Source organism: Mus caroli, unplaced genomic scaffold, assembly GCF_978045245.1.
Source record: "Mus caroli unplaced genomic scaffold, Mus_caroli_1 scaffold_7, whole genome shotgun sequence".
In the NCBI taxonomy this organism is placed as follows: domain Eukaryota; kingdom Metazoa; phylum Chordata; class Mammalia; order Rodentia; family Muridae; genus Mus; species Mus caroli.
This window is the reverse complement of record NW_028227262.1, coordinates 18,949,814-19,051,366: the sequence shown is the minus strand read 5'-3', so window position 1 is coordinate 19,051,366 and position 101,553 is coordinate 18,949,814. Positions and strand designations below refer to the sequence as shown.

Genomic DNA, 101,553 nt, shown 5'->3' with positions numbered 1-101,553 from the left:
ACAGTCCTGCCTGTTTCTTATATGACCAGGGTCTGTCTCCTTAAATTGTTCTCTTGATAGATGTAAGAGAAGAAGTTTTATATTGAAAATTATTGTTTCATGTGTGTATGTTTATGAATGGTTTGACTGCATACAAGCCATGTGGTATACAGATGAAAACTTTGTGGGTTAGTTCTTTTCTTCTATAGAGAATTAAATGAAACAAATTTTTTAGATGTCATCTGGCTATGCTATAGTGCTTTTACCCACTAAGACAATTCAAAGTCCAGTTTTTGATACTTTAACCCAAATATCTGGGTGACCCACTCAAGTCTGACATTATCATGCATCTGACTTTCACTGAAACAGATGACAGATTTTAAATCATCTCAACAGTGTAAGAAACTTTCCATGGGTGCAGTGTAGATCATTCCATAATACCTCCAGCTAGACACTTTTGTCTGTACTCCCTCACCCTGAGGGAATCATTTCAGTTCCAAACTATACACATACACAAGCATGCACATGCATAAGCGCAAACACATGCACACACACACACACACACACACACACACACACATACACACACACACAAGCAGAGAGAGAGACACACACACACAGACACACACACATGGAGAGGATATGGGAAGTTGGGTAGAGAGCGACAGTGTTGACCAAAGTGGTTGCAGTATTCTGATGGAGGCTGATGATTGGGTTGTCTCTGCATTCCTCAAGAAAAACTCTGAATAATTCTGCTGACTGACTTAAGGACATTCTGAACCTATGCTCCAAATACATCATTAATTCATGCATAGAATATGGATACAATGGATACTTAGAAGGGCCTGGGTTCTAGATTCCCACAAATCATGACGCTGGAACCTAAGGCATCATGAATGGAAACCCTAAACCAGGCACTTGTGACTTCATGTAAGTCCCATCATTCACAGATTCTTTCAGCACAGTACATCAGAAGACCTGTTTCTTCATAGGGATGCTTGAAGGTTTAATAAGATACACAAATGGCATTTTTTTTCTTGTATGTGAGACAGGACCTCAATATTTAACACTGTCTGGCCTGGAATTTACCACATAGAACAGATTGACCACAAAATCACAGAGATTGAATGATTCTTTCTCCCACGTGCTGGAATAAAGTTATGAATTACCACATGATGCTTCAAATAATGTTTTTAATCATAACCTGTCAAGTAGATAGTAAGTTGTATTCAACATCAAACATTATTTGGAGAGCAATACTCCAGTCTTTGCTTAGCATATTATTTGAGAAAAACACTGATACTTTAAGCCTATGTTTCCAAGTGGTTATCAATATTGGGTCACCTCCTTCCTAGGTTTTAGGGTAACTGTAATCAGGAATATGGAAAGAATCTGGTAGATTTCAAGAGATTTTTTATTGAGATGTTTTGAGCACTTTAGCTTCAAGAAGCTTCTCAAATACACAAACCGGCTAGATTTTCGAAGTGTGCAGTTGTTAGGAAAGACAGGCTAGGGAGAGCAAAAGTAAGAAACTGATACATCTCCAGCCCTGAGTCATTGCTGCTCTACAAACCCACATTTCTCCCTCATCTAAGAGGTTTTTGTCAGTGCTCACAGAAATATTAATAATGCTGAGACCTTCTTGCATCCTTATCTTTGCTAACAGGGTATCATCTTTACCACAGAGGTGAACCACATACACAGAGCACACTTCTTTGTGATTTCTGCATATAGCTTGCCTCTTTTAACATCATGAAAAGACTGTGAGCAAGAACTTCAGAGCTGTTTGGTCATTATTGTGGCCATAGCATTAGTGAGAGATGAGGGGCCTATCAGTGAGCTTTAGGAAGGAGGAATATAATTAAGAGAGACTGAACACAGAGTAGGTATTGTTTGTTTGTTTGTTTGTTTATGCAGAATAGGAGCATGTCTATAAATGTAAAACCAAAGAGTAGCAGCTTTCTTTATGCTTTGTACACTTAAGCTCTAAGTTTATAGAAGAATGTAAACTGTTAATTGACACAATTAGCATTGAAAGATAAAGTGACTGCCAATGGAATGGAATTGAGTCACAGTCCAGTTTGTTTTCTTTAACCTAAGGGCAACATAAAACATGATGTACCAAACTCACACGACCAAGTAATAAAACACTGAAGTGAAAAACTGAAATTATTTTTTTTAAATTTTGTCTTTAAATTCATTTTTGTGGAGAAACAAACAACAAAACAAACATACATAAACACACACATATTCACTCTCTCTCTCACTCTCTCTCTCTCCTCTCTGCTTTGCTGTAAAAGCCTTTATTTGAGAAACCACAACTGCCATTCCTATATGTTGAGAAAGATACAATCCAAATTTCACATTCCAACCTTCCAAACAGACCCTCAGACCTCAGTGCTATCATTGCACAAGTGCAAGCTTCTTTTCCTGTCTCAGGCTGAGGTGAGGGACACCTGGAATAATAAGCAGTCCACACCAAATCATGAGTTGATATCTTGCTTTTCTGGTAGGACTGGATTATCCTGGCCAGTATCTCACCTCTTGGTGTTCTTTTAAGATAGAACTTTTATCCCCATAAAATATTGTAAACCTCACAGGTCTTATTTTTTTCTTTAAAAATAAATGTACAGTAAAACTATAAAAAAAAGGAAAGAAAACGCAAAAAAACTCTACCTTGAGATTTCCTCTGTTTGTAGCCACCCTGCGCATTGTTACTCACAGCTATTTTAACACTCTGCCTAATCTGCCTACACACAGAGTCCTTAATAGAATCAAGCACTGAGAACAAGAAAATGAGAAAGATAATTCAGGAATGTAGTACGCATGATAAAAGGGGATCCTATATGGTTTCCAGTGGATATCTGGGCTCTTCAATACCTAGGGATACATTCACTCTTGGAGAAGTAAGTTAGGCAACAATCTGTAAGACCTTTGCCTCTTGAGTCCCTGTTTTCTCTCTGTATCATACATACTTCAGAACAGAGACTCTAATCCAGCTCTACTGCATTCTTTTTGGAGCCTGTGGGCTCAGCTCACCCTGCTTAAAGCACTCTTTTAAGTTTTGTTCTTTTTTTTCTTTCTTTCTTTTTTTTAAATTTCCATTTCATATTGTGTGGTCTTATATAGTTCAGGATGGTCCAGCATTAATATATATCTGAAACACTTGATCTTATTCCTTCTAACTTGTGAGATCTGGAATCACAGTGTGATCTGCCATATCCAGCTGTCATATCATTCTTTTACTTTTGATTGTGTGCTTACTTTTCTTATTTTGATAAGAAGTTTTATCTTAGTTTATTATCCATAAGCCTAGGGATCCTGCTACTAAAACAGGCAAACCTATCTGTGGCTCAACTTATAGCTTATCACTTTGAAACAAACAGATCTCACTCATATTAAGTAAATATATAGGAGTCTATAAACACAATTTTTAAATAATCTCACCTATCATTCATAGCCCTGACAAAATGGAAAAGCCATATTGAAAATGGCTAGTCTTCCATAGGATCTAGTTTTGATTCTCAGAACCCGCATTTAACATCCTGGTCATTGTTGAGTTTAAGGACATTTTTAATGGTCAGTTTTCATTTCAACTCACAAAATATTAGAATCAGCTGGTGTTAGAGCCATCATTTCTAGGCTCCTATCATGGGGTAAGAAATAATTGCTTTCTAGGAATTATAAGGGTTTTTAATACCAGAGTGAGACTCCTGAGGAACCCAGCCTTGTGGACTGAGCAACCACTGGGTTGTCAGAGAGGCAAACTTTGTGGAACGACAAGTGTTGAGACAGCAGCCCTGGGGACCAAGCAAATACATGGATTGTTCACTCTGCATTATGATTCAGCTGTTGTTAACTGTATAGGATGTGCAAAACTAATAAGCAATTACATATGTTGTCTTAGTGTTTCTAGTTTGAATACAAATGTCACTCATAGTCCTATTTTGGTAACCCCAATGTAGTGAGTCATACCTAAGGTCACACCCAATGATTCTTGGCCACTTCCCTTATCCAAGTTCTCTGTCTCATTCTGAACAATAAAGCAAACAAACTTCGAAGGGAATATTTTATTTCATTTCACATGTTTTTCTTGGATGGTAAGGGAATATGAATCAAGAATCTGGGTAAATGCTCCAAGCAGAAATAACAGAGAGACTCTCTTCTTGACTTTCTCTGTTTCTCAGTTTAAGGTTTTTTATTTTTCTTTTTTCTCTTTCTTTTTATTCAAATAATTTATTTATTTACTTATTCACCACTCTCTCCACTCCTCCCACTACCACCCCCACAAACTCCTACCCCTATTAACCCTTCTCCTTTGCCTCAGGAAAAGAAAACCCTCCAAGGGTAAAATTTTGCCCTCCCACTCTACCAACAGCAGGCACATACCTTTGGCCAAGAATAGACAAACAGTCCACCTGCTGGAAAAAGATCCAAAGGTAAGCAACAGAATAGAAACAGCTTCCACTCCAGTTCTTAGAGGACACAAATGAAAACTAAGCCTTATAACTGTTAAAAATATGTAGGGTTCCTAGGCCATACCTTTGTGTGCTCTTTGCTTGGTACTTCAGTCTCTGTGAGGCCCCATGTTTCCAGGTTAGTTGACTATGTAGGTATTCTTGTGGCATCTTTGATGCTGAGTCTCCCTCAATCCTACCAACAGTTCTTCCAAAAGACTACCTGAGCCTTGCCTAATTATTGACTTTGGGGACACTACATCTATTTCTATTAGCTGCTGCATGAAGACTCTTAGGACACAAGTTATTCTAGCCTCCAGTCTGCAAACATGGGAGAGTATCCATAATCATGTCAGGGTTTGGCTCTTTCCCAAGGGAAGTTGGGGAAGACATTGGTTGGCAATTCTCACCATCTCTGTTCCATCTTTATTCAAGTTTATCTTCTAGGCTGGACAAACGTTAAGCCAAAGTAGTTGTGGGTAGTTTGGATTCCATTTTCCTCCAACGGAAGTCCCATCTGTCTGCTAAAGATGGCCACTATATATTGGTCTCTGTAACCCCACTAGTACTCTCATCTATGGTCATCCCCATAAGCACCCAGACGTTTCCCCTATCTCAGGTCTCAGGCTATTCCCATAGATGTCCTCCAACTGCGTTCCTTTCTCTCTTTCAGTTCTTTCTCCATTCCCTCACTACACAAAATCCCCATCCCCTTCTGCCCCTTCACTCACCCTTACATCTAATTTCCTCCATTAATTCACCTCTGATGTATATTTATTTTTCCTTCTGAGTGAAATACAAGCATCTTCACTTTTGTCCTATTTGTAACTTAGTTTCTTTGAATTGGTAGGTTGTTGCCACACACTCCAATTGAGTCAACCTGACAGTCTGTGAAGCCTAAAAAGCAATCACAAGGCAGAGAGTTTCAAGGAAGCTCACCTGGAGTTTTGGTGTTCTCATTTATCCATATACTCATACTCTATTCCCGTTTTAGTCTGGTGTATGGATCTACGAGCTCTCTTTTAATATTTTATTATAATTGCCTTTTTAAGATTAAATTCTGTCATAGTTAGTTTCCCCAGTGTTCCAAGGTCCCAGAAGCTGCCAAGCTTAGAATCATGTAAAAATGCAGTAAGGAAGTTAACCTATTCAGTAACTAATTAAGCATTACAATAGACAGAGCCAGTGGCTCAGAGCTGGTCTGTAGAAAGAGCCAGGGAATCTCACTGAAACAGAAATCTTCAGTACAGGCTACATTACATATTAAAAGCAAGTTGGTATATTCTCCTGACAAATGGAGATTATCCAGATACTTAAAAGTTACACTCATGTAAGAATTTAGCAAGGCCTAGGAATTTAGGGGGGTTGTGATATTACATTATTCATGAGGCCTGCCAAGAGCAGAAGCCCCTGGTGCTGGCCTTCACAAGGTTCAAAGGTATAACACTAGAGTGTGAAATCTTTGCCTGTCACTAAGCTGATCCTAGGCAGGACTGCTTTATCTTTACTGTAAACATTTACCTGGTTCCTGTAAATCTTTTTGAAGTCATTCCTTTGTTTTGTACCTGGTAACTTCAATGTACCTTGCCTGCTGTGACTTCCAACACCTTGTACTACATAAGATTGGTGTTCACTTTGTGACAATACATTCAGATTCTACACAATCTCTCCTGTTGGTCTGTCTGTCATTCCCTTCAATGCTTTGCCCACCTGCGACTAGAGACCGGTTCCACACAGACATAGGGACACAAAAGGTTCTGTGACAGGTTGTAGCATGGGTATCCTGGACTTTATGGCTAATATCAACTTATAACTCAGTATATGCTTCATGTGTCCTTCTTTCTGATTTATCTGACTCAGGATGATATTTTCTAGTACCCTTAATTTACTACAAATTTCATGTTGTTTTTGTCTTTAAGAGCAGAATAATATTCCATTGTGTACATGTATTAGAGTTTCTACATATATTCTTCAGTCAAAGAGCATCTAAGATGGTTCTCATTATTAGCTATTACTGGCTATTACAATAAAGCTGTTATGAACATAGTCTAGCAGATGTGCTTGTGATGTGGTGTTTTAAGTTTGAGAGCAACTTTTAAGTTTAGGCCCATAAGTAGTGTAGCTGGATCATGTAGTAGAACTTTCCCCATTTTCTTGAGACGTTGCCAAATTGAGTTACAGGATGTTTTTACAAATCTTCATTCATGACACCACTGGAGGAATATTCCTCATGCTCCACATCCTGGCCAGCATGTGCTAAACTTTAAGGAATTTTTCTTTTTTTATTAGATATTTTCTTTATTTACAATTCAAATGCTATCCCCTTTCCTAGTCTCCTCTCTGAAATTCCACATACCCTTCCCCTTCCTGTTCCCCAAAACACCTACTCCTGCTTCCTGGCCCTGGCATCCCCCTATACTGGGGCATATGATCTACGCAAGACCAAGGGCCTCTCTTCCCATTGATGGCTGACTAGGCAATCTTCTGCTACATATACAGCTAGAGACAGGAGCAGCTCTGAGGTACTGGACAATTCATATTGTTGTTCCTCCTATAGGGTTGCAGATACCTTCAGCTCCTTGGGTACTTTCTCTACCTCCTTTAATGGGGACCCTGTGCTCCATCCAATGGATGACTGTGAGCATCCAGTTCTGTATTTTTCTGAGGCATTGCTAAAGCCTCTCAAGAGACAGATATATTAGACTCCTGTCAGCAATCACTTCTTGGTATCCACAATAGTTTCTGGGATTTGTAGTGGTTTATGGGATAGGACTACAAGCGGGGATGTCTCTGGATGGTCATTCCTTAAGTCTCTGCTTCATACTTTGTCTCTCTAACACATTCAGATTCACTATGCAGATTTTATTTCTAATGCTCTGTAGTGCAACTTGAAATCAAGCAGGTTATACTTCCAGAATGTCCTGGCACTCTTGTGGGCAAGGAGTCTATGAAGTGACAAACAGACACTAACAAAAGGGAGTGCTGGATCTTTGTGTAATTTCTCAAAGTGAGTATCAGACTTATATTACAGAAAAAAACAAGGAAGTTAGGTGATACATGAAGGTCATCCAAGGTACACTGAGGTTATTCAATGCAAAAGGACTCTTTACACAAAATAGAGAAATGCATACATAAAAGTTGCAGGACGCAGGCAGTGTTTACAACTGGGATAAAAATCAGCGTTTACAACTGGAATAAAAATCAGCCCACCCTAAGGTCATCTTATTCTTAGAAGACAGGGGCAAGGGCTTTATGCATTTGCCATAGTTTGAGCTCTAGTCTATTGTATAATCCACCTTCTTCCTAGGCCATTGTAAATTCCTGTATATGGGAGTGACTCAGCTGTTATTTTAAGTATATACTCTAGTTCCTTCTTAGACCACAACTCACCTTCCTCCTAGGCCATTGTAAACACTTGCATATGGGAGTGGCTTAGATGTTATTTTATGTGTCTGTAGGGAACATCCATTTATCAGAGGAACCCACCAACTTTCTTCTAATATGTAATGTAGGTAAAACTTTTCTATAGGTCCTCAGAAGAAATTTTTGACCTTCAGGTTGGTAGAACTTAGTGGTTTGCTCTGTTTATAGATTTCATGAACTTTTTCTCCATTAGTTACTGCATGTTAGTTCTGATACAGGTTACTTAGAGGGCTAGAACCAGCCTCTGGTAAGATAATTAGTTCCCAGATCCATACCACTATAATGTAACCACATCTCTGTAGTTTAAATCAGTCCTTGCTGAAACAGCTTCTTTCCAGGAATTCTCATCACAAATATGTGACCAACATTCATAAAAGAAAAATTGCCCCATCTCCTCTCTAAAATATTCAGTTTTGAATATTTTCATGCCAACTGACAAGTTAGTTAGTTGTCATGTAGTAATCTATATTAGAGTTCCTAAATTGTATATCCATTTGAATCCAGTGACTTCATTCATAAAATAACTTTGTTAGTGTGTTCTAAAGTATATCTCATGAATTTTGCAAACTAACAACAATAAATTACTACAAAACAACCATAAAGTTCAAGAGTGGAGAATTATCTAATTAATTTATGCTGTATATAAATGATTAATTGATATATATGGCTTTAAATATCTTGAGATCTAGATATATAAAATGAAGAAATGCTCACTATTGATTAGAAATCTGGCAAATGACACCCTTCACAATAGTCACAAATAGCATCATATACATTTGTGTGACTTCAACCAAGCAAGTGAAAAATCTGTATGACAAGAACTTCAAGAATCTGAAGAAAGAATTTGAGGAAGGTCTCAGAAGATGGAAAAATCTCCCATGCACATGGATTGGCAGGTTTAATATAGTAAAAATGGTCATCTTGCCAAAAGCAATCTACAGATTCAATGCTATCCCCATCAAATTTCCAACTCAAATCTTCATAGATTTAGAAAGAACAATTTGCAAATTCATTTCGAATAACCTAAAACCCAGGATAGCAAAAATGATCCTCAACAATAAAAGAACTTCTGGGGGAAACACAATTCCTGACATCAAGCTTTATTAAAGAGAAATAGTACCAAAAACGGTGTGGTATTGGTACAGAGACAGGCAGGAAGATCAATGGAAATGAATTGAATGCCCAAAAATGAACCTATGTACATATGGTCACATGATATTGTACAAAGGAGCTAAAACCATCCAGGTGAAAAAAGAAAGCATTTTAACAAATGGTGCTGGTACAACTGGTTGTTAGCATGTAGAAAAATGCAAATCGACATATTCATATCTCCTTGAACAAAGCTCAAGTAAAAGTAGTTCAAGGAATTCCACATGTATCCAGATACACTGAAACATATAGAGGATAAAGTGGGGAAGAACTTCAAAAACATGGGCACAGAGAAAACTTCCTTCCTGAACAGAACACCAATGGCTTATGCTCTGAGATTAACAATCAGCGAATAGGAGTTCATAAATTTCAAAGCTTCTATAAGAAATAGGACACTCTCAATATTACAAAACAGCAACTGACAGATTGGGACAAGATCTTTACCAACCATATATCTTACAGACAGCTAATATTCAGTATATACAAAGAACTTAACAAAATAGAATACAGAAAACCAAATAACCCTACTAAAAATTGGGTACATTGCAACAGAAAGAATTTTCAACTAAGGAATATCAAATGGTTGAGAAGCACCTAAAGAAATGTTCAACATTTTTAGTCATCAGGGAAAAGCAAATTAAAACAACTCTGAGATTCCACTTCACACCAGTCAAAATGGCTAATATTCAAAACTCAGGTGATAGCAGATACTGGTGAGGATGTGGAGAAAGATGAACACTCCTCCATTGTTGGTGGGTTTTCAAGGTGGCACAATCACTCTGGAAATCTGTCTGGATGTTCCTAAGAAATTTGAACATAGCTATATCCCTCCTGGTCATATACCCCAAAGATTCTCGAACATATAACAAAGACACATGCTCTATTATATTCATAGAATTCCTATTTATAATAACCAGAAGCTGGAAGCAATCTAGATGTGTCTCAACAGATGAATGGACACTTAAAATGTGCTACATTTAAACAATTGAGTACTATACTGCAATTAAAAAAGATGTATTCCTGAAATGCTTAGCCAAATGAATGGAACTAGAAAATATCTTCCTGAGTGAGGTAACCCAACTACAAAATAACACACATGATACATATTCACTGATAAGTGTATATTAACCTAAAGCTGCAAATACCCAAGATACAATTGACAGATTACATGAAACTCAAGAAAAAGGAAGACCAAAGTATTGATGCTTTGGTTCTCCTCAAAAAGGGGAACAAAATAATGATGAGAGCAAATAAGGAGACAAAGTGTAGAGCAGAGACTGAAGGAAAGGCCATCCAGAGTTTGTTCCATGTGGGGATTCATTCCCATATAGAGTCACAAAATCGAGACACTACTGTGTATACCAAGAAATGCTTGCTGAAAGAAGCCTGATATAGTTTTCTCTTGAGAGGCCCTGTGAGAGACTTACAGAGGCATATGCTTGTAGCCAACCATTGGACTGAGAGTGGGGTCCACAATGTATGAGAAAGAGAGGGGACTTAAGGAGCTGAAGGGGTTTGCAACCCCATAGGAAAAACAAAAATATCAACTGACAAGACCCTACAGGTTAGTGGCTCCTAGGGACTAAGCCACCAACAAAAATATTACACAGGACTCCATATGAATATGTAGCAGAGGATGAACTTGTCAGGCATCAATGGGAGGAGAGGTCCTTGGTTCTATGAAGGCTTGATGGATGCCCCAGTGTAGGGGAATCAAGGGCAGGGAGGTTGGAGTGTTTGTGTAGGTGTTAGAACACCCTAATAGAAGCAGGAAGGTGGTGGATGGCATAGATGTCTTCCAGGAGGGGTGGGGGGCCAGAAAAGAGAATAACATTTAAAATGTAAATAAAGAACATATCCAATAAATTTAATTTATAAAACCAAAAATTTAATTACAACCTGGCAAATTGATTGTAAGTTGCATTCAAGTTAAACATTATAATTTCCAGTGCAATACTCCAATCTTTGATTAGAATGTAAATCTGAGCAAAATATTGACTCTTCAAGCCTGTGCTCATGTGGTCGTCAAGAGTGTGTCATCTACTTCCTGGGTTTTGAGGAATTAAATAGGAATATTTACAGAATATCATAGTTTACAAGAGTATATATATATATATATATATATATATATATATATATATATATATATATGTGTGTGTGTGTGTGTGTGTGTGTGTGTGTGTGTGTGTGTACGTACACATCTATCTATCTATCTATCTATCGATCTATCTATCTATCTATCTAAGCCTTTAACCTCCCAAAGATTCTCTAAAACAAAAAATGAGCTAGATTTCCTACCTGACCATTTCAAAGAGTGCAGGTGTTTGGAAGGACAGGACACAGAGGGTACTTGGGCAAAAGTGAGAAACTGACACATCTACAGCACTGAGCCATTGCTGCTCTAGAAATCCCACATTCCTCCCTCATCTGAGAGGTTTATGTGACACTGCCCATGGAAATATTAAGAGTTCTGAGACCTTTTTGCATCCTTATCACTGCTGGGAGAGTGTCATCCTTACAATTGAGGCTAACCACATGCACAGGGCTCACTTCTTTGTGGTTTTGGCATATAATTTGGCCCTCTAACATCATTCATAGACTGTTAGCACAATCCTCAGAGTTGTTTGTTCATTACTGTGGACATAGCATTAACAGGAATTGAGGGGGTCTATCGGTGTGTTATATGAAGAAGAAGGGTAGTAAACTGAAACTGAACACAGAGTTGGAGTTTTTTTGTTTGGATAGATGTAGTAACATACCCATACATGTAAAGCCAAAAAGCAGTAGCTTCCTTTATGCTTTGTATAACTGAGGTCTGAATCTATAGAATATTGTAAATGTTTTTTTTTTTATTTTATTATTTTATTTATTTACATTTCAAATGTTATCCCCTTTCCTAGTTTCCCCTCTGAAACCCTCCTATCCACTCCCCCCCCCTTCCCCTGCTCATCAACCCACCAACTCCTACTTCCTGGCCCTGGCATTCCCCTATATGGGGGAATAGAACCTTCACAGAACCAAGGGTCTCTTCTTCCATTGATGACCAACTAGGACATCCTCTGCTACATATGCAACCAAAGCCACAAGTTCTACTATGTATAATCTTTGGTTGGTGGTTTAGTCCCAGGGATCTCTGGAGGTACTAGTTAGTTAATATTGTTCCTCCTATGGGGCTGCAAACTTCTTCAGATCCTTGGGTACTTTCTCTAGCTTCTTCATTGGGGACCCTGTGCTCTGTCCAATGGATGGCTGTGAGCATCCACTTCTGTATTTGTAAGGCACTGGCAGAGCCTCACAAGAGTTAACTATATGAGGCTCCTGTCAGCAAGCACTTGTTGACATCCACAGTAGTGTCTGTGTTTGGTGATTGTATATAGGATGGTATCGCAGGTTGGGCAGTATCTGGATGGTCATTCTTTCAGTTTCTGTTTCACACTTTGACTCCTCAACTCCTTCCTTTAGTATTTTGTTCCCCCTTCTAAGAAGGATTGAAGAATCACAATTTGGTGTTCCTTCTTCTTGAGTTTCATGTATTTTGGGAAATATGTCTTGGGTATCCCTAGCTGCTGGGCTAAAATCCAGTTATCAGTGAGTGCATTTCATGTGCGTTCTTTTGTGATTGGTTTACCTTGCTCAGAATATCCTCCAGATCCATCCAATTTTCCAAGTATTTCATAAATTCATTGCGGGACCTGAGACTGCATTAGTTAGGGAAGCAGAAACCGGCCTGAGTAGGGCCACAGGCCTCATCCGGCCGGATCAGCGCCGGGGTAGCGGGAGCGCAGGGTTGCCTGACACCCGCCAGCTACCCACGACCCCGCCGCAGGATTTTGGGACTGCTGGTGAGTGGAACACAGCTTCTGTTCTAGTCCAATCACACGGGACCTGAGACTGCTCTGGTTGGGGAGAGAGAAATCCGGCCTACATAGGGCCACAACCCTCTTCCGGTCTGAAAAGCACCGGGGCAGCTGGGGCGCAGGGTCGGCTGACACTCACCAGCTACCCACAACACCAACCACAGGATCTTAAGACTTCTGGAGAGTGGAACACAGCTTATGCTCCAATCCAATTGCACGCGGGACCAGAGACTGCATTAGTTAGGGAAGCAGAAAAACGGCCTGAGTAGGACCACAGGCCTCTTGCGGCTGGACCAGCACTGGGGTACCGTCAGCTACCCACGACCCCCGCTGCAGGATTTAGAGACTGCTGGTGAGTGGAACACAGCTTCTGCTCCAATCTTTAAACAGTGACAACGATAACAACTAACCCCAGAGATTACCAGATGGCGAAAGGTAAACGTAATAATCTTACTAACAGAAACCAAGACCACTCACCATCATCAGAACCCAGCACCCCCACTTCGCCCAGTCCAGGGCACCCCAACACACCGGAAAAGCTAGACACGGATTTAAAAGCATATCTCCTGATGATGATAGAGAACTTCAAGAAGGACTTTAATAACACACTTAAAGAAATGCAGGAGAACACTGCTAAACAGGCAGAAGACAATAAAGAGGAAGCACAAAAATCCCTTAAAGAATTGCAGGAGAACACTGCTAAAGAGTTACAAATCCTTAAAGAAAAACATGATAACATAATCAAACAGGTAGAAGTCCTTACAGAAAAACAGGAAAACACATCCAAACAGATGATGGAAATGAACAAAACCATACTAGACCTAAAAAGGGAAGTAGACACAATAAAGAAAACCCAAAATGAGGCAACACTGGAGATAGAAACCCTAGGAAAGAAATCTGGAACCATAGATACGAGCATCAGCAACAGAATACAAGAGATGGAAGAGAGAATCTCAGGTGCAGAAGATTCCATAGAGAACATCGGCACAACAATCAAGGAAAATGTAAAATGCAAAAAGATCCTAACTCAAAACATCCAAGAAATACAGGACACAATGAGAAGACCAAACCTACGGATAATAGGAGTGGATGAGAATGAAGATTTTCAACTCAAAGGACCAGCAAACATCTTCAACAAAATTATAGAAGAAAACTTCCCAAATCTAAAGAAAGAGATGCCCATGAACATACAAGAAGCCTACAGAACTCCAAATAGACTGGACCAGAAAAGAAATACCTCCCGACACATAATAATCAGAGCAACAAATGCTCTAAATAAAGATAGAATAGTAAAAGCAGTAAGAGAAAAAGGCCAAGTAACATATAAAGGCAAGCCTATCAGAATTACACCAGATTTTTCACCAGAGACTATGAAAGCCAGAAGATCCTGGACGGATGTTATACAGACACTAAAAGAACACAAATTCCAGCCCAGGCTACTATACCCAGCCAAACTCTCAATTAACATAGATGGAGAAACCAAAGTATTCCACAACAAAAACAAATTCACACATTATCTCTCCACGAATCCAGCCCTTCAAAGGATAATAACAGAAAAAAACCAATACAAGGACAGGAACCACGCCCTAGAAACAACAAGAAGGTAATCCCTCAACAAACCTAAAAGAAGACAGCCACAAGAACAAAATGCCAACTTTAACAACAAAAATAACAGGAAACAACAATTACTTTTCCTTAATATCTCTTAATATCAATGGACTCAACTCCCCGATAAAAAGACATAGACTAACAAACTGGCTACACAAACAAGACCCAACATTTTGCTGCTTACAGGAAACTCATCTCAGAGAAAAGGATAGACACTACCTCAGAATGAAAGGCTGGAAAACAATTTTCCAAGCAAATGGCATGAAGAAACAAGCTGGAGTATCCATTCTAATATCTGATAAGATTGACTTCCAACCCAAAGTCATTAAAAAAGACAGGGAGGGACACTTCATACTCATCAAAGGTAAAATCCTCCAAGAGGAACTATCAATCCTGTATATCTATGCTCCAAATACAAAGGCAGCCACATTCATTAAAGAAACTTTAGTAAATCTCAAAGCACACATTGCACCTCATACAATAATAGTGGGAGACTTCAACACACCACTTTCACCAATGGACAGATCATGGAAACAGAAACTAAACAGGGACACAGTGAAACTAAGAGAAATTATGAATCAAATGGATCTGGCGGATATCTACAGAACATTCTATCCTAAAACAAAAGGATATACCTTCTTCTCAGCACCTCATGGTACCTTCTCCAAAATTGACCACATAATTGGTCACAAAGCAGGCCTCAACAGATATAAAAATATTGAAATTGTCCCATGCATCCTATCAGATCACCATGGACTAAGGCTGATCTTCAATAACAAAATAAATAATAGAAAGCCAACCTTCACGTGGAAACTGAACAACACTCTTCTCAATGATACCTTGGTCAAGGAAGGAATAAAGAAAGAAATTAAGGACTTTTTAGAGTTCAATGAAAATGAAGCCACAACATACCCAAACTTATGGGACGCAATGAAAGCATTTCTAAGAGGAAAACTCATAGCTCTGAGTGCCTCCAAAAGGAAACTAGAGAGAGCACACATTAGCAGCTTGACAACACACCTAAAAGCACTAGAACAAAAGGAAGCAAATTCACCCAAGAGGAGTAGACTGCAGGAAATAATCAAACTCAGGGGTGAAATCAACCAAGTGGAAACAAGAAAAACTATTCCAAGAATCAACCAATCAAGGAGCTGGTTCTTTGAGAAAATCAACAAGATAGATAAACCCTTAGCCAGACTCACTAGAGGGCACAGGGAAAGCATCCTAATTAACAACATCAGAAATGAAAAAGGAGACATAACAACAGATCCTGAAGACATCCAAAACACCATCAGATCCTTCTACCAAAGGCTATACTCAACAAAACTGGAGAACCTGGATGAAATGGAGAAGTTCCTAGACAGATACCAGGTACCAAAGTTGAATCAAGATCAGGTTAATGATCTAAACAGCCCTATATCCCCCAAAGAAATAGAAGCAGTCATTAATAGTCTCCCAACTAAAAAAAGCCCAGGACCAGATGGGTTTAGTGCAGAGTTCTATCAGACCTTCAAAGAAGATCTAATCCCAGTTCTTCACAAACTATTCCACAAAATAGAAACAGAAGGTACTCTACCCAACTCATTCTATGAAGCCACAATTACTCTGATACCTAAACCACAAAAAGACCCAACAAAGATAGAAAACTTTAGACCAATATCCCTTATGAATATTGATGCAAAAATCCTCAATAAAGTTCTTGCTAACCGAATCCAAGAACACATCAAAACAATCATCCATCCTGACCAAGTAGATTTCATCCCAGGGATGCAGGGATGGTTCAATATACGGAAATCCATCAACATAATCCAGTATATAAACAAACTCAAAGACAAAAACCACATGGTCATCTCATTAGATGCGGAAAAAGCATTTGACAAGATCCAACACCCATTCATGATAAAAGTCTTGGAAAGATCAGGAATTCAAGGCCCATACCTAAACATGATAAAAGCAATCTACAGCAAACCAGTAGCCAACATCAAAGTAAATGGTGAGAAGCTTGAAGCAATCCCTCTAAAATCAGGGACTAGACAAGGCTGTCCACTTTCTCCATACCTATTCAACATTGTACTTGAAGTCCTAGCCAGAGCAATTCGACAACAAAAGGAGATCAAAGGGATACAAATTGGAAAAGATGAAGTCAAAATATCACTTTTTGCAGATGATATGATAGTATATATAAGTGACCCTAAAAATTCCACCAGAGAACTCCTAAGCCTGATAAACAACTTCAGTGAAGTAGCTGGATATAAAATTAACTCAAACAAATCAATGGCCTTTCTCTACACAAAGAATAAACAGGCTGAGAAAGAAATTAGGGAAACAACACCCTTCTCAATAGTCACAAATAATATAAAATATCTTGGCGTGACTCTAACTAAGGAAGTGAAAGATCTGTATAATAAAAACTTCAAGTCTCTGAAGAAAGAAATTATAGAAGATCTCAGAAGATGGAAAGATCTCCCATGCTCATGGATTGGCAGGATCAACATTGTAAAAATGGCTATCTTGACAAAAGCATTCTACAGATTCAATGCAATCCCCATCAAAATTCCAACTCAATTCTTCAACGAATTAGAAAGTGCAATCTACAAATTCATCTGGAATAACAAAAAACCTAGGATAGCAAAAACTCTTCTCAAGGATAAAAGAACCTCTGGTGGAATCACCATGCCGGACCTAAAGCTCTACTACAGAGCAATTGTGATAAAAACTGCATGGTACTGGTATAGTGACAGGCAAATAGACCAATGGAATAGAATTGAAGACCCAGAAATGAACCCACACAGCTATGGTCACTTGATCTTCGACAAGGGAGCTAAAAACATCCAGTGGAAGAAAGACAGCATTTTCAACAAATGGTGCTGGCACAACTGGTTGTTAACATGTAGAAGAATGCGAATCGATCCATTCCTATCTCCTTGTACTAAGGTCAAGTCTAAGTGGATCAAGGAACTTCACATAAAACCAGAGACACTGAAACTTATAGAGGAGAAAGTGGGGAAAAGCCTTGAAGATATGGGCACAGGGGAAAAATTCCTGAATAGAACAGTAATGGCTTGTGCTGTAAGATCGAGAATTGACAAGTGGGACCTCATGAAACTACAAAGCTTCTGCAAGGCTAAAGACACCATCAATAAGACAAAAAAACCACCAACAGATTGGGAAAGGATCTTCACCTATCCTAAATCAGATAAGGGACTAATATCCAATATATATAAAGAACTCAAGAAGGTGGACTCCAGAAAGTCAAATAACCCCATTAAAAAATGGGGCTCAGAACTGAACAAAGAATTCTCACCTGAGGAATACCGAATGGCAGAGAAGCACCTGAAAAAATGTTCAACATCCTTAATCATCAGGGAAATGCAAATCAAAACAACCCTGAGATTCCACCTCACACCAGTCAGAATGGCTAAGATCAAAAATTCAGGTGACAGCAGATGCTGGCGAGGATGTGGAGAAAGAGGAACACTCCTCCATTGTTGGTGGGATTGCAAGCTTGTACAACCACTCTGGAAATCAGTCAGGCGGTTCCTCAGAAAATTGGACATAGTACTACCGGAGGATCCAGCAATACCTCTCCTGGGCATATATCCAGAAGATGTCCCAACCGGTAAAAAGGACACATGCTCCACTATGTTCATAGCAGCCCTATTTATAATAGCCAGAAGCTGGAAAAAACCCAGATGCCCCTCAACAGAGGAATGGATACAGAAATTATGGTACATTTACACAATGGAGTACTACTCAGCTATTAAAAAGAATGAATTTATGAAATTCCTAGCCAAATGGATGGACCTGGAGGGCATCATCTTGAGTGAAGTAACACAATCACAAAAGAACTCACACAATATGTATTCATTGATAAGTGGGTATTAGCCCAAAACTTAGGATACCCAAGATATAAGATACAATTTGATAAACGCATGAAACTCAAGAAGAATGAAGACCAAAGTGTGGACACTGTGCACCTTCTTAGAATTGGGAACAAAACACCCAGGGAAGGAGTTACAGAGACAAAGTTCGTAGCTGTGATGAAAGGATGGACCATTTAGAGACTGCTGTATCCAGGGATCCGTCCCATAATCAGCTTCTAAACGCTGACACCATTGCATACACTAGCAAGATTTTGCTGAAAGGACCCAAATATAGCTGTCTCTTGTGAGACGATGCCGGGGCCTAGCAAACACAGGAGTGGATGTTCACAGTCATCTATTGGATGTATCACAGGGCTCCCAATGGAGAAGCTAGAGAAAGTACCCAAGGAGCTAAAGGGATCTGCAACCCTATTGTTGGAACAACATGATGTACTAACCAGAACCCTGGAGCTCTTGTCTCTAGCTGCATATGTATTGAAAGATGGCCTAGTCGGCCATCAATGGAAAGAGAGGCCCATTGGACTTGCAAACTTTATATGCCCCAATATAGGGGAATGCCAGGGCCAAAAGAATGGGAATGGGTGGGTAGGGAAGTGGGGGGCGCTATGGGGGACTTTTGGGATAGTATTGGAAATGTAATTGAGGAAAATATGTAATAAAAATATAAAAAAAATAAATAAATTCATTGCTTTTAATAGTTGAGTAGTCTTCCATTGTATAAATGTATCACATTTTATGTATCTGTTGTTCTTTTGAGGGACATCTGTGTTCTTTCCAAGTTCTGAATATTATAAAAAAAGGCTTCTATGAACATAGTGTATCATATATCCTTATTACACGTCTATTATTTTCAATATCCCTTCATGGTAAAAGTCTTTGAAAGATTAAGACTCCAAGGTCCATACAGAAACATAGTAAAAACAATAAACACCAAACCAGTCACCAACATCAAACTAAATGGAAAGAAACTTGAAGCAATCCCAATAAAATCAGGAACTAGACAAGGCTGCCCAGTCTTTCCCTACCTATTTAATATAGTACTTGAATTCCAAGCCAGAGCAATTAGCCAACAAAAAGAGATCAAAGGGATATAAATTGCTCTGTAAACTGTTAAGGAGCACAATATACAATTATTAACTGTGTAGCATGTGCAGAACTAATAAATCTCCATATATGTTTTCTTAGAGTTACTAGTTTGAAAACAAATGGTATTCATATACCACTTCAAGTTCCATATCCCCATTATAGTTAGTCACATTTAAGGATACCCTCACTGAGTCTTGGGTGTCTACCTTATCTCAAGACTGTCTCATTCTGGACACTAAACCAAACACACTTATGAGAAGATGGGTTATTTCATGTCACATGTTACTACTGAATGTTAGAGGAATATGGACTACGTATTTAGGTGAAGACTCAAAGAAGAAACCACAAAGGAACTATTTTTCTGACTTGAAGTATGGCTCAGGTTTAGGTATTTTTCATTTCTTTTTTTTTAATAATTTATTTAATTATGCACCACTCCCTCCTCTCCTCCTATTCCCAGCCTCACATGCCCTTTTCACATTAACCCTTTGCCCTTTGCTCAGAGAAGGGGAAACCCTCCATAATAAGAAAAAAATAATCATAGTAGGGAGGGGCTTGGATTGAGAGAGGATGGCGATGGGGAAAAAGGGTGACAAGGTCAGGTGTGGGATGAGACTGGGTAGATATACAAAAGATCAGGAAATTGAACATGGGTGTGTAGCAGTGGGGGATTGGGAACTGGGTGTAGCCACTATAAAATCCCAGATCCCATAAAAGCAAGAGGCTCCCAGGACCCAAGAGAATGATAGCTGAAATAATCAAACAAAGTGGGCAGAGGAGCTGAGAATAGAATAGGGGCCCTGGGGTGGCACTCAGCCCCAGGGACGAAGGAAGGGAAGGGCAGGGGGAGAGGGGGTACTGGATGGTTCCCATGTGGGCAAGAGTCTGGTCAGGTCTGTGGCTGGAGCACAGGATGGCTTTCTAGATGAAGGTTAGACGCTGTTCATTATGGGAAAGCCCATCCCATCCTTCAAGCATGGCTGGTCTTGATGAGCAGAGACAGTCTGTGGTTTTAGAGTAATATGTTTGTGTCATTTTTGGTCAGGATTACGTCACATGAGATTATATTTTATAGTTCTGTTCATTTTCCTGCAAATTTCCAGATGTTATTGTTTTGAATCGCTATATTGTTTTCCATTGTTTAGATTTACCACATTTTCTTTATCCATTCTTCAAGTGAGGGACATCTAAGTTGTTTCACATGTTTTGCTAGTACAAATTGTGATATATTGGAGCGTATTTTAGGTAATGGTACATATTTTTATTTGATTTCCTGACCATATATACTTCTTTCCTATCCCATTCATTACCTGATCCTGCTCTGCTTTTCCCCACCACCTCCTGTCTCCCTGTCTCCCTCCCTCCCCCTCCCTCCTCCCTCCCCCTTCCCCTCCCTCTCTCTCTCCCTCCCTCCCTCCCTCCCACCCTACCTTCCTCCTTCCCTCTATCTTCTGTGATTATTTTGTTTCCCCTTCTATGTAGAATTGAAGTAGGTATGCTTTGGTTTTCCATCTTCTTCATCTTCATATGGTTTGTGTGTTGTACCATGGGTATTCTGAGCCTTAGGGCTAATATACACTTATCAGTGAGTAGGGACCATGAGCGTTCTTTTGTGTCTGGGTTACCTCATTCAGTATGATATTTTCTAGTTCCATCAATTTGCCTGTGCATTTCATGAACTCATTGATAGCTTTATAGTATTCCATTGTATGAATGTATCATTTACATTTTCTGTATTCATTTCTCTGTTGAGGGACATCTGGGTTGTTTCCCATTTCTGTGGTGCAGCATGTGTACTTGTTATATGTTGGAGTATGTTTTGGGCATATGCCCAGTATTTAGCTGGGTCTTCAGGTAGAAATATTTTCAATTACCCGAGGAACTTCAAAATTGTTTTTCAAAGTTGTTTTATCAATTTCTACAGCACGTATAAAAAATTGGAATGATACAGAAAAGATTAGCATGGCCCCTGTGCAACGTATGTCTATTTTTTTTTGTTTTTGTTTTTTATACTTCATTGTCTCACTCCTAAAGTTCCAAAATATTAAGGTTTAAAAAAAAATCAACAAGCATGCCTTTTATCTCATCACTCAGGAGGCAGAAGCAAAGGAATCTGAGTTCCTATCAGCCCTATAGAACGAGTTCCAGAGCATCTAGGTAGCACAAAGAAAAGCTGTCTCAGAAAAAAACAAACAAAAACATCCCAAACAAACAAAAACCACCACCCCAGAAAACATAAAAAAAATTCAGGACAAAAAGACATTATAAGACACCATCACTGAGTGCACCTGAACCTGAACATGGAGGAAACTCCCAGAGTGGCAGTATCCAGTCAGTGGAGAGGTACATGGGCTCCCAGATTAAAACAAGTTACTGTATCAATACTAACTGTCCTGAGTTTGATCATTTGGGTACTTGTATAATATAAAGTATTGTCCCTCGAATAAAATGAGGAACATGTGTGCCTCAATTTTGTTTGTTTGTTTGTTTTTGATTCTATGACCTAGGCTCTTGCTATATTCATTTTTCAACAATCATGTCTTAACCTATTAATTGCCAGAATCACAGTGTAATCTACTACATTTAGCAAACTTCAAGTATTACCACCTTTTTTATAAGGCCTAAAATTATATATGAATTAAAGTGGGTAGATAGGACAACAGATGATTTGGGTAAAAGTTATTCCACATATCCTTGACCTACCCTTGCAAATGTTCACCAAATTTTATATTATATTTTATGGACAAAGGAATCATTTATACCATTGAGAAAAACTTCTACATAAACAAAAATCAAAACAAAATAAGATGGTAATCAACTAACAGGAGAAATCGAGCTTACAAAGAAATTTCTTCTCTTAATTTTACTTTCAATTGAGACAGTTTGTCTCGCCTGGCAGTTGTGGCACACGCCTTTGATCCCAGCACATGGGACAATTTGTCTTATCATTAATGGAAACTCAGGCTGTCTTTTTTTTGGGGGGGGGGTGGTGGAGGGTTCTTTATTCAGTTTTATAGGAGTTTAAGCAATCAGAAAGTAGACAATTCTGAAGGCTTTAGGGCAAAGGGTACACATTCACCAGAGTAGATGTGTCCTGTCTCCAACAGGAAGGAAAATGGCCTCTGTTCTGTCAAGATAGATACAGGACGACAGTCCCAATGCTCTTGCAGCTTTGTTTCTCTTCACAGCAGACTATGTTCTGTAATCAAAATACTTGTTGGTGTCATGAATCATTACAAGAAACAAATAAGGATCAACACATTTCACTTTTACCTTTAACTCTGGTTGGAGAGTTAATGAGGGAATTTATCCAGTTTCTTCCCACAAATACAGTAGTAGGAATTACTACAGTTAGTATCTTCTAGTCTTGTTTTAGATAAAAATACACATCCTCCAGACTTAAAGTTCATTTTCCTTATTTTCATGTCGCTGAAGAGAAAAGACAAGAGTGGGCAACTGGTAAAATTTGAACATTCAGTGAAAAAAAAATCATGATTTTAAAAATTCTATAGGCCAAAGTATATGAATATAGAACTGTTTATCCTAAGTTCATCACAAAAATATTTTCATCTAAGTTCATTAAAAAGAAATGGTCTCTTATCACACCAAAACTCTACATCACATTTCACACTCACAAGTGTTTGATCAGTGGATAAATCTCATTTTCAATATTTCCATAGAATTATTTTACCAATCTTGCTTTCACATTTATATTTTGTAAATAAGAATGCTATAACAATAGTAAAGCAGATGTGTTTGGCACACAAAACAAGGTCTTATATGTGTGTGTTTTAAGGAGAAAGGGCATATTTCAAATATACTCACAGATGAGTGGTTGTAACTAATGTTTTTTGTATTTTTTCCCTGTATTCCTAACCACGCCATAGCTAAAGGGTCTTCACAGACACAGTAATCTACTGAATTCCATGTCTGCAACAGAACTCTGATTTCTGCACTATGATATTTTAGGGGCCTCAACTAACTTTCTGTTTAAAAAACTGAAGCTAATTTTAAAAATTATAACAAAGACAAATTACCACAAAAACACGAGCACTGTGCATTCTGCGACACATGGGCTACATAGCAAAACTAGAAATAAAAAGGTAATTATGTAGTAATTGATAATCAAGATTATCTTGTATAAATCAACAGAAATGAGATTTCTCCTCAGGTCAAGGTGTTAGGAGGAGTTGGACAAACCTCAGATGGTCAGGGAAGCACTGTTGCTAGTTTTTCCCCTAAAAGCAGAAACTGACTAAGGAATGTACTCAAAACGAAGATCCCCAATAATAAATCCAGCCAGCCATTGTGGGGTACAATCCATCCTTCCAGTTTTTAGGGAATGAAGGTAGAGGGATAACAGTTCAAGGTTAACCTTCAATATGTAGGATGTTTGAGGCTAGACTGGATTAATGAGAACCTGTCACATGAGAGCAAGAGAATGAAATCCACAGAAAGCACATGGAACCTAGACTTCCAAAGGAGAGTCTTTAGCAAAATAAAACATTTTTGAATTTTGGATTTAGGATGAGGAGAAATTGAATATTCAAATTTACCAAATTTAGGAATGGCAAAAAAATTAACAAATCAGATAAAAATGAAAAATATATTATTTGGATTCTGAGGGTTCAAGTACAAAGGAAGATTATGAACTGGAAAATAAGAAACAGGAGAGAATAAAGGATGCGTAAACTAAAAGTAGGGATGTATATAGGCCTTAAGGAAAACCACTATTTAGCAAGCTTATATTTGACAAAGACAAAACAGACTCCATATTTCTTCAGTGGTTTAGAGTATCGTATGTGCAGGTGCTTGTGTGTGTGTGTGTGTGTGTGTGTGTGTTTGGGTGTTTGCCTATTTGTTATGGGGGAGTAAATTTTCTTATTGTGATTTTGGTTTGTTTATTTACTTGCTTGATTTTATTTTCCTTTTGTTTTGGCTGTTTTACAGAGAAAAATAACATGACATTGAGTCTGTAGGAAGGTAGGGAGCAACAAGGTATGAGAACGGAAACAGATCAAAATATATTCTATGAAAAATGTAATTAAAATAAAAATTAAATTTTAGAAAAGAATAACAATTACAGAAGATATGAGTTTTCAAAGAAAACCAGAGTGCAAGGCAAAGGATACCTTCAGAGAAATTACTAACTGCTCAAGGAGTTGACAGAGAGCTCCCACACAGCACAGGTTATTGCTCCTGCCCTTGGGTTCCACAACAATGTGATAAGGCCTTGTTGCTGAAGATACTCCCCATTTTGACATCAAGACATTAGAAGTCAATCTCAAACCGATATGGAAAAACCTTCCACTGGGCAGGCAAAGGGTTAGTAGGCTATCTACAGGTTGCAGGGGAGAAGGGTATGAGCAGTCCTATCCTGCACTGTACCCTGTATGCTACCATGGTGACCTGCTGAGCAAGATATGTTATAAGATTAATAAATGATTTCTTATTGGAACTGAGGCCTTTACCATGGAAGGCACACATGCTTGGTGTTGTAATCTAAATAAAAAATTCCAGTATTGGGAAGATCACATGCCCTAGGTTGGAACTTGGTATATTCTGTCTGCTAAGTGGACACTCTTTAAGTTAACATTTTCAGTTGTAGCCTAGAACTGTGATGCCCTCAACCTTCATGAGAAAGCTTCTTTATTCAGTGAGGGGAGTCAGTGCAGTGTGGCAGAATTGTCCAAAGTGCTTTGGAGAAGTATTTATTGTGCTGAGCCCTAAAGGAGACATCTAAATAAACTTCATAGTCTCCATACCACCAGCAAGAGTCAGCAAACAACAGGGAAGAGGAAATTAAAAAATGTAAGCACCAGCAAAGGGGAAAGGCTCTGTGAAATTCTGCCTTTTTGAAAAGACGAAATTTTGTAAAGATTAGTTCTTTTTAGAAATCATTATTAGGTGACAGCTGCTGAAAAAGTGAGTTTCAATTCTTTATTGAGGGTGTGGCTAATGGTGGATTTCTTTATTCCAGTGCATGGCTTATCACCATGCATCTTTGGACAGTTAATTACGAAGGCAAGAGCTATCAATGGCACATGTTAGAGATTTGAGTAGGAGAAGGAGCATATATGTTCATATATTATATGATGTATATGTGATACTCAAGAAAAACTAATATTATTTAAAAAGTTAATGAGTAAATGTTTTTGTACAGATTATAGGTAAACAATAAACTTAAGATTCACACATAATACCTTTAAATGGAATATATGTGTATGTATACATAAACATGCTCTTATATGTATAAATAGCTGGCAATAATATAAGTTAACAACAATAAAAAAGTCAAATGAATATCTGTTATACTCAGACTGATTGTATCTGTCTTGCCCGTTCCCTAACTTTAAACCACCTTAAGTCGTTGACTTTCTCGTGCCCTTCCCATGTTAGAACACACCATCCTTAGATGTGTGCAATGCTAAGTCACTTTTGTTCATCTCCTCGACTATACAGCTTCTTTTGGTAACACTGGATCAGGAACTGCCTTATACAATTTGTCCTTATGTCTGAGCTCCATAGAAAATGAGGAAAACCATGAGAAATGGAGAAAAGCCTTTGCAGACAACCTTCTCAATCCCCAATGGAGGGTTAGAGTCTGAAGAGTTCAGAAACTCACAGTTTAGATGGGCCATTGTCAATCCATGCCCATTGCTTTTTTTTCTTATCATATGACAATCCAATCCAGTAACTGTCTGAAACAACCTGGAACTGAAGGAATTTCTGTAAAGGAAACAACATTGCTCATGATAAAATTTCTATCTGTTGGATGAGATGACAAGCAGGAAAAGTTCCCAGCATCCCTATGTCATTCTCTACTGTCCTGTCCTCCCACCACTCAGTCCCACCATATTAATTTTCTAAACTGACTTCCTATTTATATCAAATTGATGTCAGTTCAATGAGCTATTTAAAATAAAACCTTCAAGATTCCTCAGTTTATGACAGGATTTGTTATTGTTTTTCTTATACCAAGTCTCTGAATTTAACCAAGATTTCCTTGAACTCAAAATCTTCCTACTTAAGGCTGGCATGTTTTAGATTTGTCTTTTTTGGACTGATGTATCAATTCATTCTATTGCATCTACTATGCATGATCTAAGCAGAGAATTCTCAACAGAGGAATCTCAAATGGCCAAGAAGCACATTAATAAATGTTAAAAGCTCTTAGCCACTAGGGAAATGTCAATTAAAACAAAACTAAGATCATGTCTTACCCTAATAGGAATGGCTAAGTTTAAAAAGTCAAGGGATAGCACATGCTGAAAAGGATATGGAGAAAGGGGAACACCACTACACTTCTGATGGGGGGAACACTTGTAGAAATCAATTTGGTTGTTTCTCAGGATCCTGGCAATAGTTCTACCTCAAGAACCAGTTATGCCACTCCAGGGTATATAGTCAAAGATTCTCCACCATCCCAAAAAGTATGTTCATAGCAGATTTATTCATAATACCTAGAAATTGGAAACATCTTAGATGTCCCTTCACTGAAAAATGGATAAAGAAAATGTGCTACATCTATACAGTGGAGTACTATTCAGCTATGAAAAAAAAGCATCATGAATTTTGTAGGCAAGTTTATGGAACTTAAGAATATCACCATAACTGAGGTAACCAAATAAAATATGGCATTCAGGGTATGTCTTCACGTACCAGTTGATATTATACATAAAATTCAGGTGTCCATGATACCCTTCACAGACCCCAGTGGCTGGATAAAAGAAGGGCACAAGCAAGAATTCTTGAGTCCCACTTGGAAGCAGGAATGGAATAATCATAGAAGGTAGATAGTTGGAGGGAGGGAACTGAGTGAAAAATTTGATTGAGAGATTAGTCAGGGTTAAGAATCTGTTGTGCATAGGGGAGGGGGAATGGCCTGATGGGCATGAGAATGAATGGAAATCTGCAACTGATGGGGGGTTGGTTTTGGACATCTCCCAGAAGAGATGGCTACCAGTCATAGGGAAAATACACAAGATTCATCCAGGGTATCCTTAACTGTATCTCTATGTAACCTGGAGAGGCTGCCTCCTGTGGCCAATAAAGAATCCTGGAGGAGTGAGAGGGACACCAACATAACCACAAAACTTTGTCTCTAAACTTATCCCATCTATAGGAAACACAGGGATTGTGCTTTGAGCAAAGTCTAAGGGAATAATCAACCAATAACCAACTTAACTTGAGACACATTCCATGAAAAATCATCAATCCCTGTCCCAACAGTTATGCTTGCAAACAGGAATCTAGCATACATGTCCTCTGTGAGTCTTGGTCCACAGTCTGAATCATACATATACAAATACCCATAGCTAAACAGTGGATGGAGCTTGAGGACTTCTATGGAAGAACAGGTGGAAGGATTATGGGCTCTGAAGGGGATAGGATCTCCATAGTAAGACCAAGAGAATCAACTAACCAAGACCCTTGGGACTTGCAGAGATGGAATCACAAACAAAGAGCATACATGAGGTTGGACCTCAGCCTCCCTGCATATGTGCAGCTTGGCCTTCAGTGTAAGTTCTGAACAAGTGGAGTAGGCACTATCCCAAAAGCTGTTGCCTGTACATGGGTTAGGTTCTTGTAACTGGGCTGCCTTGTCTAGCTTCAGTGGGAGCACATTCACCTATTCTTATGGAAATGTGTTGTGCCAGGGGATACCTAGGGTGCACCCATCCAATCAGAGGAGAAGAATGGTTAGGGATGGAATATGGAAGGGGTGACAAAGAGGGGGCAGTGAGCAGGATTTAAAATGAATAAATAAAATACTACTACTATGAATATGAATACGACTACAACTATGACTACAACTACAACTACTACTATTACTAAGGCAGCTAATAATAATAATAATAAATTTTAGAAATTGGTTTTGTTTACTGTATCAAAAGGATAATTACACTATTGTTTGACATCAAATATACTTTAAGAATGCTATTTAAAAATCTATTAAATTGATGTATAAATATCATACCATGTTATAAATAACAAAGTTTTCAAGGTGATCCTGCAATTTTTTTCTCTAGAAAAAATACAGTCTTCATATTTGAAAAGATTTCATAAGTAATAATTAAAAGAGAATATGACAGAATCTTGAAAACTTTGGTTTTTTTAAAAATAGTCATTTCTAAAGATGGATATCCTTTTTACAGGACATAGGAATACTATACAGTAAATATTGTGGACTGTTTCAGTGGAAATAACTATGGAGCTAACTGGTCAACCATTAAATTCCACATTTCTCATATCATCTCATTTTGCAGACATGACCAGAGCACAACTGCTTTCCCTGTTGTCATCTGATTGCTCATCTCATGCAGCACTCAAGAACATTAAGACTCACTTAAAGGTTCCAAAGAGCAAATCCAAAAAAAAGAAGGGTTTACTTGGCCCTCAGTGGAGATAAATGACTCTCAGTAATAGGAGATGCTGTACCAAAGGATTACACTCCCTCTGGGAAAGACATGCTTTCTGAAGGATTCTCTTGTACACTCCTGAGAGAGGGAGGAGACTGAAAGACACAAGTGTCTTTGTAATAACGAGTGTCCACTTAACAGACTTGTGTCCCACAGTTATGTTCACATTACAGGAAAATAATATACAAATGCAAAAATGGATCCAGTACCTCATTATTCAGTGTTAGAGACAGAGTATAAGAAAATAAGGGGCACGTGAGCCTCTACAGTACCAGTTCATCTTCATCTTCTATCTTCACAAGGGCTAATCTGTTATTCTGGCAGTTATGTTTACATCCACTCCATGTATTTGTGCTCATGATGAAATAAAAACATTTAGTACCATAGCAGAACCAGTGTTTAACACCTGTACCTACAACAGAGAAGGTAAATGTCTAAACTTATTATTTTCTGGTATTTTGTTATCAGAGGAATATATTTATTAAATCAGTTTTTTTTTAAAGAGGTAAAATCTCATAGGTCTCAGAAAGTAGAATTCTATAATGGCCAAATACCCCTGCACACTCATGCATGATCTATGCAACATTGTTAATACCACTAGAGATCTAGAAATATTTCCTGTGTCAATCATGGATGAATCATTAGAGAAAATGAAGCACATACACACAAAAATATTGTTTATCCTTTAAAGGAAAATGAGTCAGCCTGACAGGATGATTTATGCCTATGACATGAGAACTCCAAAGAGAAAGACAGGAAGTTCACTAACAGTTTGAGGCCTTCCTTGGCTAAAGCATGATTTTCATGTCAGTCTTCTCTACATTGTGAGTTCCCAGTCATCCTGGGCTTCAAAATGACATCCTGTCTCACAGCAAATCCAAAAACAAGATGCTGACCTATGTGACAAACATCTCTGAACTTGAGGATGATTTGCAAAGTGAAACACACTGGGCATAGATAGGGCCCCCACAATATGATTCCAGGGAGATCAGGGAGATCACAAGTTCTATGAAGCAGAGGCTTGGGAGATACCTGGGGCCAGAGGCAGACAATGGCACTTGGTAGTCAGAGGCAGTTAAACTGCTGACAGAATTCTAGGTATGTAGTAATGCATTGTGCCCACACTCATCCACACACTTCTATATACTTAGCATTGTGCCAAAATCTGTGTTAAATTCTTTTACCTTAAGAGAAAAAGAGACAAATGAGAAAGGTTTTGGTGTTGAAAGTCTGTTCTCCTGATCATGTTGATTCAACCAGTGTTCTGCCCACATGTCTAAATGTTTAAAGTTGAATACATTAAAATGTGTGCAGTTGGTTTTGCAAGATCCTCTCAATATGAATATTTTGTTGCTGGAAATGCCAATGGTCTATTTAGAAAGATTATTTCCAACCTTCACTTTTCTGTGAAGAGGTATCAATGTGTAGCTCAGGCTTTCCTTGAAATTTCTGGGATGTCCTTATATTACTGAATGTTATAACCCTCCTCCCTCAACCTCACAGTCATAGGGATTACATCATTATGCTATCCTAGACAGGTAATTAAGTTATCTTAAAGTAATGGCAGAAAAGTTTTTCCGTGAGTCTGGAATACTTCAAAGATTGTTTTGGAGATATTTTTCCTGTCACAGATTTTATAATGCAACAGTTTTAAATATATTAATCCTGACATAATGAGAATCATCACATCCTACTGTCGCAGAGTGGTGAGATTATATACAAGAGCTCTTTGTTACAAATCTTGAAAAAGTAGTTAATGATGATTGATAAACTGTGTCAGTAATAATGATCAGTCACTCGCATGGGCAATAAAGGTTCCTTGTGACTATTGATGTTTTCATTTTCCCAGCCTCATTCACTTTGTCACTGGCAGATTTGCAACATTTAAACACCATGGTTAAACTCCCATGTCTGCCCCAGGGAGGGTCCATTTTACAAACAGTACAGATCTTTCAAAACCTGTCAGATGGGAAAGACACATGCACAAACAAAAAATTCTTCTTATAACTGCATCCATGTAAATGCACTAAGTCCATTTTAGCATAAAAAGTTCATAAATACAGTCTTATTAAAACCTTCCAATTCTGTCAGCAACAAAGTTAGAGAATCAGATTTTCTGCTAGACAGAAAGAAATCAAAATTATCAAAGTAATTCCCTCCCCCGTGGGCAGTAGGAATGCTAAACAGAACTTGGCTTCTAGAAACTATAAGATTCCTCTCATCCAAATATGGATTTCTGAGTTTTAATATCTCTACATGAAGTAAGCAACCTCCAGATGATTAACCCAAAGATTACAAGCATCTTCAGCTGCTGTATGTACTTCAAAGCTTCCAGAGAATAAATAATAGATAATAATGCAATTCTGTACTCATGGTATTCCTCTGCTACATACCTGTGTCTTGTGAGGAATCTAAATCTGTCTTGGTTTCACTGTACCATCTCTTCTGTTCTCTGTTGAGGGATTCCAGAAGTTCCTCGCCTGGACTGCAATCTATAGACTTATTTTTCAACATTTCTTCCTTTAAGTTGATGTCACTTTGCATGTTAGTATAGTTATGGTTGTGGTTTATAGTTTCGTGGATTTCTTGTTTGTGTTGACTATACTGAAAAACTAAATTAATCACAGATATAAAATCTAATGCTTATAAGAAATACATATCAAAATTTAAGCTAGAGAAAAAGCTTCATGTGGACAGCCAACACATATTATTACTTTCATTGGTATTTTAACATTTATAAATTAGCACTTCAATTAACTCATTATAGAGATACTTCAATTTTCTCTAAGTTAAGTTTACTGTAAAATAAATAACAGAGCTGAATAAATTTATGGTGCAAGTAACTTCCATTCACTTCAATTTTATAGCACAAATTTGCAGATAATTTCCTAAGTAAAATACTCAGTGAATACTTAGCACACTATGAAAATGTGAACAACAACAACAACAAAAAAAACGTTAAAATGGCACAATTCTTCTTTGAGCATATGGTTTGTAATATATCTACATACATAGTTATGTTTTGGCACAGCCTGAAAGAGATTACCTTTGTTAATATAGAGAAATCCAATTAAACTTACCTTAATGTTTCTGTACAGATGAAAACTTTTTTACGTGTGAATAAAATATACTTTGAAGAAATCTAAAAACAAGGCCATTGATTCTTTGCATAGATTTTTCTCAAAAAATGTTTATTTTAGATTCTCAATCATCTGAGCTGAGAAATTAGATGATCACCGAGTCCTCAGAACGAACATGACCAAAAATGAGACTGAAAAGGGGAACTCTCAACAGTCCCAGAGCTACCAGATTAAGTATGAAAAAGAAGAGTACACTGCAGTTTTTCAGGAAAAAATATTATAACTCCAGAGATTCTGACCAGTCCCCTCCTGATTATAGACAGAACAATGTACAGTATGTTTAACTGCGTAGTTCATGTCTAAAGCTATTCTCTAGGCAGAAGCTCAAAGAAGGTGCATCTCAGTTACTTACTCTTTGTCACAAGCACTGCAATAATTACCAGCCGAAGGGAACAGAGGATCCCGAGAGCTATCACAATGACCTGCCAAGGGACTGAACACACTTAAATCAGCAAAACAAAGTAAGAAAATCTCTATTAATAGAGTAGATCTCAATACTAATTACAATTTGTGTAGCATGGAAACAAGGGAAAATTTTGCACAAGTCTATGATATGAACTGACTGAAAATGTACCCTCAAGATTGTAGATTTCTACCTAAAATGTAAGGATTTTAGAAATCCTACAGGTGTTCACAAAATTTTGAACAAGGCCTGAGCCTTGCACAGTGAATCCTCCTGACTCAGATTAGAAGGAACTCGATGACAGGCATATGCCCTCACCCAATTCTATAGAGAAAAAAAAGTGCATTCTACAGATGGCACTCAAGGCATAGGTACTATCCAAGTACAAGATATCAAGCTGAGGATTGCAGCCTACCAAGAGAGATAACTGAGGGTGGGGAGGAAGGAAAGAAGGATGGATTTTTTTGAGAACTGGTAGGGAACCACAGTTTTTCTAGACATGATCTGTATGCATCACCATACTTGAAAGTGCCTATAATTCAAGAATCACTTTCTTCCTGTAAGTTCAAAATTGCTCCATATGATACTAAATATTTTGGTGTATCCAAGTTGTTTGGAATTTGAAACACATGCCTGTGATTTCCATTATATATATATAAAAAAAAAAGATAAAAATCACAGCATGGAGTACAGCTGTGCCAATGTGTATAGAGTAACTAAAAAGAATAAAAATTGAGATTTTCTCAATTTCAGTAATAAAAAAAATATTCTTTGACTTTTTTCAGGAACTCACCATAGGGTTTACTTATTCCCACTCAGACTAATCCTCACATCCCATCTCTCTGCATCTGCAACTTTATTCTCAGGAGGAAATGTCCTCTTCTAATGGACAACTGTTTTTGCATAGGGTTTTTATATATTTGGATATTTATGAAAATAAAAACATGTTCTTCAAGAGTGAAAGTATTGTTTCTAATACATAGGCTTCATTTCCTTAGGAATTTATTTCTCTAGAACACTTGGTGTTTTTCCAGACCCTAGTTTGTCTGCCAGTATTAAAGTTTAGATATTTATGACAATTAAAACACTTTCTTCATGCATGAAAGTATTGTCTCTTTTGGGGGAGTTCGAGAAAGGTTTTCTCTGTTTTGCCAGGCTGTCCTGAAAGTCAACCGTGGACCAGGCTGGACTCAAATTCAGAAATTTACCTGCCTTTGCCTCCCAATTAATGGGATTAAAGTCATGCTCCACCACTTCCAGGCTATAGTATTTTTTCTAATGCATAAGCTACATTCTTTAGGAGTTTGTTGCTATAGAACATTTTAATTTTTTTAACTCTTGTTTTTGTGTTAGTTTTAAATTTTTCAGAATCCTTCTTTACTAGACTAAAGAAACAAAACAAAACAAAACAAACAAACAAAAAAAAAACAAAACCCCTAATTGTTTCTCCCTTCCTGATTCCCAAGAAATTTTTCTTACAGATTCCCATTGTTCTAATCAGCCCACCTGATTTATTCCCTCATAAGCAAGCAGGTAGAAGAAAGGTTATATTTTTCTTTTTTTTAATTTTTAATTTTAAAACTTGATTGCTTTATTTTTTAAACTTAATTTTGAACAATTTTGTATATAATAACCCTCCAACTAATAGTATTTTCTTCCCTATCACCCTCCTGTATAATTAAGCCCAGATGAAATGTAACATTTTACTGTTCAATAAAAGCCAGTAGGATATTTTCAAATTACAAACATTTAAATTACATTTTTAAAAAGTGATTTTAGACACTTGAAACACTTACCTCTTAGGCCAGCTTTTCTAGGCTTCAGAGTCTCCTCCAGCCTCACCTGGTTCTTCAACCTTGAAGACTTATGGAATCTCATAGTCGAGAAAGTGACTTCATGCTCAGTCATCTTGGAAATATGTAGAGTATGTTCTTTTAAAAAATATGTCCCTGAGTGATTTATAAAGAAAATGTTAAAATGCCAACCTATTGGAAGGTACCTGGATCTGAAGATACAGAATGTTGGGAAAGGGTGGGGTTTGACTAACTCACTTAATCATCCAAAATCCCTGCCATGAGTGACCTCGAGTTCCATTACACGTGAGAAACCTTTGTAGATTTGTGTTAAAATTGTTTTTATTTCTAACGGTAACAGCAGTTTATAGAAAATATAGGAGTATTAACGCCACAGCCCGTTTGTTCAAAATATCCAGCACATAAAAATGTTAGGTAAAAGTGCTAACACTGAAAATCATTGAAAAAAAAATTAAACAATCTATTCAAATAACAAAGAGTCAAAGATTTAGGAATAAATAAAAATGTTTCTTTAAAATTATTTACACATTTTGATAAACACATGAATGCTAAATGATTTTTCAGTCCTATGACTCTCAGAGTTTCCCAGACACTATTGCAGGTGACTCAAGAGACAGAAATATCTCTTGTAATGAAGCTCCAATTGGCTGAGATATCCATCCTCTCTACACAGCCTCAGTCTACATATTCCTCTATATGGTTGGACTAGGTAACTGGATTCAACCAGAAAAGATCTTACTGAGTGTGATAATTCAGACCCAGAAAACCAATACTGAGTATTTTCTCTTATCTGAGGTTTCTGGTTCAGTCTTCAGAAAAGTTGGTTATCTTTAGTAACTGAAGCAACCAGGAAAGAAGAAGGGGACTTTGCCCTTGGGGTATGGGAACCACAGGAAAAGGCATAGAGGATAAAATACAAAGTTTCAATTTTAAATCCTTCCATCTAAATAGTCATGTCACTTATAACATACTCAAACATAATGTTTCAAGAGGAGGTTATATAAAATTGTCAGTATGAAGCATACATGATCTAATTAATGCTCATAAAAGATACAATCTGATAATAGATATCAATGTATTAGTAAACAATAAACATTTGTAACTGACATTTCCCTTACATTAATAACTGAGCTAAGAGTCAGCAGATAGTAAAAACAAGTTTCACATGTGATAACTTTCTTTTCTAATTTTTAATTTATGAAGTTTTCCTAAGAGATTCAGTTTGTCTTATTTCTTGACAAAAAAATTCCTTCAATTACAGAATTTTTTCCAAATCTTTATTTCTTAATAGTGCTCTTGGGATGGGTATATTCAAGCCAATGTGCACGTGTCCAGAAGACCATTTTACAAAGTGAGTTCTCCCACTCCACTTTCCTTTTAGGTACAAGGATCAAACTCGGGTATTCAGGGTATTCAGTAGCAAGCACATTTACACACTGACACATTTTACATAGATACTATTATCACAACTTTCAGATGGATAATATATAAACATTTAACCAAACTAAAGAGTCACGAATTCCATAGATTCCTCTATCTTAATTTCTTAGCACACAATACAAGTCCTAGCATACTCCAAAAGAAAATCACCGGTGCAGAATAACAGTTTTCACATGCTACCAGATTTAACCTGATATAACATAGCCAAAAGGGCTCTCATCAATCCAGTTCTCATGTGACACCATGTGAAATTCTCTAGAATATGTTTGATCATTTATTAGAAAAACAATAAAAGCAGCTATTTTTACCTGTGTCTCCACCTGAAGTGATGCCAGTAGAAAGAATGGATGCCTCAATTGGGGTAATGTGGGCCTTTACCGGTCTGTATCCCCTAAGAGGCTCCAAGAAGAAAGGCAGAACTAAATTTCCTCCGAGTGATACTCAACCTCATGTTTTTCTGCCCCTCCTCTTGACCAAATCGAAAAGAGGAAATTGCTTTTGCAACCTGAGTCTGAGAACAAATTAAAGGAGCAAAATATTGGGCCAGATGTTGCAAAAGAAACATCTATAAATGATATTTGAAGACAGAGAAGATGAGCACTCCTGCAGAGAGAGCAAAACCTGTGTCTTCAGCAAATCAAATGGGAAAAGGAGGGACTGAAGATTCTCTGCTCACAATTTTTAAATTTAGTGCTGGAAATCTCTTATGCTTCTTTTAATACTTACTTCTTGATTTTAAATCATGCTAATTGCTAATCAAGTGTGTATTAGAAATGACTTTAGTACACATATCCACTGGTAAAGTCTTCCTTTACACTATTCAAGCTTTTTAATCATAGGTAATATAGACAGACTGTGAACATTCACGTCATTCCACATGGAGTGGTCTTCTGCTGGGGTTTTCATGGTGCTGGAATATCAAATATAAGGCAATGGGCACACTCAGCAAATACTCTTTCCCTAGGCTACAGACTCAGGCCTCAGTTTGGTTTTCTTCTGGTGTTAAGTTTTTGGTTTGTTTTGGTTGTTGTTGTTGTTGTTTTGAGACAGTTTTTTTTAACCTTGCTCTCACAAGCTTCGCTCACACTCACAGTCCTCTGACCTCATTCTTTTCTCTCTTAACATTTGAGCTATACAATTCTGCATCAATTTACTCCATATTTCTGATATTAATTTTTCTAGTAAATCAGAAGCAGTTCTTAATTTTATATATAATGATCTCAAGATGATTAAAGCAATATGTATTTATTACTCACTTACATAAAACAGAAATCAATTAGAAAATGCTCAACTATTTAACATTCTAGTTGTTTTATAGTGTTTGGTTTTTCTTACATTTAAAAGTACATGGAACATAGTTTAGAAAATCCTAAGAGAGATATTTTATGCATGATGTCATGGGATTCAAGGAGAAATATATTTTAAGAACTCTGATATAGATTATCAAATGACATCTAGTTTATTTACAATCTTTCGGTTGCCATGAAAATATTCACAACTGATTTTTAGAGATGAGATGAAGTGATTTTTCTTCTGTGAATTTTGCCATTGGGTTTTTGATGAGAATTCCTGGAAAGAAGTTGTTTCAGTCAGCTTATTTAAAGAACAGAGTTGAGGACAATGTCATTCTATGGATCTAGGGACTATTTAGCTTACCAGAGGACTCTAGCCCTTTAAGTAACCTGTGTCAGAACTCATATCTTGTGATTAATAGAAAAAGTTTCAAGAAATCTATGAACATAGTTGACCACTAACATCCATTAACCTGAAGGATTAGAATGTCTTCTGATGACTTATAAAAAATCTTCTATTTTGCTGAAATCACCCCTCTGATGTATCCACCAATGTATAATGAAATTGTCTTGATTTATTATTTTCTACATATTTAAAACTTCAAAACTTTATGAAACTGCTTCTACATTGGGACATGGAACCATGGTCTCTCTAAATGTTTCCAGAAAACACTCTCTTTTATTCCTTTTAAGGTGAAAGTTAGATTTTGCATCAGTTGACCTTCTTTGAAAATCCTTGCTGTGCAAACATTGCTAGTGAGGTTGCACATTCTAGAGATGCTTCACATGGTGAACACTTTAGACACTTCATTGTGGTACGATTCACGGTAGAACATGTACAGAGTCTTGACCTCATACAACACAGTAATCATAGTAGCAACAATAATAATACAAATGACAATGATAGTAACAAAAACAATGATAATAATAACAGAATAAAAAAGGAGGTAAAAGAATATTTGACTTCAACAGTCTGTTGCTATGAGCTCACCCTTTTTGTTATATGTTTACATCTCTCACTAAATTTTACTTTCATTTGATTTTAATTTTTCCAACTGGCTGGCTTGATTTTGCTGAAAACAATTTAAATTGTTCTTTAAATCAAGAGACAGTGATTAACCATGAACTATGAAATGTGGATGGCTCAAGACTAGAAGAGGAACTGAAGATATAGTGTCAAGCCTGATTCCTAGTAGAGTAGGTCAGAGCAGACCCCTGATTCTCTCTTCCATTACTAAATTCCATCTGGCCTTGAATTATCACGAATCAGTGGCTTCTTTAGTTCTTTCTTTCACTTGACCTCCAATGATTTCTCACACATTATAAATTACCCAGGTGCTTATCAATAGACAGTCCTGCCTGTTTCTTATATGACCAGGGTCTGTCTCCTTAAATTTTTCTCTTGATAGATGTAAGAGAAGAAGTTTTATATTGAAAATTATTGTTTCATGTGTGTATGTTTATGAATGGTTTGACTGCATACAAGCCATGTGGTATACAGATGAAAACTTTGTGGGTTAGTTCTTTTCTTCTATAGAGAATTAAATGAAACAATTTTTTAGATGTCATCTGGCTATGCTATAGTTCTTTTACCCACTAAGACAATTTAAAGTCCAGTTTTTGATACTTTAACCCAAATATCTGTGCGTTCCCACTCAAGTCTGCCATTATCATGCATCTGACTTTCACTGAAACAGATGACAGATTTTAAATCATCTCAACAGTGTAAGAAAATTCCATGGGTGCAGTGTGGATCATTCCATAATACCTCTGGCTAGACACTTTTGTCTGTACTCCCTCACCCTGAGGGAATCATTTTAGTTCCAAACTATACACATACACAAGCACGCACATGCATAAGCACACACACATGCACACACACAAGCAGAGAGAGAGACACACACACACACACACACACAGACACACACACATGGAGAGGATATGGGAAGTTGGGTAGAGAGCGACAGTGTTGACCAATGTGGTTGCAGTATCCTGATGGAGGCTGATGTTTGGGCTGTCTCTGCATTCCTCAAGAAAATCTCTGAATAATTCTGCTGACTGACTTAAGGACACTCTAAACCTATGCTCCAAATACATCATTAATTCATGCATAGAATATAAATACAATGGATACTTAGAAGGGCCTGGGTTCTAGATTCCCACAAATCATGACTCTGGCACCTAAGGCATCATGAATGGAAACCTTAAACCAGGCACTTGTGACTTCATGTAAGTCCCATCATTCACAGATTCTTTCAGCACAGTACATCAGAAGACCTGTTTCTTCATAGGGATGCTGTGAAGGTTTAGTAAGATACACAAATAGCATTTTTTCTTGTATGAGAGACAGGGCCTCAATATTTAACACTGTCTGGCCTGGAATTTACCACATAGAACAGATTGGCCACAAAATCACAGAGATTGAATGATTCTTTCTCCCAGGTGCTGGAATAAAGTTATTACCACATGATGCTTCAAATAATGTTTTTAATCATAACCTGGCAAGTGGATAGTAAGTTGTATTCAACATCAAACATTATTTGGAGAGCAATACTCCAGTCTTTGCTTAGCATATTATTTGAGAAAAACACTGATACTTTAAGCCTATGTTTTCAAGTTATCAATATTGGGTCACCTCCTTCCTAGGTTTTAGAGTAACTGTAATCAGGAATATGGAAAGAATCTGGTAGATTTCAAGAGATTTTTTTTTAGATGTTTTGAGCACTTTAGCTTCAAGAAGCTTCTCAAATACACAAACGGGCTAGATTTTCGAAGTGTGCAGTTGTTAGGAAAGACAGGCTAGGGAGAGCAAAAGTGAGAAACTGATACATCTCCAGCCCTGAGTCATTGCTGCTCTAGAAACCCACATTCCTCCCTCATCTGAGAGGTTTATGTCAGTGCTCACAGAAATATTAATAATGCTGAGACCTTCTTGCATCCTTATCTTTGCTAACAGGGTATCATCTTTACCACAGAGGTGAACCACATACACAGAGCACACTTCTTTGTGATTTCTGCATATTGTTGCCTCTTTTAACATCATGAAAAGACTGTGAGCAAGAACTTCAGAGCTTTTTGGTCATTATTGTGGCCATAGCATTAGTGAGAGATGAGGGGCCTACCAGTGAGCTTTAGGAAGGAGGAAGGTAATTAAGAGAGACTGAACACAGAGTAGTTATTGTTTGTTTGTTTATGCAGAAAAGGAGCATGTCTATAAATGTAAAGCCAAAGAGTAGCAGCTTTCTTTATGCTTTGTACACTTAAGCTCTAAATTTATAGAAGAACTTAAACTGTTAAGTGACACAATTAGCATTGAAAGATAAAGTGACTGCCAATGGAATGGAATTGAGTCACAGTCCAGTTTGTTTTCTTTAACCTAAGGGTAACATAAAACATGATGTACCAAACTCACACGACCAAGTAATAAAACACTGAAGTGAAAAACTGAAATTATTTTCTTTTAAATTTTGTCTTTAAATTCATTTTTGTGAAGAAACAAACAACAACACAAACATACATAAACATACACATATTCACACACACACACACAAACATATACACACACGCACATACACATACTCTCTCTCTCTCTCCTCTCTGCTTTGCTGTAAAAGCCTTTATTTGAGAAACCACAACTGCCATTCTTATATATTGAGAAAGACACAATCCAAATTCCACATTCCAACCTTCCAAACAGACCCTCAGACCTAGTACTATCATTGCACAAGTGCAAGCTTCTTTTCCTGTCTCAGGCTGAGGTGAGGGACACCTGGAATAATAAGCAGTCCACACCAAACCATGAGTTGATGTCTTGCTTTTCTGGTAGGACTGGATTATCCTGGCCAGTATCTCACCTCTTGGTGTTCTTTTAAGATAGAACTTTTATCCCCATAAAATATTGTAAACCTCACAGGTCTTATTTTTTTCTTTAAAAATAAATGTACAGTAAAATTATTAAAAAAAAGAAAAAAAAGAAAGAAAACACAAAACAGCTCTACCTTGAGATTTCCTCTGTTTGTAGCCACCCTGCGCATTGTTACTCACAGCTATTTTAACACTCTGCCTAATCTGCCTACACACAGAGTCCTTAATAGAATCAAGCACTGAGAACAAGAAAATGAGAAAGATAATTCAGGAATGTAGTACGCATGATAAAAGGGGATCCTATATGGTTTCCAGTGGATATCTGGGCTCTTCAATACCTAGGGATACAATTCACTCTTGGAGAAATAAGTTAGGCAATAATCTGTAAGACCTTTGCCTCTTGAGTCTCTGTTTTCTCTCTGTGTTATACATACTTCAGAACAGAGACTCTAATCCAGCTCTACTGCATTCTTTTTGGAGCCTGTGGGCTCAGCTCACCCTGCTTAAAGCACTCTTTTAAGTTTAGTTCTTTTTTTTTCTTTCTTTCTTTCTTTTTTTGTAAATTTCCATTTCATATTGTGTGGTCTTATATAGTTCAGGATGGTCCAGCATTAATATGTATCTGAAACACTTGATCTTATTCCTTCTAACTTGTGAGATCTGGAATCACAGTGTGATATGCCATATCCAGCTGTCATATCATTCTTTTACTTTTGATTGTGTGCTTACTTTTCTTTTTTTGATAAGAAGTTTTATCTTAGTTTATTATCCATAAGCCAAGGGATCCTGCTACTAAAACAGGCAAACCTATCTGTGTCTCAACTTATAGCTTATCACTTTGAAACAAACAGATCTCACTCATATTAAGTAAATATATAGGAGTCTATAAACACCATTTTTAAATAATCTCACCTATCATTCATAGCCCTGACAAAATGGAAAAGCCATATTGAAAATGGCTAGTCTTCCATAGGATCTAGTTTTGATTCTCAGAACCCACATTTAACATCCTGGTCATTGTTGAGTTTAAGGACATTTTTAATGGTCAGTTTTCATTTCAACTCACAAAAAATTAGAATCAGCTGGTGTTAGAGCCATCATTTCTAGGCTTCTATCATGGGCTAAGAAATAATTGCTTTCTAGGAATTATAGGGGTTTTTAATACCAGAGTGAGACTCCTGAGGAACCCAGCCTTGTGGACTGAGCAACCACTGGGTTATCAGAGAGGCAAACTTTGTGGAACGACAAGTGTTGAGACAGCAGCCCTGGGGACCAAGCAAATACATGGATCGTCCACTCTGCATTATGATTCAGCTGTTGTTAACTGTATAGGATGTGCAAAACTAATAAGCCATTACATATGTTGTCTTAGTGTTTCTAGTTTGAATACAAATGTCACTCATAGTCCTATTTTGGTAACCCCAATGTAGTGAGTCATACCTAAGGTCACACCCAATGATTCTTGGCCACTTCCCTTATCCAAGTTCTCTGTCTCATTCTGAACAATAAAGCAAACAAACTTCGAAGGGAATATTTTATTTCATTTCACATGTTTCTCTTGGATGGTAAGGGAATATGAATCAAGAATTTGGGTAAAGGCTCCAAGCAGAAATAACAGAGAGACTCTCTTCTTGACTTTCTCTGTTGCTCAGTTTAAGGTTTTTTATTTTTCTTTTTTCTCTTTCTCTTTATTCAAATAATTTGTTTATTTACCTATTTACCACTCTCTCCACTCCTCCCACTACCACCCCCACAAGCTCCTACCCCTATTAACCCTTCCCCTTTGCCTCAGGAAAAGAAAACCCTCCAAGGGTAAAATTTTGCCCTCCCACTCCTCTACCAACAGCAGGCACATACCTTTGTCCAAGGAAAGACAAACAGTCCACCTGCTGGAAAAAGATCCAAAGGTAAGCAACAGAATAGAAACAGCTTCCACTCCAGTTCTTAGAGGACACAAATGAAAACTAAACCTTATAACTGTTAAAAATATGTAGGGTTCCTAGGCCCTACCTTTGTGTGCTCTTTGCTTGGTACTTCAGTCTCTGTGAGGCCCCATGTTTCCAGGCTAGTTGACTATGTAGGTATTCTTGTGGCATCTTTGATGCTGAGTCTCCCTCAATCCTACCAACAGTTCTTCCAAAAGACTACCTGAGCCTTGCCTAATTATTGACTTTGTGGACACTATATCTATTTCTATTAGCTGCTGCATGAAGACTCTTAGGACACAAGTTATTCTAGCCTCCAGTCTGCAAACATGGGAGAGTATCCATAATCATGTCAGGGTTTGGCTCTTTCCCAAGGGAAGTTGGGGAAGACATTGGTTGGCAATTCTCACCATCTCTGTTCCATCTTTATTCAAGTTTATCTTCTAGGCTGTACAAACGTTAAGCCAAAGTAGTTGTGGGTAGTTTGGAGTCCATTTTCCTCCAACGGAAGTCCCATATGTCTGCTAAAGATGGCCAGTATATATTGGTCTCTGTAACCCCAACTAGTAGTCTCATCAATGGTCATCCCCATAAGCACCCAGACGTTTCCCCTATCTCAGGTCTCAGGCTATTCCCACAGATGTCCTCCAACTGAGTTCCTTTCTCTCTTTCAGTTCTTTCTACATTCCCTCACTACACAAGATCCCCATCCCCATCTGCCCCTTCACTCACCCTTACATCTAATTTCCTCCATTAATTCACCTCTGATGTATATATATTTTTCCTTCTGAGTGAAATACAAGCATCTTCACTTTTGTCCTATTTGTAACTTAGTTTCTTTGAATTGGTAGGTTGTTGCCACGCACTCCAATTGAGTCAACCTGACAGGCTGTGAAGCCTAAAAGGCAATCACAAGGCAGAGAGTTTCAAGGAAGCTCACCTGGAGTTTTGGCGTTCTCATTTATCCATATACTCATACTCTATTCCCGTTTTAGTCTGGTGTATGGATCTACGAGCTCTCTTTTAATATTTTATTATAAATGCCTTTTTAAGATTAAATTCTGTCATAGTTAGTCTCCCCAGTGTTCCAAGGTCCCAGAAGCTGCCAAGCTTAGAATCATGTAAAAATGCAGTAAGGAAGTTAACCTATTCAGTAACTAATTAAGCATTACAATAGACAGAGCCAGTGGCTCAGAGCTGGTCTGCAGAAAGAGCCAGAGAATCTCACTGAGACAGAAATCTTCAGTACAGGCTACATTACATATTAAAAGCAAGTTGGTATATTCTCCTGACAAATGGAGATTCTCCAGATACTTAAAAGTTACACTCATGTAAGAATTTAGCAAGGCCTAGGAATTTAGGGGGGATGTGATATTACATTATTCATGAGGCCTGCCAAGAGCAGAAGCCTCTGGTGCTGGGCCTTCACAAGGTTCAAAGGTATAACACTAGAGTGTGAAATCTTTGCCTGTCACTAAGCTGATCCTAAGCAGGACTGCTTTATCTTTACTGTAAACATTTACCTGGTTCCTGTAAATTCTTTTGAAGTCATTCCTTTGTTTTGTACCTGGTAACTTCAATGTACCTTGCCTGCTGTGACTTCCAACACCTTGTACTACATAAGATTGGTGTTCACTTTGTGACAATACATTCAGATTCTACACAATCTCTCCTGTTGGTCTGTCTGTCATTCCCTTCAACGCTTTGCCCACCTGCGACTAGAGACCGGTTTCACAAAGACATAGGGACCCAAAAGGTTCTGTGACAGGTTGTAGCATGGGTATCCTGGACTTTATGGCTAATGTCAACTTATAACTCAGTACATGCTTCATGTGTCCTTCTTTCTGATTTACCTGACTCAGGATGATATTTTCTAGTACCCTTAATTTACTACAAATTTCATGTTATTTTTGTCTTTAAGAGCAGAATAATATTCCATTGTGTACATGTATTAGAGTTTCTACATATATTCTTCAGTCAAAGAACATCTAAGATGGTTCTCATTATTAGCTATTACTGGCTATTACAATAAAGCTGTTATGAACATAGTCTAGCAGATGTGCTTGTGATGTGGTGTTTTAAGTTTGAGAGCAACTTTTAAGTTTAGGCCCATAAGTACTGTAACTGGATCATGTAGTTGAACTTTCCCCATTTTCTTGAGACGTTGCCAAATTGAGTTACAGGATGTTTTTACAAATCTTCATTCATGACACCACTGGATGAGTATTCCTCATGCTCCACATCCTGACTAGCATGTGCTAAACTTTAAGGATTTCTTTCTTTTTTTATTAGATATTTTCTTTATTTACATTTCAAATGCTATCCCCTTACCTAGTCTCCTCTCTGAAATTCCACATACCCTTCCCCATCCTGTTCCCCAAAACACCTACTCCTGCTTCCTGGCCCTGGCATCCCCCTATACTGGGGCATATGATCTATGCAAGACCAAGGGCCTCTCTTCCCATTGATGACTGACTAGGCAATCTTCTGCTACATATACAGCTAGAGACAGGAGCAGCTCTGGGGTACTGGACAGTTCATATTGTTGTTCCTCCTATAGGGTTGCAGATACCTTCAGCTCCTTGGGTACTTTCTCTACCTCCTTTAATGGGGACCCTGTGCTCCATCCAATGGATGACTGTGAGCATCCAGTTCTGTATTTTTCTGAGGCATTGCTAAAGCCTCTCAAGAGACAGATATATTAGACTCCTGTCAGCAATCACTTCTTGGTATCCACAATAGTTTCTGGGATTTGTAGTGGTTTATGGGATAGAACTCCAAGTGGAGATGTCTCCGGATGGTCATTCCTTAAGTCTCTGCTTCATACTTTGTCTCTGTAACACATTCAGATTCACTATGCAGATTTTATTTCTAATGCTCTGTAGTGCAACTTGAAATCAAGCAGGTTATACTTCCAGAATGTCCTGGTACTCTTGTGGGCAAGGAGTCTATGAAATGACAAACAGACACTAACAAAAGGGAGTGCTGGATCTTTGTGTAATTTCTCAAAGTGAGTATCAGACTTATATTACAGAAGAAAACAAGGAATTTAGGTGATACATGAAGGTCATCCAAGGTACACTGAGGTTACTCAATGCAAAAGGACTCTTTACACAAAATAGAGAAATGCATACATAAAAGTTGCAGGACGCAGGCAGTGTTTACAACTGGGATAAAAATCAGTGTTTACAACTGGAATAAAAATCAGCCCAACCTAAGGTCATCATATTCTTAGAAGACAGGGACAAGGCTTTATGCATTTGCCATAGTTTGAGCTCTAGTCTATTGTATAATACACCTTCTTCCTAGGCCATTGTAAATTCCTGTATATGGGAGTGACTCAGCTGTTATTTTAAGTATTTACTCTAGTTCCTTCTTAGACCACAACTCACCTTCCTCCTAGGCCATTGTAAACACCTGCATATGGAAGTGGCTTAGATGTTATTTTATGTGTCTGTAGGGAACATCCATTTATCAGAGGAACCCACCAACTTTCTTCTAATATGTAATGTAGGTAAAAAAAATTCTATAGGTCATTAGAAGAAATTCTTAGCTTTCAGGTTGGTAGGACTTAGTGGTTTGCTCTGTTTATAGATTTCATGAACTTTTTTTCCATTAGTTCCTGCATGTTAGTTCTGATACACATTACTTAGAGTACTAGACCAAGCCTTTGGTAAGAAAATTAGTTCCCAGATCCACACCACTATAATGTAACCACATCTCTGTAGTTTAAATCAGTACTTGCTGAAACAGCTTCTTTCCAGGAATTCTCATCACAAATATGTGACCAACATTCATAAAAGAAAAATTGCTTTTGGATCCGGGACTCCCCCGAACTTATGAACTTAGTCTGCACAGGTGAGAGTGTGCACCACAGAGGCAGACAGCTTCTGGGACAGGTAGGAGCCACAGAGCCGCTGAGGCAGCACCCTTTTGGGGCCGCAGACATCTGGCACCCTCCCAGCCGGAGGACAGGGGTCCCGCCCTGCACGGGAGCCCTCTGCCTCAGGAGCAGGGAGCGCCATCTTGGATCCGGGACTCCACAGAACTTAGGAACTTAGTCTGCACAGGTGAGAGTGTGCACCACAGAAGCTGACAGCTTCTGTGACCTGCCAAAGCAACACAGCATCTGGGAAAGGTCCGGTTTTGGGCCTTCTTCTTCGGCCAGGCGGAGGTCCAAACACCAGATATCTGTGCACCTTCCCTGTAAGAGGAGAACTTGTCAGCAGAGAGTGCTCTAACCACTGAAACTCAGAGGAGAGAGCCTGTCTCCCAGGTCTGCTGATAGACGGTAATCAGAATCACCAGAAAAACAATCTCTAAACAGAGACAACTATAACAACCACAGAGATTACCAGATGGTGAAAGGTAAACGTAAGAATCTTACTAACAGAAACCAAGACTACTCACTGTCATCAGAACCCAGCACTCCCACTTCGCCCAGTCCAGGGCACCCCAACACACCTGAAAAGCTAGACCTGGATTTAAAAGCATAACTCATGATAATAGTAGAGGACATCAAGAAGGACTTTAATAACTCACTTAAAGAATTACAGGAGAACATTGCTAAAGAGTTACAAGTCCTTAAAGAAAAACAGGATAACACAATCAAACAGGCAGAAGTCCTTAAAGAAAAACAGGAAAACACATCCAAACAGATGATGGAAATGAACAAAACCATACTAAACCTAAAAAGGGAAGTAGACACAATAAAGAAAACCCAAAGTGAGACAACGCTGGAGATAGAAACCCTAGGAAAGAAATCTGGAAACATAGATGCGAGCATCAGCAACAGAAAACAAGAGATGGAAGAGAGAATCTCAGGTGCAGAAGATTCCATAGAGAACATCTGCAAAACAATCAAGGAAAATGGAAAATGCAAAAATATCCTAAGTCAAAACATCCAGGAAATCGAGGACACAATGAGAAGACCAAACCTACGGATAATAGGAGTGGATGAGAATGAAGATTTTCAACTCAAAGGACCAGCAAACATCTTCAACAAAATTATAGAAGAAAACTTCCCAAATCTAAAGAAAGAGATGCCCATGAACATACAAGAAGCCTACAGAACTCCAAATAGACTGGACCAGAAAAGAAATACCTCCCGACACATAATAATCAGAACAACAAATGCACTAAATAAAGATAGAATACTAAAAGCAGTAAGAGAAAAAGGCCAAGTAACATATAAAGGCAAGCCTATCAGAATTACACCAGCTTTTGCACCAGAGACTATGAAAGCCAGAAGATCCTGGACAGATTTTATACAGAAACTAAAAGAACACAAATTCCAGCCCAGGCTTCTATACCCAGCCAAACTCTCAATTAACATAGATGGAGAAACCAAAGTATTCCATGACAAAACCAAATTCACACATAATCTATCCACGAATCCAGCCCTCCAAAGGATAATAACAGAAAAAAACCAATACAAGGACGGGAACCAAACCCTAGAAAAAACAAGAAGGTAATCCCTCAACAAACCTAAAAGAAGACAGCCACAAGAACAGAATGCCAACTTTAACAACAAAAATAACAGGAAGCAACAATTACTTTTCCTTAATATCTCTTAATATCAATGGATTCAACTCACCAATAAAAAGACACAGACAAACAAACTGGCTACACAAACAAGACCCAATATTTTGTTGCTTACAGGAAACTCATCTCAGAGAAAAAGATAGACACTACCTCAGAATGAAAGGCTGAAAAACAATTTTCCAAGCAAATGGTATGAAGAAACAAGCTAGAGTAGCCATTCTAATATCTGATAAGATTGACTTCCAACCCAAATTCATCAAAAAAGACAGGGAGGGGCACTTCATACTCATCAAAGGTAAAATCCTCCAAGAGGAACTATCAATTCTGAATATCTATGCTCTGAATACAAAGGCAGCCACATTTATTAAAGAAACTTTAGTAAATCTCAAAGCACACATTGCACCTCATACAATAATAGTGGGAGACTTCAACACACCACTTTCACCAATGGACAGATCATGGAAACAGAAACTAAACAGGGACACAGTGAAACTAACAGAAGTTATGAATCAAATGAATCTGGCAGATATCTACAGAACATTCTATGATAAAACAGAAGGATATACCTTCTTCTCAGCACCTCATGGTACCTTCTCCAAAATTGACCATACAATTGGTCACAAAACAGGCCTCAACAGATACAAAAATATTGAAATTGTCCCATGCATCCTATCAGATCACCAAGGACTAAGGCTGATCTTCAATAACAAAATAAATAATAGAAAGCCAACATTCACGTGGAAACTGTACAACACTCTTCTCAATGATACCTTGGTCAAGGAAGGAATAAAGAAAGAAATTAAGGAATTTTTAGAGTTCAATGAAAATGAAACAACAACATACCCAAACTTATGGGATGCAATGAAACCATTTCTAAGAGGAAGACTCATAGCTCTGAGTGCCTCCAAAAAGAAACTAAAGAGAGCACACATTAGCAGCTTGACAACACACCTAAAAGCACTAGAACAAAAGGAAGCAAATTCACCCAAGAGGAGTAGATGGCAGGAAATAATCAAACTCAGTGGTGAAATCAACCAAGTGGAAACAAGAAAAACTATTCAAAGAATCAACCAATCAAGGAGCTGGTTCTTTGAGAAAATCAACAAGATAGATAAACCCTTAGCCAGACTCACTAGAGGGCACAGGGAAAGCATTCTAATTAACAAAATCAGAAATGAAAAAGGAGACATAACAACAGATTCTGAAGACATCCAAAACACCATCAGATCCTTCTACAAAAGGCTATACTCAACAAAACTGGAGAACCTGGATGAAATGGAGAAGTTCCTAGACAGATACCAGGTACCAAAGTTGAATCAAGATCAGATTAATGATCTAAACAGCACTATATCCCCCAAAGAAATAGAAGCAGTCATTAATAGTTTCCCAACCAAAAATAGCCCAGGACCAGATGGGTTTAGTGCAGAGTTCTATCAGACCTTCAAAGAAGATCTAATCCCAGTTCTTCACAAACTATTCCACAAAATAGAAACAGAAGGTACTCTACGCAACTCATTCTATGAAGCCACAATTACTCTGATACCTAAACCACAAAAAGACCCAACAAAGATAGAAAACTTCAGACCAATATCACTTATGAATATTGATGCGAAAATCCTCAATAAAGTTCTTGCTAACCGAATCCAAGAACACATCAAAACAATCATCCATCCTGACAAAATAGATTTCATCCCAGGGATGCAGGGATGGTTCAATATATGGAAATCCATCAACGTAATCCAGTATAAAAACAAACTCAAAGACAAAAACCACATGATCATCTCGTTAGATGGGGAATAAGCATTTGAAAAGATCCAAAACCAAATCATGATAAAAGTCTTGGAAAGATCAGGAATTCAAGGCCCATACCTAACCATGATAAAAACAATCTACAGCAAACCAGTAGCCAACATCAAAGTAAATGGTGAGAAGCTTGAAGCAATCCCTCTAAAATCAGGGACTAGACAAGGCTGTCCACTTTCTTCATACCTATTCAACATTTTACTTGAAGTCCTAGCCAGAGCAATTTGACAACAAAAGGAGATCAAAGGGATACAAATTGGAAAAGATGAAGTCAAAATATCACTTTTTGCAGATGATATGATAGTATATATTAGTGACCCTAAAAATTCCACCAGAGAACTCCTAAACCTGATAAACAGCTTCGGTGAAGTAGCTGGATATAAAATTAACTCAAACAAATCAATGGCCTTTCTCTACACAAAGAATAAACAGGCTGAGAAAGAAATTAGGGAAACAACACCCTTCTCAATAGTGACGAATAAAATAATATATCTTGGCGTGACTCTAACTAAGGAAGTGAAAGATCTGTATAATAAAAACTTCAAGTCTCTGAAGAAAGAAATTATAGAAGATCTCAGAAGATGGAAAGATCTCCCATGCTCATGGATTGGCAGGATCAACATTATCAAAATGGCTATCTTGCCAAAAGCAATCTACAGATTCAATGCAATCCCCATTAAAACACCAACTCAATTCTTCAACGATTTAGAAAGTGCAATCTGCAAATTCATCTGGAATAACAAAAAACCTAGGATAGCAAAAACTGTTCTCAAGGATAAAAGAACCTCTGGTGAAATTACCATGCGGGACCTAAAGCGTTACTATAGAGCAACTGTGATAAAAATTTCGTGGTACTGGTATAGTGACAGATAAGTAGACCAATGGAATAGAATTGAAGACCCAGAAATGAAGCCACACACCTATGGTCACTTGATCTTCAACAAGGGAACTAAAACCATCCAGTGGAAGAAAGACAGCATTTTCAACAAATGGTGCTGGCACAACTGCTTGTTAACATGTAGAAGAATGCGAATCGATGCATTCCTATCTCCTTGTACTAAGGTCAAGTCTAAGTGGATCAAGGAACTTTACATAAAACCAGAGACACTGAAACTTATAGAGGAGAAAGTGGGGAAAGCCTTGAAGATATGGGCACAGGGGAAAAATTCTTGAATAGAACAGCAATGGGTTGCGCTGTAAGATCTAGAATTGACAAGTGGGACCTCATGAAACTGCAAAGCTTCTGTAGGCAAAAGACACCATCAATAAGACAAAAAGAACACCAACATATTGGGAAAGGATATTTACCTATCCTAAATCAGATAAGGGACTAATATCCAATATATATAAGGAACTCAAGAAGGTGGACTCCAGAAAATCAAATAACCCCATTAAAAAATGGGGCTCAGAACTGAACAAAGAATTCTCACCTGAGGAATACCTAATGGCAGAGAAGCACCTCAAAAATGTTCAACATCCTTAATCATCAGGGAAATGCAAATCAAAACAACCATGAGATTCCACCTCACACCAGTCAGAATGGCTAAGATAAAAAATTCAGATGACAGAAGATGCTGGTGAGGATGTGGAGAAAGAGGAACACTCCTCCATTGTCGGTGGGATTGCAAGCTTGTACAACCACTCTGGAAATCAGTCTGGCGGTTCCTCAGAAAATTGGACATAGTACTACCGGAGGATCCAGCAATACCTCTCCTGGGCATATATCCAGAAGATTTCCCAACCGGTAAGAAGGGAAAAATTCTTGAATAGAACAGCAATGGGTTGCGCTGTAAGATCTAGAATTGACAAGTGGGACCTCATGAAACTGCAAAGCTTCTGTAGGCAAAAGACACCATCAATAAGACAAAAAGAACACCAACATATTGGGAAAGGATCCATTATGTTCATAGCAGCCTTATTTATAATAGCCAGAAGCTGGAAAGAACCCAGATGCCCCTCAACAGAGGAATGGATACAGAAATTATGGTACATTTACACAATGGAGTACTACTCAGCTATTAAAAAGAATGAATTTATGAAATTCCTAGCCAAATGGATGGACCTGGAGGGCATCATCTTGAGTGAGGTAACACAATCACAAAGGAACTCACACAATATGTATTCACTGATAAGTGGATATTAGCCCAAAACTTAGGATACCCAAGATATAAGATACAATTTGCTAAACGCATGAAACTCAAGAAGAGTGAAGACCAAAGTGTGGACAATATCCTTCTTAGAATTTGGAACAAAACACCCATGGAAGGAGTTACAGAGACAAACTTTGGAGCTGTGATGAAAGGATGGACCATCTAGAGACTGCCATATCAAGGGATCCATCCCATAATCAGCTTCCAAACGCTGACACCATTGCATACACTAGCAAAATTTTGCTGAAAGGACCCAGATATAGCTGTCTCTTGTGAGACTATGCAGGGGCCTAGGAAACACAGAAGTGGATGCTCACAGTCAGCTATTGAATGTATCACAGGGCTCCCAATGGAGAAGCTAGAGAAAGTACCCAAGGAGCTAAAGGGATCTGCAACCCTATAGTTGGAACAACATGATGAACTAACCAGTACCTCGGAGCTCTTGTCTCTAGCTGCATATGTATTGAAAGATGGCCTAGTCGGCCATCACTGGAAAGAGAGGCCCATTGGACTTGCAAACTTTATATGCCACAATATAGGGGAATGCCAGGGCCAAAAGAATGGGAATGGGTTGGTAGGGAAGTGGGGGGGGGTATGGGGGACTTTTGGGATTGCATTGGAAATGTAATTGAGAAAAAACATGTAATAAAAATATTAAAAAAAAGAAATAAAGAATAAAAAAAGAAAAATTGCCCCATCTCCTCTCTAAAATATTCAATTTTGAATATTTTCATGCCAACTGATAAGTTAGTTAGTTATCATGTAGTAATCTATATTAGAGTTCCTAAAATGTATATCCCTTTGAATCCAGTGACTTCCTTCATAAAATAACTTTGTTAGTTTGTTCTAAAGTATATCCCATGAATTTTGCAAACTAACAACAATAAAATACTACAAAACAAACAGAATATTCAGCAGTGGAGAATTATCTAATTAATTTATGCTGTATATAAGTGATTAATAGATATATATGGCTTTAAATATCTTGAGATCTAGATATTAAAATGAAGAAATAATCATTATTGATTAGAAATCTGCCAAATGACACCCTTTACAAAAGTCACAAATATCATCATATACCTTGGTATGACTTCAGCCAAGCAAGTGAAAAATCTGTATGACATGAACTTCAAGAATCTGAAGTAAGAAATTGAGGAAGTTCTCAGAAAATGGAAAAATCTCCCATGCACATGTATTGGCAGGTTTAATATAGTAAAAATGATCATCTTGCCAAAAGCAATCTACAGATTCAATGCTATCCCCATCAAATTTCCAACTCAAATCTTCATAGATGTATAAAGAACAATTTGCAAATTCATTTGGAATAACCAAAAACCCAGGGTAGCAAAATTTATTCTCAACAATAAAAGAACTTGTGGGTGAAACACCATTCCTGACATCAAGCTTTATTAAAGAGTAATAGTACCAAAAACTGTGTGGTATTGGTACAGAGACAGGCAGGATGATCAATGGAAATGAATTGAAGGCCCAGAAATGAACCCATGTACCTATGGTCAAATGATATTGTACAAAGGAGCTAAAACCATCCAGTTGAAGAAAGAAAGCATTTTAACAAATAGTGCTGGTACAACTGGTTGTTAGCATGTAGAAAAATGCAAATCGACATATTCATATCTCCTTGAACAAAGCTCAAGTAAAAGTAGTTCAAGGAATTCCACATGTATCCAGATACACTGAAACATATAGAGGATAAAGTGGGGAAGAACTTCAAAAACATTGTCACAGGGAAAACTTCCTCATCAGAACACCAATGGCTTATGCTCTGAGATTAACAATCAGCAAATAGGACATCATACATTTCAAAGCTTCTATAAGAAAAAGGACACTGTCAATAGGACAAAACGGCAACTGACAGATTGGGACAAAATCTTTACCAACTATATATCTGACAGACAGCTAATATTCACTATATACAAAGAACTTAACAAGATAGACTACAGAAAAACAAATAACCCTACTAAAAATAGGGTACAGTGCAACAGAAAAAAATTTCAACTGAGGAATATCAAATGGTTGAGAAGCACCTAAAGAAATGTTCAACATTTTTAGTCATCAGGGAAAAGCAAATTAAAACAACTCTGAGATTCCACTTCACACCAGTCAAATGGCTAATATTCAAAACTCAGGTGATAGCAGATACTGGTGAGGATGTGGAGAAAGATGAACACTTCTCCATTTTTGGTGGTTTTTCAAGGTGGCACAATCACTCTGGAAATCTGTCTGGACGTTCCTAAGAAAATTGAACATTAGCTATATCCCTCCTGGTCATATACCCCAAAGATTCTCGAACATATAACAAAGACACATGCTCTATTATATTCATAGAATTCCTATTTATAATAACGAGAAGCTGGAAGCAATCTAGATGTGTCTCAACAGAGGAATGGACACTTAAAATGTGGTACAATTTAACAATGGAGTACTACACTGCAATCAAAAAAGACAAATTCCTGAAATCCTTAGCCAAATGAATGGAACTAGAAAATATCTTCCTGAGTGAGATAACCCAACCACAAAATAACACACATGGTACATATTCATGATAAGTGTATATTAGCCTAAAGCTGCAAATACCCAAGATCCAATTCACAGATTACATGAAGCTCAAGAAAAAGGAGGACCAACGTATTGGTGCTTTGGTTCTTCTCAGAAAGGGGAACAAAATAATGATGAGAGCAAATAAGGAGACAAAGTGTAGAGTAGAGAATGAATAAAAGGCCATCCAGAGTTTGTCCTAGGTGGGGATTCATTCCCATATACAGTCACAAAATGGAGACACTACTGTGGATGCCAAGAAATGCTTACTGAAAGGAGCCTGATATAGTTTTCTCTTGAGAGGCCCTGTGAGAGACTTACAGAGGTATATGCTTGTAGCCAACCATTGGACTGAGAGTGGGGTCCACAATGTATGAGTAAGAGAGGTGACTGAAGGAGCTGAAGGGGTTTGCAACCCCATAGGAAAAACAAAAATATCAACTGACCAGACCCTATAGGTTAGTGGCTCCTAGGGACTAAGCCACCAACAAAAATATTACACAGGACTCCATAAGCATATGTAGCAGAGGATGAACTTGTCAGGCATCAATGGGAGGAGAGGTCCTTGGTTCTATGAAGGCTTGATGGATGCCCCAGTGTAGGGGAATCAAGGGCAGGGAGGTTGGAGTGTTTGTGTAGGTGTTGGAACACCCTAATAGAAGCAGGGAGATGGTGGATGGCGTAGATGTCTTCCAGGAGGGGTGGGGGACCAGCAAAGGGAATAACATTTAAAATGTAAATAAAGAAAATATCCAATAAAATAATTTGTAAAACCAAAAATTTAATTACAACCTGGCAAATTGATTGTAAGTTGAATTCAAGTTAAACATTATAATTTCTAGTGCAACACACCAATCTTTGGTTAGAATGTAAATGTGAGCAAAGTATTGACTCTTCAAGCCTGTGATCATGTGGTCATCAAGAGTGTGTCTTCTACTTCCTGGGTTGTGAGGACTTAATTATGAACATTTACAGAATATCATAGTTTACAAGAGAATTTACATATATATATATATATATATATATGTGTGTGTGTGTGTGTGTGTGTGTGTATACACATATCTATCTATCATCTATCTATCTATCTATCTATCTATCTATCTATCTATCTATCTATCATCTATCTATCTATTTATCTGTCTATCTATCTATCTATCTATCTATCTATCTATCTATCTATCTATCTATCTATCTATCTACCTGTCTCTATCTCTCTCTCTCTCTCTCTCTCTCTCTCTATCTATCTCTATCTCTCTCTCTCTCTCTCTCTCTCTCTATCTCTATCTCTATCTCTATCTCTATCTCTATCTCTATCTCTATCTCTATCTCTATCTCTATCTCTATCTCTATCTCTATCTCTATAAGCCTTTAGCCTCCCAAAGATTCTCTAAAACAAAAAATGAGCTAGATCTCCTACCTGACCATTTCAAAGAGTGCCAGTGTTTGGAAGGACAGGACACAGGTACTTGAGCAAAATTGAGAAACTGACACATCTAAAGCACTGAGCCATTCTAGCTCTAGAAATCCCACATTCCTCCCTCATCTGAGAGGTTTATGTGACACTGCCCATGGAAATATTAAGAGTGCTGAGACCTTTTTGCATCCTTATCACTGCTGGGAGAGTGACATCCTTACAATGTAGGCTAAGCACATGCACAGGACTCACTTCTTTGTGGCTTTGGCTTATAATTTGGCCCTCTAACATCATTCATAGACTGTGAGCACAAACCTCAGAGTTGTTTGTTCATTACTGTGGACATAGCATTAGCAGGAATTGAGGGGGTCTATCCCTATGTTTTATGAAGAAGAAGGGTAGTAAACTGAAACTGAACACAGAGTTGTAGAATCTTTCTTTGGTCAGATGTAGGAACATAACCATACATATAAAGCCAAAGAGCAGTAGCTTCCTTTATGCTTTGTATAATTGAGGTCTGAGTCTATAGAATATTGTAAATGTTTTTTTTTTAAATTTTTATTAGATATTTTATTTATTTACATTTCAAATGTTATCCCTGTTCCTAGTTTCCCCTCTGAAACCCTCCTATCCACTCCCCCTTTCCCCTGCTCATCAACCCACCGACTCCTAATTCCTGGCCCTGGCATTCCCCTATATGGGGGCATAGAACCTTCACAGGACCAAGGGTCTCTTCTTCCATTGATGACCAACTAGGCCATCCTCTGCTACATATGCAGCCAAAGCCACAAGTTCCACCATGTATATTCTTTGGTTGGTGATTTAGTCCCATGGATCTCTGGAGGTTCTGGTTAAGTACTGGTTATTGTTGTTCCTCCTATGGGGCTACAAACTTCTTCAGATCCTTGGGTACTTTCTCTAGCTTCTTCATTGAGGACCCTGTGCTCTGTTCAATGGATGGCTGTGAGAATCCACTTCTGTATTTGTAAGGCACTGTCAGAGCCTCTCAGGAGATAGCTATATGAGGCTCCTGTCAGCAAGCACTTGTTGGCATCCACAGTAGTGTCTGTGTTTGATGATTTTATATAGGCTGGTTCCCCAGGTTGGGCAGTCTCTGGATGGTCATTCTTTCAGTTCCTGTTTCACACTTTGACTCTGCAACTCCTTCCATGAGTATTTTGTTCCCCCTTCTAAGAAGGATCGAAGAATCACACTTTGGTGTTCCTTCCTGATTTCATGTATTTTGGGAACTGTGTCTTGGGTATTCCTAGCTGCTGGGCTAAAATCCAGTATCAGTGAGTGCATATCATGTGTGTTCTTTTGCGATTGGTTTACCTCGCTCAGAATATCCTTCAGATCCATCCAATTTTCCAAGAATTTCATAAATTCATTGCTTTTAATATTTGAGTAGTCTTCCATTGTATAAATGTATCACATTTTATGTATCTGTTTCTCTTTTGAGGGACATCTTGGTTCTTTCCAACTTCTGTATATTATAAAAAAAGGCTTCTATGAACATAGTGTATCATATCCTTACTACAAGTTAGAGCATCTTCTGGGTTTATGCCCAGGAGTGGTATTGCTGGATCTTCCGGTAGTATTATATCCAATTTTCTGAGGAAATGCCAGACTGATTTACAGAGTGGTTGTACACCAGTAATGGAAGAGTGTTCCTCTTTCTCCAAATCCTTGCCAGCATCTGCAGTCACCTGAGTTTTTGATCTTAGCCATTCTGACTGGCTTGAAGTGGAATTTCAGGGTGGTTTTTATTTGCAGCTCGCTGATAACTAAGGATTATGAACATTATTCTAGGTGCTTCTTTGCCATTCAGTATTCCTCATTTGAGAATTCTTTGTTTACCTTGGCATCACATTTTTAATGGTTTTTATTATTATTATTATTATTTTTTTTTTTTTGGTTTTCCAGAGTCTAATTTCTTGAATTCTTATAGATATGCCACGTTAGCTCTCTATCAGATTTTGTGTTGGTAAAGATCTTTTCCCAATCTGTTGTTTTCCTTTTTGTCTTATTGACAGTATCTTTTGTCTTACAGAAGCTTTACAGTTTTATGAAATCTTATTTGCCAATACTTGATGTTATCGCATGCACAGTTGGTGTTCTGTTAAGGAATTTTCCCCCTGAGTACTTGCATTTGAGGCTTTTCCTCACTTTATCTTCTATTATTTTCAACATCCCTTCATGGTAAAAGTCTTTGAAAGATTAGGACTCCAAGGTCCATAAGTAAACATAGTAAAAAACAAGAAACACCAAATCAGTCAACAACATCAAACTAAATGGAAGAAACTTGAAGCAATCCCACTAAAATCAAGAACTAGACAAGGCTGCCCACTCTTTCCTTACCTATTTAATATAGTACCTAAATCCCAAGCCAGAGCAATTGGACAACACAAAGAGATTAAAGGGATACAAATTACACTGTAAACTGTTAAGTAGCACAATATACAATTGTTAACTGTGTAGCATGTGCAGAACTAATAAATCCCCATATATGTTTTCTTAGAGTTACTAGTTTGAAAACAAAAGTTATTCATACACCACATCAAGTTCCATATCCCCAATATGGTTAGTCACATTTAAGGATACCCTCACTGAGTCTTGGGTGTCTACCTTATCTCAAGACTGTCTCATTCTGGACACTAAACCAAACACACTTATGAGAGAATGGATTATTTCATGTCACATGTTACTACTGAATGTTAAAGGAATATGGACTAAGAATTTAGGTGAAGGCTCAAAGAAGAATCCACAGAGTAATTATTTTTCTGACTTGAAGTATGGCTCAGGTTTAGCTATTTTTCATTTCTTTCATTTCTTTCTTTTTTAATAATTTATTTAATTATGCACCACTCCCTCCTGTCCTCCTATTCCCAGCCTCACATGCCCTTTCCACATTAACCCTTTGCCATTTACTCAGAGAAGGGGAAACCCTCCATGAATAAGAATAAAATAATCATAAGAGGGAGGGGCTTGTATTGAGAGAGGAGGGCGATGGGGAATAAGGGTGACAAAATCAGGTGTGGGATGAGACAGGTTAGATGTACAACAGAACAGGAAATTGAACAGGGGTGTGTAGCAGTGGGAAATTGGGAACTGGGTGTAGCCACTAGAAAATCCCAGATCCCATAAAACCAAGAGGCTCCCAGGAACCAAGAGACTGATATTAGCTGAAATAACCAAACAAAGGGGCGGAGCAGAGAACCTGTAGAGGCCATATCCATTGGTTAGATGTGGCCCTCAGTTGAGGAACAGGCTCACCCACCCATCAAATTATTTTTAATCCGGAATTGGTTCTGTCTAAAGGAAATACAGGGACAAATAATGGAGCAGAGACTTAAGGAAAGTCCATCCAGAAACTGCTCCTTCTAGACGTGGATCCATCCCATATGCAGTCACCAAACCCAAACACTATTGCTGATGCCAAGAAATTCTTGCTGACAGGATCCTGCTATAGCTGTCTCCCGAGAGGCTTTGCCTGGATATGAACAATACAGATGCTGATGATTGCAGCCAACCCTCAGACTACAAACCATGGGGACACAAATGGAAGGGTTAGGGGAGGACTGAAGGAAATGAAGGGATTTGTATCCCTATAGGAAGAACAACAATATCAACCAACCATAACCCACAGAGTCCCCAAGGATTAAGCCACTAATCAAAAAGTATATATGCAGGGACCTGTGGCTCCACCTACATATGTAGCAGAGGATGGCCTTATCTGGCATCTATGGGAGGGGAAGCCCTTTATCCTGTGATGCCATAGCATAGGGGAATGCCCTCGTGGCGAGGCAGGAGTGGGCATAAGGGTGGGTGAACACCCTCACAGGGTGCACAAGCAGGGGAAATGGGGGATAGGATAAGGGTTTTGCTAAGGGGAAACTGGAAAGAGGACAATGTTTGAAGAGTAAATGAATATCAAATAAAAATATCAATTAATATAAAACATAATAATTCACAAAAAAGAACCTGACCTGGCACCTCTAATTAGAGCACACACATAGTCTACCACTAAAGCCAGACAAGGCAGTCCAGCTTAAGGAAGGGGAACCAAGATAAGCAAAAGAGCCTTGCAGGGCCTTGGGTATGGGGGAAAGAAGGGAGTGGGAGAGAGCCCGTGTCCTGCCAGAGTTCAGGTGCTCTGGGTGGGTGGACAGCCAGATGCTTGACATGCAGACCTGTGTGGGTGTTTGTCTGTGTTAAGCCACTGACCCATCTAGGTGGGTGGTGGATAAGGGGCAGCCTAGGTACCTGGATCTCAGCCTCCGTCATCTCACAATAGATACGGCAGAGGAGCTGAGAATAGGGGCCTGGGGTTGCACTCAGCCCCAGGGACGAAGGAAGGGGAGGGCAGGGGGAGAGGGATCACTGGATGGTTCCCATGTGGGTGAGAGTTTGGTCAGGTCTGTGGCTGGAACACAGGATGGCTTTCTAGATGAAGGTTAGACGCTACTCATTAGGGGAAAGCCCATCCCATCCTTCAAGCATGGCTGGTCTTGATGAGCAGAGACAGTCTGTGGTTTTAGAGTAATATGTCTGTGTCATTTTTGGTCAGGATTAAGTCACATGAGATTATATTTTATAGTTCCGTTCATTTTCCTGCAAATTTCCGGGTGTTATTGTTTTGAATGGCTATATTGTTTTCCATTGTTTAGATTTACCAGATTTTCTTTATCCATTCTTCAAGTGAGGGACATCTAAGTTGTTTCACACGTTTTGCTAGTACAAATAGAGCCTCAATAAAAATAATTGGGAAGATTTCCTTGTGATATATTGGAGCATATTTTAGGTAATGCTACGTATTTTTATTTGATTTCCTGACCATATATACTTCTTTCCTATCCCATTCATTACCTGATCCTGCCCTGCTTTTTCCCACCACCTCCTCCCTCCTTCCCTCCCTCCCTCCCTCCCTCCCTCCCTCTCTCCCTTCCTCCCTCCCTCCCTCCTTCCCTCCCTCTATCTTCTGTGATTATTTTGTTCCCCCTTCTATGTAGAATTGAAGTAGGTATGCTTTGGTCTTCCATCTTCTTCAGCTCCATACGGTTTGTGTGTTGTACCATGGGTATTCTGAGCCTCAGGGCTAATACACACTTATCAGTGAGTAGGGACCATGTGCGTTCTTTTGTGTCTGGGTTACCTCATTCAGTATGATATTTTCTAGTTCCATCAATTTGCCTGTGCATTTCATGAACTCATTGATAGCTTTATAGTATTCCATTGTATAAATGTATCATTTATATTTTCTGTATTCATTTCTCTGTTGAGGGACATCCGGGTTGTTTCCCATGTCTGTGTACTATTAAAAGTCTGGTATAAACATGGTGCAGCAATGTGAACTTGTTATATGTTGGAGTATGTTTTGGGCATATGCCCAGTAGTGGTATAGCTGGGTCTTCAGGTAGAACTGTTTTCAATTACCCGATGAACTTCCAGATTGTTTTCCAAAGTTATTTTATCAATTTCTGCAGTACATATAAAAAATTGGAATGATACATAAAAGATTAGCATGGCCCCTGTGCAAGGTGGGCCTATTTTTTTTGTCCTTCGTTGTCTCACTCCTAAAGTTCATTTATAAAATATAAAGGTTTAAAAAAAACCAACAAGCTCGCCTTTTATCTCATCACTCAGGAGGCAAAAGCAAAGGAATCTGAGTTCCTATCAGTGCTATAGAAGGAGTTCCAGAGCAGCTAGGTAGCACAAAGAAAAGCTGTCTTAGAAACAAACAAACAAAAACATCCCAAAGAAACATAAACCACAACCTCAGGAAACACACACACAAAAAAAATTCAGGACAAACAGACATTATAATGACACCATCACTGAGTGCACCTGAACCTGAACATGGAGGAAACTCCCAGAGTGGCAGTATCCAGTCAGTGGAGAGGTACATGGGCTCCCAGATTAAAACAAGTTACTGTATCAATACTAACTGTCCTGAGTTTGATCATTTGGGTACACTTGTATAATATAAAGTACTGTCCCTAGAATAAAATGAGGAACATGTGTGCCTCAATTTTGTTTGTTTGTTTGTTTGTTTTTGATTCTATGACCTAGGCTCTTGCTATATTCATTTTTCAACAATCACGTCTTAACCTATTACTTGCCAGAATCACAGTGTAATCTACTACATTTAGCAAACTTCAAGTATTACCACATTTTTATAAGGCCTAAAATTATATATGAATTAAAGTGGGTAGATAGGATGATTTGGGTAAAAGTTATTCCACATATCCTTGACCTACCCTTGCAAATGTTCACCAAATTTTATATTATATTTTATGGACAAAGGAATCATTTATACCATTGAGAAAAATTTCTACATGAAACAAAAATCAAAACAAAACAAAATGGTAATCAACTAACATGAGAAATCGAAGCCTACAAAGAAATTTCTTCTCTTAATTGTACTTTCAATTGAGACAGTTTGTCTCGCCTGGCAGTAGTGGCACACGCCTTTGATCCCAGCACATGGGACAATTTGTCTTATCATTAATGGAAACTCAGGCTGTCTTTTCTTTGGGTGTGTGTGTGGGGGGGTTCTTTATTCAGTTTCATAGGAGTTTAAGCAATCAGAAAGTACACAATTCTGAAGGCTTTAGGGCAAAGGGTACACATTCACCAGAGTAGATGTGTCCTGTCTCCAACAGGAAGGAAAATGGCCTCTGTTCTATCAAGATAGATACAAGACAACAGTCCCAATGCTCTTGCAGCTTTGTTTCTCTTCATAGCAGACTATGTTCTGTAATCAAAATACTTGCTTGTTGGAGTCATGAATCATTACAAGAAACAAATAAGAATCAACACATTTCACTTTTACCTTTAACTCTGGTTGGAAAGTTAACGAGGGAATTTATTCAGTTTCTTCCCACAAATACAGTAGTAGGAATTATTACAGTGAGTATCTTCTAGTCTTGTTTTAGATAAAAATACACATCCTCCAGGCTTAAAGTTCATTTTCCTTGTTTTCATGTCACTGAAGAAGAAAGACAAGAGTGGGCAACTGGTAAATTTTGAACATTCACTGAAAAAAAATCATGATTTTAAAAATTCTATAGGCCAAAGTATACAGAATATAGAACTGTTTATCCTAAGTTCATTACGGAAATATTTTCATCTAACTTCATTAAAAACAAATGGTCTCTTATCACACCAAAACTCTACATCACATTTCACACTCACAAGTGTTTGATCAGTGGATAAATCTCATTTTCAATATTTTCAAAGAATTATTTTACCAATTTTGCTTTCACATTTATATTTTGTCAATAAGAATGCTAGGACAATAGTAAAGCAGATGTGTTTGGCACACAAAACAAGGTCTTATAGGTGTGTATTTTAAGGAGAAAGGGCATATTTGAAATATAGTCACAGATGAGTGCTTGTGACTAATGTTTTTGTATTGTTTCCCTTTATTCCTAACCACCCCATAGATAAACAGTTTTCACAGAGACATAGTAATCTACTGAATTCCCTGTCTGCAACAGAACTCTGATTTCTGCAGTATGATATTTTAGGGGCCTCAACTAACTTTCTGTTTAAAAAACTGAAGCTAATTTTAAAAAGTAAATTAGAACAAAGACAAATTACCACAAAAACACGAGCACTGTGCATTCTGCGACACATGGGCTACATAGCAAAACTAGAAGTAAAAAGGTAATTATGTAATAATTGATAATTAAGATCCTCTTGTATAAATCAACAGAAATGAGATTTTTCCTCAGGTCAAGGTGTTAGGAGGAGTTGGACAAACCTCAGATGGTCAGGGAAGCACTGTTGCTAGTTTTTCCCCTAAAAGCAGAAACTGACTAAGGAATGTACTCAAAACGAAGATCCCCAATAATGAATCCAGCCAGCCATTGTGGGGCACAATCCATCCTTCCTGTTTTTAGGGAATGAAGGTAGAGGGATCACAGTTCAAGGTTAACCTTCAATATGTAGGATGTTTGAGGCTAGACTGTATTAATGAGAACCTGTCACATGAGAGAAAGAGAATGAAATCCACAGAAAGCACATGGAACCTAGACTTCCAAACGAGAGTCTTTAGCAAAATAAAACATTTTTGAATTTTGGATTTAGGATGAGGAGAAATTGAATATTCAAATTTACCAAATTTAGGAATGGTAAAAAAATTAACAAATCAGATAAAAATGAAAAATATATGATTTGGATTCTGAGGGTTCAAGTACAAAGGAAGATTATGAACTGGAAAATAAGAAACAGGAGAGAATAAAGAATGCATAAACTTAAACTAACGATGTACATAGGCCTTAAGGAAAACCACTATTTAGCAAGCTTATGTTTGACAAAGACAAAACAGACTCCATATTTCTTCAGCGGTTTAGAATTGTGTGTGTGTGTGTGTGTGTGTGTGTGTGTGTGTGTGTGTGAGTGTTTGGGTGTTTGCCTATTTGTTATGGGGGAGTAAATTTTCTTATTGGGATTTGGTTTGTTTATTCACTTGCTTGATTTTACTTTCCTTTTGTTTTTGTTGTTTTACAGAGAAAAATAACATGACGTTGAGTCTGTAGGAAGGTAGGGAGCAACAAGGTGTGAGAACGGAAACAGATCAAAATGTATTCTGTGAAAAGTGTAATTAAAATCAAAATTAAATTTTAGAAAAGTATAACAATTACAGAAGATATGATTTTTTTAAAAGAAAACCAAAGTGCAAGGCAAAGGATACCTACAGAGAAATTACTAACTGCTCAAGGAGTTGACAAAGAGCTCCCACTCAGCTCGGGATATTACTCCTGCCCTTGGGTCCCATAACTATGTGGTAAGGCCTTGTTGCTGAAGATACTCCCCATCTTGACATCAAGATATGAGAAGTCAATCTCCAACTGATATGGAAATACCTTCCCCTGGGCAGGGAAAGGGTTAATAGGTTATCTACACGTTGCAGGGGAGAAAGGTATGAGTACTCCTATCCTGGCTGGACCCTGTATGCTACAATGGTGACCTGCTAGGCAAGATATGTTATAAGATAAATAAATGATTTCTTATTGGAACTGAGGCCTTTATCATGGGAGGTACGCATGCTTGGTGTTATAATCTAAATAAAAAATCCAGTATTGGGAAGGTCACATGCCCTAGGTTGGAACTTGGTATAATCTCTCTGCTAAGTGGTCACTGGTTAAGTTAACATTTTTCACTTGTAGCCTAGAACTGTGATGCTCTCAACCACCATGAGAAAGCTTCTTTATTCAGTGAGGGGAGTCAGTGCAGTGTGCCAGAATTGTCCAAAGTGTTTGTGTGCTGAGCCCTAAAGGAGACATCTAAATAAACTTCATAGTCTCCATACCACCAGCAAGAGTCAGCAAACAACAGGGAAGAGGAAATTAAAAAATGTAAGCACCAGCAAAGGGGAAAGGCTCTGTGAAATTCTGCCTTTTTGAAAAGACGAAATTTTGTAAAGATTAGTTCTTTTTAGAAATCATTATTAGGTGACAGCTGCTGAAAAAGTGAGTTTCAATTCTTTATTGAGGGTGTGGCTAATGGTGGATTTCCTTGTTCCAGTGCATGGCTTATCACCATGCATCTTTGGACAGTTAATTACGAAGGCAAGAGCTATCAATGGCACATGTTAGAGATTTGAGTAGGAGAAGGAGCATATATGTTCATATATTATATGATGTATATGTGATACTCAAGAAAAACTAATATTATTTAAAAAGTTAATGAGTAAATGTTTTTGTACAGATTATAGGTAAACAATAAACTTAAGATTCACACATAACACCTTTAACTGGAATGTATGTGTATGTATACATAAACATGCTATTATATTTATTCATAACTGGCAATAAAATAAGCTAACAACAATAAAATGTTAAATGAATATCTGTTATAGTCAGACTCGTTGTATCTGTCATGACCATTCCCTCACATTACACCATCTTAAGTTGTCGACTTTCTAGTGCCCTTCCCATGTTAGAACACACCATCCTTAGATGTGTGCAATACCAAGTCACTTTTGGTCATCTCCTCCACTATACATCTTCCTTTTGTAACACTTGATCAGGAACTGCCTTAAACATCTTGTCCTTATGCCTGAGCTCCATAGAAAATGAGGAAAACCATGAGAAATGGAGAAATGCCTTTGCAGACAACCCTCTCTATCCCAAAGGGAGGGTTAGAGTCTGAAGGGTTCAGAAACTCACAGTTTAGATGAGCCATTGTCAATCCATGCCCATTGCTTTTTTTTCTTATCATATGACAATCCAATCCAGTAACTGTCTGAAATAACCTGGAACTGAAGGAATTTCTGTAAAGGAACCAACATTGCTTATGATGAAATTTCTATCTGTTGGATGAGAGAACAAGCAAGAAAAGTTCCCAGCATCCCTATGTCATTCTCTGCTGTCCTGTCCTCCCACCACTCAGTCTCACCATATTCATTTTCTAAACTGACTTCCAATTTATATCAAATTGATGTCAATTCAATAAACTATTTAAAATAAAAACTTCAAGAGTCCTCAGTTTATGAGGGGATGTGTTATTGTTTTTCTTAAACCAAGTCTCTGGATTTAACCAAGATTTTCTTGAACTCAAAATCTTCCTACTTAAGGCTGGCATGTTTTAGATTTGTCATTTTTTGACTGACGTATCAATTCATTTTATTGCATCTACTATGCATGAGCGAAGCAGAGAATTCTCAACAGAGGAATCTTGAATGGACAAGAAGCACATTCATAAATGTTCAAAGCTCTTAGCCACTAGGGAAATGCCAATTAAAACAAAACTAAGATCATGTCTTACCCTAATAGTGATAGCACATGCTGACAAGGATATGGAGAAAGGGGAATACCACTACACTTCTGATGGGAGCAATACTTGTAGAAATCAATTTGGTTGTTTCTCAGGATACTGGTAATATTTCTACCTCAAGAACTAGTTGTGCCTCTCCAGTGCATATACTCAAAGATTCTCCACCAACCCAAAAAGACTCATTGTTGGATATGTTCATAGCAGATTTGTTCATAATACCTAGAAATTGGAAATATCTTAGAGGTCCCTTCACTTAAAAATGGATAAAGGAAATGTGCCACATCTATACAATGGAGTACTATTCAGCTATGATAAAAAAAGCATCATGAATTTTGCAGGCAAGTTTATGGAACTTAAGAATATCGCCATAACTGAGGTAACCAAATCAAAAAATGGCATACAGGGTATGTCTTCACGTACCAGTTGATATTATACATGAAATTCAGGTGTCCATGATATCCTTCACAGACCCCAGAGGCTGGATAAAAGAAGGGCACAAGCGAGAATGCTTGAGTCCCACTTGGAAGCATGAATGGAATAATCATAGAAGGTAGATGGATGAAGGGAACTGAGTGAGTGAAAAATTAGATTGAGAGATTAATCAAGGTTAAGAATCTGTTGTCCATAGGGGAGGGGGAATGGCTTGATGGGCATGAAAATGAATGGAAATCTGCAAGAGATGGGGATTGGTTTTGGACATCTCCCAGAAGAGATGCATACCAATCATAGGGAAAATACACAAGAATCGTCCAGGATATCCCTAGCTGTATCTCTATGTAACCTGGAGAGGCTGCCTACTGTGGCCAACAAAGAATTCTGGAGGAGTGACAGGGACACCAACATAACCACAAGACTTTGTCCCTAAACTTATCCCATCTATAAGAAACACAGGGATTGTGGAACAAAGTCTAAGGGAATAACCAACCAATAACCAACTTAACTTGAGTCACATTCCATGAAAAATCATCAATCCCTGTCCCAACAAATGATACACAGTTATGCTTGCAAACAGGAATCTAGCATAGATGTCCTCTGTGAGTCTTGGTCCACAGTCTGAATCATACATATACAAACACCCATAGCTAAACAGTGGATGGAGCTTGAGGACTTCTATGGAAGAACAGGTGGAAGGATTATGGGCTCTGAAGGGGATAGGATCTCCATAGTAAGACCAAGAGAATCATCTAACCAAAACCCTTGGGACTCTCAGAAATTGAACCACAAACAAAGAGCATACATGAGTCTGGACCTCAGCCTCCCTGCATATGTGCAGCTTGGCCTTCAGTGTAAGTTTTGAACAAGTGGAGTAGGCACTATGCCAAAATCTGTTGCCTGTACATGGGTTAAGTTCTTGTAACTGGGCTGCCTTGTCTAGACTCAGTGGGAGCACATTCACCTATACTGATGGAAATGTATTGTGCCAGGTTGTGGGGATACCTCAGGGCCCCCATCCAATCAGAGGAGAAGGATGGTTAGGGTTGGATTATGGAAGGGGTGACCAAGAAGGGGCAGTGAGCAGGATTTAAAATGGATAAATAACATACTACTATTATGAATATGAATACGATTACAACTATGACTACAACTACAACTACTACTATTACTATGGCAGCTAATAATAATAATAATAATAATAATAATAATAATTTTTAGAAACTGGTTTTGTTTACTGTATCAAAAGAAAATTACTCTATTGTTTGACATCAAATATTCTTTTAGAATGTTATTTAAAATCTATTAAATTTGTGTATAAATATTATACCATGTTATAAATAACAAAGTTTTCAAGGTGATCCTGCAATTATTTTTCTAGAAAAATCTAGTCTTCATATTTGAAAGGATTTCATAACTAATAATTAAAAGAGGAAATGACAGAATCTTGAAAACTTTGTTTTTTTTTTAAATAGTCATTTCTAAAGATGGATATCCTTTTTACAGGACATAGGAATACTATACATTAAATATTGTGGACAGTTTCAGTAGAAATCCCTATGGAGCTAAATGGCTAACCATTTAATTCCACATTTCTGATATCATCTCATTTTGCAGACAGGACCACAGCACAACTGCTTTCCCTGTTGTCATCTGATTGCTCATCTCAGGCAGACTCACTTAAAGGTTCCAAAGAGCAAATCCTAAAAACGAAGGGTTTACTTGGCCCTCGGTGGAGATAAATGACTCTCAGTAATAGGAGATGCTATACCAAAGGATTACACTTCCTCTGGGAAAGACATGCTTTCTGAAGGATTCTCTTGTACACTCCTGAGACAGGGAGGAGACTGAAAGACACACGTGTCTTTGTAATAATGAGTCTCCACTTAACAGACTTGTGTCCCACAGTTTTGTTCACATTACACGAAAATCATATACAAATGCAAAAAAATGGATCCAGTACCTCATTATTCAGGGTTAGAGACAGAGTATAAGAAAATAAGGGGCACTTGAGCCTCTACAGTACCAGTTCATCTTCATCTTCTATCTTCACAAGGGCTAATCTGTTATTCTGGCAGTTATGTTTACATCCACTCCAGGTATTTTTGCTCATGATGAAATAAAAACATTTAGTACCATAGCAGAACCAGTATTTAACACCTGTCCCTACAACAGAGAAGGTAAATGTCTAAACTTATTATTTTCTGGTATTTTGTTATCAGAGGAATATATTTATTAAATCTATTATTTTTTTAAAAGAGGTAAGATCTCATAGTTCTCAGAAAGTAGAATTCTATAATGGCCAAACACCCCTGCACACTCATGCATGATCTATGCAACATTGTTAATACCACTAGAGATCTAGAAATATTTCCTGTGTCAATCATGGATGAATCATTAGAGAAAATGAAGCACATACACACAAAAATATTGTTTATCCTTTAAAGGAAAATGAGTCAGCCTGACAGGATGATTTATGCCTATGACATGAGAACTCCAAAGAGAAAGACAGGAAGTTCACTAACAGTTTGAGGCCTTCCTTGGCTAAACCATGATTTTCATGTCAGTCTTCTCTACATTGTGAGTTCCCAGTCATCCTGGGCTTCAAAATGACATCCTGTCTCACAGCAAATCCAAAAGCAAGATGCTGACCTATGTGACAAACATCTCTGAACTTGAGGATGATTTGCAAAGTGAAACACACTGGGCATATGATTCCAGGGAGATCAGGTTTTTTTTTTTTTTTTTTTTTTTTTTTAAAAAAACAAGTTCTATGAAGCAGAGGCTTGGGAGATACCTGGGGCCAGAGGCAGACAATGGCACTTGGTAGTCAGAGGCAGTTAAACTGCTGACAGAATTCTAGGTATGCAGTAATGCATTGTGCCCACACTCATCCACACACTTCTATATACTTAACATTGTGCTGAAATCTGTGTTAAAGTGCTGAAATCTGTGTTAAATTCTTTTACCTTAAGAGAAAAAGAGACAAATGAGAAAGGTTTTGGTGTTGAAAGTCTGTTCTCCTGATCATGTTGATTCAACCTTGTTCTGCCCACATGTCTAAATGTTTAAATTTGAATACATTAAAATGTGTGCAGTTTGTTTTGCAAGATCCTCTCAATATGAATATTTTGTTGCTGGAAATGCCAATGGTCTATTAAGAAAGATTATTTCCAACCTTCACTTTTCTGTGAAGAGGTATCAATGTGTAGCTCAGGCTTTCCTTGAAATTTCTGGGATGTCCTTATATTACTGAATGTTATAATCCTCCTCCCTCAACCTCACAGTCATAGGGATTACATCATTATGCTATCCTAGACAGGTAATTAAGTTATTTTAAAGTAATGGCACAAAAGTTTTTCCATGAGTCTGGAATACTTCAAAGATTGTTTTGGAGATATTTTTCCTGTCACAGATTTTATAATGCAAACATATTAATGTTTTAAACATATTAATTAAACATATTAATCCTGACATAATGAGAATCATCACATCCTACTGTCACAGAGTGGTGAGATTATATACAAGAGCTCTTTGTTACAAATCTTGAAAAAGTAGTTAATGATAATTGATAAACTGTGTCAGTAAAAATGACCAGTTACTGGCATAGGCAAGAAAGGTTCCTTGTGACTCTTGATCTTTTCATTTTCCCAGCCTCATTCCCTGTGTCACTGGCAGAGTTGCAACATTTAAACACCATACTTAAACTCCCTTTTCTGCCCCATGGAGGGTCCTATTTTACAAACAATACAGATCTTTCAAAACCTGTCAGATGGGAAACACACATGCACAAACAAAAATTTCTTCTTATAACTGCATCCATGTAAATGCACTAAGTCCATTTTAGCATAAAAAGTTCATAAATACAGTCTTATTAAAACCTTCCACATTTTGTCAGCAACAAAGTTGGACACTCAGATTTTCTGCTCGACAGAAAAAAATCAAAAGTATCAAATATATCATTTTGTAATTCCCTCCCCAGGGGGCAGTAGGAGTGCCAAACAGAACTTGGCTTCTAGAAACTATAAGATTCTCCTCATCCAAATACGGATTAATGAGTTTCCATATCTCTACATGATGTAAGGGACCCCCAAATGATTAACCCAAAGATTACAAGCATCTTCAGCTGCTGTATGTACTTCAAAGCTTCCAGAGAATAAATAATAGATAATAATGCAATTCTGTACTCATGGTATTCCTCTGCTACATACCTGAGTCTTGTGAGGAATCTAAATCTGTCTTGGTTTCACTGTACCATCTCTTCTGTTCTCTGTTGAGGGATTCCAGAAGTTCCTCGCCTGGACTACAATCTATAGACTTATTTCTCAACATTTCTTCCTTTAAGTTGATGTCACTTTGCATGTTAGTACAGTTATGGTTGTGGTTTAGAGTTTCATGGATTTCTTGTTTGTGTTGATTATACTGAAAAACTAAATTAATCACAGATAAAATCTAAATGCTTATAAAATATACATATCGAAATTTAATGTAGAGAAAAAGCTTCATGTGGACAGCCAACACATATCATTACTTTCATTGGTATTTTAACATTTATAAATTAGCACTCAATTAACTCACTATGGAAACAGATACTTCACTTTTTCTCTAAATTAAGTTTACTGTAAAATACAGCTGAATAAAATTATGGTAGAAGAACTTCCATTCACTTCAATTTTACAGCAAAAATTTACAGATAATTACTTAAGTAAAATATTCAGTGAATACTTAACACACTATGAAAATGTGAACTAAAAACATGTTAAGAAATGGCACAATTCTTGGAGCATATGGAGTATAATATATCTATAACTATATATGTAGATATATAGTTATATTTTAGCACAGTCTGAAAGTAATTCCCTATGTTAATATAGAGAAACCCAATTAAGTTTAACCTTAATGTCTTTGTACAGATGAAAAGTTTTTACTTAAGGAAGACTTCAGTATACATTGAAAAAACTATAAAAGGAAGCTCATTGATTCTTTGCACGGGTGTTTTTCAAAAAAATGTGTACATTAGATTCACAATCACCTGAGCTCAGAAAGTAGACTACCACCCAGTCATCAGAAGGAATATGACAAAAAATGACAAAATAGGGGAACTCTCAACACCCCCAGAGCCAACAGATTAAGTATGATAGAGAACAAAACATTCCACTTTGTGGGTAAAAAACATTATAATACCAAAGATTTTTGACTCATTCCCTTATTATAGGCAGAACCATGGACAGTGTGTATAACTGCATAGTTCATGTCTAAAGCTTTAGGTAGAAGGAAAAGCAACATATCTCTCAATTACTCACTCTTTACTGCCAACACTGCAACTGTTACAAGAAGAAGGAAACAGAGGATTCCAAGAGCTCTTACAATGAGCTGCCAGGGTCCTGAACACTCTTAAATAAATAAAAAAAAAAAAAGCAGGAAAATAATCATCAAAAGAAGATCATATCTCAGTACTAATTATAATTTTTTGTAGCATGGAAACAAGTGGAAAATTTTCACAAGTGAATGATACAAACAAACTGAGAATATGCTCTGGATATTTTTTATTTAAACCTAAAATTCGCCCATTGTAGAAATCCCATGTTTTTGAATTTCCACAAAAATTTGAACTTGGCCTTTTATTGTGACACAGCCTGAATGAGCTGGATAACAGGTATTGCCCTCACCCAGTTCTACAGAATGAAAATTAAATTCTATAGAAGGCACTGGAGGCATAGATGCAATCTAAGTACAAGATGCCAAACTGGAGCATGCAGTATATCAAGAAATGTAACTGAGAATGGAGAGGAAGAAAGAGGGATGGATGTTCTTGAGAACTGGTAGGGAACCACAGATCCTCTTAACCTGTATGTATCCCAATCTTTGAAAAGGCCTATAAGTTAACTATCTCTTTGTCCCTGTAGGTTTGATTTTGTTCTGTAATGTAATAATAAACATTTTGGTTTATCTAAGGCGTTTGGAATCTGAAACTCATGCCTTTTGTTACCACTACATCGAAGAAGAAAAGGATCTCAGCCTGAAGCATACATGGTACAGTGTAAAATGAGAAAAAAAAATATTAAAAAGTGAGATTTCTGCTTTTCCCTAAAAATGAAACTATTCTTCAACATTTTCAGGAACTGTTGCTGGGTTTTATTCATTTCTATTCCCACTATCCTGTCATCTCCTCCTTTTTCATCTGAAACTATTTCCAGTAGGAGATTTCTTGTTTTGATAGACAACTGCTATTGCCTGTTGCATTAGATGTTGGGTATATTTTTAAAAAGTTCCTTTGAGAGGGAAAAATACAAAAGGTCTGTTTCCTTAGGACTTTTTTCTCCAGAACATTTGGTGTACTTTCAAACTCTAGTTTGTCTGTTAGATTTAAAAATTTCAAAATACTTCTTGACTAGTATGAATAATGAAAAACCTCCTAATGATTTTTCATTTCTTCTTGATTAGCAAGAAAATGTTTTGCTTATATCTTTCCATAATTCTTTTCTGCCCATTTGATTTCTTTTGTAGCTAGTTATAACTAAAGTATAGAAGTTGAGTTATAAATTATTCTTTCTTTTTAAAATTTAAAACTGGATTTGGTTTCTTTTTAACTTAGATTTGAATAATTTTGTACATGATTACCATCCAAATAATACTCTTTTCTTCCCTCCCATCCTTGTGCATAACCAAGCCCCAATGAGATGGATCATTATAGTGTTACCTAGAAGCTAAGACTATTTCTAATTTTTAAAAGTTTAAAGCACATTTAAAACTACATGTGGTATTAGATACTTTAAACACTTACTTGTGTAGCCAGTTTCTCTGGGCCCTTGAATCTCCTCATGGCTCACTAGTCTCTGCAACCCTGAAGACTTATGAAGTCTCACAGTTGAGTAAGTGACCTCTGGCTCACTCATCGTGGGAGTACATGAAGTATGTTCTGTGGTAAAATGGGCCTTTGAGTGAATTCTAAAAAAAAAAAAAATTAAAATGTTCACCTATAGGAAGATAACTGAAGCTGATGATATAGAGGGTTGGAAAAATGTAGAGTCTGACTAACTCATTTAATAATCCAAACATCCTGATATGGACTGATCCCAATTTCCATTACATGTGAGAGCTCATTGTAGATTTCTGCTAAAGTAGTTTATATTTATAATGGTAATAGCAATTATTCCTAAGAAATATGAAAAAAATAAAAATTTACTATGTCATTCTACCATTGATACAGCCTATTTGCTCAAAATATTCAGCACAGAGAAATATTAGGTAAAATTGCTACCACTAAAAATGATTGACATACATTTAAACAATCAGTTCAAAGAACAAAGAGTTGAAATTTAAAAATAAATAAAAATGTTGTTTTAGAATTATTTATACATTTTGATAATACATAAATATAATTGTTTTTTCAGTTTTTTTATTTATACATGACTCTAAGAATTTCCCAATAAGATATTTGAAGGTTAATACGCAGGTGATTCAAGGCACATAAATAATATTGGCTTGAAGCCCCAATCAGCTGAGATGTCCAACCTTTCCACCAAGCCATATTCTATACATCCTTATCCATGGTTGGACCTAGTAAGTGAATTCAAACAGATAAGTACCTAATGAGTGGGGGAAAAAAAGAAAAATGTGGTATATTCTATCTCATCTGAGACTCTTGGCTCAAAGTCGTCACAAATGTTTCGTAACTTTTAGTAACTGCAGCAAACAGAAAGGTAATAAAGGGCCATTGCCAGCTAGGGTGTGGGAGCAACAGAGAGATAGGTATAGAGGATACAATGTGAATTTTTAATCTTACATAATTCCATGTACATGATCATGTCACATATAATAAATACACACATGATGTTGCAAGAGGAGGTTATATGAAAATAAATTTTGCCTCTATGCAGTACACATTAGCTAAAGTTCATAGATACCATCTGATAGTAGACGTCAATGTATTTGTAAATAGTATTTATAACTGATATTACCCTTACATTAATAACTGAGCTGAGAGCCAGGGGATTAGAAATACAAGATGCACATGTGAGAAAATTCTTATCTAGTTTTTCAATTTATTAAGTTTTCAGAATCGATTCAAAATTTGCTTTGACAAAGAATCATTGCATCATAGAATTCTTTTTAAAAATTGTTATTTATTATCATTGCTCTTTGGCTGGGTAAACTGAGGTGTACATGTCCAGAAGACAATTTTACTAAGTGAGTCCTCCCACTCTACCTTCATGTGAAGTCCAGGGATCAAAATAGGTGGTCAGTCAGCTTTGTGTAGCAAGTACATTTACACACTGACCCTTTTTACCTGGATCCTATTATTACATCTTTCAGATAGATAATATATAAACATTTGATGCAGTTATAGAGTAACGAACTTCAGAGATCCCTCTACTTTAACTTCTTAGCACACAAGTCACAGTACACTCCTAAGAAAACAATTAGTGCAGAATAACAGTTGTCACATGCTGCCAGAGTTAACCTGATCTAACACAACCAAAAGCGCTTCCCCATTTATCCAGATCTCATATCAAACCCCCTGAAATTCTCTTGAGTATATTTGATCATTTGGTAGAAAAAAAAATAAAAGCAGTTACTTTTACCTGTGTCTCTACTGATGTGATTCTGGTGGAGGGAAAAGTTGGGTGAAAAGCTGACGTTTTCTGGTCTATATCCCCTAAGAGTTTCAAAAATGAAAGACGGAACTAAATTTCCACCGAGTGATACTCAACCTCATGATTTTCTGCCCCTCCTCGTCATCAAAGCAAAAAGAGGAAATTGCTTATGGCAATCTGAAACAACATATAGTATCAGGTGGACAAAACAAATGTGAATAATTTATATTTGAAGACGAGGAACATGTACAATCCTGCAGAGAGGGGAAAACATTGTCTTTAGCAAAAAAAATAGGAAAAAGATGGACTGAAGTTCATAGGCTAATTTTGTCATAGACTGTTTGAAATTTACTCTTATGTTACTATATTTTTAGTTACCCCTTGATTTTGAATTATGCTAATTGCAGTTAAGTATATATTAAAAATGCTTTTAAGCACTCACATTTCCACTGCTGAAGTCTTCCTTTTTAATTTTCTAGATCTTCAATCATAGATAATATTTCCATTGAACATTAATATCATTCTGTATGGAGTGTTTTGATGCTGATTTTGTCATGGTGCTGAAAATCAAATCTAAGACAATGAACATGCACAGCAAATATTCTTTCCTTGAACTACAGATTCAGGACTTGGTTTTGTTTTGTTCTGGTGTTTTTTTTTTCCTTTGTTTTATATTGTTTTGTTTGTTATTGTTATTGTTTGAGATGTTTTATGTTACTATGTAGCATAGGCTGACCTTATACTCACATTCATCAGTTCTCACTCTTTTTTGTTTTAGAATTATAGCTGTAAACAATGCCACCAATGTATTCCAGGTTAATAAATAAATAACAAGCATTACACACACACACACACACACACACACACACATATGTGTGTGTATATATATATATATGTATATATATTAAGATTTTAAAGCCATGTGTAATTACTAATTACTTATGTACAGCATAAATTAATAAGCCAACCCACTAGTAATGAATATCCTAGTTGTTTTATACTATTTTGTTGTTGTTAGTTTAAAAAATATATGAGATATTCTTAGAACATACAAAGCAAGACATTTTATGCATGAAGTCATCTGATTCAAGGAGTTATACATTTAAAGAACTCTAATACGGTATATCAGATGACATCTCGTTTATTTTCATTTAATTGGAAAATAGTGAAAATACTCACAGTTGATTTGTTAGAGAGTAGATTAGGCGATTTTTCTTCTATGAGTTTTGCCCATTGGTTTGTGATGAAAATTGTTGGAATGAAGCTGTTTCAGCAAAGACAGATTGAAAGTCCAGAGAATGGAGGACTTTGTAGTTTTGTGGATCTAACAAGTAATTATCTTACAGGATGCTAGGTTTAGCCCTATAATTAACCTGTCACAAACATCCTGTCACTGGCAGATAAAAACTTCATGAAATCTATGAACCTACCAGACCACTACCTTCCACCAACATGAAGGCTAAGAATGTCCTCAGATGTCCTATAGAAAAGTTGCTCACATCTTGCTGCAACCTCCTCTCTGATATATCCACCAATTTATGCTGAAATTGGCTGGATTTATGACTATATGGGTTCCTTAAAACTCCAGAACTTCATGAAAATGCTTCCATATTGAAACATGGAGATATGATCACTCAAAATTGTTCCAGAATATACTTGTATTCCATATAGGGTGAAAGCTTGTTTTTGTATCAATAGCCCTCCATTGAAAGCTCTTGCTGTGCACATTACTAGTGAGGCTACACATGCTGAATACTTTTGACACTTCACTGGGATTGAGGGAGCAGTTTAGTGTAGGGCCGTGTTTGCTATATACAAAGACTTAACCATATATCATAGAATAATGATAATAGTAATAATAATAATAATAATAATAACACAAATGATAATGATAGTAACAAAAACAATGACTATAATAATAGAATACAGATAGGAGGTAAAAGACTATTTGATCCAAATAGTCTGTTTCCATGAGAAAAATGTATAAGTTTCTCTCTAAACTGCACTTTCATTTGATTGTAGTTTTTCCAACCTGCTGAATTGTTTTTGATGAAACAGTTTAAATTGTTCTTTAAAACAAGTGACAGTGGTTATCCAAGCACAGGGAAATCACAGATGGTTTGAAACTAGAAGAGGAACTGAAGATGCACTGAGAAGCCTGACTCTTTTTGTTTTATTTATTATTTATTTTTTTTATTACGTATTTTCCTCAATTACATTTCTAATGCTATCCCAAAAGTTCCCCATACCACCCCTCCACCCACTTCCCTACCCACCCATACCCATTCTTTTGGCCCTGGCATTCCCCTGTATTGGGGCATATAATGTTTGCAAGTCCAATGGGCCTCTCTTTCCAGTGATGGTCTACAAGGCCATTTTTCGATACATATGAAGCTAGAGACAAGAGCTCCGGGGTACTGGTTAGTTCATCATGTTGTTCCAACTATAGGGTTGCAGATCCCGTTAGCTCCTTGGGTACTTTCTCTAGCTTCTCCATTGGGAGCCCTGTGATCCATCCAATAGCTGACAGTGAGCATCCACTTCTGTGTTTGTTTGGCCCCGGCATAGTTTCACAAGAGAGAGCTATATCTGGGTCCTTTCAGCAAAATCTTGCTAGTGTATGCAATGGTGTCAGCGTTTGGAAGCTGATTATGGGATGGAACCCAGGATATGGCAGTCTCTAGATGGTCCATGCTATCATCACAGCTCCAAACTTTATCTCTGTAACTCCTTCCATGGGTGTTTTGTTCCCAATTCTAAGAAGGGGCACAGTGTCCACACTTTGGTCTTCATTCTTCTTGAGTTTCATGCGTTTAGCAAATTGTATCTTCTATCTTGGGTATCCTAAGTTTTGAGCTAATATCCACTTATCAGTGAATACATATTGTGTGAGTTCCTTTGTGATTGTGTTACCTCACTCAAGATGATGCCCTCCAGGTGCATCCATTTGGCTAGGAATTTCATAAATTCATTCTTTTTAATAGCTGAGTAGTACTCCATTGTGTAAATGTACCATATTTTCTGTATCCATTCCTCTGTTGAGGGGCATCTGGGTTATTTCTAGCTTCTGGCTATTATAAATAAGGCTGCTATAAACATAGTGGAGCATGTGTCCTTCTTACCGGTTGGGACATGGTGTCTTTTGCCTACAGAAGCTTTGCAGTTTCATGAGGTCCCACTTGTCAATTCTAGATCTTACAGCGCAACCCATTGCTGTTCTATTCAAGAATTTTTCCCTTCTTACCGGTTGGGAAATCTTCTGGATATATGCCCAGGAGAGGTATTGCTGGATCCTCCGGTAGTACTATGTCCAATTTTCTGAGGAACCGCCAGACTGATTTCCAGAGTGGTTGTAAAAGCTTGCAATCCCACCAACAGTGGAGGAGTGTTCCTCTTTCTCCACATCCTTGCCAGCATCTGCTGTCACCTGAATTTTTGATCTTAGCCATTCTGACTGGTGTGAGGTGGAATCTCAGGGTTGTTTTGATTTGCATTTCCCTGATGATTAAGGATGTTGAACATTTTTTCAGGTCTTTCTCTGCCATTCGGTATTTCTCGGGTGAGAATTCTTTGTTCAGTTCTGAGCCCCACTTTTTAATGGGGTTATTTGATTTTCTGGAGTCCACCTTCTTGAGTTCTTTATATATATCGGATATTAGTCCCTTATCTGATTTAGGATAGGTAAAGATCCTTTCCCAATCTGTTGGTGGTCTTTTTGTCTTATTGATGGTGTCTTTTGTCTTGCAGAAGCTTTGCAGTTTCATGAGGTCCCACTTATCAATTCTCGATCTTACAGCACAAGCCATTGCTCTTCTATTCAAGAATTTTTCCCCTGTGCCCATATCTTCAAGGCTTTTCCCCACTTTCTCCTCTATAAGTTTCAGTGTCTCTGGTTTTATGTGAAGTTCCTTGATCCACTTAGACTTGACCTTAGTACAAGGAGATAGGAATGGATCGATTCGCATTCTTCTACATGATAAGAACCAGTTGTGCCAGCACCATTTGTTGAAAATGCTGTCTTTCTTCCACTGGAATGTTTTAGCTCCCTTGTCGGACTCTTAATGTTTGTGTTTGTGTTTTTTTTTGTGTGTATTGTGAAATAGATTTTGAGTGCATACTTGCCATGTAGTGAACATGGTTGTCAGAGGACAACTTTGTGGAGTTATGGGGAGTTAGTTCTTTTCTTCTACCAAATATTCCATGGATCAAATTTGGGGATATCATTAGGCTTTGTGTGGCCAGTGTTTTTACACTTTGAGATATATCAAAAGTCCAGTTTTTGAGTCTTTAATCCAAATATCACTGAGTTGACATTAAAGTCTGCCATTATCATGCATCCAATGTCCCCTGAAACAGATGACCAATATCTACACACACACACACACGGAGAGAGGGAGGGAGGGAGGGAGGGAGAGAGAGAGAGAGAGAGAGAGAGAGAGAGAGAGAGAGAGAGAGAGAGAGAGAGAGAGAGAGAGAGAGAGAGATACACGCGTACACACACACACACACACACACCCTTTGAGAATATGGGAAAGGAGTAGTAGCAGTGTTGATGAAAGTGGTTGCACTTTCCCTGTGAGGTCTTTCCATATGAAAGACTCTGAAGAAGTCAGCCAACTTATTTAAGGACACTGTTTATATCACACTGAGCCTATGCTTCAAATACATCATTAACACCTGCACAGGATATGGATACAATGATAACTTAGAAGGGCCTGGACCTTGTCTTCCCACACACCATGAGTCTGTGACATGAGTAGACAAGAGTGGAAACACCAACCCAGGCTCTTGTGACTTTCTTGTAAGTCCCATCATTCAAAATTTCTTTCACCACACAAATTAGACCATCCATTTCTTTACAAAGTTGCTTTGAAAGTTTAAAAAGTTACACAAATAGCTTTTGTTGTATTTTGTTATGTCTGAGACATTGTTTCATTATTTAACCCTGGCTGACCTGCACCTCCCTATAGGTACCTAGTTTGCCTGAGTCTGTTTCCCAAGGTCTAGGATTAAGGTATGAATCAACACACCCAGTTTCAAATAAATTGTGTAATGATAATCCGGCAAATGGGTAGAAAAATGCATTCAACATGAAAAATTATTATTTGCAGAGCAACACTCCAATTTTTTTAGCCTATAAAACTGAGCAAAACACTGAGTCTTCAAGCCTGTGTTTTTCACATTGTCAAGAGTGTATCACCTATTTCCTAGGCTTTGAATCATTGTAATCAGGAGTATAGACAGAAGCTCATAAATTTCAAGAAAAGTTTTTTTTTTTTTTGAGCCTTCTAGTCTGGAGAACCTACTCTAAGACACAAAATGGGGCAGATTTTCTAACTGATCATTTCAAGGACTGCAGGTGTTTTAAAGGACAGGACAGGGAGAGTATATGAGAAAAAGAGAGAAGCTGACACTTCTACAGCACTGCAACAGTGTTACTCTAGAGAACATACTCCTCCCTCATCTGAGAGGTTTATATCACACTATACATAGAAATATTAATCGTGCATGCTTATCTCTGCTGAGATGGTCCCATCCTTACACGGAGGTAAACCACATTGAGAGGGCACATTTCTTTGTGCTTTAAGCATATTGTTTGTCTTCTCTAACACCATGTAAACACTATGAGCACAAACTTCAGAGCTGTTTGTTCATTACTGTGACTACAACATAGTCAGGAGAGACCTTCCAGTGTGCTCAATGAAGGAGGGTAGTTAATAGAAACTGAACAGAAAGGGAGTTTCTTTGTTTGTATATTTGTTTGTTTAAACAGATATAGGACTGTGACCAAAACTACACAGGCAAAGGGTAGCAGCTTTCTCTAAGCTATGTACAATTCAGCTCTGAATTTATAGATGAATGTAAACTGCTAAGGAACACGATTATCATAGACAGATATACTGACAGCAGTTGTAGTGAAATTGAGTGACAGTCCAGTTTTGTTTCCTTCACCAAAGTGCAGCATAATACAGGAAGTAGCACACTCACATGACCGACTAATAAAACAGAGGAGTGAGAAAGGAGTAAACATTTTTGTTTTCTTAAGTTCTGTCTTCTAAATTCAATTTTTTTGTGAAAAAATCAAACAACAAACAAAACAAAACCTAAACACAAAATACATATACATATATACATATATATGCATGTGTATGCATACATATTTATTTCCTTGTTTTATTGTAAAAGACTTTAGTTGTGAAACCACAATTGCCCAATCCTTTATGTCGAGACAGACACAATATTAATCCCACATTCAAACCTTCCAGTCATACACTTGGACTTCAGTGCTATCATTGCACAGCTGCAAGCTGCATTTCCTGTCCCAGGCTGAGGTGAGGAAAACCTGTTGTAGTCACCAGGCCACAGGAAAGGTCTGATCTCTTGGTTCACTGGGAGGACTTGCTTATCCTGGCCAGTATCCCCCCTCTTGGTGTATCTGTCTTTTAAGGTGCAACATTTACACCATGAAATATGGTAAACTTCACAGGTCTTAGAAAAACCACAAACAGCTCTATTTTGAGATTTCCTGTGCTTGTATTCATCCTGTGCATTTTTACTCACAGCTTTTTTAACTTTCTGCCTTATATGCCAACACATATAATCCTTGATGGGCTCAAGCACTGAGAGCAAGGAAATGAGGAAGATGATTCAGGAATGTAATAAACATGATACCATGGGCCCACAGAAGTGTTTCTTGTGGATATCAGGACTCTTTAATACCCAGGGATACAATTAATCACTTTTGGAGAAGACAGTAAGGCAACAATCCATAAGACCTTTGCCTCTTCAGTCCCTGTTCTCTCCGTGTGTCATACTTCAGAGCAGAGACTGTAATCCAGCTCCACTGAATCCTCTGTGGAGTCTTCAGGATCAGCTCATCTGCCTTAAAGCACTCATTTTCTTACATTTATCTCTTTTTCCTGGTGTATGGTCTGCTGTAGTTCAGGATGACAATGCAGTTGAGACAGCCCAGAAACACATGATCTTATTTTCCCTAACTTGTGAACTCTGGGATGACAGGATGATCTACCATATCTGGCCTTTGTATCATTTGTAGTTTTGATTGTGTATTCATTTTTCTTAATTTGATGACAAGTTTTATGCTAGCTCATCATCCAATAAGCCTAGGGATCCCACTATTAAAAGTTGAAAACTTGCCTGAGGATTAACTTATACCTCAGTCTTTGTAACAAAGAGCCTTCACTCATTTTAACTAAGATATAGGATACTAATAGCACAATTTTCAAATAATCTCAGATATCATGCATAGTCTTGATAACAGTATAGAGTAGACATATTGCTAGTAGCTACATTTCAATAGTATGCAGATTCGATTTGCAAACCCCCATTTAACATCTAAGTGATTTTTTTAGTCTAAGGACATTTTTCTGGTTGCTTTTCATTTCAAATCACTACAAATTTGAAGCAACTGATGTTAGTGCAAGCATCCAACATGGGTGAAGAAACAGCTGCTCCCTGGGAACACTAAAGTTTTTCCATGCCACACTAGGACTACTAAGGGCCACACCCTTGTGGACCAAACAACCACTAGAATATCAGTCCCCCAGGGAGAGACAATGATTGCAAAACTACTCCAAGTGTTGAGCCACCAGCCATGAGAAACAAGCAAATAAGTGAGTCCTCCACTCTACATTTTGATTTAACTGTTGTTAAACTTATAGCAATACAGAACTAATAAAACCTTATATATATATATTACTTTAGAATTACTAGTTTGAACACAAATGGCACTAATAGGCCTGTTTAGGTTCCATGTATCCAGTATAGTGTGCCACATCTAAAGCTACATTCATTGATTCTTGGGTGTCTCTCTTATTTGAGGTCTCTGTCTCATCCTGGATACTGAACCAAATATACTTCAAAGGGGATGGCTTATTTCATTTCACCGTTGCTATTTAACACACTATTAGAGGACTAATATCCAATCTATACAATGAACTGAAGAAGTTAGACTCCAGAAAATCAAATAACCCTATTTAAAATGTGGTACAGAGCCAAACAAAGAATTCTCAACTGAGGAATACCAGATGGCTAGAAAAAAACTAAAGAGATGTTCAGCGTCGTTTGTCATGAGGAAAATGTCAATCAAAACAACCATGATATTCTACCTCACACCAATCATGATGGCTAAGATAAAAAACCTCATGTGACACATGATGCTGTCAAAAATGGGGATAAAAGAGGAATACTCCTCCACTTTTTGGTGGGATTTCAAGCTGGTACAACCACTCTGGATATCACTTTGATGGTTCCTGATAAAAGTGGACATAGTACTACCTGAGGACCCAGCAATACCACTCCTGAGCATATACTCAGAAGATGTTCCAACATATAACAAGGACACATGCTCCACTGTGTTCATAGCAGCCTTATTTATAATATACAGAAGTTGGAAATAACCCAGATGTCCCTCAACTGAGGAATGGACACAGAAAATGGGGTACATTTAAACAATGCTGTACTACTCAGCTATTAAAACCAACAAATTTATAAAATTCTTAGGCAAAAGGATGGATCTGAACGATATCATTCTGATTGAAGTAACCCAATCACAAAGAATACACATGATATGCACTCACTGATAAGTGGATATTACAATTCACATGACACTCAAGAAGAAAGAATACCATAGTGTGGATCCTTTGAGCCTTCTTAGAAGAAGGAACAAAATACCCATGAAAGGTAGTACAGAGACAAAATATGGGCTAGACACTGAAGGACTGACCATCCAGAGACTGCCTTACCTGGGGATCCATCCCATATACACTCAAAAAACCCAGACACTATTGTGTATGCCAACAAGTGTTTGCTGAAAGGAGCCAAAATATAGCTGTCTCCTGAGAGCTCTGCCAGTTCCTAACAAATACAGATGTGAGTGTTTACAGCCATCCATTGGACTGAGCACCTGTTCCCAATGAATGAGGTAGAGAAAGGACTTGAAGGCATTTGTAGTCTCCTAGGAGGAATAATAATATGAACTAAACAGTACTCCCTGAGATCCCAGGGACTAAACCATCAACCAATGAGTACACATGTTAGGACTCATGGCTCCAGCAGCATATGTAACAGAGAATGATCCAGTTGGTCATCAATGGGAGGAGAGGCCCTTGGTCCTATGTAGGTTCTATGTCCATGTATAGGGGAATGCCAGGACCAGGAAGCAGGAGTGGGTGGGTTTTTGATCAGGGCAAAGAGGAGGGAATAGGGGGAGGAAGTTTTTGGAGGGGAAGCTAGGAAAGGATATAACATTTGAAATGTAAATAAATAAAATATTTAAGAAAAAATATTTATTAAAAAAATTTCCTGTCTAGCTTGGGCTACATAGTAAGTTCCAGGACGGTTATAAGAATCTGTCACAAAACAATTTAAAATGATTTAATTGTCAATAGGATTAAGAGAGAAAAATACAAAACTATGTGTTCACATATAAATACAAACATCCTTTAAATGAATAGTCTGAATGCTTAGGAAGAAGGAACGAATGTCACAATACACTTGTAGGGATAGGATATATATGAAGTTATAGTATCTTTAGTTGTTTGCTTAGAGTTTGCACAATAATGATCTTATAGGCTCTTATTCATAGATAGGACCAGCTAATAAGACTACAAAGGAAGTACTGTAAAGGAAGCTACTGTCTCTCTGTGGCATTTGGAGGAGAGGGAATAACTGTCTCCAGTTATGTAACCTCTCCTGAGCTACTGTGACCCCAGTTAACATGCTCTAAAACATGGACCTTTGAGTGACCAAGGTTAAGTCCAGTGGGTCACAAACCAAAACCAAAACCACAAAAAAGTCATGATAGAAGGATGATGATTTCACAGGCATGGGATCAATGGTGTACGCAGGGATCAGATTCAGGGAGATAAGTATGGCCCTAATGTATTAAATGCATTTGGGAAACTGTCAAATACTAAATAATTTTGTTTAAACACATCTTCCAAGCAGAGAAAGCTATATAAAGTGGATAAGAAATATACCAAGAACAAATGTGGTAAAGTATATTTAACAGTTAATCAACAGTAAATACAATTGTCTATGGGTAGAGAAGAAAGTTTGAAAAGGTAGGTAGATGCAATTTCAGTTTATCTAAACAATAGTATCCAGTTACATGTTATTGTAATAAAATAGCTATTGTTGGGAAAATTGTGAAGAAATTGCTTCTACAAACTCACATTTTCATAGGATGGAGATACAAGCCTGGAAATCAAATATCATAGTTATGGATGTTTACCAAAATAGATAGATGATAAATAGATAGATAGATAGATAGACAGAGAGACAGACAGATAGATAGAGAGATAGAGAGATAGATTGAATTGATAAATAAAACATATATGTATAAAATATATTTCACACAGCAACAAATACAATTGGCATGACAACTTCATTCAAAATTTTAAAACTTGGAATCATATGATATGCTCACATGTCAATGGAGGAATATGGTTATTGTATAACAGGAAAGCGCTGATTAATAAAAAATGAATCACTGATTTTTGAAAAAATATGAGCTAGCTAAAAACATCAATATTAATGAAAAACATAAAAAGAGAAAATATACTCAAATACTAATCTGTACAGAATATACTACACTCTGAAGTAGACCATACTAATTTACACTACAAGACTGCAAATATCTACCTGCTTGGGTCAGTCACGAAGAGCATGGGGCGGAAATAAACTTTGGCAAGTAAAGCATTTCTATGTTAGGGCTTGGTGGATCTCTTACTCTGGCTTGATATTGTTGTGATGTTACACTACGATAAAAGTAAATTGGAAAGAAGGAATATTTTGTTTGCATTTCCACATCACAATCTGTTACTGAAAAAATCAGGACAGAAACCCAAACCCGACAAGAACCAGGAGGAAGAAGCTGATGCACAGGTCAGGGAGGGGTACTGATCATTGGTTTAGAACCCATGGCTTGCTCAGCCTTCTTTATTAGAGTAGCCAAGACCACTAGCCTGAAGGGGGCAACCACAATGAGACTGGCTTTCACATACACATCATTACTTGAGAAAATGTCTACAGGCTTACCTAGAGCCAGATCTTATTAAGGCACTTTCAGAATTGAGGTTCCCTCCTCTGATAAGATTATATCTTGTGTCATATGGTCATAAAACTACTTGGAACAATGGTTGAAAGGGAGTGCATATTTGGTATAATTCTTATTTCTTATGACTTACTATAGATACATATTGTTACATACACACTCCAAATTTAAGACTTGATTTTTTTTCAATACCAGGATCAAAACCAGAAAGAAATCCCAAGTTAAGAACCACTTCAAAACTGAAGGTCACAGGAAACTTCACATGACTATACAGAATGATATTGACCATGTGGATGTAGTGAAATCATCTAGAACACTGTCAAATATGAGTGTGGATCAGAGAAAGTAACATATCACTAGATCAATAATAAATGCCTTGAGTTTAATCAATTTACTAAAATTCTATCAAAGCAATTGCTTCTCCCTTAACACTATTTATAAACTATATTCTTATTATTACTACCATCATTATCAAGCTTCATGAGACAGTCTCAATCTATAGCCAATGATGTTTAAATGTACTATATAGCCTAGGAATCCCTCAAATTCACATTTGTAGAAGGTTTATAATTCTGAGCCACCATATCCAGCTGGCCTCAATACATTTTACTATATCTATGTAGTTTCAATTTATCATCAAATGTATCACAGAGAGACAGAGAAAGAATAAAAACATATGGGATATGGCAGATTCTATGATTTTTTTCAACTAGCCTGGCAACCAGTCATGAATTATGAAATTGTATTTGACAGCAAACAAAATCCCTTTTCTAAAGATAAATTTATCTAAACGCAAGAAACAACAAATAGTAACTAACAAACATACAGACTCACACAACTACAAATTAGTTATTAATTGTGCAATCCAAGCCCTGGGATATAAATATGTCCTAGGGATATTACTGTGTGTTTCCTATTTATAGGGTTCTCTATATGGTTCTCTGTATCATTCAGGAAAAAACTGAATCCTCAGTGTATTGGAGCAAAGGGTGACTAATCTTGAGACACAAGCTTCTCTGTGTGCCAGGAAGGTGGCTTTACACAGGTTTTAGAGGAATATTTTTCCCTCAATAGCTCATGTCTCTGTTCACACAGGAGACTGAGACCTATGATTAAAACTTGTAGTTGGTAACTAGTCACAAATCATCACATGAAAAAAACGAAGATGATATTTCATTTTTACCTTTCCTTCGTACTGCTCATTTTCTGTAGTGATTTCATTACCATCTAATCACTATAAACAAACAATCAAATAGGCAGTTATTAAAATTTGAAGCTTATATTGTTAATGGTCATGAGTTATGAAACAAATTGAATTGACAATTATGTAAATAATATAGAATTAATTATACATGTATATATATGCTCATACATCCACACAAAATTATAATCATCTTAAAAACAAAAGATAGATATTGTCTCCTGAGCACAACTCAATGTATTATCTTTTTGATAATACTAATTTTGTCCAGTAAGCAAAATTATTCATCAGCATTTGAAACAATAAGTGATAATTTTATATTGTTGTTATTTTTCTGAGATATTTCATGCAATGATGACAGACAAAAAAGAAGAAAAAAATGTATGTGACATCCCAGGAAAAAGTCTTAGATGCCTGATTTTAACGAGAAATACGAAGTGTGTAGGAAAATTTTAAAAGACAGTTGTGAGTACTATATTGACCCTTAATTTTGAGTTCTGTACATCAGAGCTGTCAGGTCTACATTGAAACATGGTGATTGGATGTCTTCCCTGCGTTCAACACAACTGCAATCTCTGTTGTTTCTTGTATTAGGTGCCACACCTACATTCTGGTAAAAAGGAATCTTAAAAGTTGTATAGAAAATAAAATAAAGGAAAGGTGATACATACTTATGAACTCAGTATTTGGGGGTAAACACAGGTGATAAGGCTTTGTGAATCTGAATGACTAGTATTACAAAACATGCCAGAATTGGATGTTGAATAAAAACCTGGTCAAATATTAACTAATAATTAAAATTTAATTCAATACATTTGTGAAAGGAAATGATGTTGATTCCTATATAGGCTAAGGTTCAGTAGAGGTGAGACTCCAAAGCAGTGTTGTAGTCAGCCTTTCTCCTAATAGGCATGGCAAGAAGAATAATGAATCTATGGAAAATGGTCATTCAAACCCTAAATAATTAATGTGGACAGATGCAGAGTAGGACTAGTGTAGCCTCAGCATTTGGGAGGCAATTGTAGGAGGATCAGGATTTTAATGTTGGCTTGGGCAAGTGACTTTGAATCTAGGTTGTGTACTGAGAAGGTTTATCAAAGAAGATGAAGCAGGAGTAAAACCTAGATAACTCAGATGCCAAAGGGAAAATCTTCAATAGAAGCCAGTGCTATTGAGCCCTAGATATAAGTTTGAGGAAACAGACTATTTAGATTTACCATTGAACAAAAGGGGAAGATAAATAGCCAAGTTGCTCATGAATAATAGAAAAGAATGTAAAATAAAATAGGAATGAGTGTACACATTAGCCATCCATGGGATATGATAAGTACAGAAAAAAAAAAAAGCATTGTAATGAATATGAGCAAAGACAGAAAGGATCTGGAAGATACAAACTATTCACAGATACACAGGAAACACAACATCTGAATCATAACCTCTTGACTTTACCTCAGAAAGTGATGCCCACCTACAGCTCTATACATGAAACATAAGTAAGGATCACGACTGCTCATTGGGTTCCTTAGCAGCTCACATTGTAACAAATGTAGATGTTATTGCATCTTCTCACTGGAGAAAGAAATGTGGAAGTCACAGGAATCTTCAGACCACCAAAGTTCCAACCCTAGTAATACCACCACCAACAGGGAAAAATTCTGTAGCATAGTAATGGTTTATGAATCTCTCAACTTGGATGAAGGTATGTTATCAGCTTCCCGTACCTCAATCCAAATGTTATCTGCTGCCAGTAATTGACTCTATATGGTGCTGTAGACTATAAACAATTTTAACTCTGTGTCCAGCACTGTCAATTGTAGACTTGTAAACTACTGGTAGGATAAACTGTTGTAGCATCTTTGAAATGATGCATTATTCAGAAACTTTATATGGTGTTCTACTTTTATGTAGAAAAATCAAATTTAATAACAATTTATATGATATGAACATATTAATACATCTGATAGGGTATAATCTATTCCTTAACAACACCTGTGACAACCTTCTTGATAGCATTCTTGGAGAGAAAATGAATTATTTTCCTTCTGATTTGGAATCTAGCTGTCTACTCTGCCAGGGCCACATTTATAAGAGAAGGGAGCCATGCCTGCCAAATTTCCAGTCACTGAATGGAAGAAAGATTACTGAGAAAGTTATCAGTATGGACGACATGCCTCAGAGAGGTTCTGCACTATTGAGAAGAAATTCAATGAATGACACAGTGAAAACGTAACCATTAACCTTAGCCAGCACATACAGGAGATTCAACCTGTAATGTTTCAGATATTAGGATTACAAAATAACATATTTAAAATAAGTATGCTTGGTACTTATCAAGAAAAAATGTTAAGATGGGTATATAATATTTGGATACATGAGAATCAAGAGTTCAAGGTTAACCTACCTGAAATGAATTCCTATCTCAAAACAACAATAAATAGTTTAAATTATTTTAAAAGATATAAAGAATTCTTTGTCAAAGACCATGTCCATAAGTGTGTTGTTTTATTTCTGAGTGTTCAATTCTATTCTCTATTCATATATTTGTCTGTCTCTCTACCAATAACATGCCATTTCTATTACTATGCTCTGTATTATAGCTTGCTCTGTATTATAGCTTAATATAGCTGTATTATATGTTGATTCCCCAAGAAGTTCTTTTATTGTTAGAAATTGTTTTTGCTATGCTGGGTTTTTTGTTTTCCCATAAAAACTTGAAAAATTTCTCTTTCAATATCTTTAAAATTTTCTGTTGGAATATTGATGGAATTGCAGTGAATCTATAGATTGCTTTTTGTAGGATTGCCATTTTTACTATGTTAATTCTACCAATCCATGAGGATGGGAGGTCTCTTCATTTTCTGAGGTCCCAGACTATCAGGAGCAATTGTGGAGTGTGAGAATGTGTTGGGGTGTGTTTGGGGGGACATCCTCTTGGAAACAGGAGTGGAAGAATGAGATGAGGACTGTCAGAGGGTGGACTTGGATTGGGTTAACAATTTGATTGTAATAAAAGACTAAATATAATAAAAATGAATAAATAAATAACATTTTATTAATATATAAAAGACAACTTAGAATATAATAACTATGAATACTTCTTTAAGACAAATACAGAATTATTTGGGGGAAAATCAGTATTTAGTTATTCTAAAACAATCAATAAGCCATAGGAATGAAAGTGTGTGCTACAAAAGAAGCAGGGCTGATTCTGAGCATTAAAGCATCAAATGGAGGTGAGAAATGAAAGACAAGGGACAGGAAATAATAGAAAATGAGTTAACAAAAACAACAGGTCTCAAAATGCCTTATGCAGAATCACTAATTAGAAGGTTATAGTTGACACCACAAAACAGATTCCTTATGTCTTTGGTAGATTGTGTGATTTATTTCTTTGCTGTGGTTTTCTCTTTTGTTTTGTTTTGTTTTGTTTGTATGTTTGCTTACTTGTTTGGTTTTCACATTTTTGTGTTGCTTACCTGATTGATTTTCACATTTCATTTGTTTTGGTACTCATTGATAAGTGGTTATTAGGCAAAATTACATAATACACATGATACAACTTACAAGGCACATGCAGCTCAAAAAGAAAGAAGACCAAAGTGTGGGTATTTTGGTCATTTTTAGAAGAAGTAACAAAATATTCATGGAAGCAAATAAAGGAGACGATGTGTGTAGCAGCAACAGAAGGAAAGACCATCCAGAGACTGCCCACGTGGGGATCTATCCCATATACAGTCAGCAAACACAGACACTCTTGTTCATGCCAAGAAGTACATGCTGACAGGAACATCATATACCTGTCTCTTGAGAGGCTCTGACAGAGCCTAACAGAGACAGATGCTCACAGCTGCTCATTGGACTGAACACAGGTTCTTCAATGGAGGATTTAGCAATAGGACAGTAAAAGATGATGGGGTTTGAAACTGTATAGGAAGAACATCAATATCAACCATCCACACCCCCCAAGAGCTCCCCAGGTACTAAAGTACCAACCAAGGAGTACAAATGAAGGTACCCATGGATCCAGCCACATATGTAAGAGAAGATGTCATTGTTGGGCACCAATGGGAGAAGAGGCCTTTGGTCTTGATGCCCCAGTGTAGGGAAATATGTTTGCAGGGAGTTGGGTGGGTAGAGGAATACCTACACAGAAGAATGTGGAGAGGCAATTGGATAGAGGATTTCAGAGGAAGAGGGAAACAGGGAAAGGGTATAACATTTAAAATGTAAAGAAATTATCCAATAAAGAGTAAAAACTAAATGTAAATAAATATAATATCCCCCCCAAAAACAGAAAAAAGTTCCAGTTAAAACATACCACTGCCCCCCAAATTCGCAGCCCTCAAATCCACATTCTTGCAAACAAAAGCATGGTCAAGCCTTTCACAACAATATCACTCGTGATACCAACTTTTGTCTTTGTGTTTTATTGCTGGAAGGAAACAGCAAGACCAAATGCAACACATATAAAGGACAATATTTAATTTGTACTGGGTTATAGGTTCAGATGTTCATTCCATTACTAACAGTGGAGCATGGCAGCATCCAGGCAGATGTGCGCTGAGAGGAGGAGCTGAAATTTCTACAGTTTGATCTAAAGGCAGACAGGGGAAATTTGTCTTCCACATGGCTAGGTAAAGGGTTTCAAGGCCTACTCCCACACTGACACACTTGCTCCAACCAGGGCACACCTCCAAAATTACCACAATTCCTAATAATCCACTTCCTAGGTCAAACATAGTCCAACTACCATACCTGGATACATTCAAACTTGGTCAAAAAGATTCATTTTATAATGGAAAGTAGTCAGTACCAAGCAGCAGGGTGGATCATAGACCCAGTGGAAACAGAATATGTTCCTAGCCGTATAGGGCCATTGTCATAAACCTCTTCCCCAAACACAACCAGCAAGAATCAGGGAATAGCAGGGACGAGGAAGTAGCAAGGATGTAAGAGCCAGGTGTTTCAGAAAAGCTCTGTGGTATGATCACATGTATACATGACAAAGCTATGTCACACAGGACAGACAACACAGCAGCTGTGGTCACATATATGCAACTGCACAAGATCAAGGCAGCTAAATTCCTCCATAGATGGGGAGGATCCTCTGCCCTTAATGAATCACTATTGTTAGGTTACAGGTGCTGCAAATAGAGATTAATTCTTTTTGAGGGTGTGGTCATTGGTAGTTTTCCTTGCTCCAGTAGGTGCCCTAGAACCATGGACCTATGAACATCACTAATTAATAAAACATGGTTTAGAGTATAACATGTTAGGGCACATGCTGGGAAAGTTTGAGGGGGCCAAGAAGTGATGGTTAAGTTACGATCAAATTTGCTTTTAAATCTATTAGATTTTCGAGAAAAATAGATGCTACTACTAAGGAAGTTCAATGAAGTTTTCTACCATGTCAGAAATGAACATAAATCTTAGTGTTTGTAAACTACAATACCTTGAAATGGAAAGTAGACACATATATGTACATTATAAGATTTTATTCTTATGTTTCTAAATGAAGCTGTCCTACTTTAGTGGTGCCTCAGTGCTGGGGAATGCCTGTTTTGCAGCCAGCCCTCAGCTCAGGGGAAGCAGAATGAAGTCTTTGATAGTGGTATAGTCTATTCATTCCTTTGCCAGACCAGCAAGGGAATCGGAGTGGTCTGTGGAAAATGCTATGATTCCTTGTCCCCACTTTCCTTCATGGTATTCACATGCCAGGCAAGAAGGAGTAGCCATAGCTTGGGAGGTGTAGAACTGGTCCGATTCTGAGTGAGCACCAACAGCAGAGACAGGCTGTAGAAGAAGTCATTTTCTTCAGGAGATTTAGTCTCCTGATTAAGATGAATGCCTTCCCAGGGCCTTCAGAGAGAACTTTGCTTTTTCATACTGGTTTATTTGATGGTTTATGTGAATGCATATACTTTTGTTTGTTGTGAAACAGGAATTAAATAGCTTCTGTTTGAAGGAATTTTACTGGCTGAATGTTAGGAGGTTATCTCCATACTTCCTTACCTTGTAGAACTAAAGCCATCTGGCTCTGGGCTTTATTAGTTGTGAGACGTTTAATGACTGCTTTTATTTCTCGAGGGCTTTTAATGCTTTTTCAATAGTTTCTTCTGATCTTCATTTACCTCTGATATCTTTTCAGAAAATTTTCCACTTCCTTAAGATTTTCCAATTTTGTGGAGAACATGCTTTTAAAGTAAGACCTACTGATTCTTTCCCCTGAAGACATCATATCCTGAGGAATCTCAGAAGATCAACAACACTCAGAGTATTTAGTAAGAAACCACTGAAACTCCCACAGCTGCTTCTAGGAGCCCAGTTTTCTTGGGACACATCACCCCCCAAAACTCCAGCCCATTGAATACAACTCCCCTTCTACTTGGACAGACTGCTAGCTACCCTGCCCCCCTGAACATACCACAACCTGAGGTATCTCAGGAGATTTGCTGCACTCAGGGCAGTGGACAGACACCACAGCCTGAACCATCCCACATGAACCACTGCAATGAGAGTAACTGACACCACCGCCTGGAGGCATCCCAGGAGTTTCTCTGCACACAAGAAAACTGGGTAAATAACACCAGAGCCTGAAGACATCCCAGAGGTTCTGTGGCATGTAGGTCAACAGACCTAACAGACTGAAAGCCTTCCTGGCATTCTGGTGCACACAGGGAAATAGAAACCACATTCCATACAGGTCCCCTCCCCATAACAACTTGACCACAACTTAGCTGCTCCTTCAAAGACCCAAGAGTCTGAAGGCCTCTCAGGAGATCTACTGTAGCCAGGGCAACAGATCAGCTTTTTCTCTTCTCCTCTGCAGACGCCCTTCCCCAATCCTTCAGTTGGAAGGCCTGACAGGAGTGCTTCTACAGCCAGGGCCACTGGCCAAACAGGAGACCTAAAGTAACCCAGGGACAAAAGCAAACTCCACACAGAGTCACCCAAACCAGAAAACACCAGGGAATTTGTTCAATGTCTTTTATTATGTTTCCCATTTCCTTTCTGTTTTAGTTTATTTGGATTCTCTCTCTGTATCTTTTGGATAGCTTGGTAAAGGGTTTGTTTATTTTGTTGATTTTCTAAAAGAACCAACACTAGTTTTTGTTGATTCTTTCAATTATTTTCTTTGTATCAAAGTAATTGATATCAGCTCTGATTTTTAATATTCCTTACCTTCTACTCCTCTTTTTTTTTTTTTTTATGGAGCTTCCATGTATAGTTTTAAATTTTGTAAGAGATCTTTCTAATTTCATTGTGTGGCACTTAGTGTGGGCTTTATGGTGTTTTTACTGTTGAAGTTCAGCTTTACTTCATGGTAGACTGATGAGACACAAAGCACTATTTTAATTTGCTTTTACCTGGTGAGGGTTGTTTTGTGACTGACTGTAGGGTCAGTTAAGGAGAAGAATCCATGAGGTGCTCAGGAGAACGTATTTTGTTTTGTCTTTGGGTGAAATATTCTATAGATATTCTATAGAACAATTCTATAGAACGAAATATTCTATAGAACAATTTCGTTGATAGCATCTCTTAGTTTCATTATTTCTTTGCCTAGTTTTTGTCTGGATGACCTGTCACATCATGAGAGTGAGGTGTTCAAGTCTCCCAATTTTAATATGTAGGGTTTGCTTTGGCAGGGATTTAAATTTAGTAATGTTTCTTTATAAAATGTGGGTGACATCATGTATAGTTATTCAGAATTGTGATAATCATCTTGGTAGAATTTTCCTTTGATGAGTATGAAGTTTCAGTCCCTGTCTCTTTTGATTAATCTTGACTGAGAGTCTACTCTATTAGATATTACAATGTCTATTACAGCTTGCTTTTTGGGTCCATTTGCTTGGAAGTCTTCTTTTCCATCCATTTACTCTGAGGTAATGTCAACTTTTATTGCTGAAGTGTGTCATGTATGTCGCAGAATTCTGGGTCATATTTTTACATCCATCTGTTAGCCTGTGTGTTTTATTAAGAAATGAGCCCATTGATATTGAGAGAAATTAATGACCAGTGGTTGTTATTTCTTGTTATTTTAGTATTGGTGGCTTTAGCGTGTGTGTGTGTGTGTGTGTGTGTGTGTGTGTGTGTGTGTGTATGTGTGTGTATCCTTTCCCTTGTTTTTGAGTGTATGGAGTTACTTATTTCCTGCGTTCTTGAATATAGTTATTGTCATTGGGTTGGAGTATTTCTTCTAGTATTTGTTTAGGCTTTATTTGTGAATATATTATTTTGAATTTGGATTTGTCTTGAAATATTTTTTTTTCCATCTGTGGTGATTGAGAGTTTTGCTGGATATTATAGTCTATGTTGAAGTCAGGATTTTTAGAGGCTCCAACATATCTGTCCAGGTCCTTCTAGCATTTAGAATTTTGTTCAGAAGTTCGTTAATTCTGTATCATCTGCCCTTTTCCCCTTTCTTCTTTTCATATTTTTATTTGTCCTGTAGATGTCTGTTTTATTTACTAAGTGGGAAGAGAATTACATTTTCTGGTCCATTGTATCTGGTGTTATGCAGACATGTGTATTTTTATACATATCTCTTTCTTTAGGTGAGGATTTATCTTCTCTGACTTGTTGAATAAATTTTGTGGGCCTTGGAGCTGGGACAATTAAATTTCTTCTATCTCTATTATTCTCAGCTTACTTCTTTCAATGGAATTTTTGATTTCTTGGAAGTTTTGTGTCAGGAATTTTTTAGACTTTATTTTTCTTCAATTGATTTGTCAATATTTTCTCTTGTAATTTTACACCTCAGATTCTCTCATCCATTTCCTGTACTCTGTTGGTGACACTTGTATCTGTTGTTCTTCTTCTCTTCCCTAGATTTTCCATATCTAGAATTCACTAAGTTTAAGTTTACTTTATTGCTTCGATTTCTATCTCTCTTTATTGCTTATATTCCTTATGGAAAAAAAAGAGTTCCTGTTGTGGTAGGCTTCTGATTGGAATCCTTGGTTTGTATGTTTCTGGATCTACAGGTCTATATGATTCAGGATGAGCAGATCTGTTGAAAGGCCACAGATCTGATGAAAATGGGCAGAAGAATGGATGGAAAATGGAAATCCCCCTGATATAGTTGCTAGCCAGGACAGCACAGCTTGCTGCAGAGGACTTGGTAAGTAGGTAAGATGGCTGGTGAAGGGCTATATTGTAGCTCTTAACTGTGCTTCAATTAAGATAACTTGTTCTACTCATAATGAAATATTCAGAAGAGAACTGATCTCCCAGGAGTGTGGCACACATTGGAGCACAGGTAAGACCACACTTTCTGCTCCAAGGGTCCCACCTGGATACCTCAGGCCATAGGAACCAAGGAACATCCTGGGACATGAGCCTTCTGATTTCCATTTGTGCCCTGAACTGACCGTGTGCCACAGCTCTTCACAGCCAAATACTTCCAGTACAGAGCTGGTTTTCCAGGAGTACTACACATCTGTGAGCACAAGTATGACCAACACTTCTGTTCAAATTCCTGGACAAAAAGGTACCCACACAGAGCCATCAGGACCTATGAACTATGGAACATCTGAGGACAGAAACCTACTGGTTTTCATATGCATGCAAAACTGACCCTGTGCCACAGTTCTCTTATGCAAACTGCACCTAGAAAGAGCTGGTCTCTCAGTAGTGCTTATAGTTAGGTTGACAGGAGGGATGAGCCATAGTCAGAGACAACAAGATTAGATAAAATGAGAGATAACCAGATGGCATGAGGCAAGGGCAAGAGCAAAATCAACAGAAACCAAGGATACTTGGCATCATCAGAACACTCTTCCCCTACCTCTATGATCTCTGGATACCCCAACACACTAGAAAAGCAATACTATACTTTAAAAGCACATCCCATGATGATGATTGAGGACTTTAAGAAAGACAAAAATGTAGGAGAACACAGGTAAACAGGTAGAAGATGTTAAAAAGGATACACAAAAATTCCTTAAAGAACTACAGGAAAACATATCCAAAGAGGTGAAAGTATTGAACAAAACCATCCAGGATCTAAAAATGAAAATAGAAACAATAAAGAAATAATAAGGGAGGCAACAATAAAGATAAAAATCTTTGGAAATAGATCAGGAGTCAAAGATACAAACATCACCGAAAGAATAAGAGAGATGGAAGACAGAAGTTCAAGTGCAGAAGATACCATAGAAAATATTGGCTCCATGGTCAAAGAATATGTAAAAAGCTCCAAACCTCAAAATCCAGGAAATCCAGGACACAATGGGAAGACCAATCCTAAGGAGAATAGTTAGAACAAGGCAAAGATTCCCAACTAAAAGAGCCAGTAAATAGCTTCAACAAAATTATAGACTAAAATTTCCCTAACACAGAGAAAGAGATGTCCATAATCAAACAAGAGACCTACAGGACTTGAAATAGACTGTACCTGTAAAGAAATTCTTCCTGCCATATAATAATCAAAACACCAAATGCACAAAACAAAGATAGAATATTAAAAGCAGTCAAGGAAAAGGCAAAGTAACATATAAAGGCAGACCAATGAGAAATACATCAGACATCTTTCCAGAGATTATGAAAGCTAGACAATCCTGGGCAGGTGTCATACAGAAACTAGGAGAACACAAATACTAGCCCAGCCTAGTATACCCATGAATAAAACAAAATTACACAATATCTTTCCTCAAATCCAGCCCTACAAAGGATAATACACAGAAAGCTCCAGCACAAGGAGGGAAACTACACTCTAAAGGAAAGCAAGAAATAATCTTCTTTAATCAAACCTAAAAGAAGATAGCCACAGAAACATAATTCCACGTCTAACAACAGACATAACAGGAAGCAAGAATCACTATTCCTTAATATCTCTTAACATCAATGGACTCAATTCCCCAATCAAAAACATAGACTAACAGACTAGATACGTAGACCAGACCAAGCATTTTGCTGCATACAGGAAACATATTTCAGTGTTAAAGATAGACACCACCTCATATTAAAGGGCTGGAAAACTATTTTTCAAGCAAATGGTCCTAAGAAACTAGCTGCAGTAGCCATTCTAATATCGAATAAAATCTACTTTAAACCAAAAGTTATCAAAGAGATAAGAAAGGACATTTCATACTCATCACAGGAAAAATCTACCAAGAAGAAATCTCAATTCTGAACATCTATGCTCCAAATGCAAGGACACCCACATAAATAAAAAAACTTTGCTAAAGCACAAAGCACATATTATACCTCACAATAATAGTGGGAGACTTCAACACCCCATTCTCATAAATGGCCAGATCATGGAAACTGATACCAAACAGTGGCACAGTGAAACTAACAGAAGTTATGAACCAAATGGACTTAACTGATATTTATATAGTATTTTGTCCTAAAATAAAAGTATATGCCTTCTTCTCAGAACCTCAATGTACCTACTGCAAAATTGACTGTACAATCATTCACAAAACAGGCCTCAACAGATATAAGACAATTGAAATAATCCCATGCATCCTATCAGATAAACATGGACAAATGCTTGTCTTCAACAACAACATAAACCAGAAAAAGCTCGCATACATGTGGAAGCTGAATAACACACTACTCAATGATAACTTGGTCAAGGGAGAAATAAAGAAAGAAACTAAAGACATTTTAGAATTTAATGGACATGAAGGCACAACATACCAAAACTTATGGGACAATGAAAGCAGTGCTAAGCATAAAACTCATAGCTCTAAGTGCCTGAAAAAGAAACTGGAGAGAACATACTTAACAGCACACCTGAAAGTTCTAAAACAAAGAGAATCAAACACACCCAAGAGGAGTAGATGGCAGGAAATATTCAAACTCATGGGACTAGATTTAATCAAACTCAGGGCTGAAATCAACCAAGTAGAAACAGAAAGAATTGCACAAAGAATGAAGAAAACCATGAGCTGGTTATTTGAGAAAAACTTTCTTCCTTTCGTCTTCCTTCCTTCCTTCCTTTCTTTTTCCTTCCTTCCTTCCTTCCTTTCTTTTTCCTTCCTTCCTTTCTTCCTTCCTTCCTTCCTTCCTTCCTTCCTTCCTTCCTTCCTTCCTTCCTCCCTCCCTCCCTCCCTCCCTCCCTCCCTCCCTCCCTCCCTCCCTCTCTCTCTCTCTCTCACTCTCACTCTTTCTCTCTCTCACTCTTTCTTTCATTTATTCTTATTTTAATAATTAAATATAGTCTAATAGGAGTAAAACTGAAAAAGGAAACTTCAATTGAGGAAACGACTCTATTTGATTGTCTAGTAGGCAATAGATCATTAAGTATTTTTGGACTGATTATTTACTATTGCAAGTGCCATCCATGGACACCTGGAATAAGAAATCAGTCTGCACAAGATCGTAGATCTATTCTTTCATTATCTTTTCTTCAGTGCCTGCTTCTGAACTGATGTTTGATTTCCTGTTCTGACTACCTTTCTTTTTTTCCATATTTTATTGGGTATTTATTTCAATTACATTTCCAATGCTATCCCAAAAGTCCCCACACACTCTCCCACCCACTCCCCTACCCACCCACTCCCCTACCCACCCACTCCCCTACCCACCCACTCCCACTTCTTGGCCCTGGCATTCCCCTGTACTGAAGCATATAAAGTTTGCACACAAAATGGTCCTCTCTTTCCACTGATGGCAGACTAGGCCATCTTCTGATTCATATGCAGCTAGAGACATGAGCTCCAGGGGAGGAGGTATAGGTTATTTCATATTGTTGTTCCAACTATAGGATTGCAGATCCCTTTAGCTCCTTGAGTACTTTCCCTAGCTCCTCCATTGGGGGCCCTGTGATTCATCCAATAGCTGACTGTGAGCATCCACTTATGTGTTTGCTAGGCCCCAGCATAGTCTCAAAAGAGACAGCCATATCTGGGTCCTTTTAGCAAAATCTTTCTTGTGTATACAATGGTGTCAGTGTTTGGAAGCTGATTATGGAATGGATCCCCTGATATGGCAGTTTCTAGATGGTCGTTCTTTTCATCTCAGCTCCAAACTTTGTCTCTGTAACTCCTTCCATGGGTGTTTTGTTCCCAATTCTAAGAAGGGGCAAAGTGTCCACACTTTGGTCTTCATTCTTCTTGAGTTTCATGCTTTTAGCAAATTGTATCTTATATCTTGGGTATTCTAAATTTCTGGGCTAATATCCACTTATCAGTGAGTACATATTGTGTGAGTTCTTTTGTGATTGGGTTACCTCACTCAGGATGATGCCCTTTCATAATGTATTGTAAGATATAAGATGAAATAAACTCTTTACTCTTTCCT

At 37.5% G+C, this 101,553-nt stretch overlaps 1 protein-coding gene and 2 non-coding genes across 5 annotated transcripts; 2 read left to right on the top strand and 1 right to left on the bottom strand.

Moving 5' to 3' along the window:
- The first annotated feature begins 21,348 nt into the window (after nt 1-21,348).
- LOC115030348 (U6 spliceosomal RNA) lies at nt 21,349-21,452 on the top strand. The gene has a single exon (XR_003835926.2). It is a non-coding gene; the product is annotated as a U6 spliceosomal RNA (small nuclear RNA).
- Nucleotides 21,453-22,736: 1,284 nt separating this feature from the next.
- Nucleotides 22,737-76,090, bottom strand: LOC110288899 (killer cell lectin-like receptor 5). 3 transcript variants are annotated; one of them, XM_085839572.1, is made up of 12 exons: nt 76,013-76,090; nt 74,212-74,375; nt 72,731-72,820; nt 71,639-71,857; nt 69,454-69,593; nt 65,413-65,425; nt 34,205-34,357; nt 32,358-32,447; nt 31,259-31,477; nt 29,138-29,277; nt 26,069-26,172; nt 22,737-22,872 (listed from the first exon to the last, which is right to left on the bottom strand). In XM_085839572.1, the coding sequence occupies exons 2-12, from the start codon at nt 74,321-74,323 to the stop codon at nt 22,737-22,739; spliced, it is 1,416 nt and encodes a 471-aa protein (XP_085695698.1). In that variant the 5' UTR covers nt 74,324-74,375; nt 76,013-76,090. The 3 variants fall into 3 exon arrangements, with proteins under 3 accessions (XP_085695698.1, XP_085695699.1, XP_021010801.1); XM_085839573.1 differs by lacking the exons at nt 65,413-65,425; nt 69,454-69,593; nt 71,639-71,857; ... (1 more) ...; nt 74,212-74,375; nt 76,013-76,090 and having other exon boundaries at nt 31,259-31,464; nt 32,354-32,447; nt 34,205-34,316; XM_021155142.2 differs by lacking the exons at nt 65,413-65,425; nt 69,454-69,593; nt 71,639-71,857; ... (1 more) ...; nt 74,212-74,375; nt 76,013-76,090 and having other exon boundaries at nt 32,358-32,438; nt 34,205-34,316.
- On the top strand, nt 61,676-61,780 carry LOC147003789 (U6 spliceosomal RNA). The gene has a single exon (XR_015047723.1). It is a non-coding gene; the product is annotated as a U6 spliceosomal RNA (small nuclear RNA).
- Nucleotides 76,091-101,553: the final 25,463 nt, after the last annotated feature.

Coding starts and splice junctions, on each gene's coding strand:
- LOC110288899 (XM_085839572.1), bottom strand. CDS start 74,323: ATGAGTGAGCCAGAGGTCACTTACTCAACTGTGAGACTTCATAAGTCT. Junction 71,858..72,730: donor TGCAGTGTTGGCAGTAAAGA/GTGAGTAATTGA, acceptor TGATTAATTTAG/TTTTTCAGTATAATCAACAC. Junction 31,478..32,357: donor TGCAGTGCTTGTGACAAAGA/GTAAGTAACTGA, acceptor TGATTAATTTAG/TTTTTCAGTATAGTCAACAC.